We start from the raw sequence: 144,179 nt of genomic DNA, 5'->3' as shown, positions 1-144,179 counted from the left end.
AGTGCCTCCAGTAAACAAGCTTGAGCAGGTGCGGTTCATGTTAACTGAGAACCTCATGCCACCAAACAACACATGTGCTAGCAAGGGTTCCCCACACGTTGCCTCAACACCAGCGCTTGTCCTTCCTGTTTCCTTCCTTCTGAACAGCCACACAGCACCAGGGCCACTGTGCAAGAATCATTCAAATCACCACCACTAATGTGTTTGGATTGAAATTCCAGAAATAATCCCAGCTTCACTACTTACTACCTGTATTCCTTCAATGGAGTGGTTAATCTTTCCTGTCTCCAAATTCTCATTGGATCATGCGAGTGACAATACTTATTTTGCAAAATTTTTGTAAGAATTAAAGACAGTAAATATAAAGCCCCTGGTTGCCTACACAAAGTGGACACTGAGGAAATAGCAGCTATTGTTACTATTTCACACCTAAAAGAAATACACATATGGACAGAGTATATGTATAAATTCACATACACATATTGATGCATATAAAAATATGCATGCCAATTTCTGTTGCTGTATACAAAATATATAGTATTATACTGGAAAAGCGCAAAGAACATACACTGTAGAGATTACAAAAACTAAATATGTTTATCTCGCCAAATAAAATGTTTGAAAAGATACTGCTTTGGGTCATATGAAGACAGTTGCTTTCTTATCTCTTGAGTTAAGGAAAATATATATTTTATGGAAAGCTATGGAGGTAGCTACTAACTAAAAGTAAGACTTAAACTTGTTTTGAGGAATAAAATCAGTATCCGCATTTTTTTAATATTCTGAGGAAATAAAAATCACACGTATGAATACATAGTTTAGGTCAACTTACATTTTTGCAATGTAGGATGCTGTAACTATGCTGTAGAAATATGCTCCTACTAAAACCCTCAGCAGTCATCCCTTCCCCACCCCCAAAAGAAGGTGTTTTTCAGTAGCATCTGCTACTTTCAGATGGTCAAGTGATGGCAGAAGCGATTTACAGTAACTACATGCGTAAGGATATAGGGGCAGCCTAGCCTATGATCTCAGGAGCCAGACTGTCTGGCTCTGCCACTTCCTAGATGTCTGATCTTGAGAACCTTCTCTGCCAACCTGTGCCTCAGTTTCCTCTGCCAGAAAATGTAAAGAATAGCACCCTGACCTTATTTCAGATTTAAATGAGTTGATGCTTAGAGAACAGAACATAATTAGCACTGTTTGTGAAATAATGCTTTTTGAATTTATTGGCATTTTAAAAGTCCTTCAACTGAAAAGAGACCTCGAAGACTCTTGGAGAAATTGTACTTAACAATAAGGAAATAGGATACTTTATCAACCCAATAAGGAGCATCTATAGAAAACTTATAGCCTGTGTCATACTGATGGTGACATGAACACTTTTCCCTAAGATGAGAAAGGAGGTAGAAATGTTCACATCCACCAGTTCTACTCAAGGTTGTACTGGAAGTTCTAGGCATTGCTATAAGGCAAGAAAAATAAATAATTAAATAAAAAATATAAAGCTGGAAAAGGAAAATAAAACTTCCTCCATTTGCAGATGACATGACTGTTTACATTAAAAAAACTAAGAAATTTACAAAGAAACCACTATAACACAAAAGTGAACTTACTAAGGTCTCAGGATATGAAGTAAATATATAAATTTCAATTGCATACTTATATAATATCAATAAAAAATGGTAAATGAAACTTACAAAAAACCACATACCATTTTATAATAATATAAAATACTTAGAAATAAGTAAATAAAGATGTGTAAGACCTGTACACTGAAAACTATAAAACATCACTAAAAGAAATTAAAAAGGACCTAAATTAATGGAGAGTTATACTATGTTCATAGATGGAAAGATTCACTATTGTTAAAGTATCATTTCTCCCCAAATTTACCTATATATTCAATGCAATACCAACCAAAATCCAAAGAGGGCTTGTTTGTAGAAATTAACAAGCTAATTTTTTAATATTTATATGGAAATGAAAAAGACCTACAATAACCCAAACACTCTTAAAAAATAAAATGAGGAAATAAATACCTAATTTCAAGTCTTAATGTAGTACAGTAATCAAGACAGTATGGTATTGGTGTAAGGATGAATAGATCATTAAACAGAATAGAAATTCCAGAAGTAGACCCACATGTATACAATTAAGAGATTTTTGACAAAAGCATCAAAGCAATGAAAAAGGGAAAAGGAAAGTCCTTTCAAGAAATAGTGCTGAAACAACTGGATATTTGTGTAGAAAATTAATAACTCACTTCCTATTTTACAGTATACACAAAAATTAATTCAAGATGCATCAGAGTGTTATTACATATAAAAGCAATAAAATTTCTCAAAATAATAAGAGAATATCTAATGTGGTAGGCAAAGTGTTCTCAGGCTGGTAAAAAAACAGCACTCATCTAAAAATAAGAAAATTGTTTGATTTCACTTAACCAAAATTAACTTCTGCTTATCAAATGACAATGATAAGAAAATGAAAAAGGTAGCAGTAGACTAGGAGAAAATATTTGCCAAATATGTATTGGACAAAGGACTTCAATCCAGAATATATCTTTTATAGTTCTACAAATTAATAATCAAAAGACAATCTAATTTTTAATGGGCAAAATATTGGACAAACCCTTCATTAAAAATAAGAGAAAAGAGTTCATAAGCACATAAAAATATGTTCAACATCATTGGTCATCAGGGCAACTAAGACCACAGTGAGATATCACCATACCCTCACTAAAAGATAGTCAGATAACATCAAGTGTTGGCAAGGATGTGAAGCAACTGGAGCTCTCATACTCTGCACAAATCTTGTACACAAAATGATACAACCCCTTTGGAAGCTTCTAGGCATTTTCCCAGACAGCCATCTGCTCTATGACTCAGGAATTCTACTCTTAGATCCTAGGAACTTATCCAAGAGGAATTAAAATGTAAGTCCACAAAAAAGACTCATACAAGAATATTCATAACAGCCCTATTCAAAACAGAAGAAAAAAACTAGACATAGCTCAAATATCTATCAACAGAACAACAAACAAATAAATATATATATCTGTATAATTACAGTAGAAAAAAACAAACGAACAGTTTTTCTCCTACCATACTTAGTACAGAACACTTCTGGTCATCAAAGGACAGCAGGGTGTCCTTCCACTCAGTTCAAATCTGATACTATCTACCTGGAGATAGCATCAGATCACAGAGGTTGAGGGCTTAGTCTCACAAAACTCTTCCCCCTTTAGATGCCAGACCCAAGCCCCAGGTTGTGACCTGCACTTCTAGCCAACCAGTTATAAATCAGGATTCTCAGCCGGGTGCTGTGGCTCACGCCTGTAATCCCAGCATTTTGGGAGGCCGAGGCGGGCAGATCACGAGGTCAGGAGATGGAGACCATCCTGGCCAACATGGTGAAAGCCTGTCTCTACTAAATTACACACACAAAAAAAATTAGCTGGGCGTGGTGGCGCTTGCCTGTAGTCCCAGCTACTCCGGAAGCTGAGGCAGGAGAATCACTTGAACCCAGGAGGCGGAGGTTGCAGTGAGCCGAGATCGCGCCACTGCACTCCAGCCTGGTGACACAGGGAGACTCCGTCTCAAAAATAAATAAATAAATAAATAAATAAGGATTCCCCCTCCTCAGGTTAGATAATTTGCTAGGACAGCTGACAGAACTCAGGGGAACACTTTACTCACATTTACCCACTTATTATGGAGGATACTAGAAAGGATACAGATAAACACTCAGATGGAAGAGATGCATAGTGCAATGTATGTGAGAAGAAGCGCAGAGCTTCCATGCCACTCCTAGGGCACCATCTTCCATGGTTCACCAATTCAGAAACTCCATGTGTTGTCTTTTTGGGTTTTTGTGAATGTTTCATTGTAATGTTTCATTACATAGGCATAATTGATTAATGTACGGGCCCTTGGTGATCAAGTCAGACTTCAGCCCCACTCTTCTTCCCAGAAGTCCACTTGGGGCTGAGAGTTCCAAGCTGCTAATCACATGATTGGTTCCCATGGCAACCAGCCCCATCCTGAGGCTATCTAGGAGCTCCCCATCCCCCATCAGTCATCTCCTTAGCATACAAAAAGGCATTTACCATCTTGGAGATTCCAAGGCAGATAGGAGCTGTATGCCAGAAAACAGGGACAAGACCAAATACAGTGTATTTCTTATTATAAGTCACAGTTATCACAATCAACAAAAAATAAATAAACAGCATGGTTGAATCTTAAAACCATGAAGTTGAGTAGATGAAACTGGACACACAAGAGTACATAAATGTGAATGACAGAGCCTTGGGAGATGTAAAAAAAAACTACATAAATGTAACGATCTCATTTAAATAAAGTTCAAGAACAGAGAAAACCAATCTAAGATGACAGAAATCAATTTTTTTTTTTTTTTTTGAGACAGAGTCTCACTGTCAGCCAGGCTGGAGTGCAATGGCGTGGTCTCAGTTCACTGCAACCTCTGCCTTCCAGGTTCAAGCGATTCTCCCACCTCAGCCTCCCAAGTAGCTGGGACTACAGGCGTGTGCTGCCACACTTGGCTAAGTTTTTTTTTTTTTTTTTTGTATTTTTTAATAGGCTCTAGGGGATTGGGGACTGACTGCAAGGGGACAATTTCTTAGATGATGGAAATTCTCTGTCTTGATCACAGTGATGGTTACACAATCCAAACAAAAAGAGTCAAACTCTGTAAAATATTTAATATTTTATTCTGAGCTAAATATGGGCAACCAATGGCCCATGACACAGCCCTCAGGACATCCTGAAGACTTGTGCCTAAGGTGGTTTTATACATTAGGGAGACCTAAGACATTAATCAATACATTTAAGATGTATATTGGTTCAGTCTCAAAAGCAGGGGCTTCCAGGTCATAAGCAGATTCAAAGATTTTTTGATTGGCAAATGGTTGAGGGAGTTAATATCTTAAGACCTGGAATCAATAGAAAGAAATCTGGGTTATGATAAGGGGTTGCGAAAGCCAAGGTTTATCATGCAGATGAAGCCCCCAGGTAGCAGGCTTCAAAGAGAATAGATTGTAAGTGTTTCTTCTCAGACTTAAAGAGTCTACCAGTCTTCAGGTCTCTGTGTTGATGTTAATTCTGGTCAGCTGTGAGACATGTTCAACACCCTCTTCCCACCAAACCCCTACTTCCATCATGAAATGAACTAGTTTTTCAGGTTAACTTTAGAATGCCCTTGGCTGAGAGAAGGGGTCCTGATTGGGGGCTTAGAATTTTGTATTTGTTATACATTCTCCCTCGTCTGGCCAAGATTTGCCAGAAGCAACGTCAATGGCCACCAAACTTTCATTGTGTCCCATAGCATTGCCAAAGTGGCATGGCTGTCTGCTCTGGGTCCCTCTTGTCCCTCAGTGGGATGCCTGTGGCCAAGGGACTTAGAGCCAAAAGATGCATAGCCAATTTAAATGTTCTAGGCCAGACAGGGATGGATGTAGAAAGGTGTTCGCTAGTCCTTAAAACATTTTTTCAGTAATACAAGAGCCTACAAACAAAAAGCCAAAGGCAAGGTTACAAATTGACTTATCTACCTCTCAATTCTATATGTTGAGCTACTGTGATCTTGGTTTTAGTTACAGACTTATTGCAATTAGCTATACAAAACATAAGCACTATTAAAGCCTTTTAAGCTAAGGAATTTAGAGACTTTTGCTGTGCCTCAATGATTTTTGCAGTCTTTTACTAATTTGTCCCAAGGTGGCTGATAATAAACATTAAATATATATATATATATAGGCCAGGTGTGGTGGCTCACGCGTGTAATCCCAGCACTTTGGGAGGCCGAGGTGGGTGGATCACAAGGTCAGGAGTTCAAGACCAGCCTGACCAACATGGTGAAACCCCATCTGTACTAAAAAGACAAAAATTAGCCAGGCATGGTGGTGCGTGCCTGTAATCCCAGCTACTTGGGAGAATTGCTTGAACCTGGGAGGCAGAGGTTGCAGTAAGCCAACATTGTACCATTGCAGTCCAGCCTGGGTGACAGAGCTAGACTCTGTCTCAAAAATAAATAAATAAATAAAATATATATATATATGCATAAATCTCATAACTGGGAGTATTATACCCAGCAAGCTTTGTCACACGGTGTCTTTATATCCTCTCAGTAATTTTCCTTTAATTCTATGGGAAGCAGGAAATTCTTTATGGTTAGGATGGATAAAAGGGTGCCACATACATAATAACACAGGAGGCAAAGTCCCTTATTTTACCAGCTGTTTAGGTATCTGTGATTTGGAGGGTCTAAACTAATTCTATCCCACAAAACTGGCCCTTGCAATCTCACACACTGACCTCTTACGTGATAGTCCCTAGGCCTAGAGGGAGGGTGCTTGTATAGTTTTAGCAGCAGTGCATTTGCAATGAAAAACAGATGGGGCCCCGTGGGATTCCAAATGAGGGAGATTCACAGGCTTTGTCAAATTATCTCCAGTCTTATGAATATATGATTCTAATTTTCTCAGAAGTTAAACTACATGAGATAAATAACATTAATAACTTGCTAATCAAAACACAATTTGTGTGTCAGAACAGAAAAAGGAACCTATTTCATTAGGGCAACAACTAAAAACATGAAGAAAATTATAAGCTGGTACTCTTTAGAGGATTATTGTAGGAAGAAATGTAATTCGATCTGCACTCTAAAACAAAAGTCGGGGCTGGAATTCAGTAACGGGTGTTACAGTTTTCCTTTGAAACAGTTTTTCTCTGATTCTCTAGCCCTCCTTTTCTACTAAAGAGAAATTATAGTAAGACCAACTTATACGCAGAATAAGTTTTTGGCTTATTACACTTGGCTTGATTATTCACATAAAGTGCAGCAAGAATTACTTGTGTTTGAAATGCTTGTTCTTTGGTGCCATAAAGAAATAGCACTGGAACCTAAATTTAATTTATTTAGTAAGGCCACTTTTACTTCCTGCAGAAAGAGTACACTCGCCAGCAGTTTTGCCATGAGAGTACACTGAACAAAGGAGACAGGGTCATTTATAACCTGACGTGTCCACCCTACTGTTGTGTCCAGTTTCCATTGGCTGGAACGAGACCTCGCATTCTGTATTTGTCCTGATTGGCTAGCAACTTAGAACTTTTTAAAAAAGGCAAAGGTAGAGGGGAACAAAGGAAGGAGGAAGTAACTAGTGGAATGCTGAGAAAGGTAAAAACACTTTTAAATAAGGAAGAGGAACAGGCTATGACCTAATGCTTGCTTGGACCAGTATAAGCATGCCAGGGCAAATATTTAGACTAAATTGTGGGAGCTAGGAACATAAATTGTATATTGATGTTTTTATTATGGCTAGCAGATATTTAAGAATGTTAGCACAGGTCCTTGAATAAATTTTGCTTCTAAGAGAAGTTACTATTTACTCCTAATTAGACAGGGAGGAAAGTCTTTGAAGAGGCACCTCTACTTTACTTTTTACAGTTGGCCATACAGACTCTTTTCAAGTTGACTTTGCTGGAGCTTCACCAGATAATGTTATTCTAGTCAAAGCCTTGGTATAATAACCAGCACCTGCAATTGTGTCCTGTTTCAAAAGAAAGGGCTCTTATTAAACATGCCTTTACATATCACATATTTATCAGTTTACTGTTGATTGCCTATCTGCCTGCTAAACTGTTCGCTTCTGCAAAATAGAGACCTTGCCTGTCTTGCACCCCCAGAGCTTAGGCCTGCATAATGCTCAGTAGACATTGCATACATAATAGATGTTGGAAGAAGATGCAGTTGGCAGAGAGATGTAAGGACAATTTCTCATTGCTTTGTCAATATAAAGTATGTATGTTTATATCGGAAAGCTGAGATCTTGAAAAAACTATACAAAAATCTTTGCAGGTATGTCTCTGTTTCTCCATATTGAGCTTCCACTTTTGATGATCATAGAAATGTGCTATAGAATGGATTACACCGTGTTTTTTTGTTTGTTTGTTTGCTTTGAGATGGAGTTTCACTCTTGTTGCCCAGGCTAGCTTGCAATGGCATGATCTCTGCTCACCACAACCTCCTCCTCCTGGGTTCAAGCAATTCTCCTGCCTCAGCCTCCCGAGTAGCTGGGATTACAGACATGTACCACCACACCCGGCTAATTTTGTATTTTTAGTAGAGACGAGATTTCTCTATGTTGGTCAGGCTGGTCACGAACTCTTGACCTCAGGTCATCTGCCCACCTCAGCCTCCCAAAGTGCTGAGATTACAGGTGTGAGCCACTGCACCCAGCCAATTATAGTGTTTTAAAGATAAATAAATATGTGAATTTTGTATTAAAGTTCAGCTGCTCTTCACCTAAGAAATATTCATCAAGTAAGAAGTATCTGGCTTGGGTAACTGTCAACTGAAGAATCATGAGATTCATAAATTTGGAGAGGAGAGTGTTATTTCTTATAAAGGCTTGCAGGCTGCCCACTGTGCAGGCTGGGAAGCATAGCTTCTGGTAGAAACCAAAACAGGCACTTTGAAGAAGGGAAAGGTGAGACAGAAATTTGGGCTGAATGGGCTAGCTAAGTATACATATTCAATAGTTACAGGAAGAGTTGGGAATAATTATGAAGGGGGTGCACACATTCATAGCAAGCAAACATCCATGTTACATACATCTCATATTCATTTGGGGTGAAGACTTACATTTAATTGCATTATAATTTCACTCTGTATGTCACAAAGTGAAAGCAAGGACACAGAGGCATGTTGTCTGCAGCCTGTGAATACCTGCCAGAGCCAGTCTACGGCCAGTGGTCTTTTATCAGGAAGGAATGCCAGTCAGTTGTTGTGTAAATCAGAGGTGAAGCGAGTCTTTCAAAAGAGCTGGTTTCTAACTGTTAGAGAAGGAAGATTGATGGCAGTGAGGGAGGTGGCATAACAAGGCGTGTCCCACCTCCTGTGTGCCTGGCATGGCTGGGAACTCAGTTTTTAAGGCTTCTCTGAGGCTCCTTGGACAAAGAGGGAGTCCATTCAGTTAGTTAGGGGACTTAGAATTTTATTTTTATTTCTCAGAATTTATCTACGAAAGTTAGATGGTAGATCGTAAAGCTGCAGAATGTCATGTTAATTTGGCTTGCTATCGAGATGTATCAGAGTACAACAATAACAGTGTTATCAGCTGTATACTAAAAACATCCTTGGTCAGCAATATCTGAGACATTTTCCAAGGACAAAAGTATTAAATTTCATAAAGAAATAGCACACTTTCAAATAACACTCCAAGGGCTTGACAAGTATATAAGAAAATCTAATTCCCAGGCACATTTCCCAGTAAGGCCATGAAAACAGCTGCGGAATGTGAAATATACATGTGACTGTCATCCTAATTTGGTTGTTTCATTAACACCCACAAGAACGATGATAACCTCTCTCCCCCTAGTTACTATTACACCACTCCAATATGCACTCTGGACCTCAAAGATCATTTCTCTTTCCTGCATCCAGATAAAAGGTCATGATTCCTGGTGCCTGCTGTGCTCTGGACCACAGTGTATTTCCCAGGGTAGTCACGACCCCTTTAATGGCAGGCTCTGCCTGCAGACTGCTGGTGCTGAGAGGGTGCTGGTGCTTGTGCACATAGCAAGGAGTGAAATAGAAATGACTGAGTTTGTTTTGTGCAGCATCACCACTGTTCTGGTAAAGAATGAACTATATAAGCACATAAGTACTACAAAGTGCAAATTGTGTAATTTTGGTGATTCCGCATACAAGTCCAATGTTTTTATGTTTACATTTAAAACTGGCATAACAAATGCTATGTAAAGATAAATGGTAAAGTCCGTACTAATAATTTATAATTTCTATTTTTATTTACTTAGAATGACATTCAATAGCAAATTTAAAAAAACACTGACATCTTGAAAGAGACAATAGAAGAGAAAAAAGGTTTTATATTTTAATACCTTTAATGGCCATTTTATTTTGCTTTTTGAACAAGGATCCATTTTTTATTTTGTGCTGGGCCCCACAGATTATGAAGTTGGCCCTAGGCACAACCTCATACCACTACCTGTTCTGGTTAGCTATTACTAGGTAAGCTATGTAACATATTACCCCAAAACCTGGTGCCTTGAAACAACAATCATTCTTAAATATCTCACGATTTTGTGACTCAGAAGCTCAGGCAGAGCTCAGCTAGGTGATTCTTCTGCTTCACATGGCATTAACTAAGCACTCAGCTGGCTTTCAGGCTGTTAACACAGCCTTGGCAAAGATTGGGGAAGACTGGACTCAGCTTTGCACCCCCAACTCTGCCCTACCCTTTGGCCTCTCCAGCAATCTTAGGAGTTCTTACATGGCAGTTCAGGGCTCCAAGAGACCAAGACCTAAGCTGTCTATCCTCTAAAAGGCTAGGCTTAAAATAAAAATGCCATCACTTCTGCCATACTCTCTTGGTCAAAGCAGTAATAGGGCAGCCCAGATGCAAGAGGGAGAGGCTATTACACATCAGGAAACCAAGGCCCAGAGAGGCTCAGTAACTTGCACAAGGTCACACAGCTAGTAGGTTATAAACTTAGGAGTTGAACCAAATCTGGCTCCATGGTCAATGCTATAGGCCACTTTGCCATGCTGGTAATAGTAGTCTCCAAACATCTAAACTGTGTGACAATAAAGGACAAAGTCTTAACTTCAGAAAGCAGCTTTAACACACACACACAAAGAGAGAGAGAGAGATGTCTTAGGAAGTAAAACGTGTGAAAGAACTTTATAAATACTGGAGTTCCCCAAAACTGTAACTTAGAGATCCTAAAACCTCTTCTATCCTAGAGACAGGCCCCAGGAGCAAAATTGCTGGATGTACCTCTGCCCCCATGAATGGAGCAAACTGGTCCCAGAGCAAAAGTGACATCTGGAGGGGACCTGTGCACCCGTGATGATGCACACACTGAGATGCTGAGTGCTGTCCATCCCACTCTCAAAATAGAAGCGTGAATCCCCCAACATGGTGCCAATCAATGATTGGTGGGTTTGAGTTATTCTCAAAACTGAATCAGAAAATCTGTTTTCTATGAATCCATACACATACGTATTTTCTATGTGTACTGATAATAAAAGTTAAAATATCATCTTGTGAAGGGAGAGGCTTTTGCCCTCAGAGTTTTTCAAATCCTGAAAAAAAATTATAATGAAGCAAAATTACAAAGCTGTAGTAATTAAAGCAGCAACATCCTATTGGATATTAGATAGATCAATGAAAAACAAAAGAAACGCCAGAACTAAACCCAAGTGTTTAAGCAATCTGGCATTTGATAAAGCTTAATTACCAATCAGTGAGGAGAAGATGGATTGTTGGATAAACTGACTAACCACTAGGGAAAAAGAAATAGAATCTCTATCTTGCTCCTTATGACCAAACAAAATCCCAAATGGATTACAAATAATTAAATGTAAAAAGGTGGCCAGGTGCTATGGCTTACGCCTGTAATCCCAGCACTGTGGGAGGTCGAGGTGGGCAGATCACGAGGTCAGGAGTTTGAGACCAGCCTGGCAAACATAGTGAAACCCCGTCTCTACTAAAAATACAAAAAAATTAGCCAGGCGTGGTGACAGGCATCTGTAATCCCAGCTACTTGGGAAGCTGAGGCAGGAGAATGGCTTAAACCCAGGAGGTGGAGGTTGCAGTGAACTGAGATTGTACTATTGCACTCCAGCCTGGGCGACAGTGCAAGACTCAAAAAAAAAAAAAAGGAGTGAATATTTTTATATATTTGGAACAACAAAGGTATCAAAGCTAGAAATCATAGTTGATTTTTTTTCCATGTAAAACATTTAAATCATATTGTTGGCACAAATAAATGAATAAGAGAAAACTAAAGAATGAACTTGAGGAAATGTTAATAACATAATTGATGAACATATAATCCATTAAAACTTTGTAAATCAATAAAGATTAATATCTCATAAAAAATATTGAGAAATTTGATGAATAAGGATTTTACAAAAGAAATAAATATGAATAGTCAACAAACATATAAAATAGTTTTCAACCTCTATAGTTAAAATGATTCAAATTAGAAACAAAAATGAGATCTCTTTTACCTCCAGGATGAGAGGTAAAACAAAAATGAGATCTCTTTTACCCCAGAATGAAAACATCAATAATGCCTGGCACTAATGGCTCTGGGTAGCAGAAATGCCTGCCCTCATAGCCTGACACCAGGAGCTTGCCTGTTCCTATAGAAACTGTGTATGATGAAGGGACAGGCACCCCTTCCTTGGGGCAGATGCAGCTCCCTGCTGGTCAAGCAGAGGGTGGTCTAGGTTTCAGCCCCACCAGACCCAGAGAGCACCCCTGTGCTGAGCACAGCCTGTACCAGGTGGAAGTATAAAGCAGAATTGAATCTTTCCTAAGTGCAATTTAACAACAAATGTCACAAATAAAACAGCATCTCCTCGGACTCTCAACATTTCTCCTAGGAATTTATCTCTTAGAGAGATTTATCAAGGATCAAAGATGTATAAACAGGAGCGTTCCCTGCATAGTAGTTCATAATAACAAAACCCTGGAAACAACTGTGTATCAGTCAGGGGTTGGTTAATAACCTCATGGTTCATGCATTCAAGAGAATGATATACAGTCAATAAGAAGATAGTATGGAAGTATTTCCACAACATGCTATCTAATCCAATAGTCAGCTTACTAAATCACGTATGTAACAATATTTACACTTACATTTCTGTATGTAGAGACAGATACTAAAATATTAACAAAAGTTGGAGCATATTTGCCTCTAAGATTGGGATTTGGGGTGTCTTATATTTTACCTTTATTAATTTTTCTATTAGATATATATTATTTTTGAAACATCAGAGGGTTCTTTATCAAGTCTGTTCTACTTACAAATTCTGCACTCATTTATCCCTACCTGGCCTCAAAGCCCCCAGAGTTTCCTTGAAATCTATTTTGTCTTCGACACAAATCACAGAGCACCCCGTTTGGAGAGGAGTGAGCTGCATCTTGAGGACTCACAGACCCAGAGGTGAAAGTGTAGCCAAGAGTTCAAAACTGTGGACAATTATGGTCAATCAATCATCTCTTCCATATCTACTTGGCAATCAAGTTTTACAGCTACCTAGGTTAATAATAACAAAATATACATAACTTAATAATCTTGTCATTTTGAATTTAGTTTCATGGTAGCAACCTCGACTCTAGATCAAACTTGGAAATTGAAATCAATCAACTCTTTCAAACATTTTTCAATAAAACAGATGTGTATGGACAAGCAGGAAATGCCTATTCATACTGAAACATATTTGAGTCAGAAAATATAATCTCTATTCCTTGTTTCTAGGCAGTTTTTTCCAAGCACACTTAAAGTAGATGATTCCCAGTGTAGTAATATGTAACAGAATTTAACATCCACTCATTTAATACTTTATATTAGAAGACTCTCCAAAATAATGTTATAATTTTTCTCATTTTTCTTTTATATTTAGCTAAATTTCCCCTGTGGATCACTCGTCATACCATGTATGAACTTCAGTAAGCAAATCCATTTGAGTACCATCAAACTGAAAGAAAAAGACTAGTTATTTGTCACACAGTGTCAATTGTGTAAGATTAATTTTCTACTGTCTGGGATAGGCATCTGTAATCTTCAGCATATGCTCCAAGGAGGGCACAAAGATTATTTGTCTGGGTCAGGCATGAGGAGGTTGCTACTAATACTTCAGCCCCAAGAAAATCTGACAGTAGGAGGCCTATGTCCTGGCCCGTGTTCCTCAGGTCCTTGGAATCTGGTTAGCCAAGGTGTTCCAACTGGTATTCTCCATGCCCTGTCCTGCCTGCCCAGAGAGGCACACTCTGCTTTCCCCACCCCAACCCCATCAATAAAAACCCTTTAACTTCAGTGCCTCAGGAAAAAAGAAGAGAAACAATTCTTGAATGAAAGAGTGGATAGTTTAGTCGAAGCTCTCTCCAGTGAAACAACTCTTTGAGTGGCAAAATTTATAAAAAATAAAACATGTAAAAATCTCTGAGAATTGTCCTAAAGACACACAGCAAGTAGAAAACTATTTATTTGAGAAAAATGATAAAATATCAGTAAGAACACAAGAGACCGCATCATCTGAGCCATGACCTGCTTGCATCTCCTCCCCGGTGTTCAGCATGACGCAAGCTCTACTCTGGGTGGAGGCTGCCAAGAAGATGGGTGTGCTCTCCCCCAGCTCCAGTCTAGAGCTCCAGTTTTACCCTAGCAGGGGCAGGCCATGGGCCTCTCCCATCCCCTCACCCCCATCTTCTGGTTGCAGAAACTGCATCCCAGGACCCCCATCTCCCGGTTGCAGAAGCTCCATCCCAGGAAACTGCATCAAGAGAACTGGGGCTCCCTTCCCCCACCAAGCCCCCACTCATGGAGTAGATGCTTTACCCCAGGGACTCTAATTGCCACTTCCCTAGCACCCTCATAAGGCAGAAGTTCCACTCATAGAAGGCTACTGATCCCACCCAGTGCCCTGCTAGTAGAGTCAGGGTATCAGCCCAGGAGAAGCAGGCCACTGTCTCCACTCCCAGCTCCGGTGCAAGACAGCAGAGTTTCTTCCCAGTGGAAAGGCAGGTTGTAAGAGCAGAGAGCTCCCTAGCTCACCCTTAGGGGGCTGACTTTATTTGAAATAGAGGACAAAGTCCCAGCTAAGTATTCTCAAAAACAAGAAGGTCCTTAACAATTAAAAGGAGCAACAAGTAAAACATAGATGCCAGCAGCAGCAATGATGCCAGGAGCAACAAGAGAAGCATAGACCAGCTGGAACACTAACAGAGGAAAAGAGGCAGTTCGGAGGTCTCCCAATGTGGGAGCAAGCCTCAAAGACTGGTAACAGCTGTCCTGCAAACAGCACTGACTTTAATGGGAGTTGACTGGAGGAATTTATACCTTAGGGCATTGTTGAGAACAACAGAGAAATCAGCAGGCCACTAGAACAGGCTAAGATCTGTTATGATACCAATAACAAATCAGATATAAGCTCAACAAGATCAGAGACAGAGAGAGCCAAAGCGATCCCCACTCAGACCACAGTCATCCTGATGGTCAGAGAGAGTTTCCACACCCAAGATGGCACTCATGGAAGAGCAACATCATAGGCTGCACATTGTCAGGGAAATAGATTTCACTGGAGTCCAGCCAAGACCCTAAACACATGCTAAAGCAAAGCAACAACAAACCCTCAGAGGGCAATCAGTATCAGATGTGCTATAATATATTATCAAAAATGTTGGCTTTTCTTTTTTCTTTTTTCTTTTTTTTTGAGACAGTGTCTCACTCTGTTGCCCAAGCTGGAGGGCAGTGGTGTGATCTAGGCTCACTGCAACCTCTGCCTCCTGGGTTCAAGCAATTCCCCCGCCTCAGCCTCTCACATAGCTGGGACTACAGGTGTGTGCCACCACACCTGGCTAATTTTTTTGTATCTTTAGTAGAGACAGGGTTTCACCATGTTGGCAAGGCTGGTTTTGAACTCCTGACCACAAGTGATCTGCCCACCTCGGCCTCCCAAAGTGCTGGGATTACAGGCATGAGCTACCATACCCAGCCTAAAATGCTGAGTTTTCAACAACAAAATAGTGAGACACTCATAGAATCAGGAACATATCACTGGGACATAAAAAAAACAGGCAATGGAAACTGCCTTTATAAGGACTCAAATGGTGCATTTAGCAGACTTCAAAGGAGTTATTATAAATATTATTGACAAAAAGAGTCAAACTGTATAAAATATTTGAAGAGATTTATTCTGAGCCAAATATGAGTGATCAATGGCCTGTGACCACAGCCTTTAGGAGATCCTGAGAACATGTGCCCAAGGTGATTGGGCCACAGTTTGGTTTTATACATTTTGGGGAGACATAAGACATCAATCAATATGTATAAGATGTGTATTGGTTTGGTCCAGAACGGTGGGACAACTGAAGTGGGAGTTTCCAGGTCATAGGTGCATTCAAAGCTTTACTGATGACAGTTGGTTGAAAGAGTTATTATCAATAGAAAGGAATGTCTGAGTTATGATAAGAGGTTATGGAGACCAAGGTTTTATCATGTACATGAAGCCTCCAAGTAGCAGGCTTCAGAGAGAATTGATTGTTAATATTTCTTATCAGACTTAAAGAGTCTTTTCTATTAGTACTATTCCAAAAAGGAGGCGGGTATGACAAGCTATGTACAGCACCCCCTTTCTATCATGACTTGAATGGGTTTTTCAGGTTAACTGGAACTCCCTTGGCCAAGAGGAGGGGGGTCCATTCAGACGGCTGGAGGAGGGGAGGCTTAGAATTTACTTTTGGTTTATAATATGTTCCAAGAAGTAAAGAAAACCATGCTTTAAAAAATAAGCTAAAGAAGATCCACAAAAGGACCACATTCATTGATAAGAATATTTAATATTTACTCTCAAATTGATGTAGATATTCAACACAAGCCCTATCAAAATCTCAGCTTTTGTTTTCACATAAATGGACAAGCTGATCCTAAAATTCATATGAAAATGCAAAGGAACCATAATAGCCAACACAATATTGAAAAAGAACAAAGTTGTAGGACTCAAACTTCTTACTTTCAAAGCTTACTACAAAGTTGCAGTACTAAAAACTCTTTAGTACTTGTAAATGCCTGATGAGTTCTTCCTGCTTACTGCACAGGCAAAACCAATTTATTGAGACCACACCATCACAATAAAAAAAGAGTTTAACTGACAAGAGGCTGGCCACACCACATGAGAGATGAAGCTACTACTCAAATCAATCTTGGAAAATTTGGAGGCTAGGATTTTTCAAAGATAGTATGGCAGGCTAAGGAGTCTGTTTCTGGATGGAGGCACATGACTGGTCCGTAGGGTTGGTGGGGTCAGGGAGGTCAGTGGGGTCAGTGGGGTCAGCAGGGTCAGCAGGGTTGGTGGATCCAGGTGAAGCCATTGGCTGTCAGAAATTCAAAAACCTAAAAGGTATCTCAAAAAGCCAATCTTAGTTTCTGCAATGGTGATGTTATCTGCAGGAGTAATTGGGAGACTTGCAAAACTTGTGACCTCTAAATAACAGCTGGTAATAATTTATTTCTACACCTTAGCAGAATTCAGGCTCCTCACACCCTCCTAACCTGGTGGCCTTTCACAAGCTTTACAAAGGTGGTTTAATTTGGGGAAAGGACTATTGTCATTTAAACTATAAACTAAATGTCTCCCCAGGTTAACTTAGCTCAGACCCAAGAATGGTTAAGGGCAGTTTGGAGGCTAATGGCAAGATGAAATTTGGTTAGATCAGTTACTTTTCGCTGTCATAATTTTCCCACTGTTATAATTTTTGAAAAGGTGGTTTTATAAAGATAAATATACAGCTCAATGAAATAGAATTGAAAGTCTGGAAATAAACCTTTACATTGATTTTCAAAAAGTGTGTCAACTCAATTAGGACAGAATAATTGTTTTAACAACTACTGTTGAGCTGGTACAACTGGAAATCTGCATGCAAAAAAAATAAAATTGGATCTTTGCCTCATATTGTACATGAAAATTAACTCAAAATGGATGTTGGGCATAAATGTAAGAGTTAAAACTATAAAATTCCTAGAGGAAAACATAGGAGTAAATCTTCATGACCTTAGGTAGTAGTTTCTTAGATACATCACCAAAAGCATAAACAACAAAAGAAAAAAGTTGATAAATTGAACTTCATCAAAATTAAAAACTTTTATTCTGCAAATGATACCATCCCAAAAGGGAAAAGACAACTCTCAGAATAGGAGAAAATATTGGTAAATTCTATATCTAATAAGAGACTTGTATTCAAAATATGTAAAGAACTCTTACAACTTAATGATACAAAGATAAGTGACTCAAGTGACAAGTGGGCAAATGATCTGAATAGACACTTCTCCAAAAATATGCAAATGACAAAGAAGCACATGAAAAGATTCTCAGCATTTTTAGTCATAAATGAAATGAAAATGAAATCATCAGATACCACTTCACACCCACTAGGATGGCTATAATCAAAATGACAGACAATAACAAGAGTTGACAAAGATGTGGAAAAATTTGAACCCTCCTGTTTTGCTGGTGGAAACCTGAAAATGGTGAAGCCACTTTTCAAAACAGTTATCAGTTCCTCAAAATGACAAACATAGATTTACTATATGACTCAGCAATTCCATTCCCAGTTATATATTCAAGAAAAAAGGAAAACATACACCCACACAAAAACTTGTACAGGAATGGTTGATGCAAAATTATTTATAGAAGCCAAAGAGCAGAAACTGATGAGTAGATAAATAAAATGTGGCCTATTCATACAATGGAATATTATTTGGTACTGAAAAAGTAAAACACTGATTTATGCTATAAAATGAATGAAAACATTATGCTAAGTAAATAAGCCAGTCACAAAGAGCACATATTGTATCATGCAATTTATATGAAATGTCCAGAATAGACATGTCTACAGAGACAAAAAGTAGATGGGAGGTTTTCCTAGGGCCTTGGATGGGGAGGAGGGAAAGGATCGTGTGGGATGGGAAGCATGAGAAGTGATATGGGTATGGGGTTTTGTTTTGTGGTTTAAAAAAGTTCTTCCAGGTTCAGTGGCTCACGTCTGTAATCCTAGCACTTAAGGATGCAGAGGCAGGAGTATAGTGTGAGCGCAGGAGTTTGAGACCTGCCTGGGCAATATAAAGAGACTCCATTCTTCACAAAAAAGAAAAAAAGTGCTTAAAAAAGTTCTAATACTGATAGTGATTATGGTTGTGCAACTTTGTGAATACACTTAAAACAATTTAATTGTATACTTTCAACAAGTAAACTGGATATTATATGAATTATATCTTTTGAAAACTTAAAAATGGAACTGCACTTTGAAAAATATAAAAAAGAAAAAGAATGAAAAGATCTTGGTATGAGAAAAACCATCTAATTTTCACTACAGTGAAAAATAACAGCTGAACTACCTTCTAATTATATAATTATATTTTGAAAGAGTAATCTGTTAAGCAAATGATTAGCTACCCATTGAAATAGATGAAAGGGAGGAGTTATTTTTGAGCATAAGTTTTTTCCATCCTTTTGAATCTCCAGTGGCTTGGGTCATGTCTGGCAAGTAAAGGACCCTAATTCAATTATTGAATTGTTTGCTCCCTTGAATTTCACAAAAAAATAAAGAATCAGGTACACAGAGGAAACTTGACTTGCTCAGAGCTGCACACCTACAAAAGTAGCAGAGCTGAGACTACTATGGCCCGTGCTTCCCGACCCGTGGCAGTGCACCTACTGCTGGGTTTAAACACATGTGATCACATTTCAGACACTATCCTTGGTCTTTAAGTAACTTTTCTCTTTTGTTCAAAAGATTACTAACAAAAGAAAAATGAGGAAGTTTACCATTTGTAGGTGAAAAGTCACTTTTATATCTGGTTGAATTGGTTAGGGAATACCAGCAGAAGGAAGTTGTTCCTCTGGCTACATCCTATGTCATTTCAGCAACTGGATGAATGTGATCAGAAAGTGAAAATCACTGAGATAAGCCACTCACCTCCATCATGCTGGTCTATCAAAACTTCCCTTCATAGGACACAATAGGGTTGTTACTTTTTTTTTTAAAGGTATACCTACATATGAAAAATAATTAATTTTATCTCCATTTAACGTAATATGCATAAAAATACACCTGATGCTGTCCTAACTATGAAATATTCTCCTTTGTGTGTCAATAAAAGTGTATTATTTCAATAGTGGAGTTGGTTATTCTTTTACTTGCAACCTAAAGCACCTTAACAGATATATCATGTGTAACATGTATTTTTTTAATTTGGAAGAGAAAAAAATGAGGACCTTACATTCTAAATATTAAAATGTGCAATCACAGGAGTCCAGGAGTTTGAGACCAGCCTGGCAACGTAGTAAAACCCCATCTCTACTAAAAATACGAAAAGTCCCAGCTACTCAGGAAGCTGAGGTGGGAGAATCACTTGAGCTGGGGAAGCCAAGGCTGCAGTGAGCTGTGATTGTGCCACTGCACTCCAGTCTAAGTGACAGAGTAAGACCCTGTCTCAAAAAAAAAAAAGTACAGTGTATATTCTATAGTAAAAAACATGTGGGCCATTACATTTTGAAAGAACATAGTGAAACATTTACAGAATCCTCGCTATCTAGAAGAAAAGAATCCTTACTTTCCTCATCTTTCTACCTCAAGAAAAAAGGGAAGCAGGAAGAAACAAAAATGCTAAAGTTACAAGTGGTAACCAAACAAGAAAAGGAGAACCGCTTAACAAACTGCACTTTGAAAAGCGCTGGCTCATATAAAAACCAGAAGTTTGAGAGTATCACAATGAGGCCACACTCCAACCTCCCAGAAACCATATATTGTGCGTCTACAAAATCCTGACAATGTTCACTCAAATCTTGAGAGAAGAAGGGGCTGTCAGGCCTCTGAGCCCAAGCCAAGCCATCGCATCCCCTGTGACCTGCACATATATGCCCAGATGGCCTGAAGTAACTGAAGAATCACAAAGGAAGTGAATATGCCCTGCCCCACCTTAACTGATGACATTCCACCACAAAAGAAGTGCAAATGGCCGGTACTTGCCTTAACTGATGACATTACCTTGTGAAAGTCCTTTTCCTGGCTCATCCTGGCTCAAAAAGCTCCCCCACTGAGCACCTTGTGACCCCCACTCCTGCCCACCAGAGAACAAACCCCCTTTGACTGTAATTTTCCTTTACCTACCCAAATCCTATAAAACGGCCCCACTCTTATCTCCCTTCACTGACTCTCTTTTTGGACTCAGCCCGCCTGCACCCAGATGAAATAAACAGCCATGTTGCTCACACAAAGCTTGTTTGGTGATCTCTTCACATGGACGCGCATGAAATTTGGTGCCATGACTCGGATTGGGGGACCTCCCTTGGGAGATCAATCCCCCGTCCTCCTGCTCTTTGCTCTGTGAGAAAGATCCACCTACGACCTCATGTCCTCAGACCGACCAGCCCAAGAAACATCTCACCAATTTCAAATCCAGTAAGCGGCCTTTTTTACTCTCTTCTCCAACCTCTCTCACTATCCCTCAACCTCTTTCTCCTTTCAATCTTGGCGCCACACTTCAATCTCTCCCTTCTCTTAATTTCAATTCCTTTCATTTTCTGGTAGAGACAAAGGAGACATGTTTTATCCATGGAACCAAAACTCCGGTGCCGGTCATGGACTGGGAAGGCAGCCTTCCCTTGGTGTTTAATCATTGCAGGGACACCTCTCTGATTATACACCCACGTTTCAAGGGTGTCAGACCACGCAGGGATGCCTGCCTTGGTCCTTCACCCTTAGCGGCAAGTCTTGCTTTTCTGGGGAAGGGGCAAGTACCCCAACCCCTTCTCTCCTTGTCTCTACCACTTCTCTGCTTTTTCTGGGAGAGGGGCAAGTACACCTCAACCCCTTCTCCTTCACTCTTAGCGGCAAGTCCCACTTTTCTGGGAGAGGGGCAAGTACCCCTCAACCCCTTCTCCTTCACCCTTAGTGGCAAGTCCCACTTTTCTGGGAGAGGGGCAAGTACCCCTCAACCCCTTCTCCTTCACCCTTAGCCGCAAGTCCTGCTTTTCTGGGAGAGGGGCAAGTACCTCTCAACCCCTTCTCCTTCACCCTTAGCACCAAGTCCTGCTTTTCTAGGGGGCAAGAACCCCCAATCCATTATTTCTGTGCCCCAACCTCTTATCTCTGTGCCCCAATCCCTTATTTCCACACCCCAACCTCTTATTTCTCTATGCCCCAATCCCTTATTTCCGCACCCCAACCTCTTATATCTCTGTGCCCTGACCCCTTATTTCCAAGCCCCAACCCCTTATTTCTGTGCTCTGACCTCTTATCTCTGTGACCCAACCCCTTTTCCCACTTTTCTGGAAGGTAAGAACCCCCGAACCCCTTCCCTCTCTTTCTCTCTCTTTTCTCTAGGCTTGCTTCCTTCACTATGGGCAACATTCCACCCTCCATTCCTCCTTCTACTGCCTTGGCCTGTGTTCTCAAAAACTTAAAACCTCTTTAACTCACATCTGACCTAAAACCTAAATGCCTTATTTTCTTCTGCAATGCTGCTTGACCCCAGTACAAACTCGAGAGTAGTTCCAAATATCCAGAAAATGGCCCTTTGAATTTTTCCATCCTGCAAGATCTAAATAATTCTTATCATAAAATAGGCAAACGGTCTGAGGTGCCTGACATCCAGGCATTGTTTTACACATCAGTCCCTTCCTAGTCTCTGTGCCCAGTGCAACTCATCCCAAATCTTCCTTCTTTCCCTCCCACCTGTCCCCTCAGTCCCAACCCCAAGCGTCGCTGAGTCTTTCTAATCTTCCTTTTCTACAGACCCATCTGACCTCTCCCTTCCTCCCCAGGCTGCTCCTCGCTAGGCTGAGCTAGGTCCCAATTCTTCCTCAGCCTCTGCTCCTCCACCCTATAATCTTTTTATCACCTCCCCTCCTCACACCTGGTCCAGCTTACAGTTTCGTTCTGTAACTAGCCCTCCCCCTCCTGCCCAGCAATTTACTCTTAAAAAGGTGGCTGGAGCTAAAGGCATAGTCAAGGTTAATGCTCCTTTTTCTTTATCCCAAATCAGATAATGTTTAGGCTCTTTTTCATCAAATATAAAAATCCAGCCCAGTTCATGACTTGTTTGGCAGCAACTCTGAGACACTTTACAGCCCTAGACCCTAAAAGGTCAAAAGGCCATCTTATTCTCAATATACATTTTATTACCCAATCTGCTCCTGACATTAAATAAAACTTCAAAAATTAAATTCCAGCCCTCAAACCCCACAACAGGATTTAATTAACCTCGCCTTCAAGATGTACAATAATAGAAAAAAGTTGCAATTCCTTGCCTCCACTGTGAGACAAACCCCAGCCACATCTCCAGCACACAAGAACTTCCAAACGCCTGAACAGCAGCAGCCAGGCATTCCTCCAGAACCTCCTCCCACAGGAGCTTGCTACACGTGCTGGAAATCTGGCCACTGGGCCAAGGAATGCCTGCAACCCAGGATTCCTCCTAAGCCACGTCCCATTTGTGTGGGACCCCACTGAAAATCGGACTGTTCAACTCACCTGGCAGCCACTCCCAGAGCCCCTGGAACTCTGGCCCAAGGCTCTCTGACTGACTCCTTCCCAGATCTTCTTGGCTTAGCAGCTGAAGACTGACACTGCCCAATCGCCTCGGAAGCCCCCTAGACCATCACGGACTCGAAGCTTCGGGTAACTCTCACAGTGGGAGGTAAGCCCGTCCTCTTCTTAATCAATATGGAGGCTACCCACTCCACATTACCTTCTTTTCAAGGAACTGTTTCCCTTGCCTCCATAACTGTTGTGGGTATTGACAGCCAGGCTTCTAAACCTCTTAAAACTCCCCAACTCTGGTGCCAACTTAGACAATACTCTTTTAAGCACTCCTTTTTAGTTATCCCCACCTGCCCAGTTCCCTTATTAGGCTGAGACACTTTAAATTATCTGCTTCCCTGACTATTTCTGGACTACAGCTATATCTCATTACCGCCCTTCTTCCCAATCCAAAGCCTCCTTTGCGTCCTCCTCTTGTATCACCCCACCTTAACCCACAAGTATAAGATACCTCTACTCCCTCTTTGGCGACCGATCATGCACCCCTTACCATCTCATTAAAACCTAATCACCCTTACCCCACTCAACACCAATATCCCATCCCACAGCATGCTTTAAAAAGATTAAAGCCTGTTATCACTCGCCTGCTACAGCATGGCCTTTTAAAGCCTATAAACTCTCCTTACAATTCCCCCATTTTACCTGTCCTAAAACCAGACAAGCCTTACAAGTTAGTTCAGGATCTCTGCCTTATCAACCAAATTGTTTTGCCTATCCACCCCATGGTGCCAAACCCATATACTCTCCTATCCTCAATACCTGCCTCTACAACCCATTATTCTGTTCTAGATCTCAAACATGCTTTCTTTACTCTTCCTTTGCACCCTTAATCCCAGCCTCTCTTCGCTTTCACTTGGACTGACCCTGACACCCACCAAGCTCAGCAAATTACCTAGGCTGTACTGCCGCAAATCTTCACAGACAGCCCGCATTACTTCAATCAAGCCCAAATTCCTCATCTGTTACCTATCTCGGCATAATTCTCATAAAAACACACGTGCTTTCCCTGCCAATCGTGTCTGACTGATCTCTCAAACCCAAGCACCTTCTTCAAAACAACAACTCCTTTCCTTCCTAGGCATGGTTAGCGTGGTCAGAATTCTCACACAAGAGCCAGGACCACACCCTATAGCCTTTCTGTCCAAACAACTTGACCTTACTATTTTAGCCTAGCCCTCATGTCTGCGTGCAGCAGCTGCCGCTGCTTTAATACTTTTAGAGGCCCTCAAAATCACAAACTATGCTCAACTCACTCTCTACAGTTCTCATAACTTCCAAAATCTATTTTCTTCCTCACACCTGACGCATATACTTTCTGCTTCCCAGCTCCTTCAGCTATACTCACTCTTTGTTGAGTCTCCCACAATTACCATTGTTCCTGGCCCAGACTTCAATCCGGCCTCCCACATTATTCCTGATACATCTGACCCCCATGACTGTATCTCTCTGATCCACCTGACATTCACTCGTTTCCCCAAATTTCCTTCTTTCCTGTTCCTCACCCTGATCACGCTTGATTTATTGATGGCGGTTCCACCAGGCCTAATCGCCACACACCAGCAAAGGCAGGTTATGCTATAGTACAAGCCACTAGCCCGCCTCTTAGAACCTCTCATTTCCTTTCCATCGTGGAAATCTATCCTCAAGGAAATAACTTCTCAGTGTTCCATCTGCTATTCTACTACTCCTCAGGGATTATTCAGGCCCCCTCCCTTCCCTACACGTCAAGCTCGAGGATTTGCCCCACCCAGGACTGGCAAATTAGCTTTACTCAACATGCCCTGAGTCAGATAACTAAAATACCTCTTAGTCTAGGTAGATACTTTCACTGGATAGGTAGAGGCCTTTCCTACAGGGTCTGAGAAGGCCACCGCAGTCATTTCTTCCCTTCTGTCAGACATAATTCCTCAGTTTAGCCTTCCCACCTCAATACATTCTGATAACAGATGAGACTTTACTATTCAAATTACCCAAGCGGTTTCTCAGGTTTTTGGTATTCAGTGGAACCTTCGTATCCCTTACCATCCTCAATCTTCAGGAAAGGTAGAACGGACTAAAGGTCTTTTGAAAACACACCTCACCAAGCTCAGCCACCAACTTAAAAAGGACTGGACAATACTTTTACCACTTTCCCTTCTCAGAATTCAGGCCTGCCCTCGGAATGCTACAGGGTACAGCCCATTTAAGCTCCTTTATAGACGCTCCTTTTTATTAGGCCCCAGTCTCATTCCAGACACCAGACCAACTTAGACTGTGCTCCCAAAAAACTTGTCATCCCTACTATCTTCTGTCTAGTCATACTCCTATTCACCATTCTCAACTACTCATACATGCACTGCTCTTGTTTACACTGTTTTTCCAAGCCATCACAGTTGATATCTCCTGGTGCTATCCCCAAACTGCCACTCTTAACTCTTGAAGTAAATAAATAATCTTTGCTGGCAGGACTACGCTGAATCTCCTTAGGCACTTTCTAATCAGATATCCTGAGTCGTCCCAATTCTTAGACCTTTTATACCTGTTTTTCTCCTTCGGTTATTCCATTTAGTTTCTCAATTCATCCAAAACCGTATCCAGGCCATCACCAATCATTCTATACGACAAATGTTTCTTCTAACATCCCCACAATATTACCCCTTACCACAAGACCTCCCTTCAGCTTAATCTCTCCCACTCTAGGTTCCCATGCCACCCCTAATCCCGCTTGAAGCAGCCCTGAGAAACATTGCCCATTCTCTCTCCATACCACCCCCCAAAAATTTTCGCCACCCCAACACTTCAACACTATTTTGTTTTATTTTTCTTATTAATATAAGAAGGCAGGAATGTCAGGCCTCTGAGCCCAAGCCAAGCCATCGCATCCCCTGTGACCTGCACATATATGCCCAGATGGCCTGAAGTAACTGAAGAATCACAAAAGAAGTGAATATGCCCTGCCCCACCTTAACTGATGACATTCCACCACAAAAGAAGTGCAAATGGCCGGTACTTGCCTTAACTGATGACATTACCTTGTGAAAGTCCTTTTCCTGGCTCATCCTGGCTCAAAAAGCACCCCCACTGAGCACCTTGTGACCCCCCACTCCTGCCCGCCAGAGAACAAACCCCCTTTGACTGTAATTTTCCTTTGCCTACCCAAATCCTATAAAATGGCCCCAACCTTATATCCCTTCGCTGACTCTCTTTTCAGACTCAGCCCGCCTGCACCCAGGTGAAATAAACAGCCATGTTGCTCACACAAAGCTTGTTTGGTGGTGTCTTCACACAGACGCGCATGAAAGGGGCCATTGTTTATTCTAAGTTTTTCTCATTTTTCACTGTGGGGTAGTGAAAATGGCTGCAGTGGATATTAGTGCAAAAGGAAATAGCAGCAATGTGGCATGATTTTGTCAGAGTGTGAGGACTCCAAGGACCCACATTAATTGGGGGAATGAGCTGAAACTCACAGATGCCCCCCACCTCGATGGACAGAGTAAGCTCAGCCTTCTCCCTCCCTCAATGAAGTGTGAAGCCTGCATGTTCCTCACAGTCTCACATTGAAAGGAGGGGCCCAGTTTGTGCAACACAACTCCAGCTAAGCCCACCCCCACCATTCCCACGCTCAAAGGCTATAGAAAATCAAGCTCAACAGGAATATTAAGCCGTCAAATGTAATCCAGAAAAGGGGTAAGAAAAGGCTCTGACATGAGGATTTAGGAGCTACCACACACAAAGGGGCAGAGCAAAGGGAAAGTCTGAAGAAAGCTGCCAAGTGTGGACACGATAAAAATAAATGAACTAGCAGCTATGCAAACCTTAAAAGAAAATAACATGCACAAATTAAAAATAAAATCCAGTCTGAAAGAATTTTTAAGTGCAGAGGCTACAAAATTTGATAAGAGCCTGAATTCAATTTTTTAAAAAACTCAAGAACCGATTGAATAACCAAGAGAAAATAACTAAAAAGAGTGAGATAGAGAGAACCAGAGATAAAGAAATAATTTGAGGACCAATAAACCTACCTACAGGTAAATTAGAAATAACAAGAAATAAAGCAGACCCAGCTAAACATTTGGTTCCTGAAAAAAAAGAAAGGGAGAGAGAGAAAATCACTGTGAACCAGGAAGAAGAAAAAAAGTAGATTACTACATCAGAGAAAAGATAATAGCCATAGATGATAAAAAGTTAATTAATATCCTTGAAGAGAACTTAACAAATAAAAAGGTATTTAAAATCACACAAGAAAAAATTCTTTGAATGAAGATCTAAATCTGTACATTACAATGGTGGATACACAGCATTATACATTTGTTAAATGCCATACAATATACACCACCAAGAGGGAATCTCAATGCAAACTTTGGGCTTTGGGTGATTATGATGTGCATTAAAGAGTGCATTGTGTTTAAGAAATAAAAGATGGCCGGGTGCGGTGGCTCCTGCCATCACTTTGGGAGGCCAAGGCATGACGATCTCCTGAGGTCAGGAGTTCGAGACCAGCCTGGCCAACATGGTGAAACTCTGTCTCTACTAAAAATACAAAAAATTAGCTGGGCTTGGTGGCAGGTGCCTGTAATCCCAGTTACTCAGGAGGCTGAGGCAGGAGAATTGCTTGAACCTGGGAGGTGGAGGTTGCAGTGAGCCAAGATCACGCCATTGCACACCAGCCTGGACAACAAGAGTGAAACTCCATCTCAAAAAAAGAAAAAGAAAAAGAAATAAAAGATGCTGGTTGATCTGTATCAGTATTTATCTTTGTCAAGTTTCTTAATATCTCAGTTAAAGAAAGGTTCCTTCAGCAACCTGGAAAGAAGAGCAAGTCACCTAAAAGAGGGCAAAGTACTGGCTGTTCTCACATTTCTCCAAAACAACATTCAATGCCAAAAGGGCAAGGGAGGAGAATCAACCAAGTCTAGGCCAAAGGGAAGTAGGATGGAGACACAATGTGCCCACTTTGATGTCACTGCAATACAACAGCAACAGAATAACATCCTGAAAGTGGAGAGCGTTGACAGATGCAGTATGTGGGATCACATCTTCACAGAGTCCATCCAGCTCATCAACAAAGAAAGTAGGAATGAGATATGGTGGTAGAAAGGTCTGGAGGTACATAAGGCATCCTTTTAAATGGAGAACTAAGAAGAGACCAATGAGGGTTTATGGTTACAAAAATCAAAAATTTTAAACTTAACTATGTAAAACTCATATAACTAGGAAAACGTGAGAGATGAGCTGAAGTGAAGTGGAGTGAGAGAGGTAATTGGTTCATGTATCATAGCAGAGTTACTGATACTGTCTGAAACTAAAGCTCATGGTTTAGAAGAAATGACTAAAACTGCTTATTATTGTCACTTTTATTTTCCTTTAATCAAAGTGGGGTCATTCCAGAAATGATACATTTGTGGCAAAGAATCATTTCTATAAAATCAGCAATTCTTTAGATCTCATTTCAGAATTTTTTATTCTGTTAAATTTAAGTAGAATTAAATATCGTATTTAACATGGATAAAATGTACAATAAATGTTTTATATTTAAAATAATGCCCATTTTTATATCTATTGTCATGTGTTCATATGGAAAGAGATAATTTTGTAATGGTCACCTAATGGTAATGATGTTTATGTCTGGAATTTGGGATGTTTCTATTTTCTTTGTACTTTTATTCTTTTAAGGGATTGCCTATTAGGAATACTTGCCACTGTTACCAAAAAAAACTATTTTTTTAAATTAAACACTATTTTTTAGAGCAGTTTTAGGTTCACAGTAAAAATGAGAGGCAGGTACAGAGGTTTCCCATATACCCACTGACCTCACACATGCACAGCCTTTCCCATTATCAACAGCCCCACCAGACTGGTACATTTGTTACAATTGATGAACCTACTTTGACACATCATAATCACCCAAAGCCCAAAGTTTACACTGAGGTTCCCTCTTGGTGTTGTGTATTGTATGGTGTTTAACAAATGTATAATGCTGTGTATCCACCATTGTAATATCATACAGCATACTTTCACAGCCCTAAAAAATCTCTGTGCTCCTTCTATTCATCCTGCCCTCCCCACCAGCCCTTGGCAGCTACTGATCTTTTTACTATCCAGATAGTTTTGCTCTTTCCAGAATATCATCTGTTAAAATTATATAGTATGTAGCCTTTTCAGAGGGCTTCTTTCACTTGGTAATATGCATTTAGATTTCATCCATTTCTTTTCATAACTTGCTCGTGCATTTCATTTTAGTGTGGAATAATATTCCATTACACTGATACACAACAGTTTATATATCCATTCACTTACTGAATGACATCCTGCTTGTGTCCAAGTTTTGGCAATAAACTTAGTAAATAAAGCTAGTGTAAACATTTGTGTGCAGATTTTTGTGTGAACATAAGGTTTGAACTCCTTTGGGTAAATACCAAGAAGCACAATTACTGGGTACTACTTTGGGTAAATACCAAGAAACACAATCCTCTTACAATTACTCATGTTGTAAGAGGATGTTTAGTTTCATAAGAAACTGCCAAACTGTCTTCCACCGTGGCTGTACCATCTTGCATTCACAACAGCAATGAACGAGTATTCCTATTGCTTCACATCCTCACTAGTGTTCACTGCGGTCAGTGTTCCGAATTTGGGCCATACTGATATCTTACTGTCTTCATTTGCATTTCCCTGATGATATATAATGTGAAGCATCTTTTAGACTAGGCATGGTGGCTCATGCCTGTAATCCCAGTACTTTGGGAGGCCAAGGCAGGCAGATCACGAGGTCAGGAGATTGAGACCATCCTGGCTAACACGGTGAAACCCCGTCTCTACTAAAAATACAAAAAATTAGCCGGGCATGGTGGCGGGCGCCTGTAGTCCCAGCTACTCAGGAGGCTGAGGCAGGAGAATGGCGTGAGCCCAGAAGGCGGAGCTTGCAGTGAGCTGAGATGATCGGGCCACTGCACTCCAGCCTGGGCAACAGAGCGAGGCTCCATCTCAAAAAAAAAATTACTACATGATACTAAGTAATGCGGAAGGTGACTCAAAGGGGGGAAGGACCACAGCAGCGTAAACGGAGGAGGTTGGAGATGGATCTAGAATTTCCCCCTCATTTCCATCAGGTGAAAGCCTGAGAAAACTGCAATCTTTGTGCAGGCTGGGTTTGCTTTGTACACACTGGTCCCCTAGTGTTCATCTCCAATAATGCTGACAACTCTGAAAACCATCTGTAGGCATTCTGCAGGCTCCATCTCAGGAACAATGGCTATTTTGTTGGGTAGTTGAAGTAAAATTAAGTCCAATGATAAGCAAATATAACCATTATCAAAATCTTCCATTTATGTTTGTTAAAGCAACCTAAGTATGATCTGAGAAGGACTCTGTATTCTATATTTCAGTCCCTGTGGATGAACTGTAACCTAGCTTAATAGGCAGACAAGATTGAAAACCTAATTTAGGAGTATATGCCTGTAACAATAGTTGAACCTTGGCCAATCCCAATGGCCATACTTCAACCATTCATACACTGCTGAGTGTTCAAACTGTGTTCAAAGAAGGCAAAAGCCAACCTGTAACCAATCCAGTTGTTTCTCTGCCTTACCTCCAATTTCTGTATGTCACTTCCCTTTTTTTGTCTATAAATATGTTCTGTCCATGAGGCATCCCTGGAGTCTCTGAATCTGCTGTGATTCTAGGGGCTGCTGAATTCGTGAATCATTCACTGCTCATTTAACTACCTAAAATTTAATTCAGCTGAAGTTTTTCTTTTTTTAACAGATGGTGTCAGAAGTGGGGCCCAAAGTAGAGCTTCTAACAACCCCCAAAAGCACTGAGTGAACAAGCAAGGTATGTGCAGGTGCCACTTGTGTCCCTTGATCTCTCAGATCAGCTAGGGAACCTAGTAAGTTCTCTCTCGAATGTTGGAGTGCCATAGATTTGTGTTTTGAGTTCTCCAAGTTTCTTCGAGCAAATTTCTGTTCCAAACTGGGTTTGGAAATCATGACAGAAACTGAACTGGATCTAGGATAGGATTTGATCTGGTAATTAACTGGCTTGGATCCAGTTAGAAGCTGCTTACATCTGACTGGATCAAAAAGAAACAGGTAGTAAATGGTAATATTGCAGGGGTTGTAAAATTTGTCTTTTGGAAATTCTCAGGGATTTTTGTGTTCTACCCCTTTGTTTCATTTTTCTTGCATGCTGAGGTAGAAAAAAATCATTGGCTAAAGTAATCAAGGAAACCTGACAGCAAAGCCAATATTTTAGGTAAAAATGGGATCCTTAATTCCTGGAAAACTGAGTTCCTTCCAGCTTATACATTAGGCCCAGGAAACAGTGAGTCTTACAAAAATGGCAAAATGTCTCTAAAGATAACTTATAGGGGAATGTTCCAAATGAATAACAGCGCACTGAAGTCCATTAAAAAAAGGAAAAAAATATTTTCTTTTGTGTTGCAGCTTGGCCCCCAGGGCTACGGTATGGCGAACTGGGTCACTAGGGTTGCTCACTAGGGAAAGGGAAACCAGAAGCCTGGCATGTCCGCAAAAGGGTAAGAATTTCTTATCAGCAGACTTCTGGCCTCTTTCTCTCTCTCTCTCTCTCTCTGCAAACCATTTGAATGAATGGTAAAAAACAAAACAAAACAGTTTATCTCCTCTGTAAAGTTTTGATTAATGTGAAAAAGAATTCTGACGCTAGTCTTAAGCTACAGCAAATCTAGTGTACTTTGTGCTGTGAATTAGTCTTTCTGAATCATTCTGTCATAAAGAGGAGTACCTTAGGACAGAATGCAGGCCCCTAGGGAAACCTATGAGCCCACCATTCAAGATGTCCCAGCAAACTGGTCAGTTATGTCTTTGGGAGCTTGACCTTGTAACCACATGGTGGTACTTTCTCTTGGTCTCCACCTTCCAGGGAAGAGGTATTTTAGGGCTTGTGTCATAGTTAGCTTTAAAAATTATCTTCAGTGGTTAAAAGCCTTTGCTCAATATTAACTACTCTAGACTCCTGGGAAGGGCAATGGAGACTGCCCAGTGCTGTAGCTCAGTAGCTAAAGTTTTGTCCTTTTACAGTGGCAGCTGGGATTTCATTCCCAGCTTAGGGAATAAGTCCTTTCTGGTTTGATATCTGCATGACCTTTACTGTTTGTTGATTCTATTCTCTTCCCTTCCACAAACTGTATTGAATTTTCATTTCTCTGAGCACCTGGGAGGTTACCTTTGGTAAAGTTAAAAAGCCAGAAATATTGGCAGTTTGGTGTGGCTAAAGTAAAATAATAAGAGATTTAAAAGGACTCCCCCCTGGCCAGGTATGGTGGCTCACGCCTGTAATCCCAGCACTTTGGGAGGCCAAGGTGGGCAGATCACAAGGTCAGAAGATCAAGACCATCCTGGTTAACACGGTGAAACCCTGTCTCTACTAAAAATACAAAAAATTAGCCAGGTGTGGTGGCAGGCACCCATAGTCTCAGCTACTTGGGAGGCTGAGGCAGGAGAATAGCATGAGCCCAGGAGGTAGATCTTGCAGTGAGCTGAGATTGTGCCACTGCACTCCAGGCTGGATGACAGAGTGAGACTCTGTCTCAAAAAAAAAAAAAAAAAAAAAGGACTCCACCCTAAAGCCAATAATCCAATTAAGAAACTTAGACACTAGTAAATAAAAAATATTGCAACTAATGGACCTTGTTCCATCTGTGTGTGTAATCACATATGTGTTGTGTGTGTGATGTTTATATAAAAGACCTCTAAATAATTGGCATAAAGAAAAATAAGTGCTTAAATCAAATATTTTGAAAGAAAAATAAAAACTGTATTATATTTTAGTTGACATAACTTTAGGAATCTTTGGGAAATAAAAACAGCTTTAAAGATTATTGGCAAAATATAAACATTTGGTCTAAATTATGCAGGTCAGATATTAGGTTTGCTAAACGCTTTAAGGTCATAAACTGCTTCTTTGACTTTTGAAAATTGTTCAATTTACCTATTTTGGAGCATCAGATTCTAGATAAGGCCTGCAGACATGTGGAATTAGCCATGTCCCCTAGCTATGCAAAAAAGGTTACAAAGAAAAGAGACTTTATAGAAGAAAGAATCTTGTACGGTAAATTCTTGTCCTAAAGTAAAATAACTGGTTGTTGAAAAAAAAGGGATGTTTAGGACAAGTCAGAAAGTCTAAGCATGTCATAGATGGTCTGTGTAAGTCATGAAAAGATTCATGAAAGAATTTATGCACCAAAAATAAAAGTTGCTAAGAGTTACCATTATCACATGTGATTGAAACTACTGAAAACATAGTCCTTTCAGTAGTGTGTGTAAGGAGAGTTAAATATGTCTTTGGTAAAAGATTGTAAAAAGGCATGGGAATGTAAATTTTTGCCTGATTTATCAAATTAAAGGATTGTTTAAAATTAGGTAAGATAAAGCTAAAGGTTTGAACAAGTTGTGGAAGGTTCATGACAAATTAATCTTGTAAAAAGAAATTCTGTGGGGACATTGGCTAAAGTTAAAGGGGTATTAAGTTTTTCTGTAAATTGAACATTAGAATAAAAGCATAACAGATTTTTCTTGGAGCACTGATCTGCTCTTTCTCAAAAATTATGAAGAGTTATAAAAGGTTCATGAGACTCTCACCTTACAGTCAAACTGATTAAGATTGATAGACTTATCTATAAGGTTTTATTAAAAATTAGGCCTGAGTGTGGTGGCTCACGCCTGTAATCCCAGCACTTTGGGAGACTGAGGTGGCTGGATTACCTGAGGTCAAGAGTTCAAGACCAGCTTGGCTGACGTGGCAAAACCCCATCTCTACTAAAAATACAAAAATTAGCCAGGTGTGGTGGCACACATCTGTAGTCTCAGCTACCTGGGAGGCTGAGGCAGGAGAATCACTTGAACCCAGGAGGCAGAGGTTGCAGTGAGCCAAGATTATACCACTGCACTCCAGCCTGGGTGACAGAGTGAGACTCTGTCTCAAAAACAAACAAACAAAAAATTTGAGTTGACATTAATAGAACACTAATGCAAGGGTGAAATTTGACTTTCTCTCAAACACGATTTTCCTATAATATTAAAGGATAATGACAGATTTTTGTTTGTCTTTTGAATAAACTACTGAAAAAAGATGGGAAAGATAAGAGACAGATGCTTGGAAAGCTAAGTCTTCCATCCATCAATCAGTAAAGGTTTTTGCCTTTTTAAAATTTTTGAGTCATCATTTTGGCTAAAGGAATGACATCGTAACCTGGAATTCTATTTCATAATATCAAATGTTTTAAACCTTTAACATATTTAATAGGCTTCCCAAAATCAAATTTCAGCTTCACAATTGTCTTTTCTGACCTGTAACTTTGGGAGGCTACAGAGGGTGCTTGAAGCATCCAAAAGAGCTCAACAGGGCTGTCTGACATGTTCAGTTACATGGGAAGCATTGTCAAAACAAAAGATAATGTTTAACCTTCTTCAGGTTATATTTTAGCATATGAGATCAATATGTTCCAAAATTGTATGGGATTTCTAAAATTCTTATATGTCTCAGTATATGCTACCAATCATAATTATAGTTATTATTAATATGTTAAGTTATTATAGACCACAGAAATGATCAAATTTCCTTGTCAATTATGTCTTTAACTATGACTATTTAAAATCATTTCCACAGTTAATTGCATAATGCTGATGCAGGTTCTGGAAATCTCACAAGCATGCAAAATCCTAGAATATGGTTTCTTTTAGGAGGTTCATGAAAGGATGGAAAGAACACTGAAAATCACTCTTAAGTACAAGTTTCTAATTACTTTAATATCATATCATGGGTAAGAATTCCACATGAATTCTCCAATTCCACAAGAATTGGACTGCGTAAGAATTCCTGAAACTTTAATAAAAAGACTGACTGGTTTATAAAACTGCTAACCCAAGTAGAACAAAAATTAATTAAATACCAAGAAAATACTTTGCCAGATTTTCATGCTAAATGAGTGAATACTAAAACTGTTTAGATATACAATTTGAATCAACTCCTTGGTCTAAGTCAAATTACCTATGATAACCCATCAGTTACCAGTGCTATGCACCTAAATTGGAGAAACAACCGGTATTTGAGAGGACATGAGTTCAATGTTAAGCATGGACTCATGGAAAACCAGGACAGCTGCCTTGTCCTTCCAGAGTCCTTATTGTTATTAAAAGTTCTGCATTCCATGGCTCATCATGGAAAAGATAAAATAATTCAAATTAAATATATTAGTATGGTGACTTATAAAGTTTATAACCAATGTTTGGTGTGTTAAATCCATATTCCTGGGAAGACAATCAAAGCTTCAGGTATGTTTGGTTACCTGATGGGCCATTTAAACATTTTATAAAAGGATTTCTATTCAATTGTCATTTTCAATGCATGTTTTTTGGTTGTATAAAACCTCTCCCATGCAAGAGGGCTGGTGTTATAACAGTAGATTATTTTGCTACAGGGTATTTTCATCAGGTAAAAAAAGCTTTTTATGGTTCACTGAGGACAATTGATCATTTCACAATCTAGACCTCAAAAATTGAATCTTCTGAGAACATCAAAGAAAGATTGTCCTTGCCATCCACACTACAGCAAAACTTCAGGACCTTTAACTTTAGGTTCATAATGTCACAGCTGAGAAGGGTCCCTCCATGCTCTTGAAACTGTACACCCACTGGAATCCTTAAGGTAAAGCTAACCAGGGAAATTTCTCCTGAGAAGAAGATGGCAGCCTTGATGTGAGCAGCTTTTCCCAAGGTCATGGATCAAGGCTTCTACTATCATGAGACTCTTATCTTAGCATCATTTTTCCTTATTTATGCCTGTATGAATAATAGAAATGAAAAGCGGGTCTGTTGTGTGCACTTATGGGGTATACTTTTATTTGTGAAGGTTTTTTCACCCAGGCTTATACATGGATAACCTTATACTTTGATAGATAAAAGATGAAGGCCCCTTGCTGGTGAGAAACTTTAATGGCACATACATTGCCTCATAATCAGTCAGAAATAGACATGGATTCACTTCTCTTAACCCACATCATGGGTCAAAGAGAACATTGCCAGAAGGCCTTCACTCTTCTAAAAGCCATCATTTGGCCGGGCACGATGGCTCACACCTGTAATCCCAGCATTTTGGGAGGCCGAGGCGGGTGGATCACCTGAGGTCAGGAGTCCAAGACCAGCCTGGCCAATATGGTGAAACCCCATCTCTAGTAAAAATACAAAAATTAGCCAGGCATGGTGGTGGGCGCCTGTAATCCCACTACTCAGGATGCTGAGGCAGGAGAATTGCTTGAACCCAGCAGGCTGAGTGCAGTGAGTGGAGATCACACCACTGCACTCCAGCCTGGGTGACAGAGTAAGACGCTATCTCAAGAAAAAAAAAAAAAAGCATCATTTGTTAGGTCTTTTTTCCATGGTTTGAAATAAAAGAGGCAATGATTAGAAATGTATCACTCATGATAGGCCCTATAGCAGATCCTACTGTAAAAGCTATGGTTACACAACAGATTTTAAATTCTCTTGTGAAAGTTGTGCTAAATAGTAGAACTGGCTAAACAGAGAAGTATCTATGCAGCTACTGGCACTTGTGGTCTATGAAGAAATACATCAGGTATTATAGAGATTCGGTTGTAGGGGATAAAGGAAAAGACCACCTAGTTAAGTGAGTACACTCTTTAACTTATTCTTTGATCTATTTGATTCTAGGTGGTTTGGTTTATGGGCATCCTGGGTAAGGAGCATACTCTAAACACTTGGTATTATCCTCCTGGTAGTCACAATAGTAGTCTCCCTGGTGTACTGTATTCTCTCAAAGGTTTTAAATGTTTGCACACAGCCATTTCTAGAATGTCAAATGGTATCTCTTCAACTGGAATGACAAAAGCTGAAAGAAATGTGCAACTATGAGGACACCATAACCTATGAAGGACATGCTGAGACTGGAAATTTGAAATGATGAAAACTGAGAGAGGTGCTAAGCCTAAGTTTTGGTCGCACTCTCACTGAAGTGAGAACCTGAACAAAAAGGGGGAATTTTATTAAATAAAATTATGGGAGGCCGTTGTTTTGAGCTGAGCTCATGCACTAGGCCCCAACAGACCAAACCGAACCAAAATGGAGCCGTTTGTGCTAAATGTGCCCGGAACAGACCAGGTTTTGTTTTTCCCCAGCAAACAGGACGTTCCAGCATAAGGGTTATCCTCTACCCACTCCTTGTTCCCTCCTTGCAAAACCCACTGTTCTACTGTTTCTCTGTGGGTTTCAAGACCATATAAGTGCATTTACAATGGTGACAGTGACATCAATGACTAAAGTTTTGGTTATTTTCTCAACTTTGAGAAAATGACCAAAAGAGAGGAATTCTTAAAGCAAACTAAATATAGCCTGAGAAGGACCCCAGACTTCTATATTTGAGTCCTTGTGGATGAACTGTAACCTAGCTTAATAGGCAGACAAGATTGAAAATCTAACTTAGGAGTATGTGCCTGTAACAATAGCTGAGTCTTGGCCAACCCCAGCGGCCATACTTCAACCACTCATGCACTGCTGAATGTTCAAACTGTGTTCAAATAAGGCAAACACCAACTTGTAACCAATCCAGCTGTTTCTCTCCCTCACTTCCGATTTCTGTTCATAGCTTCCCTTTTTTTGTCTATAAATTTGTTCTGACCATGAGGCATCCCTGGAGTCTGAATCCGCTGTGATTCTGGAAGCTGCCCCATTCGCAAATCACTCATTGCTCAATTAAACTGCTTTAAATTTAATTCGGCTGAAGTTTTCTTTTAACAGGTTTAGAAAAAATAATGGCAAAAATGAACGAAAATCCAATAACACTGGAAGCAGAAAAGGCTGAGGGCTCCAATAAGTGTAAATAGTCCCATCCCTATATTTTCTCCATGGCAATTACAATCCAGCACATTATATATATTTTTTTTTTGCTTCTTGCATTTTGGCTTAGGGTAAAGCTTTTTAAAACAGGCACTGCCAACCAATGTTATCAAGAAGGTCTGGATACCGTTTTGTGGGAACACTTTAAAGAGGAATGTCCAAAAGGAAAAGGGGGATGGTTTGGGAGAAGGGTATCAGGCGGGTATCTCAAAACAATTTTTAGGACTATATGTTTAATTTATTTGGTTGTGGACATCAGAGCCGTCACGGTAAGAAGGAAGCAAAGACTTTTGTAATAATTAAAACCTTCAGAAGCAGCGTGCCCCACTGCCCACTAGTGTGCCGTGAAGTCTGGTGTTCACCTACAGGGTCCCTCTCAGCACTGCCCAGGCCTCCCGAGGGCTCCAGCACAGTAGCTTGGAGCTTGTTGGCTTGGTGACCCAGATACACACTCCAGGGAATATGCCATGCAGTGGAGTCTCTTCCCCAGCACTGCACAGCAAAAGGAAAGGGCCGCTGGGTGTCTGTGGGTCCTGGGCAGTCACAGAAGCCACCGCGCTGGGGCGGAGGAGGGGGACCGATGCGGTCCATGTCCCGGGCAGTCCCACCTTCTCTGCCTGCGAAGAGCCCTTGCTCGGCGGGAGGAGTGAGGCGCGCCCCACCCGGGCTCCTCTGCACCTGCCGCCGCCTGGGCCGATTCCTCGAGCCTCGCCCGGCGCTCCAGCCGGTGCCCGCCCAGCTCGGGGCTCATGGGCGCGGTCAGCAGGGCGGGCCAGGGCGGCGGGGCGCGACACTGGGAGGAAGTGCGAGCCGCCTGCCCGGGCGCGTTAAGGAAGTTGCCCAAAATGAGGAAGAGCCGCGGGCCCGGCGGCTGAGGCCACCCCGGCGGCGGGAGAGCGAGGAAGAGCGGGTGGCCCCGCGCTGCGCCCGCCCTCGCCTCACCTGGCGCACGTAGGTGTGGCCGCGTCCCCTCCCCGGCCGGGACTTTCTGGTAAGGAGAGGAGGTTATGGGGGACGACGCGCTGCGTTCATGCCCTTTCTTGTTCTGCTTTCTTGTGTGCCCAGTCACACCGGGTAGGTGCCCGCAGGGCCTTCATCGGCCGAGGTAAAAGTGCTGAAACCATGTGAATAAATACAGGTGGGTTCCGCCAGCTTCGCTCCTGAACCTACCCGCGCTCGGGATCCAGAAGCTGCGCGGGGAGAGAGGGGCTCGGGCCTGGGCGGAGGGGACAGAGGTCAGACCGTGCGGAAAGTGAGCCGAGCATCCCAGGGCGCCCAGGCCCCCAGGGAGCGCGGAAACTGCGGTCACGGCCCGGCCCTCGGGAGACGCGGGACTGGGGATCAGGCACAGTGCGAGGAATTCGATCTTGGAGCTAGAACATTTTCCTTTGGCCATTTACACGAATCCACTGGAAAATGCTGCAGTGTTTATCAAAGTTACTCAAAGTAGAAATGTCCAGACGCCTTATGAGCTTAGACAAATCTTTTACTACAGAAAGAAACAGCAGTTGCATTCAAACAACAAACTTTCTGAACCACTACTAAAATTTAGCATAATTACTCTTGTGGATATATTTTCATTGTCAAGTAATTTACTTAGCCAATGAACTTGGAGAGCAAGAAAGTTTTATGTAGTAAAATGTAAATTTGAGTTAAGAGTTAAGGGTGTTTCTTTTTGTCTGTCTGTTTTTGGCAATGTGGCTCCAAAACCTTAAGCCCACCTAAAAACTACACAAATGCAATCCATTCTTTTGTTGGAATGTTCAAGGACTAGAAAGACAATTGGAGAAGTGAGAGTTTGAATCTTTTTTTACGTTGGAAACAGTGTTGCAAAATATTTTATGAGTTTTGCCTGACTTAGAGAAGATTCAGTTGAACTCAAGTAGAGTTCAAAGCATTGCAGCGTGTAGTAAAAAAAAAAAAAAAGAGTTGAAGATGTTGTGCCATATCTGATTCTTCGTATTAAAAATAAAAAAAGGAACCATTTAATCCCTGAGAGTTCCTGGAAGAAATGGAATTGATTCTAGCATCTGACTTCTTTGTCTTAGTAGGGACAAATTCATTGCCTTTACACAGGCAGCATTTTAATTAAATGCAACTAAATACATTGATGTCCTCCTTCTCCCCAGTGAAAGTCCGAGCAGTGCATAGATAGAATTATATTTTCTCAAAAAGGCTTAAATACATGTAAATTATTAAGTGTTTTAAATGAGAAATCTTTGTTAGTTGAAATTATTTTATCAAATCATTTTTGTTCTGAATGGCACTTTTGTTTTAACGTATTTAGAAAACTCTTGCATTAAAACAGAAATTGATTTGTATTATCCCCTGTATTTGAAGTGCACTTTAAACTGTATTTGAATGAGAAATTATAATCAAATTACTTGATTTGTGTCTTATCCTCTTACTCTTCTACCTTGGATTTGAACAGGTTGGATTTGAACACTAGGAAAAAAGAGATTTTTCTACGGAGGGATTGTGGGAAGATTTTTTTTAAAGCCTCTGTATTTGAAGTGAAATATAAAATAGGATTTTATAATAGTCTTAATAACTAGAAAGTTTTAAGCTAGGATAAAAATGGAGTGTATACTTTAGGTCTTTATCTTTCCTGAGAGATGAAATTGGTAGAAACGTTATTTTATTGCTAGATTTGCACTTTAGAAATGAATCACCCTGATCTTTGTTAGGCCCCTATTTAGTATTCTAAATGCAGGTCTAATCTCTCTGCTTTTTTTTAATGGAAGACTTCTTAGTAGAACTTCACTTATTTAGCACATTGCTTGCCCATAGTTATAATCCAATATGCTTGTGCCAAGGTGTATTTTGGAATTCAAGCTTTTTCAGAATTTGGAATTAAAATTTAGAATCTAAATTTCAGAACTGAGAAAGACATTGCTCAGAATTTAGAAAGGTAAACATACATGTTGACCCTGCTGGTTACATGCCATTCCAATATAGCTGGAGAGAATCCTGTAATTCCATGCATTAATGTTTCTGCACTTTTACATTTAAGAACATGAATATTCTTACTAAGTGGAATAAATAAAGACTATAAATAGCTGTGTGTCAGTTTAGAGCAGGTGTTATCACTACAAGAGCTTCTCTAAGACTTACCAAAAAAAAAAAAAAAGGTGTTGTTTTTCAGAACTTTTTAGAGCTGGAGCTGAGGTACTCAGTCTGTATTAGACTCCATTGAACTATAGTTTGCTTTTGAAAGCAAAGTGCATTTATATTGCTCAATACTTCACACTTTCCAGTAATTAGAAGGGCAGTTCCTCTCTCTTTAGGGAGTCTTAAATAGCAAGATTTTACTGAATTTTCAATCATACCGATCAAAATAGAGGTCCTTCAAGTAAGAGTGGATGTCTCATCTTTGTAATATAATTTCAAACAGCAGAGTTTCTGACAGTACCATTTTAGAGAAAGAGAGCAGAAGTTACTTACAGGAGGGGTTACTGTCACCCTTTACAGCTGCAGTCTGTCCATGGAAGAAATATTATTTCCTGTTAACTTTGCAACCAGCTGAGTTTGTGTCAGTTATCTAAGCCTAAGTGATGGCTAATTTTTACTTTCTCAACTTTCCCTGTATAGATTTTTTTCCAGCTACCCCCTGACTTTTCTACTCTTGCTTTGCTGGTTTTAACATTTTCCACTACTTCTGGATTGGTTTAGCTGTAACTGGGTGGAGAAAACAACAACAACAACAGGAATTTAGGCCTTTGGGGAAGAATTTGTTTTGTTTTAGAAGTCTACACATTGAGCATTACTTTTTCTTCTAAAGCAACTAAAATCAGAAGGCAGAGTCCTAATGAGAGATTATAGTCAAATTGCCTCATTTGTGTCTTATCACCTTCCTCTTCTACTTAGATTTGAACAGGTTGGATTTGAACACTAGGAAAAAAGGGTTTTCTACTGAGGGATTGTGGGAAGATGTTTTAAGAACTAGTCTGACTGGATTTTAGGAAAGTTCATTCATTTTGATATGATGTTATCAGGGAAATTTTCTATTTGCTTATAATTTTATCTGACCAAATATTAGCTTGTATCAATTTGAGCTTTTTTTCCTTTATGAATCAATTGTGCAAGTTTTGCCCTACATTTCTTAGAAGGTGGTTAAACTGGAATCTTAAAGACAGTTGAATTTAGCCAAGACAAAAGATACGCAAAGAAAGAATATTTTGTTTATGTTACAGTACGTTTAATAAATCCAAATGGCTCCCTTGATTCTTTTCTTTCTGGGAAACCATGTATTGATTTCTGGCAGCTGGCCAAAGGCAGATGGTGGTGGAGCAAGTGAGGGCAGTTAAGAATGTTGATGATGACTGGATTACTGAGGAGTACTGTGAGCTTTCTGGTCCTCTGCTCCGAGGTGTCTAGCTCTGAAACTGGGATCCTGGCTCTGAGCTGGAGAGGCGCTTCCAGTCACTGCTGTCCTGGAGCGCTGGAAGGGAGCATAAGTATGAGGAGACAGTGAGCTTCTAGCCTGAAATGCAGATGAGAGATGTCTTGACCCGAGTGAAAACCTTGCAGGCAAGCTGCAGGTCTACCCAGCAGGGTGAGGGAGGCTCTCGACCTGGATACTGTGAACTGGGGAGAGAATGCAAATTCAACAGAAGGAGGGTCCAGGGCAGAGATTTAGGAATATCCACAGTTTAAATAGTGCTTTACTTAAGTATACTCTGCCTGATTCTAAGTAGCATTTGAATGTTCAGCATATGACCTTTCATTTCTCCCCTCCATTGGTTTGTCTTAACTGATAAATCTTTATTTTCCCTTGGTCAACCTGGTAGTTTATTAATATTACATCTATCAGTTCCTGTTGAGTTGACATGAAAATGTTTTGGTGTGACCTAAGTTAATTTCTCTTTTTGTTTAATTTTAATTTGTGATGAGTTCCTCTTTTCATTCTGCCCATCCTTTGGTACTGCTTTGAGTTATTTCCTCTAGAATTCTCACTATTTCCTTATGATTGGCATATTTTCAAATTTTTTGGTGTACTAATTTTAAACAGCGTTTATTGACACTGAGAATTCAGGACATTGGAGTTTTAGACCACCATCACCTTCTACTCCTTCTCACACCGTCCCAGGATAATTATTCTCTCATTTGAAATTAAGAAGTTATTTGGTTTATTTTATTATGGTTATATAAATATAGTTTACTGCTAAAGCAAGGTATATCATTCTATTTTCTTTCTTGTACCCCTTTTTGCTCTTCCTGGGGTAAACCCTTGCTTTGTTTTTGTGTTTTCTTAGTTTGCACTGTGCCTATTATCATTTCCTTCCCAACTTTCTGACATAAAGATGAAAGCCCTATTGACACAGTTTTCTACAGTGTCAGATATACCAAGTAATCTCAAGTTTCCATTTTTCTTTCTTTTTTTCTGGAACCCTCCATCTTCTTCTTCTTGTCTAACAGTTGCTCTTCAGTCTTGCTATACATACAGTAATACCTGAAGAATGTTTAGGGGATATTTGGTGTGGGATTTTTCTTTCTTTTTTTTTCTTTTTTTTTTTGGTGGAGATGGGCTCTCGCTATGTTGCCCAGGCTAGTCTCAAACTCCTGGGCCCAAGCAATCCTCTTGCCTCAGCCTCCCAAAGTGCTGGGATTATAGGCATGATCCACTGTGCCCGGCCCTATGGGGAATATTTGTTGACCAAATATGTTTTATATAAATTGCTTATCATACTCTTTGTTGTACCATCTGTGGCATTAATGTGCCTCTTGTTAACACTCACCTACATTTTACCTGTTGTAAATCCACTGTCATAATTATTGAAAATATTTCTCCAGAGCTTTTTAATTCTATGGTTATTTATTTATTGTAGCATAGAACTTTTATGATTTCTATCAGGGTGCATTCTGAATCATGCTTAGTGAAAGATGGTTTTTAACTCCACTTTAACAGTTAGCCTCTATGTTTTACATCAGTGTCAATGTCACTTTTGTATTAGATACGACACCAACATTTTATTATCTGAGTGATGAGAATGTTTATTTTTGTGGAAATGGAGATCTCATGAGACTTTAAGCAGATTGCTGGCCTTCTCTTCAATTTCCTTGATTGATTCCGAAGTGGACACTGCAGTGCTAAGTGGAATTCCCTGGGAAGCTTGCTCAAGTAAGCGTGAGAAATGCTGGATGAAATAAAGTGCAGCAAGCAGGGATAAATATCGTGGGCATCTTCAGAGGCTTTGTGCAGGTAACATGTACAGAGATTCTCTGAGAGAGCCAGTCTCAGCCAGTGCTCCTACACTTCCATGACCCTGCAGTGTGTTTGTTCTTAGAGTGGCTTTCAGGGTTGGCTCTGCCACAGCCTCTTTGGGAAACACTGCATGACCTCTTGCTGCTCCTTAACAAGCTCCTTAGGCTTTGCTTGGTAGAGGCAGAATGTTGTGGTTGTTTTCATCTTAAGTGCTAACAATATATGAATTATGTGGCGGATACAGTGCCTCAAAGTGACATTTATTGAATATTTTTGTAGCTACTGGTTGAGAGTAAGGGTCTGAGGCCCCATTGGGTTCAAGTCCCCCTTCTTTATTTGTAAGCTCTTCTTTTGTAAATGGAGCAGTCACAGGGGGCTTCGCTGTGATACCTAATGGATACCTAATGGAGCTGCAGTGCTCGGTACCTGGTGTGTGGTTAAAACTGACATAACTGTCAGAGCCTCTCCCAGGCGGGCTGACTCTGGGAATCTGCCCTGCAGTCTTGGAGGGAAGGCACGTCCAGATAGGTTTGATGAGCAACCACAATTGCCAAAGTTAGTTTCTCTGACCTCCAAGATGGGAGAACTTTCTAATATTTTCTTTTAGAAAAGTTGTCCATTGCATAATCGATACACGAGTACATATCCTTCAGTACAGGATTCAGATACAGCGAGCAACAGAAAAGCCCTTCTTAACCTCCACCCTCAGTCCCAGCCCTGCCCCCAGTCCCACTGTGGGGGAGCAGTTGGAGCTCTAACCTCCCCTCTTTCGTCCTGTGCATTCATGTGTGCATGTGTGCATGTCTTCAGAAGATATAATGGTGGTTATATCTTCTTCAGAAGATATAATGTGTACGTCTTCTTAATACCTTTATCACTCTGTAACTTTCTTTTTATTAATATGTTGGGGTGCGGGGAGGTCTCCATATTCAGTGGTTATTGTAATTTTTATGACAGTCCAGAATAGGCATGTCGATTTTTTTTCTAATTTTTGATATTATAAACAGTGCTGCAATGAATGCACTTTTTCTTTTCATTCTTTCCCTCTCCTTTGCCATTTGCACTGTGCTTTCATGAAACCATCAGGTTAATCTTTATCTCAAGGAAGCCCTTCATCCCTGTCCGTCCTGTTCTTCAGTCCATCCACTTAGTTTTCCTATGATTATTTTAGCAAGCAGGTGGTTAATTTCCAAGGAATGTAGTTACTTCTTTGGGATTTTTTTAAGTGATGTATTAGGTTCTTGTGTATTTTATTACTTGTTTGAGTGCACCATTACCCCTGTCTCCCAGGGCATCAGTTCATCTGCTTGCATGCTTGGTGCCTCTCTCTCCTGCTGTCAGCTTTCCTGATGTGCTGGGTATTTCCACGTGTCTGTTGGTTTTTTTTTTTAGGTACCCTAGGCGTTAGTCTTTTAAGGCTGCATTCTTGCAACCTGTCCCACGTGAGATAGGAGGAGGGCAAGACCTGGATGTGCACAGGGCAGGATGGGCCCATAACTGGTCTGTGTGGTGTGTGGGTGGCAGGAACTCCCTGTTCTTTGTGGGTGTGGCCATGCCTTCCCTATTCAAAAGAAGCCACACACGTGTCTTTTCCTTCGTGGTGGCTTATGCTGCTTTCTTGGAGCTGGGGAGCATCTACTCTTCCCTTGTCCTCCCGCTCCTCCCTGTTCCTCCCTCAGGTCTCTGTCGCTTCTAAGGCATTCCACCTTTGGTCTTCTCCCACCTTGCACCCCCCACACTGCTGCCTGCCTGCACTGGGGGACTGTGATTGCTGCCTTCAGTGTGACCCTGTCTTGCTTCATGCCTTTCAAGGACAGCATTCATTGCCAAGCTACTCATGGAATATCTCCTCAGATCCTCAGCGTGCTATGACTTCATTTTCTGTAATACTGTTTTTCATGTGTCTTCCCCTTCTCTGCATTTATAGCTGTGCATATGCTTGAGGTGGAAGGCCACCACTTCCTTTTGGTTAGCAACACCAATCAGCTGATGGTCATGGCTACATGAAGGAACTCACAGTGAGGGTGACGGGGAAGAGCCTGGCTAGAGCAGGCTGCATCGCAGGCCTTGGCGTTAGGTTCCCCAAATCGCTGCCAGTGATCTTGTAGCTCCGTCATGAAGTCTGTCCTGCTTATTAGGATACTGAGAGTCCAAATTCATAGATTTCTTAGAAGCCTGTTTAAATATGCAGAGTATCTAATTCAATCCGATTAGAAACGGGCTCAGAAAGGTGAAGGGATTTGTCCAACCACTGAGTGATGCTGCTGGGATTAGAACGCTCAAAACTAGGTGTTTCTAATCCAGAACCAGAATCCCTATCCACTACTCTAATAGGGCGTAAAAGAGGATCTGCTGTGCTGCCTAATTGGTGGGCAGGTTTGGAGTACTGTCAGCAGCTCAGGAAAGCCTGGAGAGGCAGAGGGAGGACACAGGCTCAGTGTCAGACATGCCGATTTTACTCATCACCAATGGTTACACAAAACTTGTTTTGATCTTTGTGGCTTTTGCATTGAGAAGTTAAGCATATACAAAAGGAATTAGACACAATCCCAAACCAATGACAGATTCAAGTGAGAAGAGCTGAAGCTTTTATGCATGCCTTCCTTCTACAGAGATAAATTTACTATGCAGAGTGAACTAGAGCCTCGTGGAAAGTGAGCGCTGAGCCCCTAGCAGTGAGTGTCTCTGTCCTTCCCACATCAGACCTCTATGTCTGTGGCTGTCCCCCTACGGGGCAGAACTGCTGCTCTCTGCCTGCGTTGCTGTCATGACTGTTGGGAGTGGACAGGTGTGGAAAGATCTCAGACCCATTTCCCTCCTGTTATGGAAATGTTTGTGAGGCAGGTGGGACTTCAATGATTTGGTCAAGGAAAGGCAGCTTGGCAGCTGGGGAGAAGGACTCATGCTAGAAAGGCAAGTATTTGTGAGGGATGATTTCCCCAAAGAAGCCAGCAGTGTGTAAGGTATTCCCCGGAGCTTATTTCTTCTAAGAAGACTCTGGAAGCTGTGTCAGTGTCTGTTATGGAGGAATGGAGTATCAGTCTGATCAGGCATTCATAACAAAGCACCACATACTGAACGGCTTGAACAGCCCAATGTGTCACCTCCCAACTCTGAGCCAAAGAGACTGAGATCAGGATGTCCCAGGGTGGCTCCTTCCAAGGGTTGGGTGGGAGAATGTGCTCCCGGCGTCTCCTTGGCTTGTGGGTGACCGTCTCCAGCTCCACATGGCATGCTCCCTGTGTGCCTGTCTCTGGGTCCAGATCTCCTTTTCATGTAAGGACACCAGTCATGTTGGAGTAGGGCTCACCCTAAGGACTTCAGTGGGGCATAATCACTGCTGTGAAGACCCTGTCTTTAAATAAGGTCACACTCAGAGGGGTTAGGGAGTTAGGACATCAACATTTGAACTTGGGGGGACACAATTCAACCTGTAACAAATGGGTGAGCGAAGACTGGCACCGCCCCACGATGGCCTTTCTGTGATGCTGTCAAGAGCACCAGGGAGCTCTCCAGATACAGAGATGGAGAGATGTCTAAGGCCCCTGAAATGAGCCTGCTGTACAGGTGATTCCAGAACTCTGTCAGTGTGAAGACCAAACAAAATTAAGCACATTAAAATACTTACGGTAAAGTGTTTCTTTCACTTTAGATGTGCAAAAACTTAAAGAGAGAGAGACTTATGAGAAGACTCAGAGAAGAAATGTAAGATAAAGGTGTTAAGGGAGACTAACTCCACGAAATTGTGAAGTGAAGCTGCTGTGGGGAGTAGAGCCCAGACCCAGATAATATGCAGGCATGGGTCCAAGGGAGGCTTTGCACACCAGGCGGGGGAAGTGCAGGGCCATGGATGAATGGTCTTGGGAAAACTGCAAATCGTTTGGAAAAAAAAACAAAACTTTGCTGTTTATATCAAAATAAATTCCAAGCTGAACAAAGAATAAAAATATAGCATTGAAATAATAAAGCTATTAAAAGAAAACTTAGGTGAGTTTTAAAATAATTGTGAAGAGGCCTGTCTAAATGTGATAAAACATATGAATTTATATTCACACTCATCACAAGATTGATAAGCATGATTTCCTAAAATTTTAAGCAAATCCCCATAAAATGAAAAAATATATAAATAAGTGAAAAAAATGGTAAGATATATTTAATTTCAATGCTTGTGGTAAAGGATCAATAGCTTTAATATGCAGCAAGTTTTTTCAAATCAATAAGAAAAAAATACAGGTGGGTGCTGACAGGGCCGTTTGGTAATATCTTTTAAAATTTAAAACACAAGTGCTTTCACTCAACAATTTCACTTTTAGGAACCTATTACACATATAAATTGACAAAAGTGGAGAAATACTCATTGCAACATTTTATTTTATAATAGCAAAAAAAAATCACTAAGGGAAGTGTAGTTGATTCATATGTTGGAATCCTATGCAGTCTTCTAAAAAATGTGGAATTTATTTCATACACCAAATATAACAATGTCCAAGTTCTACTAGTGAAAAAGCAAGATGTAACATATCATTGTATTTGTTTAAAAAACTCGTGCTGGGTTGGGTGCAATGACTCATGCCTGTAATTCCAGCACTTTGGGAAGCCGAGGTGGGTGGAATTGCTTGAGCTCAGTAGTTGGAAGCCAGCCTGGGCAATATGGCAAAATCCCACCTCTATGACAAATACCAAAAAAAAAAAAATTAGCCTGGACTGGTGGTGTGCACCTGTGGTCCCAGCTACATGGGGGGCTGAGGTGGGGGGATCGCTTGAGTCCAAGAGGTCAAGGCTGCAGTGAGCTGAGATCATGCCACTGCACGCCAGCCTGGGTGACAGAGCAAGACCCTGTCTCAAAAATAATAAGTAAAAAAAAAAAACTAAAAATCTCACACATGCACATAATAATTTAAGTGATATTGGATTGCTGTTTACTACTTATACATGCATTTCTGCCTGTACATATTCAATCCAGTGTGTACACATGTGTATGTAAATATGTAGCGTGATCTGGAAGTATAAGCACCAAATTAAGAATAGCAGTTTTTGGGGGAGGGGAATAGAATTGGTTTAGAGAAAAAGGTGGAATTTACATTTTTATTCTGCCTACTTCAGTGTGCCTGCAGTATTTACAACGATCAGGAGTGTGTACTTTTTTCAATTGAGAAAAATGATAACAATAAGGTTTGCTTGGGGGGAAAGGGTAAGTAGGATGAGACCAGGAAGAGAAGTAACTTAGAAACACATCATGCATTATGACTGCTGGCACCATTCTGTCCTCCAATGAAGAGTGAGGCTTTGAGGGGTTCAGCAGCTCACCCAAAGGTGTACAGCCGTGGTCTCAAACATGCTTGCACCCTGCTGTCACTCAGGTCCTGAAACCCAGGCCACCTCCAAGGACACTGGGGTGCTCTGGTGTGCAGGCTGCCTTCAGATGTTTCTTAAAGCCACTCCTACTCCACCCCACCCAGTGCAGCAGACAAGATTGAGGACCACCATTTGACAGCTAGTTCATAGGATTTCATAGCACAGAAACACATCTTTAAAGGCTGACGAGGTTTCCACCAAATTGGGATTTATTGGTATGCTGGGTATAATGGCAGCTGTGTGTACCTTTGACTGCAGACACTGGGCAGGCCAGAGTGGCCCCTCCCCATTTGATATGTGTGTGTGTGTGTGTGTTTGTGTGTGTGTGTGATTAAGAGAGAAAGGGCTCATGTTTTTCTGTTGCGAACAGTCCTTTCCACGGGAACTTATGTTCTCCTAAGGTTTGCCACTCTGCAGAACTTTTAGAGGAAGGCTTTAGAGTGAGAATGTCAGTGCATTCTCAGCATGCGACTGTAAGACTTGCAGAAGGTGAATGCACATGAAATAATTCTCAGAGGAAGAATATGTGCACTGGTCAGATAGGAAAACTGACCTGTAACATTTTCTACACAAGAGGATTTGAATGGTTTTCGTCTTTAAGATTTTTTTTTTAACATTATGCTTAGTCCACCATGCTTTATTCTGTCAGACCATTTGTCATGTGCGTGCTTCATGTGAAATATTTTTTTCTCGTGAGAAGGACATAAGCAATTTCGCTCCTGGTTGAAAGCTTGGTCCATAGTTTCTTGGTGTCTGTGGCTTGGCTTCTGGGCCTCGCTGACTGCAGCTGATGGTGACCAGAAGGGCTGTTCTTGTGAGTCATTAGGGGATGGGCTGCTGCTGCTACCTCCCCACCCCAGCCGCCTCCATCAGCACTATGCCATACTCGCCCAGAAGAGCCCCTGGACTCATCGCCTGTCCCCGTGTTTACACTTTATAATAAAATCTCTAGAATTGTGGCTTTGACCTGTAAACGTCCAGTTCCAAGAAGTGGCTCTAAAGCCCTCTCTGGGGACAGAGTGGTTGTCAGAAGCAGACCAGGCCACGGGGTCTAGATTCCATCCTTCACTGGAAACTGCTGGGGGCTGGTAGTACCCCATCTGCAAAATGAGGTTAAAAATACCTAACCCTTGGGTTGCTATCAAGCTCAGAGATGCTGTATGCAAAGCACCAATCAGACTGGCTCACAAAGAATAGGCCCTCTGTCAAATGTTCATGGTTGAGTGCGGGATGTCAAGGATAAATAGCTACTGGTTACCAGGGAATTGAAGACAGGGTTCTTTTACAAGCAAAAAGATTTTATAAGAGGGTCACAGAAACAGAGTGACTCTTACCCAACAGTATCATAAGCAAATAAGCTGTGTCTAGATCCTAATCATGTGTTTAGGGCTCTGCTGGGTTTAATAAGCAACACATAGGGGGTGCGTTGTCCTCCACTCTCACATCCCCAGTCACTAGACAAGGTCACTCCCCCGGGGGGCATCTTACTCAGAAGCTCTAAAAGACTTTGTTGCATGACTTTGGCCCTTGCTCTTTTAAAATGTCCAGTTGGAGACCATGGCATGGAGAGTTTTGTATACTCTGCTCCCAGCATGGCACCCTCTTTGCATATTGTGGGCACTCTTAAAGTTATTTCTCATATTTTAATATGTCAGATATGACTTGGATATAGTCAACTAGATATTTAGAGAAAAATGTATCACCCCCATTATCAAAAGAAAACCCAGAGCCTTCAAGTTTGGCCCAACTAGAAGGAATTTCTGGAAGGGGGAAGTACCAGGACCACACAGACTCTGGTCCTGGGGGTGTGTTTATAAGATGCAGCTCATCATGTTGTTCTCTGTCATCCCTGCTAAGGCTGTTCATTATGGAACCACTGGCCACATGTGGCCACTGACTGCTCAATTACTTAAAACCATTTAAAATAAATGTTGAATTTCATTTAAAATTTAAAATTCAGTTCTCAGTCACACAGGCCATGTTTCAGGGGCCAGTTGCCACACGTGGGTGGTAGGTCTGTGTCAGGCAGAGTAGAACAGGTATTTCCATTGCTGCAGCAAGGTCTGCCAGACACCAAGCTGCTCTCAGCCCGTTCCCTGAGGAGCCCAGGAGTGATATGAACTTCCACCCACCTCTCCCCTTTCCCAGCTCTCAGTGCCACCCCTTGCCTAAGTGCACGGTAACACTCGCCACTATTTCATGTGTTGATACCTGCAGCTCCCAATTTTCTTAAGAGGATCTGACCCTGGGAACTGATGAGGGAACCAGGAGTGCCCTCTCCTTTGACATGAGACCTTGAGTCTTGTCCGTGGGGCCCTGGCCTGGCCCTTTTCATCCTCAAGGCTGTAACATTCTTCTGCACAACACAACACACGTGCACACACACACACACACACACACACACACAATAATGTTACTTCTCAGTCGCCCGGGAACTGACATGGTTCCCAGTTATTTCCTTGCAGCAGTCCTCCAAGCGGTAGCACAGCCTTGGAGAAAGCTACGAAGTCGTGTATCCTTGGGGTAAGCACACTTGGTTCAGAATAGTTTCTGAAAGAACAAACCAGGTTTTTGCTCAAGAGGGTTTTGAGAGACTGGAGAAAACCTTAGTGCTTGTTCCTTTCTCTTCGGTTAAAAAAAAAAAAAAATCCAACATAGTTTCCTTGAAACATTTGGAACCTGAGGTTTTGTCCATTTTGAAAAGAAGATGTAGAAAGGGAACGTGTTTCTCACGAAGGCAAAACAAAAAAATAAGATGCCAAGCAAGTGGCCCTTGTACTTTCAAGACCAAGAAACAAAGCGTTTGTTTCTGGGAATGCCTTCCGTTTGCTCATTTTGTAAGTACTCAAGGCGGGCTGAGAGGGGAGCCTTCTGAGGCACCTCAGTGAGCAGAGGTGGGGTCCTGCCACTGGCCCCTCGTCTCCAACCTTGCCTCACTCCGGGCGCTGGAGCAGAGATGTGTGGCTGGCCTGTCTCTGGAGTTCCTGTGCTGCTTAATTTGAGTAGAGATAAAATGCCACAGGAGAAGTCGTTTTGAAGGGTTTGTGAATTATAGGACTTCCTTTCATGATTCAGCCTGACTCCAGGAAGTGCAGTCACGTGCTGCCCTCCTAGGGGAGCTTCGCCCCACCACCAGCACTCAGGCTCCACTTACTGCAAAAGGTGCGATCAAGATTCTTCTTCCTGAATTATTGTCTTAACAAAATTGATATGTCTAAAAATTGAGTTAACACTTTCATTCACTAAAAATGTTTTCCTGAATGATGCCTTTCATGTGACTTCTTTATACTCCCACGTGAAATGGGGAATGTGCTCGGCTCTGTGCTTGTTCCCCTCTGTTTGGGAGCCTGTGCTGCTGCTCACTTCTGCAGTCAGCTCTGTTTGGATCAGTTTTGAACCCCAGAACCTTCCACATAGAGGTGATAATTCTAGATAATTCTAGAGCAACTGCTTCTCTATCCTGGCTGTGTGCTAAGCTCTCTAGAGAGCTTTACAAGAGAGAGATTCTGAGTGTTAGGGCTGGGAAAAGAGCACTCTGTGTGATCCTAACCTGCAGCTGAAATGCAGAGCCACTGTTCTCAGCTGGAGCTTTTCATTGTTTTTTGTTTGTTTGTTTTGTTTTGTTTTGTTTGTGAATTGAGCTTACTAATGGAAGCAGGAGCTTGTTCTGTTCAGCGGTCGTGAGAACCACCTAGGCAGCGGAGGCTGCCCTTAGAATCTGGTTCACTGGGCTGTGCTGGGCTGGGCATTGGCAGTTTTAGGACACGTCTAGATGTGTCCCAAGCAATCTGATATTTTGATGTTTATCTTACAGAGAAGCAGGTGTTTAGAAGGCAGATAGCTGTGCTTCTGTTCTTCTGATTTTCGACAGAGACATCAGAACCTTCCACAGTCATTTTAGTCTAACTCCTGAAATCGTTCACTGCCAGCCCTGAGCCTAGCTGGACTATGTGCCTCTGGTTGGACACGTCTGCCACCTCTGAGAACTGTGTGGATGTAACTCTTCTGTCTTCTGGCTCGATGTGTTTCCAAGGAGAAGCTTGAGGCCCAGTAATATTTAAAAATTTTTGGACAAATTTAATCTTACATAATTATGGGGTACACAGTGATATTATATCTGTACAGTGTGGAAGGGTTGAATCAAGCCAATTAACATACCCATCATCATAAATGCTTATCATTAATCCTTCTCTCTATCTGCAACTTTGCAGTCTTTGACTGTCATCTCCTTATTCTCTCACTCCCCAGCCCCTAGTAACCACTATTTTGTTCTCTGTTTCTATGAGTTCAATCATTTTAGATTCCACATATGAGTGAGATCATGAGGTATTTGTTTTTCTGTGCTTGACTTATTTCACTTTGCATAACTTTCTCCAGCTTCTTCTATGTTATCACAAACAATAGGATTTCCTTCTTTTTCATGGCGGAATAGTATTCCATTGTGTGTGTGCCACATTTTCCTTAGCCGTTTATTCCTTGGTGGACTTTTAATTTGATTTTGTATCTTGGCTATTGCGAATAGTGCTTCAGTGAAGAAGCATGGGAGTACAGATATCTTTTCAACATAAATTTGTAAACTTTCTTAAAACATTATGAATTTTGTTTTTTTTGTTGTTGTTGTTTCTTTTGCAATTTTTTGTTTTTGGCTCATCAGCTATCATTAGTGTTAGTATATTTTATGTGTGGCTCAAGACAATTCTTCTTCTTCCAGTGTGGCCCAGGAAAGCCAAAAGATTGTACATCCCTGCTCTAGAGGTTCCTGGATAAGATGCTTTTTTAACCCCTGTAGACAAGACATTTTTTTATTTCTGGAAATTTTATAACTTTAAACAGGTGTTCTACTCCTTTATTTTAATTCTCTATTTCAGGGACATTAATTTTATATATTTTAGATCTCCCCTGTCTTTCTCAATTTTTCTGTTGAATTCCTGAAGTCTTTGTTAATTCCTATTTCATTTTTCTCAAGCTCCACAGATCCTGTCCCCCATGCTGCCTGCAGTGTTAATATCCATTCATTTTTCCCTGCTTGATATAATAGCCATCATTTCTTTTCTAGCCTTTTCCCCTGATCCCTGCCGGCTTATCGTTGTTGTCATTTTTTGCCCCTTCCTCCCTTTTGAGCTGTTATTTTAACCAAGTGATTATTCTGTTAAGTTCTTTGATTCCATATCTGTGTGTGTGGACATGACTTCATCTGCCTTTTGGGACATTTTTCTGGTGAATGTCCTTTGCCATTTGTTTCTCCTGTTGCTTCTCTTCTTTAATTATTTCAGCATAATTGTACAAACCCAAGGTAGGATCCTCATCTTTGAAATAGATCATGGAGGGGCTTTGGATGCGTTCTAGTCTACCAGAATATTTCCTCCCTTCTCAATAATGTTGTGTGTGTGCGTGTGTGTGTGTGTGTGTGTGAGAGAGAGAGAGAGAGAGAGTGAAAGAGAGAGAATGAATTGGTTTAATACATATTTCTCCCCAGTGAGGCTGCCAGCCATTCAGTCTCCTCTCTTCAACACTCTAAGAAATGGTTGGCTTTCCATTGCTGTGTATATCCTTCCACTCTGCAGGCCTTGTCTGAAGTCTACAGCAGCCAGTCCCCACTAAGGGTCTTCATGATTCCAGGGCAAACATAGCTGCATTGGGCTGTGCTTGTGGCATGTTATTGCTCAGGATCGGGGTGCCCACTGGTTCCATTTTATTTCTTTATCTGGTTCTTGTTGCAGGGTCATTTCAGAGAGGAGAGGGCAGTGTCTCTGCCAACACCCAAGCAATCTGATATTTTGATGTTTATCTTACAGAGTGACTTAGAGCATGTGGCATTGAAACTAATGGTTAAAAATAAACAAATAAGCAGGAAACAACTTCAGAATGACCAAAAAAGTTCCTGGGGCACTCTTAGCTTCTGCCAGCCTCTCTGATGGCCAACCAGGCCATTTTGTTGGCTTTGATCCATTCAGCACATTGAGTTATGGGGCGCCTCCCACGTGTCAGGAGTAGGGTGAGGTATGGGGGCTGTTGCAACAGCTGAGATGCTTCCCTGCACTCGAGTTGTTTACGGTCAGATCGTAAGGAAGCATGGGAGCCCAGCATCAGGCCCTGGTCATGAGTAATCTCATTTATTCGTGACAGCAACCATAGGGTTTTTCTTTGGGAAAAAAATTATAAAATACAGAACAGTGCAGCACCACCCAAATTAATAAATGTTGCCATTTTACCATTTATGCCTTTATTTTTCCTAAAAGAAGAACAGTCCCAATAAAGTAGAAGCTATAACCTTTTATGGATGAGGAAGTGGAGAGTAATCTGCTCAAGACTGGCTAGCTGGTGAGCAGCAGGCCTGGCTCAGGCCCCTCTGGTGCCGCTTATTTAGGCTGCATGGCTTTCTCTACCTTGAAGGAATTATGCTGGCTCAGCTGTGCAGGTTGGCGACTGCAAATATCAACCCCTCTAATAGAAAACCAGGCAGATTTTTCTCATGCCATCAGCTGATTTTTGGTATATGTAAACAAAACCTATGTTTTTGAAAGTAGCAGGAAACATTTTGTTAGAAAACCAAATGAATACAGGGAGATATGGCTATCAGGAGCTGAGACTGATATTATAATTTTCCAAGTACTAGTATCTGTGTATTGATTTTTACAGTAATTTGTACTTTCCCATCCAGCTTGTTTGTGACCACTGAGGCCCTTGGTGAATATCTTAGAAGTCATTCAAAATGGATAAGAATGAATGTGAGTCACCAGTAGCAGTCTTATGTGAGATAATATATGGTTGATCCTCAGTATTCATGGCTTCTGAATTTGTGAATTTGCCTACTCACAATCACAGTCATTTATCTGTAATCCTCAAATCAATAATCATGATGCTTTCAAGACCATTTGAGATCATACACACAGTGTATTAGTTCATTTTCCCACTGCTGATAAAGACATGCCCAAGACTGGGAAGAAAAAGAGGTTTTATTGGACTTACAGTTCCACATGGCTGGGGAGGCCTCAGAATCATGGCAGGAGGTGAAAGGCACTTCTTACATGGTGGCAGCAAGAGAAAATGAGGAAGAAGCAAAAGAGGAAACCCCTGATAAATCCATGAGATCTTGTGAGACTTAATCACTATTACAAGAATAGCATGGAAAAGACTGGCCCCCATGATTCAATTACCCCCCTGCCCCAGGCCTCTCTCATAACATGTGGGAATTCTGGGAGGTACAATTCAAGTTGAGATTTGGGTGGGGACACAGCCAAATGATATCACCCACCCCTGGCCTCTTCAAATCTCATGTCCTCAAATTTCAAAACCAATCATGCCTTCCCAATAGTCCCCCAAAGTCTTAACTCATTTCAGCATTAACCCAAAAGTCCACAGTCCGAGTTTCATCTGAGACAAGGCAAGTCCCTTCCATCTCTGAGCCTGTTAAATCAAAAGCAAGCTAGTTACTTCCTAGATACAATGGTACAATGGGGGTACAGGTATTGGGTAAATATACCCATTCCAACTGGGAGAAATTGACCAGAACAAAGGGGTTACAGGGCCAATGCAAGCTGAAATCCAGCAGTGCAGTCAAATTTTAAGCTCCAACATGATCTCCTTTGACTCCAGGTCACACAGCCAGGTCACATTGATGCAAGAGATGGGTTCCCATGGTCTTGGGCAGCTTCATCCCTGTGGCTTTGCAGGGTACAGCCTCCCTCATGGCTGCTTTCACAGGCTGGCATTGAGTGTCTGTGGCTTTTCCAGGCACATGGTGCAAGCTGTCAGTGGATCTACCATTCTGAGGTCTGTAGGATGGTGACCCTCTACTCATGGCTCCACTAGGCAGTGCCCCAGTAGGGACTCTGTGTGGGGGCTGTGACCCCACATTTCCCTTCTGTGCTGCCCTATCAGAGGTTGTCCATGAGGGCCCTGCCCCTGCAGCAAACTTTTGCCTGGTCATCCAGGCATTTTCATACATCTTCTGAAGTCTAGGCAGAGGTTCCCAAACCTCAATTCTTGACTTCTGTGCACTCACAGGCTCAACACCATGTAGAAGCTGACAAAGTTTGGGGCTTTCACCCTCTGAAGCCACAGCCTGAGCTCTACGGTGGCCCCTTTCAGCCATGGCTGGAGCAGCTGGGACACAGGGCACCAAGTCCCTAGGCTGCACACAGCATGAGGACCCTGGGCCCGGCCCACGAAACCACTTTTTCCTCCTGGGCCTCCAAGCCTGTGATAGGAGGGGCTGCTGTGGAGGTCTCTGACATGGCCTGGAGACATCTTCCCCATGGTCTTGGGGATTAACACTAGGCTCATTGCTACTTATGCAAATTTCTGCAGCTGAGTTGAATTTCTCCCCAGAAAATGGGTATTTCTTTTCTATTACATAGTCAGGCTGCAAATTTTCCAAACTTTTATGCTCTGCTTTTTTTTTTTTTTTAATAAAACTGAATGCCTTTAACAGTCCCCAAGTCACCTCTTGAATGCTTTACCTGCTTAGAAATTTCTTCTGCCAGATACCCTAAATCATCGCTCTCAAGTTCAAAGTTTCACAGATCTCTAGGGCAGGGGTAAAATGCTGCCAATCTCTTTGCTAAAACATAACAAGAGTCACCTTTACTCCAGTTCCCAAGAAGTTTCTCATCTCCATCTGAGACCACCTCAGCCTGGACCTTATTGTTAATATCATTATCAGCATTTTTGTCAAAACCATTCAACAAGTCTCTAGGAGGTTCCAAACTTTCCCACATTTTCCTGTCTTCTTCTGAACCCTCCAAACTGTTCCAGCCTCTGCCTATTACCCAGTTCCAAAGTCGCTTCCACATTTTGGAGTATCTTTTCAGCAACACCCCACTCTTCTGGTACCAATTTACTGTATTCGTTTATTTTCACACTGCTGATAAAGACATATCTAAGACTGGGAAGAAAAAGAGGTTTAATTGGACTTACAGTTCCACATGGCTGGGAGGCCTCAGAATCATGCAAGGAGGTGAAAGGCACTTCTTATATGGCAGCAGCAAGAGAAAATGAGGAAGAAGCAATAGTGGGAACCCCTGATAAACCCATCAGATCTCATGAGACTTATTCACTACCACGAGAATAGCATGGGAAAGACCGGCCCCAGTGATTCAATTACCTCCCCGTGGGTCCCTCCCACAACATGTGGGAATTCTGGGAGATACAATTCAAGTTGAGATTTGGGTGAGGACACAGCCAAACCATATCACAGAGTGGCACAAAATTTTAACCACATGCATATTCCAGACACTCCAACTCCTCCTTTCACCTCATATTATAAGTAAGTGTCTTTTTTCCCAGTCTACTTAGTGCCATATTTTTTGTATTTTTATTCCTTTTTTCAAATTGTGGTGACTTTGCTGTTTAGAGTAGCCCCCAACTGAAGTGCTATCTGGTGTCCCTAGGTGTAAGAAGGCTGTGCTGTGCCTTACAGGGAAAATATGTGGGTTAGAGAAGCCTCTGTCAGGCATGAGTTATAGTTAGTGCTGTTGGCCATGAGTTCAATGGTAATGCATCAACAATAGATATGAAATAAGGTGCCTTTACACAGAAACACATAAAACAAGTGATGCATTGATCAGTTGATGAAAATATGGTGACCACAGGCTCTCAGGCACATAACCCCTGAGAAGCAATGGGCTACTACTTGCTAATTCAGTTTTGGGGGTGACTTTATGGAACATATAACCTGAAATAATGAGAATAAACTATATTTTACTTCTTTTACAAAGCAAGGAAATAATTTTTAAAAGCAAGTTAAATTTGACTGTTTTTGTAAGAGATATGTTTTTGAAACAGTTTAACTGTTTTATAATACAGAGAAAGTCTCTTTGCCTTACATTTTATATTAGTTAATTAAGTCAGCAGATTTTTCTTGGGCTCCTATGATGTGACTGGCACTGTTTTGGTACCAAAAGGGCATTGCAAAAAAAGTCCAGAAGTAGACAGATCACAGCCTTCAGGTTTAAAAGCAGTCTTATTAATGTGATATTTCTGTTTAAACTTAGTAGCAAGCCCATTGAATTCTCAAAATGAGAATCTGCTAATTATCACACACTTTTCTAATGAAAGAATAATTTTTCATAGTCAATATTTCTAAAATATAATGTCTCTTTCTCATTAGCAGAAACCGATTGTATGGCAGATTTACTTGCACCTGCGGATGCTGGAGAGAGGTGATGATTTAGTATAGTACACACCTACCAGGCGGCCCTCCTGGCTCCCAGTATTTAGGCCCACAGGACGAGCCCAGGTGATATTGGGCACAGGCTCACTCAGAGGCTATCAGGCAGAAAGCTCTGCCTCACTGCACAGCAGCTTCAAGCATTGCCTTCAGTGGGAGTCTTACTTGCAGTCCACACAGCTCAGGTACAAGGCCCTGAGGTCCACACCTGGAGCTAATCATCTCTTTGAATAACACTGTAGACATAGCTACCAGAAAATAAAAGAAACGGAAAGGCATGATTAATACAAGCCTCACTAGGTTCTTACAGTGAAGATCTGAGAAAGAGCTCCTCATGGCCCTGGCATGGGAGGGGAAGAGTGATAACTGTAAAATACCCCTAGGCTTTCTCCATGACAATGGTTACTCTCCAAGGGAAAACACTTTGCGAAAGCCTTGTCTCAGCTGGGAATTCCCAAGGGAATTCCTCAAGTTCCAGGACCCTCCTCACTTTATCACTTAAAGGACAAAAAACCCATAATCAACAGGGGTCAGGGCTTCAAGAAAATTGTTACAGAATGGTAAAGGGGTCGAATATCCAAGAAGACATAACAATCCTAAATGTGTATGTGTGTAACAACAGAGCATCAAAATATGCAAGACAAACACTGGTAAGATTGAAAGGAGAAGTAGACAAATCCTGTCTTATAGTTAGAGATTTTAATCTCTTTCTCACAATAGTTGATAGACCAAATAGACAGGATAAAAATGACCTGAGCAGTACTGTCACTCAACTTGATCTAATTGACATTTATAAAATATTCCATTCAACAACAGAAAAATACACATTCTTCTCAAGCTCACTTGGAATATTCACCAAGATAGAGCACATTCTTGGAAAACATGCTAACACATTTGAAAGAATAAGCGTCATACCAATTATGTTCTCAGAACACAGTATAATTAAACTAGATATCAACAACAAAAAGATGGAGGTTTTGGGAAATTTCCCAAATATCTGGAAATTAAATAACAGACTTCTATATAACCTATGTTTCCAAGAAGAAGTCTCCAAAATTTAAAAAAAATTTTGAAGTGCATAAAAATAAAAATATAATTTATCAAAAATTTTGGACTGTAGCAAAAGCAGTGCTTACAGAGAAATTTATAGCACTAAGTGCACACATTAGGTAAAAAATATATAAAGCAAATTACTTGTGATTCTACTTTTAAGAAACTACAGAAAGAAGAGCAAATTAGGCCTAAACCAAGCAAAAGAAAATAAATAATTAAAATTAAACCAGAAATCATTGAAATTAAAAACAGGAAAATGGTAGAGAAAAGTCAACAAAACCAATGTTGGTTCTTTGAAATTATCAACCAAATTGATAAAACTTTAACCAAGAAAAAAATGTAGAAGATGCAATTTACCAATATCAGAAATGAAGGAAAGGTCATCACTGTTGATCTAATGGATATAAAAAGATGATAAAGGATGATCACAAACAACTCTATACTCACAAATGTGGTAACTTAGGTGAAATAAACTAATGCTTGAGTGACACAAACTACTAAAACTTACAGAAGAAATAGGTAGCCTGAATAGCCCTATATCTTTAAAATTTAAATTAATATAACCTTTAAAACAGAAATCATCAGGCCCAGATGGGTCCACTGGTGAATTCTATCAAACACTTAAGAAAGAAAGAATACCAGTTTTCCATAATCTCTTCCAGAAAATAGAAATGGAGGAAACAGTTTCGAATTCATTTTATGAGTTCAGATTTCACCTAATACCAAAACCAGTTAAGGCATTACAAGAAAACAAAGCAATATTACTTATACATACAAAAACCCTCAATAAAATATTAGAAAATCAAACCCAACAATGTATGAAAAGAGCTATGTACCACAGCCAAGTGGAATTTATTCCAGGTATGCAAAACAGTTTCAACATTTGAAAATAAATTAATGTGATCCATCACATCAATGGGCTAAAGAAGAAAAATCGTATGACCATGTTAATGGAGGCAGAAAGGGCATTTGACAAAATCAAAACACTCTTTCATGTCAAAAAAAAAATCTTAAACTTGGAATAGAGGGAAACTTTTGTAACTTGATAAAGAGCATTAAAAAATAAAACCTACAGGTAACATCATATTTAATGGTGAGAGACTGAACACTTTCCCTCTGATATTGAAAACAAGGTAAGACTGTCCTCTCTTACCACTCTGTTCAACATCCTACTGGGAGCCCTAGCTAGTGCAAGAAAACAAAACAAAACTTATACAGATCAGAAAAGAAGAAATAAGACATCTTTATTCACAGATAATATGCATGTCCATATGGAGAACTTCAAAGAATCCATAAAACAACTCTCATGACCAATAAGTGAGTCTACAGGATGCTAGATCAATATGGAAAAGTCAGTTGCTTTCCTATATACCAGTAGTAAACTATTGAAATTTGAAATAAGAATAATTACCATGTATAATAGCACCAAAAAGACAAAAAAAAACCACACAAAAAAATACTTAGGTATAAATCTAACAAAATATGTACAGGATCTGTATGCAGAAAACTACAAAATAATGATGGGAGAATCAAAGAAGATGTAAATAAATGGAAAAGTAGTCCATATTCGTACATTGGAAGACTCAATGTTGTTAAAATGTTCATTCTGCCAAGCTTGATCTGTAGATTCAACCCAATCCCAATCAAAATCCCAGCAAGCTGTTTTGTAGATAATGACAAAATGATTCTAAATTTTACTTGGGAAGGTAAAAGATCTAGAATACCCAACACAATACCCACTAAAAAGGACAAAGTTGGAGGACTCACACTACTCAATTTCAGGTCTTACTAGAAACAGATACAATTTCTGCCCTTATGGGACAAACAGACATTCATCAAAAATTCACATGCTAGAAAGTAAAGGTAAATTAAGTCGAAACAGTGGTCAGTGGTACAAAAGGAAAGCATGATGGTTTTGACTGTGGGGACAGGGACATGTTTATCCTGAGCTCAAAGAGTAGCCTGGACAGTGGAGGATTTTTAGCAGAGAAAAAGGCCACAGCTTAGAACATGTGGGAAGGGAGCAAGGTGGGAGCATTGACAGCCAGAGCTACTCAAAAGAGATGTGGAGGGAAAGGATGTTATGCGGTTTTGGAGACAAGTAGGCATGTGTGGGAGGCTGAGAGGTGAGATGGGAGGGATTGGCAAGGGGTTGACTTTAAGCAGTGTAGAGAAGGGAGTGATCTAAGAGAGCTTGGATTTTTATCTTCATAAATGGATGGAGCTCTTGGGCCAAAGTTCTCAAACTTGAGCTTTTAAAATACAGAACCTAGAGCTTCACCCCAGTTTCTGATTTGGCAGGTCAGGGTGGAACCCTAAGAATTTTCATATCTTCCATGTTTCCTGGCGATGCTGACATTGCTGGTCCAGAGACGCACATTGAGAACCCAGCTCCAGGGAATAAGAAGGAGCTCCAAGTTAGGCAGGAAAGCTCCAAGCTTACGTTTGGATGGGTTGACTATGAGTGCCTTTTCACTGCCACCTGAAGATGGTAGCTAAGAGAAGAGGCGGGCTTCAAATATTGGCTCCACCACATACTGTGTGTTCTTCAGCAAGCCAGTTGACCCTCCTGAGCCTTGATGACCAGGTCTGTGAATTGAGGATAACAGTAGTATCTATCATTAGGAATGTTGTGCACATCAGTTGATACCTTTTGAGTCAAGTGCTCATGGAATAGCTGTTTTGCATTATCCTCATCACCTTCATCATCATAGTCATTCTGGCCAGCACTAAAGATGTACAGCCAACCTCTTCTGTGGCTGAAGTTTATCTTCTATAAAATGAGAACCTGTTTTTCATGAAGCTGTCATTTTCACAAGTTTGGGGTGCAGGTGCAGATTGCCTACTGTTGCGTTTCTGAACACTTCCCTTGCGAGGCTCCTAACCCCACCCCAGTAAACTCATCAACATGACTCCTTCCAGCTTCTACAGCTCTGGAGAGGGTTCCTTTTTATCTTGTGTTTCCAGTGATGTTTCACGGCCTTTTGTGGAGTGGGCCCTGGCTAAGCTTCTGGCCCTTCTTGAGTGTGGGGGATGTCACAGACTGCAGTGGGAAATTAAAAAGCTGCTTGCTTCACAGAGTAAGGGAATGTTAGTAGATGCTTGAAAAGTACCGTGAGGGAGCTGGTCAGAGGTACTCTGTAAAGTTGCATCTGTTGCTAGCACCATGAGCAGCTGTCTGACTAGGAGGCCTGGGAACAGGGACAGAGAGAGCTGGCACCCTTCCTTCCTCTGCCCTACACATTGGCCTTTCCGCCATTAAGAACATCTCTGCTTAACTTTTTCAGTCTCCTGGCTGGCAATTAGCATCTTGAGGTCTCCATTAAGATCTTTTCAAGGATGCTCTTCCTATTTGGTTCAACCTTCTGGTTGAATTTGATACATGTTATGATGTAGGACTTTTTAAAAAAATATAAAACAATCAGGAAAACGTTGCTATACCCATCCCAGCAATTCAAGACCAAGTTCATTTTGGTAAAAACACTTGGGAAAGGGCATTTCCAGGCTGGCTAAGCACTAAATGGCACAGCCCTGTCCACTGACTCCCTCCTCAACTGGTGTGTGTTCTGGAGGGATCCATGTCTCAGAGCATTACTTCATTTTGAATGTGCAATTAAAAGAGGCCCCATGCTGCTGGGGATCTCACACTTCTGCTTTCTGGTTTGTTTTGCATGCTGACACTTTGAGGAAAAGCCCACTTCCCTAATTACAGACATCGTCCAGCAGCAGGAAGCACTCTGGCTTGTTGATGCCTGTCTTGTGCTTTCTCTCTGTTTCAGCTGTTTTCCTTTTAAGATACTCCTCTCAGATTTGTGTGCTTCTTCCCTTCCCACATTCTATCCTGCCCAGCGCCTGAGATTCCAGACCTGCGTTTGAATCCAGGAAAGGGAGGTAGGTCAAATTTGTAGGAATCAAGCATATTTAGAAACCCTAACCTCAGGCTCTGCACATCTGTGGGTGTCTGTAGGAGGGATACTTAGGTTTCATGCCTGCGTCTGCGTTTCTTCTCCTCTGCTGCCAACATTCTTCCACTGAGCACATGTCCATCTTGAGCTGGAAGGTTTAGCGGTTTGCCATTTTGTCTTGCCGGCAGTTATGAGGCAGCTAAACCATCCTTCTCTCCTTCCTATAACCTATGCCACTTTGCTTTAAGCATTGGGTATATTTATGTCTCCGGTTTATGAAAGACAATTATAAAAACTCAGGAGACCATCATAAGCTCCTGTAATATCTTGCAGTCCTGAGTCACCCGCAATTACTTTTTAACTGGCTAGGAAAAAGAATGCTAGCGATTTTTTTAATAGACATTCAGTAAAACTCTAGATATTTCTTAATCCACATTTACTGTGTCCTTTTTGCTTAAGTCAGGTGTTTTGGTTTCTCTAGCAGCTGCAGGATCCCCATAAAGATTATGCTCATAAGGTAGTGATAGAAAAGTAAAATAGAGCCTGAAAGCGGGAAACTTCAGCAAGGCACAGACAAGAGATGTTAGGTCTGCCGGCTGTTGTCATTGCAGTCCGCTGTGGCCTCAGGGCCCCCACCCCGCCCCACCCAGGCCTTCACAGCTGAGTAGGAAAGGATCTTGGGATGGGTACCAGGGCAGGATCAAGGAAAGCCTGCGACTGCGCTGCCCTTCTCATCATCCATGTGTGGTTTGCCTGGATAAAAACAATATAGTAAGATCTATCAGGCATATTCAACGTGAGTTCTTTTTTCTAGCATCTTGTTGGTTGTTTGTGTTTTTCCCCCAGAGAAGAGTGAGTGACGAGGTGGCCCTGGGACATGGTAGATGGTGCAGTTCACTGGGGAGACGTCCTTGGCCCCACTCAGGGTCAATATGGGACCCAGACTGCTGGCTGCAACCCCACCCTGTCCTCTTCTGCTCAAAAGAGCATGCAAGGGACATTGCTAAGTGGCAACTTTGGTTGCAACCCAGTGTTCAGTTAATTATTCACAAAGGCTAGCTCTCTTTTTAATTACCAATTGTGTGTGCGTTGCGTGTGCGTCCCTTCCCCCTTCTCTGAGCACACCTGTGTGATGAGGCATGTACTTCTTCCTGGTGGAGAAGAACTACAAAGATGTCTCCCAGGTTGAGCCTGCGGCCTGGCCCGGTCACCAGCACAGCACGGTGACTTGACTGTCCTCCCTGGCTCCCTTCCCCACCCGTGGCAAGTGGCAACTTGCTTTCGCTCACACTGAACGCGGTCAACTTGCCTCCCTGTCACACTGTAGCACTCGAATAGGGCAATACTAGATTATAGCAGAGGTTCTCAAACATTAGAGTGCTTAAAAATCACCTGGGAAGCAGGCCAGGCGCAGAGGCTCACACCTGTAATCCCAACACTTTGGGATGCCGAGGTAGGCGGATCATGAGGTCAGGAGTTTGACACCAGCCTGGCCAATATAGTGAAACCCTGTCTCTACTAAAAATACAAAAAATTAGCTGGGTGTAGTGGTATGCGCTGTAGTCCCAGCTACTCAGGAGGCTGAGGCAGGAGAATTGCTTGAACCCAGGAGGCAGAGGTTGCAGTGAGTGGAGATCGTGCCATTGCACTCCAGCCTGGGTGACAGAGTAAGACTCCATCTCAAAAAAAAAAAATCACCTAGGAAGCTGTTTAAAATTTACCCTTCTTGTCTGTATGCCATACTTCCTGGGTCTGAGGTGGGCCCAGGACCGTGCTTTCCAGAAGGGAGCCTGAGGGTGGGGTGCCCTGAAGACCACACTCAGGAAAAACCGGACATGTGGGCTTTCATGAGCCAGAGTCCTGCCAAGAACTAGAATCTGCAGGTGGCTTTGGCCAGTCCCACTTAGAGGCAAGAAGAGGTGAGGATAGTAGAGAACCTGGAAATCACACAGTCCCCAGGATGAAAGTGGAACTCTCGGACCAGATCCTTATTCTCTTACTTTCGTGAGCCATTTCTGCCTACCTGTTGTCAGGGAGGCAGGAGGTTCATTTTTCTCTCACATGGTGCCTGACATAATGACTTGCACGTGATAGATGCTCAACAGGCATATTGAGTGAATCAATCACTTAGATTGTAAATTAAATGCACCAGATGGGCTGGTTGTTTATTTAAAACTACACAGAGAGTTAACATTTACGTTAACATAATGTTAACACCAAAGCATAATATCTGTCTTCTGTGTTAATTATGGCAAGGTGGGCATAGAAAAGAGATTTCTGAGTGTCTTTTGCAGAGCTTGAAAATGTCTATGTGTTGGTTGAGATAGATCAGCCTTTACTTGATGCACTTTCAATCTTTTAAGTTCTGGAGGCACAGCAAGAGAATTTGGTGTTGAAGGTTTGGATAATGTTTTCAAGTATTTCAATATCCCTCTATTTCTAAACATTGGTAAAAATCATGCCTCATGCTGCCATCCTTAGCTTCACTTTGTGTTTCTGAAATGTGTATCTCTATATACTAAGAAGTCCCCCGTGCATGCCTGCAAATAAGGGAGAGTCAACCGCTCAGCAGAATGTGCACGATGTAAGGATGTGCCTTGGAGACCAGGCACCCTGTGCAGTGTGATGCACAGGCAGGCCTCAGGATGGCACCGTGGAGGGCAAGTGATACCTACTGATGAAGCCAGTGGAGTGGATGCAAGGCCAACTCAGGCCCTGCAGCTGGGGTTCTGTTCCTCAGTGTTGAGGCCACAGGTCTGTGTCCACATGTTTTCTTTTGCACAGTGGGATCCTGCCGCACAAGGCAGTGCCCCCAGCCCTTTGCAGATGAGTCAAACATGCTTGTTTGCAGAGCCTGGTGCTGGGTGGGGTGGTCCCATCACATCGCCTCTTCCTTGGTCATTTCTCTGTAATTAATCAGCCAGTCCCTGACCAAACCAGCAAGATCAATTCTCCCTCTGGTTGGACTCATTCCTTTTTTTTTTTTTTTTTTTTTTTTTTGAGATGGAGTCTCGCTCTGTCGCCCAGGCTGGAGTGCAGTGGCATGATTTCTGCTCACTGAAAGCTCTGCCTGCCGCGTTCACGCCATTCTCCTGCCTCAGCCTCCCAAGTAGCTGGACTACAGGCGCCCACCACCATGCCTGGCTAATTTTTTGTATTTTTAGTAGAGACGGGGTTTCACCCTGTTAGCCAGGATGGTCTCGATCTCCTGACCTTGTGATCCACCCGCCTCAGCCTCCCAAAGTGCTGGGATTACAGGCGTGAGCCACCGCGCCCGGCCTCCTCTTTCCTATGAAAATTAACCCACAGATGAAGTTTCCTTTCACCCAAGTCTTGACAATTTTCTCAGCTTCAAGCTGCAGAGGAAATTCCTAGGCGCATCTTAACAGGGCTGCTTTGCATTGAGGGGGCTGTGTGGTTTGAGCGTGATAAGCCTGGATATCTTTCTGCACTATGCTGATTTTGTTCCCTTAAATGGTATGGATTTGGCAGCAATTGTTTGCAGGTGATCTTTTCCCAGAGAACCACTTATTTCCCCCACTGTCACTTCAGTCTGTATGATAGGAGGGCTCTCATGGCCCAGGGATGTGAAAGTGAGACACCTTCAATCGCTAAGCACTGCTGGAAATGTGCACTACAGGAAGTTGAGGGGGCTGGAGGGGAGGAGGCAGCACCTGCAGGAGCCATGCTTCAGTGGGTCTCAAGAAAAGCAGAAGCCTGGAATCTCAGGGCTGAGGCCCCTCGATAACTAGGACAGATGGGTTAATGAAAAGGGATATAGAGACATAGGCTACCTCTTCTGGTTCGATGCCAAGCTAGAAAATGCTGAAATGAACACAGATTTATGAGATAGGAGTAATATATTTAAGAACACAGTCTTACATAGAGATAACTATTTTCGCAAATCATCCAAGGTAAATTTATATATCTTTATGGATGAGGTTGGATCTTTTCAGGGAAGGCTGGGGAGACGGAAGGAAAATTACTTACTATCAGTCCTCATGATTCATGGATTCCATATCTCTGCATTCATCTACTCATTTAAATCTGTTTGCAACCCCAAAATCAATACTCACAGCACTTTTGCAGTCATTTGTGACATGCACAAAGCAGTGAAAAATTTGAGTCACCCAACACATATGTTGAGGTCGCAGAAGGTGACACTCTGCTTTCTTGTTTTAGCTCTTATAAACACATTTTCTTTTCTCTTGGCCCACTTAGTCCATGGTTTTTGCATTTTTGTGCTTTTTTGGGGTGATTTTGCTATTTAAAAATTGCCCCAAACACAGTGCTAAAGTACTTACTGTCTGGTGTCTCTAAGTGCAAGAAGGTTGTGATGTGCTTTACAGAGAAAATACGTGTGTTAGGGAAGCTACTTTCAGGCATGGGTTATTGTGCTGTTGACCATGAGTTCAATGTTAATGAATCAACAATATATATGAAATAAATATCTTTAAATAGAAATACACATAAAACAAGGTTCTGTATTGATTGATTGACAAAAATGTTGTAACCAGAGGATCACAAAAACCTAACACCATATTTCCCTAGGAGCAACTGTTCAGGATTTGCAAATTCAGCTTTCATGGTGACTTTATAGAGCATAACTACTGTGAATAACAAGAAGCAACTGTATTTTGTTTCATGCATAAGATGGAAAGAGAACAGAACCAGAAGTATGGTATTGATGAAATGGAGAGAGAATAAAGAAAAGAAAGAAATGACACTATGAAGATTTATTAGTTAAAATGTTACTAGTGATAATAAATTAATCAGAACTTTGGCCTCTGCCTTTGATCCTGGTTCCCATAATCTCTAAGTGCCAGGCTCAGATAATGTGGCCCTTGCAAGGTTTGGGCAGCTAGTCCTCTAACTATTTTCTACAGGTAAACATGGACATGAAGGAAGCCAGGGTGAGGCAGGCAGCTTCCAGGAGCACACACTGGGCTCAGCTCCTTCCTTCCTAACCTCTATTTTAGCTCCACGTACCTCTTCAATACCAGAAAGTCTTCTTCTGATTCTGCCAGAGCCCAGCTCCTAGAACCAGCTCATACACTTACCAGCCTTTTTTGTCAACAATTCATTCAAATATTTATTTAAATTTCTATTAAGCACTGTTGCTTCTCTCGCCCAACTCCATTGCACATACTATATCAGTTATCTGTTGCTACATAAAAGATCACTCTAAACTTAGTGGTTTAAAACAACAATAATTACTTATTATTGCTCATAATTTCTGTGAGCCAAGCATTTGAGATAGCTGGGTAGGCTCAGGCCCTCTGTAGAATTGTAGTCAGGTGTGGGCCAGGGCTACAGTCTCATCTGAAGGCTTGATAGAGGCTGGAGGATACTCTTCCAAGGTGGCTGCTCGTACGGCTGGTCACTTAGTGCTGGTTATTGGCTAGAGGCCTCAGTTCCTTACCACATGAGCCTCCCCAAAGAGCTACTTGAGCATCTTTCCAACGAGGCACCTGGTTTCCCCAGAGTGAGCAATCCAAAAGCTGAGGAAAAGTGTTAAGGGCTTTCATGAGCTAGCTTCAGAGACCCAACATTGTCACTCTGCAGTCAGCCACTCTGTGTACAAGGGATGGGAGTACCAGGAAGTGAGGATCACTGGGCACCATCTTGGAGGCTGCCTGCCATGTATACATTTTAACTCTCCAACAAAATTTGAAGTCTAAAGACCCATACTTAAAGTAGCCTCTGTTCTAGGCAGTAGGGAACAAAATGGTAAACATACTTACACTAATGGAGTGTCTATTCTAGTGGCTTTGGGGAATATAGACAAAAAAAAAAAAAAAAAACAGAACTAAAACTCTAAGGTGGGACAGGGAGCTGGGAGTGTTAGTGTCAGGTGGGCCTGTAGAGCTCAGCCCCGCTTCATCATGTTGGCATTCATACTGGCTGTTCCTCTGTAGGGGATGAAATTTTCCTCTGCCAGAGGAATGGGCTCTGGACAGCTTGTTCAGCTGCTTGCTCAGGTGTGAGCATCTGTGCCTAATCTTCCAGTCAGACTGCCCTAGAAACATCATTTCTTAATTAGCTCAAAGGGTATCTGAAACATTGTACTTATGGTGGCAAGCATGGATCTATTGCTCTTCATCTATAAAGTTGCTGCCTGATAAGGTAGAACTATACAAATGATAGTTTCCCGACTAAATGCATTTTAAAGGGCAAAGGTTGTATAGTCAGCCTTAGTCCTGGCGTAGGGGAAATGGACTATGGAAGTCTAGTTGGAAGAGAAGATTGAAACATGCCAGTAAGTGCAAAAGGATACAGTATAATTTAAATAAAACACATGGAAGACATGAGGATGCTAGTGGGATATGTTGGGCTCATCCATTTCTGCAGGCTCCAGGAGGGTGGCTGGCAGGGCTTCTTCGGTGTGGGGCAGAAAGAATCAAAGCCTGTAGAATAAATCTGACTCCGTTCGAGATTTAACTCCTCATGGTGTACCATGTGAAAGGTGAAGCCTGACTGGCACTAGGGAGGATTTTGAGGTAAGGAAGCATTGTCTTTGGTTCAGTCCAAGCCCTCACTGACTTTCCACCATCCTCAGTGGGGGTGGGCATGTCTGTCTGTCTCCCAGCCTCATGCACACACATGTGTGCACACACATGCACACACACACACGCCTTCTTATGAAGTGTGGGTCTGGCTGCCCATGCTTTTCTCTTTTCTTCATCTCACCATGACTTATCCTTCCCTTCTGTATTCAAAGTTCCCACTTGAGAGGGTCCAGTTGCCCTGGGCACCCCTCCACATTCCCCACTCATGACTGCAATTAGTTACAGTAGCTTTGGTATACTGTCATCCCCTTTCACCAGTGAGGAACTCTGTTGCTATGGTGCCCAGGTCACACAAAGCTGGGCCGGGTCGCCAGCCTTCCTGGTTCTCACCTCTGTACCCCTGGGTTTCCTGCTCTCTGGCCCAGTGGAACCACCTCCACGGGGCTCCATTCCTTTCCAGCCTTGCCTTTTGTTCATTGGCAATGATGTTAACAAATTAAATAGGGGAATATTTGTTCATCTAATTTATTGGTAAAAAGGCTAGAACAAGCTTATCCAACCTGTGGCCCATAGGCCATATGTGGTCCAAGATAGCTATGAATGTGGCCCAACTAAAATTTGTAAGCTTTCTTAGAACATTATGAGATTTCTTTCCCTTCTTTTCTGTAGTTCATCAACTATCATTAGTATTAGTATATTTTATATCTGGCCCAAGACAATCCTTCTTTTATCAGTATGGCCCAGGGAAGCCAAAAGATTGGACACCCCTGGGCTAGAGCAGGGGCACATCAGATTTGTGTCCACAACAGCTGACACAGTGGTTTCCAGTCAGGAGTAAGTTACCCTTAGGGAACACTTGGCAATCTGGAGATGATGTTTGGCTGTCATGATTGGGGAATGGGGTGCTACTGGCATCTACTGGGGAGAGGCCAGGGATGCTGCTCAACAGTCTGTACTAGACAAGACAGCCCCCGACCCTACACACATAACAGAGAAGGATCCAGCCCAAATGTCAAGAGTGCCAAGGTTGAGTAACCCCAAGCTAATGTGATGAATGGTGCCAGATGGAAATGTGTGGGACCATCATAAGGAGGGGGAACAGGGTAAAGGCAACCATCTTAATTTGTAAATTGAGGGGGAGGATATGTTTTGACCACATGCTTTTGAAAAGGGAAGCTGTTCATTCTCCAGAAGCCCAGCGGAGATGTTGGACGGATTGGGCCACCCATAGCTGCATTCATGGACAGTTGGACATGGGCCCAGGAAATCTTGGCAGCATCATTGGGGCCGGTGCACTTTTAAGAGGGGCTTGGGTGATGTGAAATTGTTTGGACAAAATGAGTGAGAGGTCTTGAAATAATGTCAAGGCAGGAAGAATGCATTGACTTGGAGTGGCTGCCAAGAGCAAGCATTTGCAGGTTGTTTTGGGGAAGCAGAACTGGCTGTGTTCTCTTTGTCCCGTGCACAGTTGGAAGATGGGAAATGGAGGAGGAGAGATGGGGAAGGAGAGATGGGGAATCAGATAAGAAAGTGTTTTCCAACAGAAGCATCGGGCACACATTGGAGTGAGTTCCTTTCCCTTAAGAGGCCAGGAGCTCATGTAGGAACCAAGCTCCATCTGAAGCAGCCACAGGGCTGGACCATCTCGAAGATTAGTTGCCAGGACTCTCTGATTCTGGCCCTGTTAGCCTCCATCTGGACACACAGCAATTGCATGTTTAGCATTTTTATTACAAAAGCAACATACAATTTTGACCCTTGAACGTTACAGGTTTGAACCATGTGGGTTCACTTATATGCGGATTTTTTTTTCAACAAAAATATTGGAAAAAAGTTTTGAAGGTTTTTGACAATTTTAAAAACTTGCAGATGAACTCCATAGCCCAGAAATATAAAAAATGTTGGCCGGGCGCTGTGGCTCACGCCTGTAATCCTAGCACTTTGGGAGGCTGAGGAGGGCAGATCACGAGGTCAGGAGATCGAGATCATCCTGGCTAACAAGGTGAAACCCTGTCTCTACTAAACATACAAAAATTAGCCAGGCATGGTGGCAGGCACCTGTAGTCCCAGCTACTTGGGAGGCTGAGGCAGGAGAATGGCGTGAACTGGGGAGGCGGAGCTTGCAGTGAGCTGAGATTGCGCCACTGCGCTCCAGCCTGGGCAACAGAGCGAGACTTCATCTCGAAAAAAAAAAAAAAAAGTTAAGAAAAAGTTAAGTATATATTGAATGCACAAAATATATGTAGTCTATTTTTTCATTTACTACCATAAAATATATACAAATCTATTATAAAATTAAAATTTATCAAAACTTACACACAAATACTTATAGACCATATATGGTGCCATTCACAGTCAAGGAAAATGTAAATAAATATAAAGATGCAGTATTAAATCATAATTGCATAAAATTAACTGCAGTACACACTGTACTGCTGTAATAATTTCATAGCCACTTCCTGTTGCTATTGTGAGGAGCTCCAGAGTTGCAAGTACCTGCCTAAATCACTGTGTGATGCTCATCATCTCTGTGTGAGCAGTTCATCTCTCCAGTAAATTGCATATTGCAGTAAAAAGCAATCTTTAATAAGTGATCTCTTGCAGTTCTCAAGTATTTTTCATAATGTTTAGTGCAATACCATACAACCTGAATAAGACCATGGGTCCCATATGAAGGGTCACAGTGAGGCTGGAAGTGCTCCCAAGAAGTCATGACATTATAAGAAAAAGCTGAATTGCTTGATGAGGATTGTAGATGGAGGACTGTAGCCGTGGTTGCCTGCCATTTCAGATGGATGAGTCATCTTGTAAACAGATGACAATAAATTTATGGTATTGATAAATACAGTACAGTATTGTAAACATATATTCTATTCCTTATGATTTTCTTAATGACATTTTTTTCTCTAGCTTACCTCACTATAAGAATATAGTATATGATACATATAACGTGCAAAATATGTGTTAATCAGTTATTTATGTTATAGGTAAGCCTTCTGGTCAACAGTAGACTATTAGTTAAGTTTTGGGGGAGTCAAAAGTTATACATCAATTTTTACTACATGGTGGGTGGTCAGCATCCCCACATTGTTCAAGGGTCAGTTGTATATTCACTGTGGAAATCCTAAAAAGCAAAGAGCAACATGTTTCCATTAAGCAGGATTTTGCCAGGCTCTGGTTAAACCCTGAAGCCTGAGCAAGGCAGTGAAATCTCCAGACCTTTGGAGCTCACATTTTAAGGAAAGGGCAGGTTTGTGTTGATGCTACAAAGGTAATAGATGCTTTTGAGAAGTTAACTATGTGCGGGGGTGGACGAGGTAGGCCGAAGCAGGCTGAAGCAGCACCTGAGACTGGATCATCATGATGCAACTCTCTGAGTACAGGCCTGAGAAGGAGGAAGCCAAGCAGGAGTCAGGAGAGGCCTCAACCTGGAGGCAGAAGCACAATGTGGTGGAGATAGTGAGCCAGGTGAGGTTGCAGGTCTCGGGCCTGGTCAAGGAGAGCCTTGTGGAGGAGCGATGAAGATTTGCGTTGTGATGTGGATGGAGAGGTTCCTTGTGAGCCTCACTCCACCTTCAGGGTAGGGAATTGTCAGTAAGGAAAGGAAGGACCAGGTGAGACTTCCAATACCTGAGAGATGGCAGTGGCTTCCACGAGGGCAGCCTCAGGAGCTATGGGGAGACATGATGGCTTGGGAATATATTTTAAAGAAAAGCTACTGAGAGGACCCTGGAGACCAGCTCATCTAACCTGTTTCAAGATTCTCCATCCCTGTGACTGCATCAGATGGAGCTCAGCTCCTGCACAAGCTCATGGCTTCCCTGCATCAGTGTGAGTGGCCAATGCTTCTGGTAGAAAGCACATTCCTTACTGACTTGGTGAGAGGGAAGACTCCTGAAAGCAGCAGGGGTCTCATCCTCAGCAACTGTGGTGCTCAGTGTCATTTCCTCAATTAGGAGAGACTGAGGGAGGAAGAGATTTGCTGAGGGAGTGGCAGGAGGAGTCAAAAGCCTCATCTGGAGTATGTAGAGGTCAACTTGTCTGTTACACATCCGAGGGAGGATGTCAGATAAGCAGACATGCAGATCAGGAGCTCAGTGGAGAGAAATAAATACCCATTAACCAACAAATATTTTTGATGACTTATCCTGCACCAGGAGCTGTCCCAGGCATGGTGATATGGCAGTGAACAAGGTCATCCTATTCTCACCTCCCAGAGTGGCCCTTTGGTGGGAGGAACAAGACAATACTCAAATTCAACAGTGAATCATGATTTAAAGGGCTGCTGCCTTATGGAGATGTGCTGCAGAGAAAAATTAGGCAGGAAAGGGAGGTATGTGGCCCAGGACATTACAAAAGATTATTTCATGTCAAAAAACGTTTTTCTACAACTAAGTGCACATTTAACTTGTGTCACAAAAAAGGTCTCAAAAGAGCAAGGGATTTGCAGTGTTTTCAGGAGCTCACCTGACACCTGAAAACCCTCTTTGCTGAACCACTACCTGCCCAGGTGTTCACTGAGGTGCCAGACCCTGCAGGCTGAGGGGTACAGGTGGAGTTAAGGAGGAGCTAAGCAGCCTGGTTTGTTTCTCAGTTTTGTGCTTTGGAATGAAGTAGTGTCACACGTGGAAAAAAATAACTGGGAATGTTGAATTAAGAAAAAATAGGGAGCAAGTTCTAAACACTATTTAGAAGAAAATGATCCCTGGGAATGCTAAAGAGAATTTGAGCCATGGGCTGTTCCTGTAGTCAGAGTTAAGCATTGTGAGTTGGCAAAAGCATCAGGTGGGAAGGGCCGAGTCTGTGTGTGCAGGAGGAATGCCTGCAGGGGAAAGTCGCGGGCTCTGTCCCTGTCTCAGTTGGTGGAAGTGACAGAGATGCCACAGCTGTGGCCAAGACTACGCTGGGTGAAAAGTGAGACTCTCTGGATTTGCCATACTGACTGAGAGCTGATATCTGAAAAGTGGAGCTGAGAACAGCAGCCTGGGCCACTGTGGGCAGTGGCTGGAATGGAGACGGCCATCTCTTGCCAAGGTGGCCTGAGAAAGAGGAGGTTGGAGACCAGGACAAGGCCCCGGGTGGGTGCCGGTGGGTGCCAGTCCTGAGAAGGTATACACAGGAACACCATGGACATTGTTTATTCCCCCAATTAAATAGCCCAAAAATGTGCTGTAAGCTGTCCTTGCAGTGAACCAGTGATTCTGCCCAAACCATCACCACCAACACACCCAGGTCAACTCCAGCACAGGAAGTCACATGGCCAGAAAAGGGCCATCAGCCACATCGGTGCTGACACTGAGTGTAGCACATTCTTCTGCCGCCTGCTTGGGAACATATCTGCAATGCACCATCAAAGCCACACAGAATGTCCCTGGCGTGTGCCTGGAGGCTGCTCCGGGTCTGCAGATGCTCCCCAAGACCTGATCACAGCCTGTCTCACTTCCTGTCCATTCACTTCAATATGGGATTCATGCCCAAGTGCCAGCACCGATGTAATGATTAGTGACAAGCCAATCATTTGGCTATTTACTATGTAAATAGTAGCTATGTTAAGATTTATATGAATTAAAAAGTATTTGCTCTCATTTTATTTAAAATTTTGTTCCTACAAAATTACTGTCTCAGTTGGAGCTGATGGTGCAGTCTGCTGTTCTGCAACTACGTAAAAAGCAACCTAGGCCCTGCAGACGGGACACGAGCATTGGGGCCAGGTACACAGCGACGGGGGTATTTGAGTTGGGTCTGCAAGGGTAACTGAGATGGCTGGGAGGAAGAGCTGCACACCTCAGCAGAAAGCACACGTGGTGAGAACAAGAAGGGGAAGCCACAGCATCCCGGTGCAGTCCAGTGTGATCTGTGGACTGGGCATGTTGGAAGGGGCAGGGAGGGCTGATGTGTGCTTTGAGGGAGGACCAGGCAGCTGAAGAGGGAGGCGTCAGGAAGCAGGAGGGCAGAAGGTGAGGAGTGAAGGGCAGCAATGGAAAGGACAGGATTAGGCCAAGCAGGGGTCATGGATACGGGCAGTACGGAACATGCACCAAGGGCTCTTGGAAAACGAACCTTAGAGAATGCAAGGCCTGTGGAGGACTCCTGGGTTCCTGGCTGGGGCACCGCCTGGGCAGGGAAGGCAGAGAAGATGGAAAGCCTGGTCTCAGGTGGCGTGAGAACCCAGCATCCGCATCATCAGGATTGCAGGAGCAGCAGCGTCTCAGGCCCTGGGTGTATCAGAGCCCCCAAGCCACGTGGAAGTATGAGATGTGCTGGGCTGCAGGGGAAACAATGGAAATGAGGTTGGAGGCCCAAGAAGACCCACTGCAGGAAAAGGGTGGAGTGGGGGAAAGGCAGGCTGGGGTCAGTGGCTGGCCTGCAACAAAAGCATTGTAGATTACAGGCGTGAGCCACCACGCCCAGCCAAGGTGGGCGGATCACGAGGTCAGGAGATTGCGACCATCCTGGCTAACACGGTGAAACCCCCTCTCTACTAAAAAAAAAAAAAAAAAAAATTGTAGAAAGGGGAAAGCAGTCGGAAGAGAAGTATTTCTTCCAAGAGACTCATCAGCATACTGTGTTTCCAAAGATGTCTTTCTTTTAACAGCATTCTTAGACTCAAAAGTAAATGTAGATATACCTTAAAAAACAAAAACAAAAACACCTTGCTAAGAGATGAATTTTTAGAAACTTGTTGGACAAAGAAAAGTCATTGATAGTCAACTGCTGTGAGAGGCAAGCCAGGAAATGATGATTAATACCCTCAAATTATAATAGAACCCATGCCTCATTAGGGGCTCGCCCAGGAGTACTGACTTCAGGACACCGTCTGGGGAAAACTCTGTCACCTGTGTCAGGCTGACGCTCTTACATTTTATAGCCCCTTGTAGGATAGTGCATGTTGAGAAGAAGCCACTTCACATCATCGTGGTGCAGGGTCTGTGGTGTGGTGTGCTTCGTGTGTGTTTTGTGTGTGTAGTGTGTATGTAGTGTAGTGTGAGTTGTGTGTACTATGGTGTGTATGTGGCATGTATGTAGTTTGTGTGTGTGGTGTGTTTGCAGTGTGTGTGGTGTGTATAGTGTATTATGTGTGTAATGTGTATGTAGTTTGTGTGCTGCATGTAGTGTATTGTGTGTGTACCGTGTATGTAGTTTGTGTATACTGTGTGTAGTATGTTATGTGTGCAGTGTGTGTGTAGTTTGTGTATGGCATGTGTGCAGTGTGTATAAGATGTGTGTAATGTGTTGTGTGTGTAGTGTGTATGTAGTTTTTGTGTGGTATGTGTGCAGTGTGTGTGTGTTGTGTGTAGTGTGTTGTGTGTGTAGTGTGTATGTAGTTTGTGTGTGTGTGGTGTCCATGTAGTGCATGGTGTGTGTGTAGTGCATGTGTGGTATGTGTCCGTATGTGTGGCATGCATGTAGTGTACATGTAGTATGGGGGGATGTATGTGTGTGGTGTGTGTGTGATGTGTGTAGTGTGCATGTAGTTGTGTGGTGTGTTTCATGTGTGTTTTGTGTGTGTACTGTGTATGTAGTGTAGCATGTGTTGTGTATAGTATGGTGTGTGTGGTATGTAGTTTGTGTGTGATATGTGTGTAGTATGTGATGTGTGTAGTGTGTAGTGTGTGTGGTGTGTATGTAGTTTGTGTGTGTGGTGTATGTGATGTGTGTAGTGTGTGTAGTACATGGTGTGTGTAGTGTGTTATGTATGTAGTGTGTTGTATGTGGTGTGTATGTAGTTTGTGTGTGTTGTGTGTGCAGTGTGCTATGTGTGTAGTGTGTTGTGTGTGTAGTGTGTATGTAGTTTGTGTGCGTGGTGTGTGTGATGTGTGTAGTGTCCGTGTAGTACGTGTGTGTAGTGTGTGTGGTGTGTGTAGTGTGTTGTATGTGGTGTGTATGTAGTTTTTGTGTGTTGTGTGTGCAGTGTGTGATGTGTGTAGTGTGTTGTGTGTGTGGTGTGTATGTAGTTGGTGTGTGTGATGTGAGTAGTGTCCGTGTAGTACATAGTGTGTGCGGGGTGTGTGGTGTGTGTAGTGTGTTGTATGTGGTGTGTATGTAGTTTGTGTTGTGTGTGCAGTGTCTGTTGTTTGTAGTGTGTTGTGTGTGTGATGTATATGTAGTTTGTGCATGTGGTGTGTGTGTGATGTGTGTAGTGTGCGTGTAGTGCATGGTGTGTGTGTAGTGCAGGTGTGGCATGTGTTCATAGTGTGTGTGGCATGCATGTGTCCATGTGGTATGGAGTGTGTGTGTGCGTGGTGTAGTGTATGTGATGTGTGTCATGTGTGGTGTACTGTATGTGATGTGTGTAGTGTGCATGTAGTCGTGTGGTGTGTTTCATGTGTGTTTTGTGTATACATAACGTGGAATGTGTGTGTGGTGTGTATGTAGTTTGTGTGTATGTGTATGTGTGTGGTGTAGTGTGTGTGATGTGTGTAGTGTGCATGCAGTGGTGTGTTTCGTGTCTGTTTTGTGTGTGTAGCATGTATGTAGTGTAGCATGTGGTGTGTGTAGTGTGTTTCATGTGTGTGGTGTGTATGTAGTTTATGTGTTTGGTGTGTGTGATGTGCATAGTGTGCATGTAGTACATGGTGTGTGTGTAGTGCAGGTGTGGCATGTGTTCATAGCGTGTGTGGCGTGCATGTGGTATGGAGTGTGTGTGTGTGTGTGTGTGTGTGTGTATACCATGAGGGACATGCACTTTGCTCCCTGGATAAATGGATGGAGTCATCTAGATAATTTTCCATTCACGACCAGCCCCTTTTGGTTAAAATGTGCCTCCTTGGATACTTTTGGGGCTGGCAATATGTATCCTTCTAATTTACAACCATAATTGAGAAGAAATATTCTCCATATTAAATATGCATTGGCCGCCTTCCTTTTTGCTTCTGAAATGTATTTATTTACTGCAAGCAGTGTCTCTCCTATGTCAGATGTCCTCATGGGCTGGGAACCGGCACTATCTCTTTAACACGGGCCCTGCAGATGGGAAGTGGCGTTGCCCAAGAAGTGGTCTGGAGAAGCAGGGAGAAGACAGCCTATGGGCCCCAGGCCTCGGGAGCTGGGAAGGTGCCACTCTTCATGTCTCAGGCAATGGCTTGTTGCTGTCATAGTCCCGGGCTGGAGGTGGGAAGGCCTTGTGGTGACCACAAGTCTCAGTTCCGTGTGGGCCCTCAATCTGGCCTCACTTCACCTCTGGTGCTCAGCACCAGCGTGTGACTGACTGCTCGAGGCAGCGTCTCGCAGCTCAGGTGGGTGAGGCGGTGGTAGCGTCCTCCTTGGTAATATCACTGTGATGAGGAGTGAGGCTTCTCTAACATTGTCTGGACTCAGGAGGAGCATGTTGGTTTGTGCTCATGTAAATTCTGCCTCCTGTGTGCCGCTGGGACCCTAAGGGTCAGTCCAAGAGTCCTGTTTTGCAATAGCCCTTCTGTTTGCTTCTCTTTGTGGTATGTTTATTTTTAGAATTCTTTGTCTTTCCCCACCCCCCACCCCCCAAAAAAAGAATTATTTAATTTGGTCACTTCCATCAAATGCTCTGATTTTAGCTTAGTTGGAAGGCGTACTGGAAACTAATGATGATGTGAACAGAAAGACAGCTGTGCGTTGGGAGGGCCAAAGAGGGAAGTGCGTTTGTTCAGAGATGGAAGGGTTTGTCTCCACTTTGAAAGGGTTTGAGTGGTTTTAGCAAACGTTCCCTGCCACGTGGATTCCTCACCAAAGTTCTCTGTCTCTGTCTTGCCCAGGTGGACACCTGCGCGGGTGTGTGCCCTCCAGCCCCTGAAGCATGGCCAGCAGCGGCATGGCTGACAGCGCCAACCACCTGCCCTTCTTTTTCGGCAATATCACCCGGGAGGAGGCAGAAGATTACCTGGTCCAGGGGGGCATGAGTGATGGGCTCTATTTGCTGCGCCAGAGCCGCAACTACCTGGGCGGCTTCGCCCTGTCCGTGGCCCACGGGAGGAAGGCACACCACTACACCATCGAGCGGGAGCTGAACGGCACCTACGCCATCGCCGGCGGCAGGACCCATGCCAGCCCCGCCGACCTCTGCCACTACCACTCCCAGGAGTCTGATGGCCTGGTCTGCCTCCTCAAGAAGCCCTTCAACCGGCCCCAAGGGGTGCAGCCCAAGACTGGGCCCTTTGAGGACTTGAAGGAAAACCTCATCAGGGAATATGTGAAGCAGACATGGAACCTGCAGGTGGGCCACAGCTGGTCCTGCTCCCTGGGCCCAGGGGGCCCTGTGACCCCACACAGACTTCCTGGCTACATGCAACATGTGTACCTATGTGCCCTGTGTGCCCAAATAACACAACCATCTCCTTAAGCGTCAATTTTGGCCAGAAAATTCCTCTCTCTAATAAGAGCCTCTCCTCTTTCACAGCCACAGCTGAGAGGGTGGGTCCCTTTGTGCCAGCAGTGTGGGTTTCTCCACCGCAGGGAACCACCATTACCCAGTGCATGGAGGGCCTTTTCAGAGAGGCATTGATAGGTGTTGATTGGTTTCTGTTTATCTGACAAGGTCCTACCATACACACTGATAGGCACTTGATTTTATGGCTGCCTAATATCTCTTGCAGAACTTTCTGTGTCAACACTCATATAGTTGCATCACCCGTTCTTTGGCTATCTGGTATCACCTGCTATGCACCATAATTTATTTAACTAGTACCTATTGATGGACGCATTTGCTGTTTATGAATAAACGCTGCTAACAACATTGCTCTAGACCTATCGTATACTACGCTTGTATGCAACATCTGCAGGATAAACTTTGAAAGGGTTAGGATTGCCACAGCAAAGGATATGTATGTTTATTTTTTTATTTTTTATTTTTTGAGACAGAGTCTTGCTCTGTCACCCAGGTTGGAGTGCAGTGGCATGATCTCAGCTCAATGCAACCTCTACCTCCAAGGTTCAAGCGATTCTCCTGCCTCAGCCTCCCGAGTAGCTGGGATTACAGGCATGTGCCACTACACCTGGCTAATTTTTGTGTTTTTAGTAGAGATGGGGTTTCACCATGCTGGCCAGGCTGGTCTCGAACTCCTGACCTCAAGTGAACCATCCTCCTTGGCTTCCCAAAATACTGGGATTATAAGTGTGAGCCACCATGCCCAGCCATATTCTTTTTATTTATACACTTGAAAGTACTTAAGTAATGTGTAAAGGTCTTTCTGGTTTTATTTACTGAATGAGTGAATGAATAAGGTTTGATGCCAGGACTCGAGACAGATTGGAAATGCCTTCTGCATCATTTTCATTTTTCCTCGGTATGGTTTACTCTGCTCTGCTCTCCATGTGGCAGGGTCAGGCTCTGGAACAGGCCATCATCAGTCAGAAGCCTCAGCTGGAGAAGCTGATCGCCACCACAGCCCATGAAAAAATGCCTTGGTTCCATGGAAAAATCTCTCGGGAAGAATCTGAGCAAATTGTCCTGATAGGATCAAAGACAAATGGAAAGTTCCTGTGAGTATCGTGCCTTCCCCCTCACCTCCTGCCACCAGGCCTGTGTGGACCATTGGGAATAATTCAGCTTCCCTGTGACTGGCCTCACATGACCCTGGGAAGAGGCCATGCATTGTCATTTGACAACATGCATGCTGGCCTGTCCTAAAGACATTTCTAACCAAAGCTATCACTTGTGACACAGTGTTTATTTTTCCCAGTCTAACTCTAAAATGAACACTCTTTGTTGGCACCGAGGGACATAATATTTGAAGAAAATGTGATTCAGCCCCATATTCTCCTTTTAATGGCAAATTATAGGATGCATAGCACATTCTGTGGTTATCCAACTAAAATTAAAATACTACAGTTTTTTTACTCAAACTACCCCCTTGATCTCAGACTTTACTTCTATTTTACATGAAACAAGATGCCAACAGGAAAGATGTTAAGGAAAATTTCCCGGGAGTAGCATCCGTGAGTGGTGAGTGCAGGTTTGCAGGCTTCAGCCTTAGGCCCACAATCGTTAGAGGGTCTGTCTGAATCCTGGGTTCTGTTTGCTATCCTCAGTGGTTCAATGTGAATCTAAATTGTAGAAGGTTCTGAGATACAGGCCAATGTGGTCAGTCAGTTGTCCAGAGAAGGTGAAGAACTGTCTTTGGGAGGTGTCAACCTTGTTCCCTCGAGGGGGTCTGGTCAAGGTGGCTCAGTGGGGCAGTTGTCCCTGGGCGAAATGATCCCCTGGTCACCTCTCAGTGTCCCTACAGAGATGCTTACCTTAGAAACATAACCAGAAACAGCGATGCAGCCTCATGGTTTGGCAATTGGTGAATCCCCAGCCAACTTCGTAAACTTTTCCTAGATTTTAGAAGCGTTTTCTCTGCATGTCCATCTATTCAAAGGAATTTCCTCAGACTTCACTGTCATACGTTGTATTTTAAAAATGATCTTAGCTGAGTGCAGTGGCACGCACCTGTAGTCCCAGCTACTCCTGGCAGGAGGATCACTTCATCCTCACTATGATCTCCCTATGGTTTGATGCTGGTTTGAGACCAGCCTGGGCAACATAATGAGACCCTGTCTCAAAAAAAGAAAAATAGAAAAGAAAAGAAATTGACCACAATACTAAAAAAAAAAGAAGAAGAAGAAGGAAGAGTGGCCCAGGTTGCCACGTGGCAGTGCCTAGAGTGATGGTCTTTAGTGGGATGCAGCCCCAGCCAGCAGCAGAATGCTGTGGGGAGGGAAGACATTGCCCCTCAATGGAGGCACCTATGGCTATTTTTGCTGAGGTTTGGCCTCTTACCATCTTCTCAGCAATAATTTCCAACATGAATGTCATGGGACCGTGCACGTAGCATCTTGGCATGTGAAGTCAACCCAAAATAGCATAATCCACACGATGAGGCTGGCCAACTTCCTGCTGGTTAAGAAGCCTGCTCATAGCCTCTTCGGCCACGAAGCCTTTTCTTTATTCAGAGTTGTCTATTCCCAAAAACAGCAGTTGCACCCTTCATGGCCATGACTTCTGCTCTCTCCCTCCTTTCTGGGAGACGTGTATAAACCCCATGCAGAAGGCTGGGAGGTGCAGCTCTTGTTTGACAAGCATGCCTTATTCCCTATCTGCCCTGTACAGACTGATATCTCATGTGTCCTCACAGCGCATGCCCCTGACACTGAGGCTTATGGTTTATACAAGAGAGTCTCAAACTTGCCGTGCTTCCTATTCAGCTGGCGTCAGAGCTAACCAGGCATGGGCCTGTGAGAGAGGGGCCTGGGCTTCTGTGTTTTCATCGAGCATCCGCTCCTTAGTTGTCCTCTTCTCCTGGGTTCTTATTCCACCTTATATTGCAGTTGCCCAGTTATCACCCCATAATTGCCAGCCTCCCAGATAATAGCTTCCAAGGCTTTCTCCCTTGTGTTGTCCACAGCTCAGTCCCCCACCTTCCTGTGCTCCCTCCACACCTGCAGGGCTCACCTGTGGACTGATGATGCATAGCACCCCATGCCCAGGCCTGGCATCAGGCAGGGTATTAGTGAGAGGGAAGAGCAGAGCTAAGCCTGGGCAGCAAGACCCAGCTTCAGAACCCATGTTCCCATGATGGTTGTAGAACCTTAGACTAAGGGGAACCTTCCCCAGGCTCTGCTCCTCTGGGTCTGTGACTGTCTTGAGGATTCAATGAAAATACACACCATGTATACCAAACAGCACATGTGGTCATCACTGGTGTAGCTTTTCTTCTCTCTTCAGTGCTCTTTCTCCATCATGAGCACCAGGAAAGTCTCCTTGTGAGGGTATCTTTGGTGTTTTTAACAGAGAAAATGTGAGGAAACACCTTGGAGGGGTTTGCCACCTGGCAATTTCACCTCTTGACAACCTTTCATCTCCTACAGAAACTGGCTGGGATTCTTAGCTGTTGCTGGGTGTGTAAACCTTCCTTGTTGCAGTGTAGTGGGCGTGTTATACTGTGAGTGTTTGAATATGGTTGTGTATGCTTGTGGAGAGCAGGGAGAGTTTGCCAGCATACTGGATACAGTCCAAGTCTACCACGCTTCCAGCATGGGGCAGGGTCTGCATCCCTGAATACAACGTCTCCCAAGTCCAGGTTGCCTAGATGTTGGTCCAGATTCTTTCATCTTTAGAAGTGTTTCTTTGTGTGTTTCTTTCATGGGAAATAGAGCTAAAAGGCTCCAGGGAACTCTTGTAAACCATCACCAGATCCTGTGGCTGCCCTCTCGGTGTGAGTGCGTCAGCTCCTGATTCACTGCAGAAGTCTGTCCTATATTCCCCTGTTGGGTCAGGCCAACGTTGCAGGAAGTCCCAGACCTGGTTTTGAATCATCCAAATCTGCCCTACTTGCAGATAGTTTTATAAAATATACGTTATTTGCAACGAATAGCCACAGCACAAGGTCTTTGGAGTCAGAACTAGATTCCAGTCACTGCTGGATGTCGTCACTGAGCCAGCTGCTGTTTTTTTCCCACTGTTCTTCTTGGGCCCTCATTCAGATTATCCTAAAGAATATGCTCATGTATACTTTCCAATCATCATGTCAGCTAATCCATCCATGGACCAACATTACTGGAGTCTGTAGTTCCATGAAGCACTAAGTGCCAGGCACCATTCTGGACTTTGGGAAGGGAGAAGTCAATCAGCAAGCACCTGCCCTCGTGGACCCTGCATTTCAGTGGGAGAAAGGACACTGAACAATAGGAAAGAACTGCATTTAAGTAAGGGTGTAGAGCACACTGGGGTCTGGATCCTGGGGCTTGTTTCTGCTGCGTGGGGAGGATGGACCTTGCTGTGAGGGAGGCCATTGAGAAGAGGCCTGAAGGCAGCGAGGAACCATCCCCGCCCAGGGAATGGCAAATTCGAATGCCCTGTGGCAGGAGTGTGCCTGGGGAGCAGGGCACCCACAGAGGCCAGTGTCACTGGCACAGAGTGAGTGGAGAAGCGTGGAGTTGAGGGCCAGTTTGCAGCAGAGCACTCACAGCACTGGGAGGACCCTGCTTTGGGCGAGTTGGGGGTCTGTCTTTAGGAAGCAAAGGGCCAGGGCCAGCTGACATTCAGTGGGCTCTGCCTGGCTGCCGCATCATCGGTTTGCTGTGGGGAGTTGTGCCTGTTCATATACTTGCAAACCAAATGTGTTGATTTTTTTATCGTGATTTCGGGGCCTTCACCTTCTCATGCCTGAGTATCAGTCAGTTTGTCTCCGCTCTGATCTCCTGTACACCCCACCCACTGTGCTTTGACCAGGCCTATGGGCTGGCCCTTAGGAGGTGTTCAATGAATGCCTGTCACCTAAATCAATGAATTGTTTGGATCCATTCTCCATCTCCCAGCTCGTTTTTGCTTTCCACTTCCTGACATGTAGTAATACCACTGTAGTTCTGTATGGGGGAAGCTCCACACCTGTCTATGTTGGGGAGGGAATGGGGATTCTTGCCCCTCTTTCTACCTCCTCTTAAATCATTACTGATGGACAGATGCAGGGACACAGCAACACATACAGAAATATAAAAATGTGACACTGTGCACTCCATCATTTGTAAGATTCACTTTCTCTGGGTAGGAGGCAGTGTGGCCTGTTAACAACATATCATTCAGGTTGTCTGGCCTCAAATGCTGGCTCCACCTTATCACCAGCTATGGGACCTTGAGCAAGTTACTCAGTGGTCTGTTTCCTTCATTTCTTTGTCTGTAAAATGGCTTTAATGTCATCTCTGACTCTTAGAGTCATTGAGGGTTATAGAGTATCATAAACCAAAGGCCCTCTGCATGGTGCTTGGCACCGAATGAAGCAGCTTCACCCCCCCTAACCCTGCAGTGGCCTGGACCACACTTGGATGCATCAGTAACATACACTGAATGTCAGGTCCTCCATGCAAACTCTTCCCATCCCTGCATCACAGGTGTACCATGACCTCTGTGGGTGAATCATTCTTCTGCAGGTGAGAAAAACAAGCAGGTCCCCCTTATCCTTCCCTTCTCTTCTTCAGTCTGCAGTAGGTGTGTTTATTTCCACTCTGTGGCTGTGAGTATATAGAGTGAGAGTCACTGTCTGGCCATAAAAGGATTCACGCTAGGCTTTTGCTTTTATGAAGTGACAGACTTAAATAAAGAATAATTATTTCGGCCGGGCACGGTGGCTCATGCCTGTAATCCCAGCACTTTGGGAGGCTGAGGCAGGCGATCACAAGGTCAAGAGATTGAGACCATCCTGGCCAACATGGTGAAACCCTGTCTCTACTAACAGTACAAAAATTAGCTGAGCGTAGTGGCGCGTGCCTGTAGTCCCAGCTACTCGGGAGGCTGAGGCAGGAGAATCGCTTGAATCCGGGAGGTGGAGGTTGCAGTGAGCCAAGATCGTGCCACTGCACTCCAGCCTGGGCGACAGAGCAAGACTCCATCTCAAAAAAAAAATATATATATATATATATATTTATTATTATTATTTCACAGAGGCGGTTGGAAGTTTATTTTTGCATTGCAAGCCATAAACTAATCAAGAGGATTTTACTAGTTTGGTGGATAATACGGGTAAACAAAATCCCAGCGATTACTCTTCACACTTTCATCATGAGTACCAATATACTCTCTCCACCATTCATATGCCAGCATTTCAGCCTGAGAATCGCTTTACATGGAAAGCAGCATTGGTAAGAATTGGACTAAAAGGTGAAAAAAAAAAAAAAAAAAGAATTCCTGAAACACATGCACCTCCAAGGCCATCACAAAATGCCTTTGCTCAAACAGACCTTGAAAACACTGAGGGTAAGGCAGCATATTTTGGAGATCTAAATCTGATTATAAATCCTAGGTAATACAGTTCAAAATGCAGATGATAGAAACAGATTACGTCTGGGACATGCTGTCCAACTTGGATCCCAGTTTTCTCTCCTCAGAACTATATGTGAAATCCACTTACAGTGGCAGTACACCTGAGCTGGAGGGCATTTACCACTTAAGGTGGCTAAACTTCTTGTTTTTCAAACAAGAACTCGGGTGTGGAGGAGCTTGTCCAAGGCAGGAAGGCAAAACCAGGTCCCTGATGTTGTCTGGGGCTAAGCAGAAACAGCAGCCAGCAACCAAATCCATCTCCACAGACTCCACAACCACGGGCCCCTCCCTATTCCCCATGCAAGGTGCAGCACCGGGGCATGTCCATGTGAAATTTCAGAACACACAGAGGCGTCCATCAGCTTTCCCCTCTGTTGTGTCCTGTCCACACAGCTTACCCACACCATTCAGGAGTGACTTTGAGAAGGTAGTTACAGGGACTTTGCACATGTGCTTGAAGAATAACAAATATAAACAGAGGCTCTTTGTGGAGGGGCTGGGCAGTGTGGGTCAGTGATTGTCCCTCACAGCTGCCTGTGGCGTTTCTGGAGGTGATGTTCATCACATGGCCTTTGCTATAGCAGCCCTGCCCTTGTCTGGGGTCTAGCTGGCCAGAAGCTAGCACTGGAGGGGGAGTCCTCCAGCCCATGTTTGGTAGGTGAGGTTCAGAGTGCTGCCTCGTTGGTGACGTCAGGGACCAAGGCAAGGGAGAGGGGCTGAGTGGGGAAGGAGATCCCCTGTCCCCAGAGGCCTTGTATGACAGCACAGTTTGCTATGTTTAGAAGTTAGTCACAGCTGTCTGTGAAAAATGAATTTGTTAGGAAAAGGAAACAAAGCTTACTTTCCAAAAATTATGTATCCCTTCCCCAAAAGGGAGGATCCAGGATTGAGGGGTCCGAAGCATATACAATTTGAAGACCCTCTTATTTTTGAAAAAATATAAAATTAAGCATACAATAGAATGTATTTTTTGGACTAAGGAAAAAAATTCAATAAATTAGAATTTTTTAAAGGCTGGTCAATACTACAAGCATGCAAACTTTAGAAAAGATAATGTAATATTTTAATTAACTGCCTGACACGTCTCTATAACACCTTTTATTTCCTCCATGTCCTTGACTTCACTGTGTTTGACTGCATCTTAGTTCAACAATATTTAATAATATATTTGTCTATATATAGAAAAAGAGGCTATTCATTCCTTCTTCTAGGTTCACACTTCATTATTAGTAATATCATGTACATTTTTAGAATCCTTGTCAAATTTGGGAGGGAAGTTAAAGTAGAACAGAGTGATCTTCCCTGGCTGTGACTAAAATATCTTTTACAATCTGTACAAAACCTAAGGCCGTGCAGTCACATTGCTGGGCTCCTCTTGGTCTGGAGGAGGCTGTGATCAACTCATTTCTGACCCTCATCCACTTGGTTCACATAATGTGGTTTATTGCCATTTGTGCACAGCCGATTCTCCCACACACATCACTCTGCTAAAATGTAATGGGATGTGGCCTTCATTTCATCTTATAAATGATCTTAGAATGGAAATGCTCTAAAAAGTCCATGCCAGGCAAAATTTTAAAGATGAAAGTATTGTTTTCTTTGTGTTAAGTGTCCAGGTAAATATTTTATTGTTTTTGGCTAAGAGTCCTTATAAATCTTACAAAGCCAAGAACAAGTTCAAGATGACCTTTAAGACACATAAGTGGCTGCTCTCCAAATAGCTCGATTAATGTTAAAAATAAAAGGTAGTATTTCAGATTTGTGGACGGAGTCGTCCAACCAGTAAGTCATCAATGCCATTTTAACTACAGTTTCTACCTTCTGACTTTAGAAATGTACTGTGTTAAAAAAAAAAAAAAAAGAAGTTACAAAAATAGTCATTCATTCAACAAAATAGGCGTGTTTTCAACCAGACATGCAGCAGGCATTGTGATAGGACTTGGCTACTGTGAGGAATAAGTCAGACCTTAGTCCCTGCCCTCACCGGACTTTGACTGCAGGGGGGAAGATGACAAATGCAAGCTGATGTGCTGCAAAGTCTGCAATGCATTTCAGTAGGTCCCCTCCACCACGACACTGGGCCTACCCAGCATGATCTTGATTTTTTTTTCATTCACTTGTTTATAGTCCCCACCCCCACTTGCTCTGGATGCACAAGGGCAGAGATTGGGCTGTTGCCTTCACGAGTGCAACCCAGCACCTAGAACATTGTCTTGGTGGGAAAAATCTCTCTGGGTAAAGGAACATTCTGGCTGCTAACTTGAATGGGGGCCACTACTTGGATAGGAGGAGGGACAACATGGTTCATCGGGCCTGTCTCATGTGCCCAGGCTGCACTATCATCTAGTGTGTCGCTAACTGTATGAACTGGGAAGTGGCCTTCAGAGCAAGTGGGCTGACTGGATTTGGCAGAGCTTGACACTTCACCAGGCAGATGCAACAAGAGAGCAGGGCAGCAAGAGATTCACGGGGTAGCATGGGTGTGGTGGCCAGGGCAGGCCTGGATGCCTGCAGGAGAGGGAGGGAAGTGAAGCGGTGGATGTCAAGTGGGCGTGCAGGAGCCCGGGCATCTCCAGAGCCCCAGTCCGAGCCCCAGGAGGCAGCACCATGTCATGGTCACGTGGTGCCCTGAGACAATTTTGGTGCCCTGAGATTCTATGGATGGTGGCAGAGTTTTCCTTGTTGGTGGCTGACTGGCCGGGTGGTGGAGGGATTGGCACATGGCCGCCCCAGGCCACACCATGAGGTGTTGAGAGAGACCCTGACTGCTCAGCTGCCCCGAGTGTGCAGCATGGAGCAGGGGGCGGCTGCTCTGACGGCTCACAGCAGGAGAGGCACCTGGAGAGCTGGGCTGTGATCAGGCCCAGTAGTTTGCAGATGTCTGGAGAGAAACTGAGTCAGAGAGGAAGCCCAGGAGGTTGTGAGCCTCAGCGATCTGAGAGGCATGCATGTTGAAGAGTGAGTGAGGAGGATGGGAAACCTACGGGCTTGGTGGGTCCTAAAGTTGCAAGAACATCACTGTCCCCTGCAGCTAAGTGGGCCTGATGTATTCCACTCAGGCCACAGTTGCTGTACATGATCTCTTGGGACCCTAGAAGTGCTCCTTTCCATGACAGCTCTTTAATACATTAGTTAAAACAATCCCCAGGAAGCCCTTGTTCCAAGTATGCAGGATAAGATAAAAAGATAGCGCAGAAAGCCCTCAGAGCAGGGACCGACTGTGAGTGCAGGAGTGCAGTTTGCCCTCAGAGGCCTTGGTAGTCACCCCTTCCCAACCCCCATGCCACCATTGAATCCCCATGTGGCTTGTTCTTATATGCTCTGCAGCTGAAATTCAGGTGCCCTCCTGACCTTCGCTCCCCTGTCCCTTTTGAGAAGAAATAAACTGTAATCTATGACTCATCCCTTTTGTACTAGCCAAGTTCCAGGTGCAGTATGACACACTTGCTATCTCTACCTCTCTTCTCCCCTTCCTTTCCCTCATGTCTGCACACACTCCCATCCCCTCACTTCTTCCCCCTACACCCCGCCTCTCTCTCTCTCACACACACATATGCACACACTTGAGAACCGTGGCTGCATATCTTCTCCTGTGGACTTGTGCACAACCTGTGGAGCCCAACTTAAAGTACTGCATCCATTCTCCCTGGTTTATCCTAATTTAGGTTTGTTTCCTGGTCATACAGAATACTAAAGTGTATGTCCTTAGGAACTGTCTCAATTTCTCAGAGAAATGGGATATACGTGAATAAAATTTTTATGATTCCCTTATACTGAGTCCCACTTGCACTGCAAAGGATTAATAACACCTGTTTCCAAAGCAAGGCATCACCTGCCATGCAAGCCACATGCTGGGGAGGGGAGGCGAAGGGCGTGAGCATTGGTGAGAGGTGTTGTTCTCATGTTCAAGGTGACAGGTATGTTATCTGGTGTCCCCAAGCTGGGTCCCACCCAGGGCCTGCTCCTGGACGAGGGCTGTATGGCTCTGATTTGCACACCCCTGATTCTGGTGGACACAATCCTTTTTCTTAGAGAGCCAGAATCACTGCATCTTCTAGTCCTTAGCTGCATAACAAAATGGGGTGCAAAACTTCTCTGGGCTGTCTATTCTTATTGTTCATTGGTTTATCCTGCAGGGCCACCCATGGAGCCCATAACTTAAGATGCACAAATGAACTATTGAGTGAATGTGTGTGTGTGTGTGTGTGTGTGTGTGTGTGAGAGAGAGAGAGAGAGAGAGAGAGAAAAAGAACCATCTGGAGGGTTGGCAAAAGCACAGATTTCTGCGTCCCATCCCCTGAGTTTTTAATTCACAGGTCTGCATAAGGACTCATCCATTTGCATTCCTGCCAAGTTCTCAAATGATGCTGATGCTGCTGGTCTGGGGATATGGCGTGAGCCTGTTTGAGATACCTGTTACCTACCTGGGCTAGATTAACAACTATGATCATTTGAGATTTTCTTAGTTCATTGGAGGGTCTATAACTACATTTGCAGTTGTAATTCCTGCAAAATGCCCAAATACTGTATTATTGGACTGGTTCCAATAAAGTTAACTTTGAAAATGCCTCTATTTGTAGAAACTTAAGTTAGATAGTAAAGAAATTCAGGCCATGAGTCAGACAGGCCCTGCCACTTAATAGCTCTGTGATTTGGACAACTTAATTTTGCTCTCTGAGCCTCTGTTTCCTCAGTAATAAAATGGGGAAACTGATGTTTTATCTGAGTCATTATGGAGATGAATTAAGTAATGTGTATAAAGCTAAGCCAATGGTTCCCATGTCCTGTGGTTGCTACATCCATGAATTCTTTTCTTTCATCAGTTCTGAAAAACATCTTGCTATTTTTTTCTTCAAATATTGCTCTCTGTTATTCTTGCCCATTTCTTCCTTCAGAGACTCTTATTAAACATAGTTTGACCTTCTCAATTCATCCTTTATACTTTTTATTTTCCCTTGCCTTTTCTGTGTCCTGTGCTATGAGTAACGTCATTGAATTAGTCTTCCAGCACACCAATTTTTCCTTCATTTGTGTCCAATCTGCTCTTATGCTCATTCACTGATTTTTTTTTCAATTACATTTTTTAGAAAATTTCTAGCAGTTCTATTTGTTTGTTTTTTGTTTGTTTGTTTTTTCAGATATTTCTGGGACATTTTTAGAGTATCTTATTGGTTGCTAATTTCCATGGTTCCGTTTTTTATTTTGTTAAACATTTCATAGTTTATATTCTATATCTGATTATTCTACTACTGAAACTTTTGGAGGATGTAAATCTCTCTCTCTTTCTCTCCCTACCCCTTTTCTCATAACTCATGCTTCCTTATGTTTTCAGTGATCTTTCTGAGTTTATGCCTGGATTGATATTAATCTGTGGGAATCCTGAATATTCGATGCTGGGAACGCTTTCCTCCAGAGTTGAAGGGGATTTCCTCTTCACAGGTCCTTGCTTTAAGGTGGGAATCCCACATCCAGGTGCTCACTGTGCTGCTGGCCTAAGATTCTGTCCCTGTCCACAGGCTGTGCTGATATTGGCATTGGCCCTTTGGCCAAACCCACTTTAATTGCTCTCATTTGCCACTCACTTTTTGCTGTTCAAGTTTCAACTCACTTTTTGTCCTATACTTCAATTTCAAAAGTGAATTTGCGGCTTAGGAAAAACCTTTTCCTTGTTCATTGATGAATGAGACTGTGTTAGGCTGTCACGAGCCTCCTTTGCCACAACAAAAACTCTGTTCCATCAGTGCTCTCATATGCTGCCGTAATTGATAGAAGTATGCCATTTTATTTGACACATGTGGTTTTGCAGACCTAGGTCATCATAAAGAGTCATGACCTGTCTGAAGTTAAAAGTTCAAAGAGAGTTGTGGGCTGATGTCAATATCACTTCATTGATGCTGATCAAAGTCTCCTTGAAGCTGGAAGACAAGATTCGTTAAATAGTTCCACCTTCATGAACTAAAGCAGAGGGAGAGAATGAGAGGGCATTTTTAATAAAATGTTTTAAACGACAGGTGTGTTAAAACAGCTTCGTTTGGCCTCAGATAGGGATTGTGTACTGATCTTGCTCTTGTTTGTGTGGAATGCATATGTGCCTCAGTAGTGCTATGGCGCAAGGCAGAAGCACTCAGAAGTTGCATTATCTATATCTTTCATGGATCAGTAAAGCTGGCATTTCTCCTGCCTCTTACTGACATACACACTGTTCAGGACCTCATTTGCTCCCACATCCTCCTCTTCCCCTCTCCCAGCTCTCCTTGAGAAACCGTTGGGAGAAGGCTCTGAGTGAGGACTGCCCACCCAACCCAGAGCAGGTCCCCTCTGTCCATCTGCCCAGCCCACCTTAGCCACAGTGAGCACTCATCCTTTGCACATCCGATGCACACAGCCAATTCCAGGCATCTTCCTTCCCCTTGTATGAGTCTGACAACCGACCCAGTGATGCTCTACTCTGCCATGGAAAAAAAATGGCAGGGGAGAATGAGAACACCTAGTGGGCTGGAATGTGCCCGGCTTTTCTGTTCAGTCTACAGCAGATACAGGCAGTGTCCCAGTAGCCCTGGGGAGGCCGCCTTGAGTGTCTCACTACTTCTTGGATCCTCACTTTCCCCTTGGTGCCCGGGCATCACCTCTGTATATTCTCTCTCCCCCAGGAGGGTGCAGGAGAGTAGAGGAGTCCAGCCCTTCCAGGCCATGCCCTAGCAGAGTTAACATGCCTCACCTTTGCATAGTGCTCTAGTGTCTGTGAGGCACAAGGCCTGCTCACCCCAGAGGCCAAGGCTGCCCACCCTGGGAAAGTAGACATGCCGCAGGTCGAGGACTGTCTCAAGACCAGTTAGGACAGCTTCTCAGCATCATCTCAAGCTCAAGCCCTGGAAATCTCAGGCTTTGCAATAGCAAAACACAAATCTGTTAACTTACTCCTCCCAAGACAATTACTGGGAAAAAATATTTTGTAAATATTCAAAGGCTTCTGTGAACAGCCTGAAGCCAGTTGACCCTGAAGGCAGAAGGCAGCAAACCAGACAGGAGCTGGGAGACTTGCCTGTGTGCACGCCCTCTCTGGGTGTCTGTAGAGCCAGAAGCGTGGGTGGGTGTGCTGATGCCACCACCAGGGCAAAGCTCTCAGTAACAGGACACAGCCAAGAGGAGGAGCAAGGCTTCCAAATCAGTTTGTCTCCTATGTTAAATTAAAAATAGCCTGGTCCAGGATCTGCCTGCAGCCAGCAGATACCTCACAGTTGCTGGTGGTTAATGTCGTGAGCCTTCTGGTCTTTGCCACCTACAGATGCTGGGCCTGTGGGTTTCCTTTCCCTGCTCTTGTTTCCTGCCACCTGCCACAGGGGGCTGCCCAGGCAGCATGTCCATGGTCACTACCTGTACCTTCCAGTTACCTGTAGCCGGGACTGGCCAGGGCTGCTTGGTGGAGCACAGGAAGAGGGGATCGCCTGCAGAACCTGTCCTCTTGAAGAGCCCCAAGGAAGTGGGGCCTTTGCAGAAACTGCTTGTTCCAAAGCAAAGGGCACTCTCTGTTCCTCTGGGTTGCTCTCTATTTCCTCCTGTTACCAGCTCTCTTTTTATACTGCTTTTATTGTGAAATATAAAACAAACACGGAAGAGTGCATAACCAAATAGGTACAACTTAATGAATGATTATCAAGCAAATACAACCCAGTCAAGAAATGAAACACACCCAGCATTGCAGGAGACCCTTCCACCCTCACACACTCATACCCATCTGTACGGCTGGCCTCCTGGGAGGCACCACCTCCTGAACTCTTGTGTTCATCATGCCCTTGCTTTTTTTGTTGTTATTTTTCATTTGTTTGTTTTTTTAGTTTTACCACCTAGGTGTACATTACTAGATAAAACAGGCAGCTTTTTTCTGTTTGGGGACTTTGTGTATGTGGAAATAAGGAGTGTGTTTTATGTTTGTGAGACTCATCTGTGCTTTGTATTGCTACCATTTGCTCATTTTATTGCTTTAGAATACTATCTTGTGTGAATTCCTACAATTTACTTGCTCTGTGTTCAGTGAACACTTAGGTTGTGTGCAGTTTTTGATAAGCACAGATGAAGCTGCTATAAGTAGCCCTGGGGTGCATAGTGCACGCATTTCATACAACTAGGGGTGGAATTGCTCATTCACGAGGTCTGTGAGTGAATAAGTTCAGTTTCAGGAGACTGTTCCAAATTGTTTTCCAAAGTGGGTGAGCCCATTTATGCTCCCACAATCAACGTAGGAGGGGCCCTGCTGCTCCCCACTCTCAGTAGCACTTAGGATGATCTTTCTAACTTCCACCAGTCTGAAGAGCATGGAATGGTACTTCTCTGTGGTCTTCATTTGTATTTGCCAGATGCCTAATGAGGTTGATGGCATCATCTCTCAGGGCAACCTGTGCTTGTCCGTCTCAGTTTTTAACAAGAAAATGTCAATCAAGACATAGGGCAAGATGGAGTACAGCAGCTTGGACATAGATTCAGACACCAGAGTTCAGATTCCATTTATTACTACTATCTTTTTTTTGTAGAGATGGCGTCTCACTCTGTTGCCCAGGCTGGAGTGCTGTGGTGCAGTCTTGGCTCACTGCAGCTTTGACCTCCTGGACTCAAGTAATCCTCCTGCCTTGGCCTTCCAAAGTGCTAGGATTACAGATGTGTGCCACTGCACCTGGTTCAGATCCCATGTATTATCTCCATGACCTTGAGGTCACAGATGTAAAAGATTAAATTATAGGAAATACTTTGGAGTGACATATTGGCACCATTTTTTCAAGGCCAACTTTTATAGGCATATGCATCCACTCTTACTGCTGTGGTATTTGGATAGCTCTCTACACCCTCAAACTATAAGCCACTGATATGTATAGAATAAACATAAATAGTCTCACTTTATAAGATACTTTCCCTATAAGACAGACTCAGTTCTCCCTTTGTATAAAAAAATTACCGTGTGGTTTTTTGTTGTGTTGTGTTGTATTTAACAGTCACCAACTGCTGGCTGTAATCAGCCATGTGGCTGTGAAAAGGGAGCTCACACCTTGGGCGCTGGCAACTCAGTTGGTTTGGGAGGAAGAGGCTGTTCTCACAGTGGGGAGGTTTCAGCACGGCCACCTGCTGAGGCCACAGAGAACCTAGATATGTGTCCTGTATCCTGGCCAGCTGCCCTGAGCTGTGGGGTGCTGTGCATGGCCAAGCACCGCTAGAAAAGACACTTATTCTGAATTTCACTCCTCCCATGCCATCATTCAGCTTTCAAGTCTTGGGTTAGCTTTTTGAGATAAGTCTCCATGGCAAGGGACAGGAAAGCATGGCGATGTCCAGTTCTGAAGGCCATCTCAACTCTCCCTGTGGTCGTGTATCTGACCTCTTGCAACCAGGAGGAGGCATCAGAAATTTCCCCAGTACCCAGATGTCCCAAGGCAGTTGGGCACACTTGAACTCTGCCCCAAGTAGTACAGTGCATTTGGGCACGCGGCTTAACAATTTTGGACCTCAGCTTCCTCATTTTAGAAAATGCAGGGGCCAAAGAGGCTTCCTGGGACTTCATGACTCACCCTCAGAACCTAGGATCTCATGATCCAAAGGGCTGCAGCTGTGGAGAGGGGAGAATGGGCTGTGTGTGTGACTACGAAGCTAAACTGGGGGATTCGCACCCATTTCGTGCCTTTTCAGCCTCCACCAGGACCTCGAACTCCCCAAGTCCTACAGGTCTTCCAGGGGATCTCTCACCTCCCCATGAGTCATAAGCCTCACGTGGCATGCACTGCAGTGGGGGTGTTGTTCCCTGCCTGGCATCAGACTCCTGCGTCTCTGTTCACCAGGACCCAGGGCAGGGGGTTGTTCTGAGGGTCGCCCAGCATGACCATGAAGACAGAGCCTTGGCTGCTCAGCACGGCCAGCACAGCTCTGGTTTCACCTCTGTCTCTTCACCCCACAGTGGATGTCATTTTCTTCTCCTTGGGGTGTTACCCGACAATATCATCATTTGAAAGTGTTTGAAGTCCAGCCCTGCCTCCCTTTCCTGCATTGGGAGCATGGAAGTCCAGCCCTGCCTCCCTTTCCTGCAGTGGGAGCATGGGAGGGACTGAGGAAGGCCCAGGGGATGGAAGCTTCCATATCCCTCCATCTCTGGTCCAGAAGATGGCTGGTTAAAATGCCCACCAAACAACCCCGCCCACACTCCAAGCTAGGTGGTGGAGCTGTCCATCTTGGATCTAACCCAAATGCAGGCCCTGGTGAAGAAAGGTGAGTCCACAGTGCTCCACAGATAATCAGGGCCCATGGAGCCCCCGTGCTCATCACCCTGAGCAGCGTCACTGCTACCGAGCACCAGGCTCTCCTGACCACTGCCCAGAGCTCCTGGGCCCTGCTAGAGCTTAGCCATGGTCCATTCATCACCAACCTGCTAGCATTTCCTTGTTGCAAGCTTGCCCACTGGCATCATCCCTGAGTGGTAAACTGGGCCTTCCTGGGTTGGGTAAAGCCCTTGACCCTGAGGCTCCAAACTCTGCCCTCCAGCTGCCTTGCCGGGTGATAGGCCCCAGAGAGTGGCTGCTGACCGTTCAGGCCAGGGTGCTTCCTCCCAGGGTCCCACCTGGGGACCGGCAGGCCTGGGGATGATGCAGTTCCATCCTCTCTTCTAGGATCCGAGCCAGAGACAACAACGGTTCCTACGCCCTGTGCCTGCTGCACGAAGGGAAGGTGCTGCACTATCGCATCGACAAAGACAAGACAGGGAAGCTCTCCATCCCCGAGGGAAAGAAGTTCGACACGCTCTGGCAGGTACCCGGCCTCCTCTCCCCACCTTGTGGGTAGAGTACAGGGCACATGGGGCTTCTTGTCCCATGGACTCTTAGACATGAGTGGAACTGGACCACCCACTGCCCACAGTGTGGTCCCCAGGCCAGCAGCAGCTCTGGAGCTCATGAGAAACACACACGGACCACACCTGGGACCCTGCCCCACTTGCCAATCAGACCCCACTTTCAGCCTCCAGGTGGCTTCTGTGTTTGAGAAGCACTGGTCCAGAGGCCGTCATGTGAGGTGAACGAAGGTTCCATGGCTTGTTCAGGGCCACTCAGCCCTCAGTGCCACAAGGTGATGTACGTGCAGGGCTGTGTTCAGAGTTTAACAAGACACTGTCTTTGGAGAGCTAGAAAATATTTCTTCCTAGGATATTCTGACTAGAGCCCAGAACAGCCATTCAGACAAAGACACACAAAATAGAGGAATGGATGCCTGGGAAGGAGGCCTAGGAACAGCTAAGCAGGCCTTTGTTGGTGGTGTGAGAGGCTGAATTAGACAGCAAATGTCAGGTGCCCTCCTCATTGTAAATCGAGTCTCTCTCTGTGGAAACTAAGGCAATTTAGGAAGCACATCCTAAATTTAGGAAGCATACTCCCTGGGCTCCAGGCTGCTGCTTATACTGACTGCCACAGCCCTGGTCTAAAAAGTGCTTATTCCTGACCCAGCTACTAGCAAAGCCTGAAACAACTCACAATTTGGAAGTTCCTTAGGCACTAATGAGCACTAAAATAATGCTCATCACTGCTTTCCCTGAATCGCAGTGAGCACAGATTGCTTGTCTTAATTTTGCATCACAGCTACACTGGCTGATGATGAAGGAAATAACAGTAACAGTACTTCGTGCATCATCTTAGCAGAGCATCCTATAAACTGTAGTAGGTTCAGAAACAGGAAGAAAGCCAACCGACTCTGCCACCACCCCACCACCCCAGAGCACAGCTACCTCGAACATGTGTGTGGGTGAGGGGCATAGTCAGGGCATGTTCAAATGTCCTCACCCAAGCCCAGCTGGGGCCACACATGCAGTCAATGTTGAGGAAAGGACTCAACTCAAAATCCTGTCTTTTCAAAAACTGAGACTACAGAGCCTCAGCCCCTTTAAAGCACTTAAAGTTACTACTTCCAAATGTGATTTGCTTTCTAGTGCTGTAATTGGAAAAAAAAAAAAAATACTCCTTTTTTGAATGCTGGAGATGATCATATTAAAAAACGTTAGTCACAACATTTACATTGTCTTTTGATTTTGTGGCTCATTGCCATGTCTCATCATCAATCACAGGCTTCTTTCTTTTAATGATATTGATTTGAAACAGTATTTAACCTTTCTACACTCAAAGCCCCAAAGCGCATCAGGGAGGTGAGTAGGGAATGCGGCCTTCTGGAATGCAAAGGCACCTGGAGTCCTCTATGCCAGCTTAATGCTCACGGTCCCAGGCCCTATCACTTATAAACAGCCATTCATTCACCTTCTCCTGAAAGGGCGTTTTATGTGTGTGGTGTTCTCTCACCATTTCAAAGGCTGAGCACTCACCATAGTGTTAAGCATCTCTAATTATTGAGAATGTCCTTCCCGAGAATCTTTACTATTTGTATTGATTCCCCTGGTAGATCATAGCATTCATTTCTAATTAAATATTCCTCATTGTATATTTTCTAGGCACTGTGTTTAGGAAACTACGTCAAAAATGGCAGCAATACATTCCAATTTCCCATGCATGATTTCATTGATTTTTCTTGACAGCATTGTAAGGTACTTCTGTACCCTCCCCAACTCCAGGGTCCCAGTGCTATTTCACAGAGAGTTGGTGATTGCCGTAATACCCTATTTCAATATTCTTTACTGTAGACCAGGGATCTGCAAACCCACAGACCGACTCTGGTTCTCAGCCTGTTTCTGTGTAGTCCCTGAAGAGAATGGTTTGTATGCTGTTAAAGGTGTTGTTTTGGATAAATAAATAAACAAAGGACACAGATATGGTATGAGGCCCACAAAAGCCTAAAATACCACTTTCTGGCCCTTTACAGAAAAAATTTGCTGCCCCTAGCCCAAGAGGGGGGATCCCTAGCTGTGGGCCTACTTCCCCAGCCACCCTTGTGGAGTGGACTTAAGCACATAAAAGCATTTACGTGTCTTGGGGCTATTTTGAAAGCCCAACAGTCAGTCAGCAGCTCTCAGTCACTATTTGTCTATTTCCTGACCTTGGTATTTACCACTTTCTTACTTTTTTCTCTTTCAGCTGGTCGAGCATTATTCTTATAAAGCAGATGGTTTGTTAAGAGTTCTTACTGTCCCATGTCAAAAAATCGGCACACAGGGTGAGTTCCCGAGACACTGGAGTCTCAGTGTTTGAGGTATCAGTGACAATCAGCCTCATTTTAGACTTAGCTGATTGCAGATTTGGGTTGGATGAGGACTTCTTTTTACGGGTTGATTAATAATGATATCAGAGCACTCTGATTTTGTATATCATCAATCAAAAAATAGCCAGTTGCTTTAACTTTAAAAAAATTGTAATTTATTTGTCTTCATTGCATGCGGGAAAAAGTAAAAGAGGGTCGAAAGAAGTACCTGCAGAAAGCGTGCTCACTTCTCAAGCAGCAGCACATCCTGATCTCATTGATTGATCTGCAGTGGGGAGGGGAAGGAAGTGGTTTCCACAGATAGAGCAGTAATTGTCCATGCTCTCCCTAACCAGGAAATGTTAATTTTGGAGGCCGTCCACAACTTCCAGGTTCCCATCCTGCGGTAAGTGTCACTAGGAATACCACTGAATGAGAAGCTGTTGCATATTTCACAAATGAAAAGCATGTTTTAGCTAACAGGAGTAGTGGGCATTGATATTTTGATTGCCCTTCAAAACATACTCCTTGATCAGCTGGGATTGCTAGTGAGTGTTAGGCAGAATCAGCCTACTATTAGTGATAAACTAGCCACATTTTCTTTTCTTTTTTTTTTTTTTTTTGGAGATGGAGTGTCTCACTCTGTCACCCTGACTGGAGTGCAGTGTTACAATCACCGCTCACTGCAACCTCTGCCTTCCAGGTTCAAGCCATTCTCATGCCTCAGCCTCCCGAGTAGCTGGGATTACAGGTGCCTGCCATCACACCTGGCTAATTTTTGTATTTTTTAGTAGAGACGGGGTTTTGCCATTTTGGTCAGGCTTGTCTCAAATTCCTGGCCGCAAGTTATGCTCCTGCTTCGACCTCCCAAAGTGCTGGGATTACAGGCATGAGCCACCACACCCTGCCTAGCCACATTTTCTTAACTTCTTGTCTAGGTGAAATTCTCTTCATTTTTGGACAATATACACAATGCGAATGAAACCCAATATAAATCAGAAGTAGGCCTCTTGCAATATTTGAGAAATGGGAACATATTTTTTAACTTCATCCTTGAGCCGTCTATGTTAACACACATGTGTAATCCACAGGACCCCAGCTCTCTCCTGCCTCCAGCCTGTTAGGAGGTCAGGTCAGATTTATGCTCTAAGCAGGAATTCTTTTCCTGCTCTTTTCTTGGGGACTTCATATGGACTTTTTTTGTTTTGTTTTGTTTTGTTTTGATATGGAGTCTCTCTCTATTACCCAGGCTGCAGTGCAGTGGCACAATCGCCGCTCACTGCAAGCTCCACCCTCTGGGTTCACGCCATTCTCCTGCCTCAGCCTCCAGAGTAGCTGGGACTACAGGCGCCCGCCACCACGCCCGGCTAATTTTTTTGTATTTTTAGTAGAGGCGGGGTTTCACCGTGTTAGTCCAGATGGTCTCGATCTCCTGATCTCGTGATGCGCCCGCCTCGGCCTCCCAAAGTGCTGGGATTACAGGCCTGAGCCACTGCGCCCGGCCCATATGGACTTTTTATGCCTTTTAATGCCAACTGTGAAGTGTGCCCTCTGCACCTCACTTTTTGCCTGGTAACCCTTGAAAAACAAAATCTGCAGAAAGCCAAATATACATCCTGCCTCCAGTAGGGACAATTGGCTGCCCAGTAGCTGAGCCCAGGTTGAAACAGGGGAGGCTGTCCAGGGGCAGCACTTGTTATCAAATGCAGGGAACATAAATTTGCTAAAATATCAGTGAACTTTGGGATCAAAATGTAATGCCTTTATGGAAGTGTGACTTTATTTTGCCCTTTACAGGGCTCACAGGCCTGGCAACTCTACCTTAATATTATAGGCTCCATGAGACAGATCCATACACCCTTCAGATGAATGAGGGCTTAGGGCTGAGAACTCTTAAAAGAATGTCAAGCCCTGTGTTTAGCCATCATCACCCAATGACTACAAGAAGTTAGGTATTTTGGAATAACTTTTTAATTGACTGGTAAGATACATACGGAAAAAAAATGCAGACGCCCTACGTGTACAACTCAATTAATTTCCACAAAATTTTCCACCGTGGAACCAGCACCCACCATGAAGAAGCAACACAACTGAGCACTCAGATCTACTAGTAGTTTCTTTTGGTGGTTTGTCTTGAGCTTGCAACTTAATAATTCCACATGAAGCATGAGCTAGTGAATGTAACAGCTCTAATTTTGTAGCCTTCAGTGGAACATATTTCCCAAATATATTTCTAGATCCTTCTTCCCAAGTGGCAGGCCCTTCCAGAAGCCTTCCCAGTGATCAGGTGTTGCCCGTGGTCGATCTCATTGGCAGGGACAGGAGGGGATTAGTGGTGCAATTATAGAAGCAAGTTTAGGTAGCATGTCATGGAAGGGATCCTGTATTTGTTTTCTGAAACATTTACTGTTCCTCTTTGCCGTTGTGGTTTCTAGACTTGGTCAGCGGGTGGAATAATCTCAAGAATCAAATCATACTCCTTCCCAAAGCCTGGCCACAGAAAGGTGCTAAAGCATCCCCTGCTTGCTGTCCAACTAAGTGGTAGGACCAACCCGCACTCAGCTCCTGCTAGCCCAGCCTGCCCTGTGTGTGCGCTGCCCCCCATCTCTTGCCACTCTGCTTCCAGGCCTCTTTGCCCTTGCTCACACCTGCCGTTCCTGGGCAGCTGCGCCCCAGGTACATCATGTGCTTTTCATGTGGGTCAGCAGTCCGTCAGCTGGAAGTCCATCAGTGTGAGCATGCTTTCTGTGCTCAAGCGTCGTTTTAAAGTCATTTCAGTTGGCGTCATCCGTCGTAGCTAATTATCATGTCGGAAAATCTTTTCAAAGATGGCCCACTTAACTTTTTGGTGGCCAGGCTCACGTGTTGCAGTGTTCTGGTAATTGATTATGTAAGTTACGTTGTGATGGAGGGAACGCCAAGGTTTTGTGAGGTGTGCTGCACGGTGAGGTCAGGCAGTGCATGGTAACTTCATTATGGCTTAGACGTCTAACACAGAACTGCAAATGTGACATGTAAAGAAGAGGTGTAATCTGAGGACTAGAAAAACCAGTTTTCTTTTTGAGGCAGTAATGTTGACATCTCATTGATTTCCATGTTTTTTTCTATTATTGGATTTTGAGGGAAAATAAAAATAAGTTCTTTTTCATGACTTTTATTTATAATGACTTATTTATTCCTTCCCCCAAAATATGTATATATAATGTATTTGAATTGCTTTTTTTCCATTCTACTTTTATTATCAGTGGGGTAAAATTGATTCTTTTATCAGTAATTCTTTTTATTTTCATATTACTTGGTGTTTTTACCGACATTTTAGCATATAATTGAGCATCTCATGAAGTAGATTGCCTAAAGTATTTACTAGAAACAACAGAAATAAAAGACATAAAACCCCTGAGATTTTATTTAGTAATAATTTTCCAAGTTTACTCATACTCAAGAAGTTCTCAATCGTGTTGACCGTAGAACAGAAAGATTTAATGCAGTGTTTGAGAGGAAGAAAAGGTTTATTTTACACTTGAATAAAGTTAACTATGCCTGTTTTTCATGTTTACCCAAGGCAAAACACCCCCACAGATTACTCACAGTGGCTAAAGAAATACCTAGAAAATAAGTTTTGGTGCATCTCTAGACTACAGGAGAACATGTCAGAAAAAAAGTTGAAGAAAATATCAGTTACCACCTAAAAATAAAGAAGTATATGTGTAGATAAGAACCATAACATCATCAAAAGAGAAATGAGAAACTGGGAGTAAGTAGCACTAATGCTGACACACAGATTAATAGCTTTAATGTGCAAAGAGATTCTAAAAATAAGAAAAATATTAACTGTCTACTAGGATAATTGGTAGGGAATATCAGTAGTAGTTTATAGTAAAGCAAATATAAATAGTTCTTGAACATATGAAATGTTGTTTAACTTCATGAGAAGAGAAATGCAAGTTAAAACTATGGTGCTTAACTGTGTCCACCTATGATCCAAATTTTAAAAGCTTGATAACACTGTAATAAAGGCATGGTAGATAAGCACTTTCACTCTTCCTTGGGGAAGTCTGAAATGATGCAGTCTGTAAGAAAGGCTCTGCAATTTTATTTCTAAGTACATACAGATATTCTTGCATTTGTGCGAAATCATGTACATGGGAAGGTGTTTTTTCCAAAATTGTATAATTGACAAAGTCTGATAATAATTTAAATGCCTATCAGTGGAAAACAAATGAAATTGGTTACAGTAAAATTGCTACTATGGGAGGCAGCTGAGATCTAGAATTGTTTTCAAAATATATTTTAACTGTAAAAGACAATGTCATGCACACACACACACATACACATACATATATAGAGAATGTGTTGATATCGTATACAGGATCCTAGAAAAATACAGAAAATGCTGGCAATGCTGGTTGCCCCTGGAGTAACAGATGGGAATGTTAAGAAATCCCACTTTTCATTGTAAACTCTGTTGTATCTTTTTAAATTTGAACCTGTTAAAAAATTTTAATCAATTTTTTTAAAACAGAAAACTAAATAGTAGAGAGTAATTAATCTGATTAATATTGTGAAAATACCTTTCTGGCAAAAAAACAAAAGTTTGCTTTCTATTTAAGTTTAGAATAACTTTAAAGTATACATTGAATTTTTTATAGAAATAAGAAACTGGGAATAAGTATTACTAATGATGACACATATATAAAGCCAAAAATATCAACAGATAATTTTTAAAAGATCAAGTTTGTATGGTTTAAACTATAGATTAAAAATATTTTAATTGCTTATCAGAAATATTTTAGAGCTAATATGTATATTTTCAAAAACAAATGGGGAACTTTCCATTATGTAATCAGTCATGAGAAACGAATTGTGAGAATTATGTCAAATGTTCCATCATGTTAGCTAAGAGATAAATAATTTTCTTGAACTTGTTAATTTGCTCAGCGTAAATAGTTGTTTTAATAATTCAGGCACAAAAAATACATGTTAGAACTTGAATTACCTGTAACATCTAGATAGTTAAAGTATGTTTTGATTTGAAGATGATTATGAATCAGATAATTCAAATTTTTCATAAAATTACTAACATGCTGATGCATTTTAAACTTGTCTTTAGAAATTAGTAGTATACTGCCAAGCGCAGTGGCTCATGCCTATAATCCCAGCACTTTGGGAGGCCGAGGCGGGTGGATCACTTGAGGTCAGGAGTTCGAGACTAGCCTGGCCAATATGGTGAAAACTTGTCTCTATTAAAAATACAAAAATTAGCCAGGCGTGGTGGCACACATCTATAATCCCAGCTACTCAGGAGGCTGAAGCAGGAAAATCACTTAAACCTGGGAGGCGGAGATTGCAGAGATCGTGCCACTGCCCTCCAGCCTGGGAGACAGAGCAAGACTGTCTCATAAACAAAAAAAGAAAAGAAAAGAAAAGAAATTAGTAACATACTTATAAAATATAAACAAAATTAACTTAAGAAACAACTAGTAGTCTTTAAATGAATTAAACTCCTCCCAGTATTAGTCCTGGAATTTCTTTCTCTGCTGCTTTAAGCACAGAACCTTATCTTTCTTTTATAGAAAATAGGTGGAAATTAAACAGCAACATCCCTAAAAAGACTTCCAGGGAACTTTTCAGCTTTGCATTTCAAAGGCACATCCCCTAAGAGGATTAAACTGAAATGTGTCCCAGAATTTCCAATTAAAACCCATTTTTTCATGTTTTATTCCAACACATACATTGGTGATTATAATATTTTAAAACTTACATTTAAGTACAGGGCTCAGTGGGAAGAGAAAAAAGAAAGAAACATCCTCAAGTCATACCCTTTTGCTTGGTAATGCCTTAGTAGACCAGACCCTTGAGAAAATGTGTTTTCATATAATTGTAAAGGAACAGATTTTAGATCTTCACTGTAAGAGAAGAGTAATTGCAGAGGTCAAGTGTTATTTTCATGGATCTCAGAGCAAAGCTAATAGTAGCCTATTCCCCGGCCAACAGTCTGCCTTTGCCTGTGGGGGTCTACTGAACAAGGATAATTCCACCAAAAAAAGGAAACCAAACCTAGTTTATTGCAGCCAATATTTCTAAAGCCAACTGGCTCTTTTGTCACTATTATTGTGATGACTAATGACTGTATTGTCATCTGCATTACTGCTGTTGCCTAATTTGAAAATGACCCAAGAATCTGGGAGTAAAAATTAAGATCTAGTAAATGGATGTTAGGACACTTGGCAATACTCTAGAATCAGGAAACTCTGAATGGGCCTATCAGTTCCATAGACCAATAATTTTCCCTCTTTTGTTCACTTTTGGATCACCAGCTTTTAAACATAGGCACTCAAAGAATACTTGTCAAATACATTTTCTATTCGCAGTTAAACCTTACCAATAGGAAATCAGGGATAATAATTCATAACTGGACTTATTATTGCAGAGTGATGTCCTTACCTGAATTTATAAAATTTAAAGAAAAGTCACCAGTTGTTCTTTTGGAAGGTAGAAAGCTAAGGTGGCTAATGCCATCTAGCGGTGGACTGCAGGTTTGAGCCTGTTCTGAGTATTGGCAAAAATGAAGAAAATGAAATGGTCAACATTTCATTTACACCTTGTTGCTCACTGTGCAGAACAGATGACACTTATTGATTGGGACAGAATGGCTCTCTCAAATGCAAACATAAAGAATAAAAGGTTAATATTAATGTAGACCGGAAATATATTTTTTATTAAAATTAAATGTCATTACATTTTTTAAAAATAGTATTTTTACAATTTATCATTATGCCACTGTGCTCATTCTTTACAAACTCCTCAAATTTTTCTTTTTAACTGAGCATTTTCTTTTAGAGGTTGTTTTGGTTATTGTTCTACTAAGCGGCATATTCAGCAAGTGCTTTGGGAAAGATGAAGCATGGATTTTGCATCTTCATCTTTATCATAAAGTAACTACTGTTCTTTTAACTGACTCAATAGGAAACCTCCCATTTCTTCCACATTCTTCCAATTGTGGCATCATTCTTTGCTCCAGTCCTGTTAGTCACCAGAAAGAGATAGGGGCAGGGAGCCCAGGGATCTGAGTAGGAAAGAGTTGATGTGGGGTTATTGAAAGACATGAGGGTTCTTTGTGGCTTGGCTGAAAAGGCTCATAATCACATAGTGGTCTGTGTTGGGCAGCATGGAAATGAAGCCCCAAGCTTTCTTGGCTATAAACGTGGAGTTCTAATTTCCGAGGAAGATCTCCCATCTGTTTCCCTATCCATAAGCCAAGATAGACTAGGGGTGAACAACACACTGCTGGTGAGAGTATAAATTATTTGTGCCAAGGGATTTAGATTCTCTGTGTCCATCGCTACTAATTCTTACTCATTCCTGACACCCTAGTATCCCTTTCAGCATATTTTGACAACCCCGTCTCTGTTTTAAAATTCTTCCTTGCAGGATTCATATGTCAGGGAATTGCGTTCTGGTTTAATTGGAACAAGCCATTTGGAAGTCCTCCTGGTCTGGAGAACATTCTGTGAGGGTAGAGAGGCTGCAACCCCAAGATAATGTCCTCAGTGGGAGGGACAGGAGGTCTTATGTCAAGAAGGGGTGATGGTCTCTCCCTCACCAGTGATGGCTAGTCTGAGGACATCCTTTAATTACATGTCTGTTCAAATTTTGTCTTTGAATCTCAGAATGTGCCTGCCTGCAGGGAAAATCAAAGGAGTTGAAATGACAGTAAATATTAACCTTGAAAGAGACTTTAAAAAAAAAAAAAAAACAAACTATTTTCAGCCTAGAATTGGTTGCGGGAGAGAACTGGGCAAAAGAGGAGGATGGAAAGCCTAGGGAATCACCCAATTTCTGTCAGGACAGTTTTCCAGAGGCAGGATAATTATATTATAAATCAGAAGTGAAACCACAGCACAGTCCTGTAATCATATGTAAATGTTTAAAAGAAATAGATTGTCATTTGGAATTATTCATTCTTATTTCTCTTCATTAGCATAAAGGCTTGAGAGAGAGCTAATTTTTAAAGCATGTTAGTTTATACTTCACATCTCCTAGTTTTTAGAAGTGATTTTCATTCATTCACCCATCCATTCATTCATGTGTTTGTTCAACACATTTTTATTGAGCATCCTTGTGGATGTGGTACAGTTCCGAGTGCAGTGAATAAATGTCTCCCCCTCCTTGAACTTATATTCTATTTTTGTTCTTGATGTATCATAGTTACTTCTGTTAATCAGTTCAGTAAAAGTGCTGAGATACTTTTACTGAAAAGTGCTGTGACAAAACGGATCCCATCGACATCATTTTTACGGATAAGACCAGATGTCATTTAGCCTTGTCAACGGGCTTGGGCCGTGGTGAGCAATGTTTGCCTCTGAAGTGCTCAGCAGACCGTGTGAAAGAAGAAAGTCCGGGTGTTTGGAAACAATGGCTGAGTGGTGGTAGTGGTGCATTGTGACCTCATTATTCTGCTTTTGGTTTCTCGCCTTGTAATATGAATAAGGCACATGAGGATTTAATGTGTGTCATAAGATAAGTGACTGTCACGTTAAGCTTAATGTCTCTGTTTCTTCAACTTTCTCCAACTTCTGGCAGTATCTCATTTCTTCGTGGACAGTGTTTGGGCACTGAAAAGGTCAATCGATACATAGAATTGTGACTCAACTCACACTGAAAAAAAAAAAAGCATCTGAATCATGGTTCTTCTGTGAATTAAATTTAGTAGCAAGAATCTTGTTTTAATTTGGAAGAAAGGGTGGGTCAGGAAAACTCAAGATAGAGACTTTCAAAAGGCAAAGTCCTTAGGATAGTGAGTAGATTTTCCCCCCAGTTGTTTCATGATATAAACTGATGTGGATCAAATAAATAATAGGGAAGGTTGCTGTTAACAGGCTGCATAACTTTGTCTCAGCTATGCCTCTATTACCTGCTGTGGGCATTAGGAAGAATTGCCTTCCTTCACCTGCACAAAGAGGAGCCCCCGTCTCACAAGGGTACTGATTTCCAGCATTAGCCATGGCAGCTGGAGCATTGCTGGCCTAGGTGGCAGCAACTGGCCTTCCCTTGGGACCTGTAGTCACTGACCAGTGCCACCCTCTGCCATCCACCCCAATGCTGCTGCATCTCCATCGAAGATAAAGACTTGGGTGGAGACTTGTAAAACATACGTGCATTGGAGTTGGGAAGCAGGTAGGAGCGGCTGATGAGTACTAATTTTCCTCTTTAAATAATGTCCATGTAATATGAAATTGAAGAGCACAAGTTAAAGAAGGAAAATGCTTCCAAGGCGAACATGCAAATCATCAGCGATCTTTGGTAGGTGGGAATAGGATGTGCGAAGGGGTGAGTGGGGAAGCAGCTCTATCCAGGCCAGTAGAGTTGACTCTCACCACACCCTCTGAACACCTCACAGGGTCCCTTGAGTTGTAGCAGCACAAGCTTGCTTTAGCCCTTGCAAGATCCAAATAATTGCCCGAAGAATGAGATCAGCCTTATTTTCTTTCCTGTTTTTCGTAATTCTTTCCTTTGTCTTTCCTGCAAAAGTTAAACTGTGATTATTGGAAAATAAAAATAATTATGCAGATCAACTTAACAGTTGTGTGGATGAAGAAAAACGACCTGTTGTCCTTTATGTACTTTAGCCCTCCCCTGCCCAAGGGAACCGGCAAGAGAGTACTGTGTCGTTCAATCCGTATGAGCCAGAACTTGCATCCTGGGCTGCAGAAAAAGGTGAGACTTGCTTTCATTCAAGGGACATTCACAGAGCAAAGCACGTGGTCACTTGTAAGTTTGTAGAGTTGGTTCACGAATCTACACCACGTCGGTGATTGCAATACAGCCACAGCTAGCCATGGAAACACTCACATCTATGGCAGGCAGCAGGCACCACATGCCCATGAGCAGTGGTGGTGCTATTGAATGAAATGGTCTTTCCCACCTCCCTCATCCAGCGACGTTGGAAATGTCCCTGCCGCTCTTCAGAATTTCTCATCCCTTGCAACATTGATGCTACTCTGAGTTCATACTCCCATGAAGATCATGTTCTTGGAAGGATGAATCCTGGTGTGGGGTCCAGCCCCAGGTTGTATGTTTCTTGACTGCATTGCAGGCCCCCAGAGAGAAGCCCTACCCATGGACACAGAGGTGTACGAGAGCCCCTACGCAGACCCCGAGGAGATCAGGCCCAAGGAGGTTTATCTGGACCGAAATCTGCTGACGCTGGAAGACAAAGAACTGGGCTCTGGTAATTTTGGAACTGTGAAAAAGGGCTACTACCAAATGAAAAAGTAAGTTGCTATGCTCCACCAGTCTCACCCTCACATGAGCTCAGGTTCTAGACACGACTGAGAATAACAAAATGTAACCTGGCATGACTAAACCCTTTTTTTATTAATGCAACCATTCTTGTTAATTTCTGGTACTATTATAATGAAAGCGTCCATTACCTTTAATGGCAAAAACTGCAATTACTTTTGCACCAACCTAATAGTACATGCACCTTATGGAAAATTAGGAAATAGAAACAAGCAGAAACATAAGAAAATAAAAATATCAAATTGGCATGGTGGCTCATGCCTGTAATCTTAGCAATTTGGGAGGCTGGGGTAAGAGGATTGTTTGAGGCCTGGAGCTTGAGACAGCCTCAACATAGCAAGACCCTGTCTCTACAAAAAAAAAAAAAAAAACATAAAAAATTAGCCAGGCATAGTAGTGCACACCTATAGTTCCAGCTGCTCAAGAGGCCAAGAAATCAAGGCTGCAGTGAGCCATGATTGCACCACTGCACTCTAGCCTGGGTAACAAAGCAAGGCCCTGTTTCAAAAAATAAAACAAAAAAAAGAAAAGAAAAGAAGAACATCATATTTGTACAACACCATCCCAACACTACTACTGTTAACTAAACATTACTACTGTTAACTTAATCTTATTGTATATATTTTTAGATCTTTATTTGTACACACACATATTATTTAATTAAAATAAAATCATTCCATTATAACAATACAGTTTTTACATTTATTTTCTTTAATTTTATAGTTATGTCTCATTTTTCTTACATGAAAATTATTGATTCCAAATATGATTAGTATAATTATTTATTGGATTTATCCTATGATTTCAAATAACAATACATATTATACAACAGTTAAAATTGCTAAATTTCAAAAGTATCTTTGTATTTCTTTTGGTCTTTAGAAGGTAGCCAACATAGAATGTACAAGTAAAACTACTGGTTTCTAAAGTCCTTTGAAATACACCCTCTGTTTGAATTGGTATGATACTAATATGAATGTGGTTAGATTTAGTAGCTTCATGGTATTTCAAATGTAAGGGATTTTTGTAAGAAAGAATTTCGTGAGTAGGTAATTTATATGATTCAAGGGTTAAAAATAGAGACAAAAATATACACAGACATGCATGCTTTCCGGCCGGGTGCCGTGGCTCACGCCTATAATCCCAGTACTTTGGGAGGCCAAGGTAGGTGCATCACCTGAGGTCTGGAGTTCAAGACCAGCCTGGCCAACATGGTAAAACCTCGTCTCCACTAAAAATACAAAAAATTAGCTGGGTATGGTGGCACACACCTGTAGTCCCAACTACTGAGGAGGCTGAGGCAGGAGAATCACTTGAACCTGGGAGGAAGAGGTTGCAGTGAGCCAAGATCACACCATTGCACTCCAGCCTGGGCAACAAGAGTGAAACTCTGTCTCAAAAAAAAGAAAAGAAAGAAAGAAAGAAAGAAAAAAGAAATGCTTGCTTTCCAACCTGTCCCTTTGATTTGTTTTTGTGCATGTGTGTGTGTGAGTAAATTAGATACACATACATGTATGTATACACACACAAACATACACACATATGTATACATTCACAAGTATATACATGCCCACATATATACACACACAATCAAAATTGGTTGTGATACTTATTTTAAAATATATGTTTGTATATCACAGTCACTTTGTACAATGAGTAAAAATGTTTCTGTATTAATCATAAGCTTTTTCAGATTATGAAAGGTTGTGATCTTTATTCTGTGCTTAAATTTGTGAATTAACATAGACATGACTGTGGACATAATTTCAACTAGAGAGTTTGGGGAGAGGAGAGGCTCCCTCGGTCAATTGGGGGCAAAATGATGTCTTTACAATACTGAGTCTTTCAGTCTATAAACACAGCCCATCTCTCCATTTACTAGGTCTTCTTCAGCCTCTCTCAGGAGAGTTGTTTACCTTTTCAATGTATTACATTGAAATGTATGCTTTTAAATTCTGCACCTAGAAATTCACTTTCAATGTTTATGAAAGGCATTTTATATTCACATTCATTACACGTAATCTGAGATGGTGAATTCCAAGATGTTACAGGAATTCGTGCATGTCATCGTTGGTGAAGTTTATTTACAAGTTATTTAAATATTTTACAGTTTAGGGTTTTTGCTTGGTTGGGACATTCTTCAGTACTGTTCTTCACCATTCTTTTTATTTTATTTTATTTTTTAGAAACAGGGTTTCACTGTGTTACCCAGGCTGGAGTGAAGTGGCAAGAAGCTCACTGCAGCCTTGAATTCCTGAGTCCAAGTGATTCTCCCACCTCAGCCTCCCAAGCAGCTGGGACTACAGGCTTGCACTGTCATGCCTGGGTGATTTTTTTTAGAGATGGGGTCTCACTATGTTGCCCAGGCTGACCTTGAACTTCTGGCCTCAAGCAATCCTCCCCTTTCAACTTCCCAAAGTGTTGGGATTATCAGCATGAGCCACCATGCCCAGCCCCCACCATTCTTTTTTAGTAATGGAGTATTACTCTCATTGTCTATAAAATAAGGGAATATAGGTTGGAAGGCCAGCCATCATTACAGGCTTCTGAAGACACACTGCCACTCTGTGGCAGGTATTTCCATGGGACTGCTTCCACAGGGGGATTATGCTTCACAGGATAAGATTATCCAGAAGTGAGGCATTTTGGAAAGTTTCTTGTGTGTTATGATTTCTCTTGCAGAGTTGTGAAAACCGTGGCTGTGAAAATACTGAAAAACGAGGCCAATGACCCCGCTCTTAAAAATGAGTTATTAGCAGAAGCAAATGTCATGCAGCAGCTGGACAACCCGTACATCGTGCGCATGATCGGGATATGCGAGGCCGAGTCCTGGATGCTGGTTATGGAGATGGCAGAACTTGGTCCCCTCAATAAGTATTTGCAGCAGAACAGGTATTGTCAGGTGCCCCCACACAACTGGAAGCTATCCCCTAAGGGACAGGGCCCACCTCTGGATGGGCCGAGCAGCCTGATTTCCTTGGGAAGCCTTCGCACCCTCCTGTGCCTTCCCTTATTGGTCCATACTCAGGGACCTTGACAGAGGGACAGAGGGAGACAGTCTTTGGGTTCAGCTCTGTTAGTTCTAGTTGTTCAGAGAAGAACTCATTTGACAGTTTTGTCTTTCTTTTCTTCCTGTACTCATTCAGTCTTGGCCTAATGCTAGACTCAGCCTCAGAATATCTTGACATGGAATCTCCTTTCTCAATGGGAAGAACACTTTCTTTTGAAAGAAACATTTAAAATAAGTGCTTTTCTAAGAGGTGACAGTTAGGTCTTATCTGTTTGGCTGACCTTATGTTCTCATGAGTAATGACTTCTGAAAATACCAATCGCTGCTAATTGATTACATCCATCAAGGGAGTAATCGTGTTCTTCTCATCTAAAGCTGTTGTTGAGATGAGGAAACTCACTTGGAGTAAGACAGAATGATGGCCACCAAGGAGCTTGCCTCATTTGCTGTGCTACGTTTGTACTTAGATTGTCTCTTTAGTCTCCATGGAAGGGAGGTGTTCTTACCCTTACTTTGTAGGTGAGAAACTGAGACTCAGGGTTAGTTCTGTGACTTGTGTGATACTGGAACAAGGATTTGAGGTGGTGCCTGGCTGTCTGTGAGCCAGGCCTGACTACTCTGTTATACTGCTTTTCTTGCAATTCCAAGCATGCCAGGAAACTCAATCCCATTGAACACCAGGAGAATATGGCATTAAGTCCTGAAGAGCTATATGCTAACAAAGTTATTTGTCACCACTCGTGAGTTTTGTTGTTTAAGAAGAGGGAAGGAGTAGATTCACCCACTGCCTGCATGAGGAGCATGGTTGTTTGTTGTGAAATGGGTCACTGTCTGTTATAGCTGATGAGATCATTATGACTTTCAGACATGTCAAGGATAAGAACATCATAGAACTGGTTCATCAGGTTTCCATGGGCATGAAATATTTGGAGGAGAGCAATTTTGTGCACAGAGATCTGGCTGCAAGAAATGTGTTGCTAGTTACTCAACATTACGCCAAGATCAGTGATTTTGGACTTTCCAAAGCACTGCGTGCTGATGAAAACTACTACAAGGTAAGTACAATTTAGCTAATATTCAGAGCAGCAGGTGGTAAAAAATACAAGATAAATGTACGTTTTCTTTATTTTATTATTGGTATGGTTTCAAAAAGCAATTTTGCTACTTAACTATGTAAGAAATGTTCTTATAATCTTTGATTTTACTGTTTAAAAAATAAAAATAATATATCACACCTTGAGATTTACTCAAAGTAGTATATTCTAAATTATGTTTCATGTAATGATCAGGAATCGAGGTATTAAGTGATGATTCGTTTTGAAAAAAGAAGAATGGGATTCCTTCATTAAGTTAATTTGAAAAGTTTGGATTGGACAGCTTGATTCTTGCAGGATTTCCCCGAAGCCCTTTTCATACTATTCAACATTACAAATCTCAGTAGAGGGTTTACTGCACTGCATTTCTCAAAACAGGTTCATCCATGGCATCCTTTTCTGATAGGACATTTCATAACATGTGGTGGAACACTGTTCCACAGCATGGAGCTATTGGAGCTTGGAGCTCCAGCACAGCAGCTTGGAGCTCCAATATTGCAGCTTGGAGCTATTCCAAAATAACTTTCTAATGAACACCTACCTATACATGTAAAATTTAGGAAGTGAAGATTTGTCAAATAAACTCGTCATCTGTGTATGTCAACTACATATGTAAAAATTGTTCTATTGGCTTAACTGGTATCCAGAGGAGTTGAAGTGTCAAAAAATAAATGCAGTGCTGGAAAGAAGAGATCTAGATAGTTAAGTTACTGAAGCTAAAAGAAAAATGCCCCTTGGTTTGGTGAGGCAGAGATTATCAAGAATTAAGGGTGGACTTGCAGCAAAACATAAAGTAGAAACTAGTTCTGGGTGCAGGTTTGGACTTTCTAAAAAATAATTTCACAGTGACCAATCCCCTTGCTAATATGACTTGACCCCTCTCTGAACCCTCAAATGAACCAATAACAACTAAAAGAAGAAAAGATAAGAAAGCTCTATCTTCATATTAACTCATCTGTGGTGTATACCTAGGGTCTATGTTAACCAACTGGAAAATGTGATGGCACCAATCCCACTGAGTCAAAGAGGGTGCCGAAGGCAGGTTAACAACCCTGCTAGTCTCTGGTGAAGTCCACATGCTCAGAAATAGATGGCAGACCTTGAAAATCTACCTAGTGGGTGGCAGATAGGATCCTGTGTTTCATGCCCTGCAGTGGTCAGAGACCCCACCCTGAGTGACAGTACCCACCCACTCACCTTTCCCTAAGAGGCAGTCCATGGACCGCTAGGTGATGCGGAATGGTGGACCTCAGCCAGCAAAGGGACTGCATGAAGGGTGAGCCACAAGAGCCAAGCTCCCAGGCAGGCAGGCAGACTCCACCATCTTGAGCACAAAGACCAGGCGAGAGTACAGCAGGGGTCAGGCTGGCCCTCCTCACCCCATTCTTCATACAGTAGCTTCCCAGAAGGAAGCCCCTTCAGAGGTGAACCACTGTGAGAAGGGCATCAGCATGGGCCTGGATAGAAACAGCAGGGAAACGGAGAAAGGAAGACAGCAGCCTAGGATGACCAGCACGGGACATGCTGGAGAAAGAAGCCTGTTGTAATGCTGGATGTACCTCATCATGATCATTAGAGAAAAGAAGACAGCCTGTCTGAAACAAGGACACAGAGGAGATAGAGAAAATGAAACATGAATGCTGGGCACCTTATCCACTGCTGTATAACAAATCACCCCAAACTTAGTGCCAAAAACACCACCAGGTGTTGGTTTCCTTGCCATCCTGCTGTGCGGGCAGGGCCGGGTAGGCAGGGTTCAGTGCGTCTGCTCACACAGGGGATTGTACAGTGGCCCGAGGGACAGGAGGACCGTTTCCACTCTGCTCACTCACACTACTCAGCCACTGAGCAGCTGGTTAGACTCAGCCCATGCTGGAGACCTCTGCGGGGCTGTCAGCCAGCTCACCTGCACATGGCCTCTCCTTGGGGCCCTTGGGCTTCCTCACAGCATGGCAGCTGCAGGCTGAGAGCAGTTACCCAAGAGGCAGGAAGTGGGGGCTGCCAGGCCTATAAAGCCAGGCCCAGAAACTGCCTCAGGGTCACTTCCACCTGATCCTATTGGTCAGAGCAGCCAAGGCCACCAGCTTCAAATGGGATAGATAGAACCACCCTTGCGAGGAGAAGTGTCAAAGAGTCAAAGAACATGAGGCCAATTCTAAAATTGCTGTAGATATTAAACAGCATACCATTAAAAAGTAAACTAAACTAAAAAGTAAACCAAAGATTGTCTTTGGACAATCAATGAAGAAAAAAGCCACTAGGGAAATAAAAGCCATGTTGGAAGCAGCAAAAAGAGACAAAATTACTGAAAAGACAGGATAGTGGAGGATTTCTGTATGAAAACAAAGCAAAGTGAAATGGAAAAGAATAAAAAGTGGGCCGGGCGTGGTGGCTCATGCCTGTAATCCTAGCACTTTGAGAGGCCGAGGTGGGTGGATTACCTGAGGTCAGGAGTTCGAGACCAGCCTGGCCGACATGGTGAAATCCCGTCTCTACTAAAAATACAAAAATTAGCCAGGCATGGTGGCAGGCACCTGTAATCCCAGCTACTCTGGTGGCTGAGGCAGGAGAATTGCTTGAGCCCGGGCGGGAGGTGGAGGTTGCAGTGAGCTGAGATCGTGCCACTGCACTCTAGCCTGGCCAACAGAGCAAGACTCTGTCTCAAAAAAAAAAAAAAAAAAAGAATAAAAAGTGAAACAAGATCAAAGAAAAGTGCTAGCTGTGGAAGCAAATGAACTCTGGCACTTGGGAAACCATGCGTGGCAGTGTAGATTTGTGCAGCATCACAACTGAAAAACACAAGTGCTCTTTGATCCAGCAGCTCCTTCAGAGAGCAAACACACACATCTGGTAATGTGCACTCTAGCACGGGCTGCCACGGCAAAAATCTGGAAACTGCCTGATGACTGCTCCGCAGGGTTTGGTCCAATCAGTCATAGCAGATTCACAGGAAGCTCACAATGCAACCCTTTTAAAAGTGACTTATTTGCATGCGCTGACCTAGAAATATGTCTACTATACATGGTTAGGTAGAAAAATTAAAAAGTACAGTGCAAAAAGAATATGGCCCTAGTTTTATGACCAGAAAAAAGTATACACTACCTATTTATGCATGTATCTAGGTTATTCTTAAGACAGCCTAACTTTCATTGCATTTAAGATTAGTCAAAGGTTTACTTTCTTCATCAGTTCAAAATTCAGAAGAAACCTGAAATAACACACATGGCTGTATTGTTCATGACTTGTAAGATCAAAATTTTAAAATAGCACAGAAGGTGATGGAAACAGAAGTATAATCAGTTGTATCATTTGGAAGAGAAGTGCCAGGGCACCTTATGGTCTCCAGACTGATGTCCCGAATGTCTCCTTGTGATCCACTGTAGTGTCATGAAATCAGTTTTCACTGAAATCATGTCCCCCTCTCCACCCCAATGAGACCTCACACAGGTGACATCAGAGAAGATAACCAGACTCCGCTGTGTGCCCCCTGAATCTCAAACCCAGAGACAGGGTTTTGCTGTGCAGTTTTGACCTCCGTACTGTCACTTGCTTTTTAAAATTAGGAAATTAGAAAACTCAGATCATTTTTTTAATGATGCTAGCAAATAGTGCATGCTAAAATAATTGACCTGGGTGGAGAGCTGATCAAAGTGGATGACTAAATGCAACTAGTATATGCTCCTCCATGGAGAGGGACCAAAATAACAAGTACATATTCATACTTCCAATAGATGGTCTAAGAGAGAACACAGATGCAACCAAGGAGCGACAGGAAGCACCAAAAGCAAAGCACAGGGAAACAAGGCAGCCTGCTTGGCCAGGAATGACTGGGAGCTGAGAGAAGCTTCCAGATGTGGGGAAAGCATAAGTGAGAGATCCCCAGGGCTCCACATTCCAGCCAAGGACTTCTACAATCCTAGCAACAGAAGAACCCCTCGACCCACGTGGGCCTTAAGACTAACATAGGGAGCTGCCTAGGGATCACACAGAAGCATTGCTCCATAGAGGGAACTCACGCTGAGTCCCACAGGCTTCCAACCTCTGAGTAGCTGCAGCTTGGTGCCATACTGAGAACCAAGCCCCCAAAGGACTGTAACTTGCCCTGGGACTATTGCTGATGCTGCCACCACCAGGCCAAGGACAAAGGAGAGAATGGACGACTTCACACACCCCAGGGACAGATCCCCCTGCTGCTGCAGCCTGCTGTGGGACTGAGATACAAGCAAATCACACCCACTATAGCTGCCTGCCTACACTACTCCCCCTGAGAATGACCCCAGCCTCCCCAGGAGCAGGCCCATAGCCAGCACCATTCTGAGAGCCAAGCCTCCAAAGGTCTGTATCCTTCCTTGGGCCAGGACTAATGCTGCCACTGCCGGGCCACACAGGGAGAAGGGAGGCCAGGCACTTTCACATACCACAAAAGCAAATCCCACCACCACTGCTGAGGGCTGCTGTGGGACCAAGGCTCAAGGAGACTGCATATCCCACAGCTACCTGCCTACTCTGCACCTATTGAGAGTGGCCCTACCCATTCTGGTGGCAAGCCTTCAGGGCAGCCACTGCTGGCAACCTAGAGACCACCCCTCCCTGCGTAACACAGCCAGCACCTGAATGCACTACCAGGGAGCCTGAGCACAAGTCCATTGTCCTAGTCACATGCCCCAATACTTGAGCATGACATCCTGTTGCAGCTACTGCCAACACCAACATGGACCACTTGGGTTCCAGTGAGTTGCCCTACCACCATTACTGCCATCACCCACATCACACCCACTCCCCAGGAACCCAAGAACCTGCCCACATGCCCAGCCACTGCAGCTTCCACACAATCTACCTGAAAGCCCAAGGGTCAGCCTGCCTGGACCTACTAACACCAGTGCTAGTGTATACCGCCCTAGGGCCCAAGGACAGGCATACTCAGCTCACTGCTGTCACCACTGGGGTCTGAAGACTGGCCCATCTAGCATCCTATTCACAGTACACCTTCACAACAGCCTCCACTAATAACCATGCCCCAAGGCACTGAGAAAATCACAGATGTCACTGAGGCTGTTTATGGCCAAAGAAATTATACATAGATTAAATACTGCATTCACCCCAAATCAAACCCAAAGTGCCCTACATATATATATATATATATATATATATATATATATATATATATATATATACCCAACAACATAAATACATCTTCAGGAAAAAGACCTCCTCTACAAAAGCGATTTCAAAAAATTGGAAGAAATGACTGTTATACCACATGGGCAGATATCAATGTAAGAACACAGGAAACGTGAAAAAGCAAGGAAATATGATACCTCCAAAGGAACACATAATTCTCCAGCAAAAAAATCCCAATCAAAAAGAAATTCACAAAAACCCAGATGAACAATTCAAAATATTGATTTTAAAGAAGCTAAGTAAGATATAAGAGAATTCTGAAAAACAATAGAGAGAATTCACAAAAACAGTTCAGGATATGAATGAGAAATTTATCAAAGAAATAGATATTTTTAAAAGAACCAAACAGAAATTCTGGAACTAAAGTTTCATTGAATGCAATAAAAAATACATCCCAAACTTCACCAATAGACTAGGTCAGGCAAAAGAAAGAATTTCAGAACTTGAAGACAGGTCTTTTGAAACAATCTATTCAGACAAAAATAAAGAGAAAAGAATAAAAAAGAGTGAGCAAACCCTTCATGATATATGGGGCAGTGTAAAGCAACTGAATATTCAAATCATCAGTGTCCCCAAGGGTGAAGAGAGAATGAAAGATTAGAAATCCTATTTAATGAAATATTATATCAAAACTTCCCAAATATAACAACAAACCTAGACATCCAGATACAGGAGGCCCAAAGGTCCCCAAACAGATACAATGCAAAATCATCTTCTCCACAGCACGTTATAATCAAACCACTTAAAGTCAAAGCAAAAGCAAATATACTAAAAACAGCAAAAGAAAAGCTTCTAATTACGCATAAAGGAACCACCATTAGACTAACAGTGGATTTCTCAGCAGACACCTCACAGGCCAGGAGAGAAGCGGATGACATTTTCAAAGTGCTGAAAGAAAAATACTGCCACCCAAGGAGACTATGTCCAGCAAAACTATCCTTCATAAATAAAAGAAAAATAAAGCCTTTCCCAGATAGGCAAACACTGAGGGAATTCATCACCACTAGACTGATCCTAGAAGAAATAGTCAAAGGAGTCTTAAACGTGGAAGTAAAAGGACAATATTTACCATCATAAAAACACACAAAAGTATAAAACTCACTGGTAAACCAAACATACAAATAATCCTGGTAAATAGTGGGCTAAGAACATAGATAGACATTTCTCAAAAGAAGGTATACAAATGGCCACCAGGTATATGAAAAAATGCTCAATATCACCAAACAGCAGGGAAATGCAAATTACAAACACAATGAGATACCATCTTACCCCAGCTAGAAAGGCTGTTATTAAAAATATTTTGTTTAAAAAAATGCTTTGCAGATGCAGGAAAAAAGGGAACTTTTATACACTGTTTGTGGGAATGTAAATTAGTATAGTCACTATGGAATTTTAAAAAAAAATGCTGGCAAAGATGCAGGAAAAAAGGGAACTCTTATACACTGTTTGTGGGAATGTAAATTAGTATAGTCACTATGGAAAATAGTAGAGAGACTTCTCAAAACAAAAACAGCCCGGGCACGGTGGCTCACACCTGTAATCCCAGCACTTTGGGAGGCCGAGGCAGGTGGATCACAAGGTCAGGAGATCGAGACCATCCTGACTAACACGGTGAAACCCTGTCTCTACTTAAAATATAAAAAATTGGCCAGGCATGGTGGCAGGTGCCTCTAATCCCAGCTACCTGGGAGGCTGAGGCAGAAGAATGGCATGAACCCAGGAGGCAGAGCTTGCAGTGAGCCAAAATCGCACTACTGCACACTCCAGCCTGGACAATAGAGCAAGACTCCGTCTCAAAAAAAAAAAAGAAAAAAAAAATAACCACATGTAGAAAAAAAAACTAACTACACATAGAATTACCATATGATCCAGCAATTCTACTATTGGGTATTTATCCAAAGGCAAATAAACTTGTATCAAAGGGACACATACACTCACGTGCTTATCATAGAACTATTCACAATAGCAAAGATGTGGAATCAACCTAAGTGTCCATGGATGGATGAATGGGTAAAGAAAATGTGGTGTATATATATATACACACACATATATATGTATACACAATGTATACATGTATATGTATATATGTGTATATATATGTATATGTATATGTATATATGTGTGTATATATATATATACACAATGGAATACTATTTGGCCTAAAAAAGAATGAAATTATGTCATTTACTGCAACATGGATGGAACTGGAGGTCATTATGTTAGATGGCATAAGCCAGGTACAGAAAGACAGATGCCACATGTTGTCACTCATGTGTGGAAGCTAAAAAAAAAAAAGAGAGAGAGATTTCATGGAGATAGGGAATAGAATGATAGATACCAGAGGCCAGGAAGGGTGTATGAATGGGAGTGGAGATGAAAGAGGTTGGTTAATGGGTACAAACATGCAATTAGACAGAACAAATGAACTCCAATATTTGATAGCAGAGTGGGGTGACTATAGTTAGCAACATTATATTGTATATTTCAAAGTTGCTAGAAGAGAGGGCTTGAAATGCTCCCAACACATAGAAATGGTAAGTACTCAAGGTGATGGATGCCCCAAATACCCTGACTTGATCATTACACATGCCATGCATGTAACAAATACATGTACCCCATAATATGTAAAATATTTTGTATCAATTAAAAAAATTTAAAAAAGAAATAATTGGCATTGGCTTAAAACTATGGACATATGCACAGTAGTACTTGAATATACTTATGAACAGCCCAGTATTTCTTGGAGCATAACCATGAAGTAATATTCAGGCTTGACTTCTACATGCCCCTACATTGCCATCTACATGCCCCATGAAGCTGTGTGTGGCCAAAAGAAAAGATGAGAGGAAAAAACTAAAAGATGCAAGCATTTTAGCCTGAATCTTAAAATATATATATTTAAATTTTTTAAAACAATTTTAAAGCTTTTAAGATTTAATAGTATCTTTAAAATTCAGACTAAACACACAGACACACATACATACACACATAGTATTTTGTGGGTCAGGATTTTATTCTTTGTTAAAGTTGTGATAAAATACATGCAACATGAAATTTACCAGCTTAATCATTTTTTGTGTGTACAGTTTAGCAGTGCTAAGTACGTTCATGTTGTTTTACAGCCAATATCCAGAACTCTTTTCATCTTGTAAAACTGAAACTCTATCCCCATCAAACACTGACTCCCCATTCTCCCCTCCCTACTAGTCCCTGGCAACCAGCATTGTACTTTCTGTCTGTATGAGTTTAACTACTCTTGGTACCTCACCAGAAGCATACAGTATTTGTCCTTTGGTGACTGGCTTATTTTGTTACCAGTGGAGAGTGTCCAGCTTCTTGGCATCTTGAACAAAGAATTGGACAAAACGCACAAACACAGTAAGGAAACAATGAAACCACAAAAGCAGAGATTTATTAAAAACAAAAGTACACTCCACAGGGTGGGAGCGGGCCTGAGCATAGGGGTTCTAGAGCTCAGTTACAGAGTTTTCTGGGGTTTAAATACCCTCTAGAGGTGTTCACTGGTTACTTGGGGTACACCCTACGTAAATGAAGAGGCTGAAGTGTTACAAAGTTATTTACTTGGTGTACACCCTATGTAAATGAAGAGGATGAAGTAACGTTACAAAGTCATTTACTGAGTGTACACCCTGTGTAAATGAAGAGGATATTTCCTGTCATAGTTGAAGTGTTCCCATTTGATTTAGTTCTAGGAAGTCCTTAGGTTCCCTGCCTCCAGGCCCTATTCTCCTGTCTCAATTTCACTCAGCATAATGTCCTCCAGGCTCATGCATATTGTAGTGAATTCCCTTCCTTTTGAAGACTGAATGCTATTCCGTCCTCTATACAGAGGGTGTTTTGTTTATCCACTCATCTGCTGAAGGACACTTGGGTTGCTTTCATGTTTTAGCTATTGGGAATAATGCTGCTATGAACATGAATGTGAACAATTTTATGCTTTTCTTTCTTTTCTTTTCTTTTTTTTTTTTTTTTGAGATGGAGTCTCTCGTTGTGTCACCCAGGCTGCAGTGCAGTGGTGTGATCTCAGATCACTGCAACCTCCGCCTTCTGGGTTCAAGCAATTCTCCTGCCTCAGCCTCCCAAGTAGCTGGAATTACAGGCACCCGCCACCACACCTGGCTAATTTTTGTATTTTTAGTAGAGATGGGGTTTCCCCATGTTGGCCAGGCTGGTCTCGAGCTCCCGATCTCAAGTGATCTGCTCTCCTCAGCCTCCCAAAGTGCTGGGATTACAGGCATGAACCACTGTGCCCAGCCCACAATTTTATTCTTAATGGAATTTCTCCCTCTGCTTTGCTTTTAGGCCCAGACCCATGGAAAGTGGCCTGTCAAGTGGTACGCTCCAGAATGCATCAACTACTACAAGTTCTCCAGCAAAAGCGATGTCTGGAGCTTTGGAGTGTTGATGTGGGAAGCATTCTCCTATGGGCAGAAGCCGTATCGAGTGAGTCACTCCTGCTTCATTTTCTCACTGTGGGGCCGTTAGAACAGATAAGCACCAGATTGTCTTTACAAGAACCTGAAAATCCTAAAATCTGAGCACCTCTCTGAGTCTCTCATTATCTTTTACCAGTAAGCAGTTAATGTGCCCTCAGTCTATTCCAAACTGAGAACGAAATATTTGATGCTCACTGAAGGGTGTGTTTTTCCCATTGTGTGTCAACACATGTAAATATACACAAAATATAACCCAGATCATTACTCATTAGAGTTGAAATAGAAATAATGACTATTTACAGTATCTTAATTACATTTTTTAGATCTTTTAATTAAAACATATATACCAAAAAGGGCACAACTCTTAGCATGCAGTACAGTGGTTTTCCACAAATGAAACATACCCGTGAAATCAACCCCCAGATGAGGAACAGAAGCCCAGAAGCCTGTTTCCTCTGCACACACAGCCTTCCCCAGGGGTGACCCATCTGACTCCAACATCACAGATTAAGTGCTCCTGTTTTTATATTTCATATAATTGAAATCATATGACATGTACTCCTCCATGTCTTGGAGTGGCTGTTTTGTTTTGTTTGACTAACACCTTTAAAAAATAAAAATAAAAGCTTATGCATATCTTGCATTTTGTAGGGGATGAAAGGAAGTGAAGTCACTGCTATGTTAGAGAAAGGAGAGCGGATGGGGTGCCCTGCAGGGTGTCCAAGAGAGATGTACGATCTCATGAATCTGTGCTGGACATATGAGTGAGTACCTGACACTGACTGTGATGTATTCAGATGCTCTGGAAACAGGTGAAATGGCTGGGCGTCTAAAAAAAGGATAAAGTTCACCTTTTCATGAATCAGGAATGTGCCCCCTTTCTAAACAAACAATGGTGGAGGCTGGTCTTGCTTTAGAGACCTTGCTTTCTGGCCCATGCACTTACATGTAGTAGAGCCTAAAGAGCAAGTTTAGATGGGGACTGTAACCCAAGTGTCCAAATTTAAATGTCGATAATGGTAGAGAGATGGGGCAAGGGCAGTCAAAGTAAAAAAGTGTTTGTAAGAGTTTGGGGCTGGATGCCATTTTTGGCATAGAGGATGGCAGAAGCACTCAGTAGGGGATGGTATACTTTCCTGACTCCCTGATTACCATGAGCAGTGAGGGGTGACCTCGGACTCTGGCCAGCTCACAGATACATTGGCTAAGGTTGCACTTCCCTAGAATTACCTCGTCCTTGAAGTGGTGGCCTCAGTCCACCCTGACTGCCGTCATACGTCTCGCTTAGTGGATCCCATGTGCTGTTATACTTTTAAAGTACACCTGGCATTATTCTCAGGTGATGTTCAGGGCAGCTCAGCAAGGAAGGAAAATGCATTGCCACTGAAAATTAGGAGTACAGTTTTGCCAGGCTCAGCAGCCTGCTTCTGCATGCGTAGCACGGTAACCCCAAACCGCCGTCTCCAGCTCCCTGGTACTGAACTGTGCACACAGAGCCCTTGCAGCTTAGAATCGATGTGGTTTGTGATCAGGAGGACATCACAAATCCTGGCCATGGATTTGATGCTTTCTGGAATCAGGTTTGCCTTCAGATACAGCTGACATTGCCAGAGCCTCTGAAAGATGAGGGCTATTCCAAATGCTGCAGATGCCACCTGGGATTCCGAGACCTCCCCTCCCCACCCTGGGAGTATCACTCTACCACAATTGTGAGTGACAGGGAAATTATCTCATTCTCTATCTAGAAACCACCCAGGGGGCAGCTACAAAGGCAGCAGGCAAACTGTGGGTATATGCTTCCCTGCCCCTGCTGCTGCCGTGGCTCAGGAGAGGAGCCTGGCCTGGGCCCCGGGGCATCTTCTCCAACCCCAAGTGTTAGTGCTACAGGTAGAGCTAAGTGTCAGCAAGAGGGAAGTGTTATTCATGGATTTAGGAGGATGTTTATTCCTAAGTCTTGGCTTAATTCTCCCAGTGCCCAAACTAGAATCATCAGAACAATTGGCAGGTAGGCACTGGCAGCACTGGACCCTGGGGAGGGCAGCCTTTGGGCACGTGGCAGCCTATGACCCTTTACTGCAAGTGTTCTTTGGTCCAGCCTGCAGCTCCCTTTGCAAGACTTCCCTTCTCGTAGAAGGGTGAGGAGGGTTGAGTTTAAATCATTGTGATACAAATGCAAAAACTTCGAATTAAAAATGAACTCGCAGTGGGGGAATTTTTGCATGTAACGTTGATGCTGATCTATGTACTTCTGTCGATTCTTCTTTGTGGTGTGTGTTTAACAGTGAGGAGTGAAGAGTGGGTGGGAAGAGGGCAGGGTGCTGCAGCCAGGGGCACCACCTCCCACTTGGCTCCCAGGTGGGTGCAGTGAGGCTGCTGAATACCGTTTGGGCTCATGGTGCATTCTTGTGACTCAAGGAATCAGGATGGGGGCTGCTGGGCCGACCTCTGTCCTCCATGGATGCACGTAACAGTGGGCACTGTTATTTCCAGAGTGGTCCACCAGGGGCTGACCGGGGAGGGAAAGCAGTCTACGTGATATTCACTGGATGTCCACCAGAATTACAGCAAAGTAGAACAGTAGAACAGTCTCTTTAAGAGAGTATTCCTTCTAAATGTATTTTCCTGCCTGGAGATTTAAGATGGAACCTGACTGAGGTTCACAGGCAGCCAATGTCTTTCCCTTTGGTTCCCACCCCAGTCCCCTCTGCAGGGGTGCATTTCAGTGAGTTCTGCAGGCTTGGAGGAGTCAGCTCCAGGGCACAAACCCCAGTCAAAAGGAAATCATGACAATGGCCCATGCCCCATATTAGAAATCACAGCTCTTTATCAGACTTTGATTTATTTCCCAACAAAGCTATATTTCTGAAGGTTACAGTGTTTCTAGTAGTGACCTCAAACAGGGTTGGGGGAGGTGGGGAGATGTTCTGAAACTTTTGAAGCAGCTGTGTTTGTCTGGGGTAATACCTGAGTTCGTTGCCTCACGCCAAGGAAATCAAAGATGCAGACACACAAGAAGTGAGTTTAAGAGCAGAGGTTTAATAGGCAAGAGAAAAGAGAAAAGCTCTCTTTCAAGCAGAGAGATAAGGGCTCCCAAGTGGTTCTTCAGGCTCCGTGTCAAAATGCACAGGGTTTTGCACAGCTTGAGTCTGATTTACATAGGGCCCAAAGATTGGTTGGACCAGGTGGGTCATTTACATAACATGAAAAGAAACTGGCTGCCCCACCCTAATCTTTTATTATGCAGATGAGGTCTCTACTTGGCCATCGTCGCCATGTTGCCTGCTTTTTTTTTTTTTTTTTTTTTTTGAGATGGAGTCTCGCTCTGTCGCCCAAGCCAGAGTGCAGTGGCACGATCTGGGCTTACTGCAAGCTCTACCTCCCGGGTTCACGCCATTCTCCTGCTTCAGCCTCCTGAGTAGCTGGGACTACAGGCGCTCAACACCACGCCCAGCTAATTTTTTTGTATTTTTTAGTGGAGACGGGGTTTCACCGTGTTAGTCAGGATGGTCTCGATCTCTTGACCTCATGATCCGCCCGCCTCGGCCTTGTTGCCTGCTTTTTTACTGCACACATGGCAACAAGGAAAGTGGAAGAGGGAACCTCCATGTTGAATATCCCTGGCTCCAGGTATCCCTTTTCTATTGACACAGCTGCCGGCATTTACTTATGTGAGCTTTTAGCTTGCTTAGCTATGCTTGCAGCTTGATTTTTCAGGCTGCTTTTTGTTAGAAAAGACATGATTTAGGAGCTGCTTTTTATTGCAAGGAAATCTTACAGAGGACTCTGTTACCCTCACTATCTGCCTAAATAATTTCTTTCTAGCTCTGTATCACTTTGTCTAAACATAAGAAATTCAATGAGGTGCAGTTGAATGAAAAAAAAAGGAAAAGATTCCTTGGAGCAGGGCCACAAGGAGAACTCAGAAGCGCCAAGGGCTGGTCCTGGTAACCCGGGCAATTGCTCGAGGCCCTCTGGAAGATGCAGGGGGTCCCTCACTGCAGGCCTTGTCATCAGTTCCAGGGTGTGGTCCTGGAGGGAATTCAAAGGGACTTCCCAGCCTCAATGACAAAGCCCTGAGAAGGCAGACAGCATCCCTCACCCTTGTAAGACAGCCAGAGATTACCTCCAACCCCTTTTTAGTCTTAATGAACTCTTCAGCTGGACCTAGAAACCAAATTGATACAAGGCCAGATTAACAAAAGAAAAGCTTACCAATTTTACTAGTTTTACATGTTTATGGGGATCCTCACAAGAGAGTGAAGTCTAAAGAAGTGGCCAAAACAAGATGCTTTTATACTCTTTAGACAAAGAAACATACATTTAAGAAGAAATGACAGGACAAATAAAATCTGGCTAGAAGGAGTAAATTTTCTAGAGAAGGCACTAGGAGATATGAGGAGGGTGTAAAACCAGTGGAAGATAAGGGATACTGTGTTAAATACGTATATTCAGGCCCATTGCATCTCCAATGCCCAGTCTCTGATGATAAGGGGCATTTTCTCATCCTACTACAGGAAGGGTCTCCTTCCCAGAGGAATCTGTGGCTTGCTGCAGGCATGAAGAGACAGTATAGTTCGTCCTTTCCGAAACTGCAATGTATCCAATATTTTCAACTCAAAATAATCAATATCCCAATCTGGCATATTTTGGGATGGCCCATGCTTCACTCCTTCCCCCTCTCACTTTCCAAAGAGGAAACATAACATCAGAGTCCTGCCCCGTGCAGGTCACTCAAGGAGGCAGCGTGAAAGCCAGGAAGGAAACACTGGCCCTAAGAAAAGCAGGAATCAGTCAGGAAGGCTTCCACTGTAGTGTTTTCCAGAGCCAAGTCATGCTTGGGGTGATTAAAGACACCAGTGGGGAAAGCCCTTGCAAATAGAGAGAAGTTGGTGCTCTTGATCCTGAAAAACAGTCTCCTAATAGTCCCAGCCCTCCAGTGGGGGCCTCTGCCAAATGGAGAAATTTCCTGGGCTCTCAAAGTTCTCTGAGGGTCAGGGAGGCTCTAGATGCGGCTCAAATTCCTGTTTAAAGATCAACAAGCCCAAGATAAAACATGAATTCCCAGGACCTTGGTGAGATCTCCCCTGGCTCCCTGCACAGCCTCAGCTCCAAGGCTTTCCTCTGAGCGGCACATCCTCTGAGAGCCCTGCGTCATTCACAGGGTCGGTGGCCACTGCCGGAGCTCCTGCTGTGCAGGCTGCCACCCCAGGTGCAAGCCTCACAGAAGCCTCAGACCCTGTCCTTATCAGACCTTATAGTTGGGGCTGGGGCAGACAGGCAATAAACAATAAGCTAAAAATAAGTGTGTCCTATGATGTGTCTTAGGAAAGGGATGACTCCAGTGGGAATTCTAAGCAAGGAGGGCACAGGGGTCTGGAGGATATCACATGTATATATGGGGTTTTTTAAGCCCTCTGATGTCAAAGTAATTTCTCACAGTTGCCTGCAGCACAGAAGCATATTGGTGCTTCTAGAATGTGGTGGATTCAATGAAGGGACTACGGGTGGTCCTAGTATATTCTCTGTTTTGTTTTGTTTTGCTTTGTTTTTTCATTTTTTCCTCAGTAGTAAACAGCCACTCTCTCCAAGGTGATATATAGAGACAGACAGAGAGAGCGGGAGGGAGGTAGATGAAGGGAGAGAAGGAGGGAGGGAGGGAAAGAAGTAGTCTCATTAGCACAAACCCAGGTATGGTTGAAGGGGGTTTATTATGAGTAACAAAAGATGCTGCTTTCAGCCCAACAATCAGGAAATTCCAAGGGTTTTAGGAGCTCTGTGCCAGGAACCCAGGATAAAGACCATATGTCTCTTTATATAAAATCACACACTGGAAACTTTAAAAGAGAACAGAAAATTATGGGGAGGGAAGCCTCACACTTCCATTAGGGGCTCCAGATAGGCCACCTTTAGGGATTGCAGCTGAGACCTGCAGGCTAAGAAGCAAGGTTGAGTGTAGGGATGAGGGGAGAGGAGGAGGGTCACTGGGTACAAGGGGCAGAGCAGAATCTGCACTCTGGCCCGAAAGCAGAGTGGCAGGCCAGGGCAGGCCAGGAAGCTGGGCACGCAAGGGCACTGCATCACCCTCATGCTGCTGAAGCACAGCTGTGTCCCAGCTTCCTGGAGGCAGCATCTCCCATGGATGTACAGGAGAGATTTCCTAGGAGACCTGACCAGGTGTTTTTCCTGAGGACGAGTCTGTATTCCTGTTTCCCTGCATTTGTTTGCTCCTTGGCTGCTGGGCAGATGAACCCCCAGAGCAAGATCCAAAAGTGCTCTTTGTACCATTTGGATCCCCACAGTTGGAGCAGAGCCCCCTGTTTTGCAAAGATGCTAAAGTGTGTTCTCTTTGACTGTGAAAGTTTAGGAGCAAGACAGAGGCTGTCCCTCTGGGTGGACACATGCTCCTGTACCAGAGGCTTGGCCACCATATCCCCTCCCGGAACACACTTGGTGGCCAGAGACAAGGCCCCTCTCAGTGACACCCTGGGAGGCCCATGTCCCCAGACATGACCACAGATGGCTGACCACACTGATCAATTCGAGCCGTTTTATCATTTTGCTCACTATTGAAAGCTATAAGTGAAACCATGTATTTTGATGCCATTTGACAAAGCTACCCATTTTGATTTGTAGAAGCCACTCTGCTCTTATAATGATGAGTGAGTCTTGGTCCTGATGCACGTTCTATGGCTGTTCTCTTGTGTCGACATTGAACCATATGAAATTGCCATTGACCTAGGTCAAAATGGCTGAATGTGGACTGTTTTCTACAATTTAACCTCACATTCTGTTTCACTTTTTCACTTATTGTATTTCAACTTCACCCACTTGCAATATATCCAGAAATCTTGCAAAATAAGAAAAATAACTTCTAAATGAGGATCGATTATCAGGGTTTTAGTACTTGCTTCCAACTGATCTGTACAGGATGTCTGTGTAAGACAAAACAGAAGTGTCTGTAAATGTTTTTTTAGAGACTGCGAATTGTTAATGCTTTTGCCCATAGTTTACTGACATTAGTGCCTCCCTGGCCAGCAGTGGTAGTAAGGACTGGCTATATTAAGGTGGATCATAGACAAGCCCTGGGTCTTTGCTTCTGCCATGACATGTTTTGAGTTTTCCTAAGAACCCATATCAACAGCCCATTTTCAGAAAATCCAGAGCCATCAATTAGAGCGTGGAAAGGGAGAATTAAAGTTATGTTCGTATTTCTTCTCTTAACAAGATTATGAGTCAGATGTTGACTATATCTGCAGAACATTTGCCAAGTATTTTCAGACAACTGTTTTGCTGAAATCACAGAGAGACAGCCTCTTTGTGTTGCCTGTGGCACAGAGGCATATTGTGTGCCGCATATCTGAACCTGGGGCTAAAACACTCCCAGTTCTAATGCAAAAAGTCTCCTACTTTAAGGTGGACATGAATCACCTGGAGGTCTTGTTAAAGTGCAGATACGGGTTATTTAGGTCTACAGTAGGCTGACGCTATTTTTGACAGCCTTCTGGTCACCCTGGGGCAGGGGGCACAGGGACCACACTGTGAGTTGCAGGCCCTAGAGTTAACCACCAGGGAGCAGCACCACTGGTACTCAGCCTGCAGAGGCCCCGCTTGTGATCAGCATTTTTTCACAAGCACAATGACAAACAAAAATGCATCTCTTCCATTCCAGTGTGGAAAACAGGCCCGGATTCGCAGCAGTGGAACTGCGGCTGCGCAATTACTACTATGACGTGGTGAACTAACCGCTCCCACACCTGTTGGTGGCTGCCTTTGATCACAGGAGCAATCACAGGAAAATGTATCCAGAGGAATTGATTGTCAGCCACCTCCCTCTGCAAGTCGGGAGAGCCAGCCCTTGGATGGAACATGCCCGTGACTTGTCACCCAAAGCCTGTCCCAAGACTCACCCTCCACAAAGCAAAGGCAGTCCTGGGAGAAAAGACAGATGGCAGGATCCAAGGGGCTAGTTGGATTTGTTTGTTTTCTTGTCTGTGTGATTTTCATACAGGTTATTTTTACAATCTGTTTCCAAATCCCTTTCATGTCTTTCCCCTTCTCTGGGTCCTGGGGTGCATTTGTTACTCATCGGGCCCAGGGACATTGCAGAGTGGCCTAGAGCACTCTCACCCCAAGCGGCCTTTTCCAAATGCCCAAGGATGCCTTAGCATGTGACTCCTGAAGGGAAGGCAAAGGCAGAGGAATTTGGCTGCTTCTACGGCCATGAGACTGATCCGTGGCCACTGAAAAGCTTTCCTGACAATAAAAATGTTTTGAGGCTTTAAAAAGAAAATCAAGTTTGACCATTGCAGTTTCTAAGCATGTAACCAGTTAAGGAAAGAAAAAAAAAAAAAAAAAAAAAAAAAAAAAAAGCCTGGACACTGCTTTTGCTGTCTCTGTTATGAGATGGAAGATTTACATGTTTGTGATAAAAGGGGACCATCTGAATGAATTGGCTTGGCTTACTTTCCCCCTGAAATCCTCTCTCCTGCAGACTGTCTTGAAGACCTGGTAACTGGTAAATAAAGCCCTGCATGGAGGCAGCACAGCAGGGGCAAGAGGCCCATCCCCCAGCATCTCACTGAGGACAGCTTCGGGCTGCCTTCCCCTGAACGTGGCCCACACCTTCCTCTCCTCCACAGAGAGGGTGCCGCCAGAATCCCCTGTCGCTTTCTGTGTCTGCAATGGGGGGCAGCACAGGGATCAAAGCCATCTAAAGAGTTTCCAAAGAAAGTATTAATTCAGAACAAGCCAAAGACCCTGAGCCTCACCACAAATAGGCCTTTTGGAGTGTGAATTTGAGTTGAAGATACAAGACCGGAGAATGATTTTCTGGTCTTAACTAATCCTTGTCTTCATGTTTGATCTTAAAGAAGTCATCACCCATTGATTTCAGTTTTGCTGTACCTCTTGAAAGTTAAAGAGACATCTCAGCACTTTAGGAGGCCGAGTCGGGTGGATCACTGGAGGTAAGGAGTTTGAGACCAGCCTGGCCAATATGGTAAAACCCCATCTCTACTAAAAATACAAAAATTAGCCGGGCATGGTGGCATGCGTCTATAGTCCCAGCTACTCGGGAGGCTGAGGCAGGAGAATTGCTTGAACCCAGGAAACGGAGGTTGCAGTGAGCCAAGATCGCGCCACTGCACTCCAACCTGGGCATCACAGCGAGACTCTGTCAAAAAAGACAAAACAAACAAAAAAACAACTTAAAGAGATAATTTAGCCATCATTCTTATGCCAGCAGATATAAATAAACTTGGACCCATCCGGTCTTCAGCTAAACCTGAGACATTTTAAAGTGCATGGACAGCCATGGACAGCAGGCCCTCCTCTAACAGGGGATGCAAGGCATGGAGAAAGACAATCAGTACCCACTCTCAGCCACAGAAGACAGGAGTCACTCATATAACTTGTGTTTAGAAGTTTTTGGAAGCCACGCACACTTTCTGAAATCACACTATCTGGTGGTTTAATCATATTTTTAAAGACAGAATCCCTGAGTGCTGAGCAGATTCTCAAAACACATTTAGAATCCCTGAAATTAGAAAGATCAATGACAAAATATCTGTCAGCCAGGCCACAAACAGGTGTAGAATTATGAAAGGAGTGGTTGGATTTGCCAAGTTTGGTAAAGTGGTGACTGCATCTGAGAAAGAGGCTGTGAGGCTGAACTCTTGGTGGCTTCCTTCTGTAACTTCCAGAGGGAGTCTTCAACACAGGCCCCATGCTCGTAGGAATACTGTAGCACCTATGTAGGAAGTGTGTGGAGTTTTCTGTCTTCTTTCTGTGTGATTTTTGGCCTTTTTATCAGCACTTCTCCCCTCCCAGGAGCCTGGGGATGCCAAACATCCAGAATGTGATGGGACAAGATGGGGGCAGGAGCCTCACCTCCCTGCAGAGGTCCGGCCAGGTCTCCTTGTCCCTGGACAATCTCCTGAGCCTCTCTGCTTGGTGGAGCAGGCACCTGTGTGCAGAATTCCCACTATGGCCAGCACGAGGAAGTCTTTTCTAGTGAAAATGTGTCCTGTGGTCAGGAATAATTATCCTTTCCCCTGCAGCCACCAAGGAGGGCAAATAGAGAAAGGTAACTTAATTGAAGGATTGGTCATGTGAAAAGGGCTACATTTGGGAAGCTGGGAAAGGCCTCCAGGCTTCTAGAGCAGCTAGCTTGGGCTGGATTCTCACACCCAGGCTGCCCCTTGGATTGTTCTACCCAAGCTTTTCCCTGGGGTCTGGGCTCACTCCATAAGGTAAGGTGCCTTTTACCTTATGGTCCTTCTTTAGCAGGGAACAAAGGAGTATCATGGACAGGCTGCCCTAGTGGCATCACATTGGCTAGTGAGGCCGTGAATATCTTGTCCCCCAGCAGGGCCGAGTGTTTCTATCACAGAAAACAGTGTGTTCAGTGGTGCAAATCGTTGCATGCATGTTTTCATCTGAGCGTGTCCTTCTCCCATACTCCCTATCAGCCAGCCCTGCCTGTACTTGCTGGATGGTGATTGCACTTGGACATCAGTCCAATGACTGCAAGTCGGCCTGGATTTTCACTTGCAGAGGCAACAGCTGCATTGTCAGTTCTCCCAGCCCTGCAGAGAGCTCCCTCCACTGGTTAGCAGTGTGTCGTGTTTTCCATTCATTTCAGAAGAGCTACATTGTGCCACTGGACATTTTTAAAAATTGTGATTTTTAATAAAAATTTAAAATTTTCTTTGTGATGATTTTCATGGAAGTTATTAGGATATGGTAAGTCACACTGTCAAATAGTGTCAAGCAGCATTGTCAAAGGGGTAGCTAAATGTTTTCTAAAACATCAAGTCCCTGCCATGTCCCAAAAAAGTGAATGTGTTGGCCGGGTACAGTGGCTCACGCCTGTAATCCCAACACTTTGGGAGCCCAAGCCAGGAGGATCTCTTGATCCCAGAGTTTGAGACCAGCCTGGACAACATAGTAAGACTTTAGCTCTGCAGAAATCAAAACTTTAGCCGGGTGTGGTGGTATGCACCTGTAGTCCCAGCTACTTGGGAGGCTGGGGCAGGAAGATTGCTTGAGCCTGGGAGGTCGAGGCTGAAATGAGCTGTGATGGCACCACTGCATTCCAGGCTGGGTGACAGAGCAAGATCCTGTCTCAAAAAAAAAAAAAGTGGATGTGCACAGGTCACTCAAAGTTGTCTGTGAGATTCCACCACACAGAAGGGAGAGACCCATCAGGGAGGGCCCTGTCCTGCCCTACCTCTATCTTTTATTCATGAGCAGAGCATCTACCCAGCCAGGGCCTGACAGCCCATGGCCTGCCTAATAAAAGACAGACTGAGGAGACCCAGAAATCCCCCATCAGGCCAAAGCAGGGTTGTGGGTTTTGAGCTATCCCTTTCTCTATGAAGACAGCCTAAAGGGAACTGCAGTAGGCAAAGAAAGGATTCCAGAGCCCCAATTTCTGCCTGTTCTAAGGAGGTTACACACATGCACAGACATACACACATACACATCCACATGCACACATGCATTCACACATGCACAGAAGGCATGCACACGTGTACATATGCACACATGCATATATGTCAACGCATACATGTATATGCACACATGTACATACACATGTGCATGGGCACAAATGCATGCATATACATGTACACATGCATCCACACACATAAGCACATGCACAAATGTACACAGACATTCACACATGTGCACACATGTGCATACATGTACACACACCTGTACCCACATGCACACATATACATACACATATGCAGAGACGGGCACACAAATACACAGAACATGCATGCACCACACAGTACACATATACACATACCAAACACATACCACATACACCTTCACACACCACACACATACATACACTGCACATACACATACTATGCCATACACACACACCACGCAAGCACACACACACAAAACGCACACACCACCGCACATACTGAACCTTACTCCAAATAACCACTTAAAAATCCATGTGAGGCAGTGGTCCTGCAGTGGACACACCCTCGTGTCTGTATCCATCTTCATTATCACCCTCTCTGGGGTCAAGCACTATGGGACTCTCCTCACAATCTTCCATCCTAGCCTCCCCTGGGTCCCCCTCTGCTCTTGCCAAGCCAAATTAGGTTTGGAGGAAACAATGAAGTTGGCTGGGCCAAGGCTCCCTGGGTCAGCTGGGAGATGGGAAGGACATAGACTGCCCAGTAGCCCAGTGGACTGCGGGGGGCTGCTCCAAATACAGTGGGGTGGTGAAGCTCCCTGAAGTCAGAAAAGAACACAGCACACAACAGACCACTGGGATCCAGCACTGACCTTAGGCATGTCCTATAAATTGAACCCCCGAGCACCACAATTTCAGCTGAGGGTGCCTACGCTGACACATGTAAGTGCCAGCACAGTGGCCTTATTCTAAAAATGTCAGCAGATGCCATGGTCTGTGCTGTTCATGCCAGTGGCCAACTGCTGGGAGGAATGCTGCAGGCAGCAGACGGCGCGGGCCCTAGGACGGCTCCAGAAATAAGCACTGGCCTTTGGCTTCAACCCCAGGGAGGGGAAAACTCTTGTGATAATGTATCACTGCACTGCAGTGTGAGATGGCTTTACCACTAGCCTGAGCTGCAGCAGAGAAGCGGTTTAAGACCCCCGGGCTTGTCCTTCGGAGATGAGGAGGGGACTTTAGAACTGGTTGATAAATATGTTCTCATTTCAGGGAAGAAGGGAGCACTTTGAAAAAGGCAGATTTTGGTTTTTGAATTATGTTTTAGTTTGTGATAAACAATGCAGTGTCTCTTTTCCTCTCTTGGTTGCTCGCTGGTGGTCTCAGGGTGGAAATTCATCCCTGCTTCTGGGCAAGCAACCCTACTGAATTATTACCTCCTCTCTGGTGTTAGGCTGCAACAGGGAACAACACCTCTGTGCTGCGGGACCTCCCACCCCCTCCTGCTCCATGCTCTGTCTCCTGTGGCCTGACATTTCCAAAGAGAATCCCAAAAAAAGGCATTTCACAAAGTGTCTTCCGGGATATGAGTCTAGAAGGTGGAGACACGCTGTACAGCACACAGTTTCCCTGATTGACTAACTTAGAAAACATGGCCAAGTACATTCACAGCACTCATTAACCTACTAATAGCTCCAAAGAGCACTGCAACCAAGATCTTTTCACGGAGCTTTTCTAGCTCAACATTTTCCTGACTTCTTTGGCCACAACCACTAGGTGCTCAATACCTATTAGCATGATAGAGTACTGTTCCCTGCAACACTAACTGGGAAATGTGCTTAAGGAGCATTAGGGAGGCATCTCTAAAGGGCAATGGTCATTTGGTCCCCTGAAATCACACCAAGGAAGCAGGTATCTGTGTTCTTATTAACTGGAAAGCCAGCCCTGTCCTGTCAGTTCTCAAAGGTTAGTTTACACACCATATGTTCTTTCACTCTCTCTCTCTCAGATACACACACACACACACACACACTCTCTCTCTCTCTCTCTCTCTCTCTCTCTGTCTGTCTCTCTCTCTCTCTCCAGGACACATAGATTCAATCTTTCCTCCAAAGAAAAAGAAGAAATGATGACAACATTTTGGTATAGAAAGGTGTGGGCGGCAAGACACCCAGGTGCCGAGGCAAGAGACTGAAGGCACAAGCTGTTCCAGTATAATAAAGAAAATAATAAGAATAAGAACAGTTATACTAGAAATAGAATATAGACATGATTATATATGAATATTATTAATCATTAGTTTGTAGAATTACTCTTTGTTCTGTTATTATAATAATCCCTATTCTAGAATTATAACCTAAGAATAACCAGGCCATATGGAGTTAGGAGCTGAAGGGACACAATGAGAAGTGACCAGAAGGCAAGAGTGTGAGCCCTCTGTCACGCCCAGATAAGGGCAACTAGAGGGCTCCTTGGTCTAGTGGTAACACCAGTGCCTGGGAAGGCACCTGTTACTTGAGCGGGAAAGGGAATCTCCCTTTCCCTGGGGGAATTAGAGAACACTCTGCTCCACCATCTCTTGTGGGAGTCCTGATATTAGCCAGGCCCACACACAGCCATTCAGAGGCTTGAACGTCTCCCAGTGATGCTGTGCTTCAGCGGTCACGCTCCTGGTCCACTTTCATGTTCCGCTCTGTACACCTGGCTCCTCCTTCTAGATAGCAGTAGCAGAATTAGTGAAAGTATTAAAGTCTTTGATCTTTCTGATAAGTGCTTAGAAGAAATGATGATGTATGATGTATGCTGTCCTCTCTCTCTCTCTGCCTCGGCTGCCATAAAGGGAAAGGCCCCCTGTATGGTGGACACGTGACTCGTGTGACCTTATCAATCATTGGAGATGACTCACACTCCTTGCCCTGCCCCCTTGCCTTGTATACAATAAATAGCAGCGTGGCCAAGCATTCAGGGCTACTACCGGTCTCCGCATCTTGGTGGTAGTTGTCCCCCGGGCCCAGCTGTTTTTTCTTCTATCTCTTTGTCTTGTGTCTTTATTTCCACAATCTCTTGTCTCTGCACATGAAGAGAAAACCCGCAAGCCCTGTAGGGCTTGACACTACATCTGACGCCCAACGAGGATTTCTCTTTCATTGTGTGAAGGCGCACTTCGAGCGTGGAACACAGTGGAGAGCATCAATGACAGATTCCTGAGAATTGCAGTCAATAAGGTTGGTAGTAAGCTTGGGCACTCAGAGTATCCCGGGACACCATGGGACAGGCCAGTACTAAGTACTCGGCTTATTTAAACTTTATAAAAACTCTCCTTAAAGAAGGAGGTGTAAAAGTCTCTACTGATAAGTTAATTGCAGTGTTTGAGGTCATAGATCTCCTCTGCCCTTGGTTTCCTACTGAGGGAACTTTAGAACTCAAAGATTGGGATGAGATTGGCTGACAATTCAAAATTGCTCATAAAGGGGGACATATTCCTCCCACCATTTGGTCAATCTGGGCTTTGGTTCACTCTGTTCTAGATTCCTTGCAGACTCAGGAGAACAACATGGAAACTGACCCCTCTTTCCTGTCCTCTGAGGAGGTTGAGGAAGTCCTCAGTTCTCTTTCCCCTGAGGATACTGCACAGATTGAGGCCGTCATTTTACAGACGGACCTCCATTCTGACATTCCTTTGACCCTGCCACCTACACCAGAGCCTACTGCGCCCCCATTATCACTTTATGATGAACTTTTACATGATTTAAATGATCTCATTTCCCCAAACCAGCGAAATCCAACTGAAATACATTCTCAACAGCTGTTGTGACTGGACCCTCCTGTCTTTCCTCAGACCTGCTGTAGGGCCCCCGACCTTCCATCTGCGCAGCCCAAAAATGAGGCTATGCAGCCTGCAAAAGAGGCTCTAAACTACCTTTCTATGCAGCCCGGTAATGAGGCTCTCAATTCTGTCCTTGTTCAGCCCTGCTGTAGGGCCCTCAAATTTCTGCCTGTTCAGCCCTGTAATGAGGCTCTGAACTCTGTCCCTGTTCAGCCCTGCTGCAGGGCCCTCAACTTTCCATCTATTCGGCCTGGCAATGAGGCCCTCAAACCTGTCCCTCTGCAGCCTGGTTATCCATCTCTCACTTTTGTTTCTCCTTCAGCAAATCAGGCTCCCTTGAAGCCTCAGGGTCCCTTGAAGCCTCAGGGTCCCTTGAAGCCTGTCCCGCAGTTACCGCAGCAGCCTGGACCTGAGGCCTCTGAAAGACCTGCCCAGCAGGTAATCTCACCTCAACCTGGCTTACAGGTTCTCAATTCTTCCTTCATTCAAAATCCTAACTTCTTTTCTCCTTCTGGTCTGGTCACTACTGCCGCTCATAAGCAACAAGTTACATACATCCCTCAAGATGATACTCCTCTTATGAGAGCCATTGCTCAGGCCAGAGAATATGGGGCTCTTGAGGCCTGGCAATTTCCTGTAATTTTACAACCTCCTATACCTGCCGTCTCTGCAGCACAAAATCAGCCACAGCCAACTGACCCTGCTCAGCAGGCGGCTGATCCCGTGGCTCCTCAAGATCTACAGCCTGAGAATCAGGCTCCTCAGGCAAATAATCAGCCCCCACAACTGCCTGCTGCTGTGGCACAGCCAGTTCCAGGTATACGTCCAACCAGCAGTCCAACCAGATCCTATTCATCCAGGCCAGGTTCAGCTATGCCCTGCTACTTGGGAAAGTTTTTCTTTTACATTCCTCAAAGATTTCAAAGCATCAGTGAAGCAGTACGGCACCAAATCCCCTTTTGTTCGTTCCACATTAAAGGCCCTAGCAGAAGGTAAACGTTTGGCGCCCTGTGACTGGAAAATTCTAGCAAAGTCAGTCTTATTTAAATCCCAATATTTACAATTCGGGACTTGGTGAGTTAATGCTGTCCAGGAACGCATTCGTCTTAATCAGGGCTCTAATCCTCCTGTTAATGTTAGGGCTGGCCAGTTACTGGGAATGGGACAATGGGCTGGAATTCGAAACCAAGCTATACTAAATGATGAGGTTATTGAACAATTACGAAAATGTTGCCTAGATGCTTGGAATAAGATTCAGAATGATGGTAAAGTGTGTCCATCTTTTACAGCTGTTACACAGGGATAACAGGAACCCTATCCAGACTTTATTGCCCGTCTTCAAGATGCGACAGAGAAAACCATCCCTGATAGCCATGGCCAACGACTTGTTGTAGAACTTATGGCTTATGAACAAACAAATGCAGACTGCCAGGTGGCTATTCGCTCCATTAAAGGCAAAATTCCACCAGGAGGTGATGTACTCTTCTCCTACATTAAAGCCTGTGAAGGCGTGGGGGGAACTCTACATACAATAATGGTCATGGCACAAGCCATCGCCACTATTAGAATGCCTGGACGATTCTCTGGCAAATGCTTTCAATGCGGCCAATCAGGGCATTGTAGAAAAAATTGTCCTCGGCTTTCAGGCTGCCGTTCTTTTCAATGCCAACAACAAAACCCTATACAGCAACAAATCTTGCACTCCAGTCTGTGCCCACGATGCCGTAAGGGAAATCATTGGGCTGTTCAGTGCCACTCAAAATTTGACATTGATGGTAACCCTTTAAAGCCATTTGACAACCAGGGAAATGGGAAGAGGGGCCAGCCCCAGGCCCCTCCAAATAATGGGGCATTCCTCAACTCACAGCCTTTGGTGGCCAGCCAGATGAGCACTTTCCCAGCCCAATCCATTCAACCTGCCCCCCAGTTCCCACTTCAGCCATTTGTACCACAGGATCTAACGACTCAGCCCCAACACAAATTTCAGTACAATGCTTGTCCCCTGCCACCACAGGCTCAGCCACTGTAGATCTCTGCTGCACTCGAGATATTTCTCTCTTACCCGGAGAGCCACGTATTGCTGTTTCCACAGGTGTGTTTGGCTGTCTGCCACCTGGCACTGTCGGCTTGCTTCTTGGTTGCTCAAGCCTAAATTTAAAAGGTGTTCAAGTACATACTGGTGTAATCGACTCTGATTATTCAGGTGAAATTCACATTGTCATTAGCTCTGCAGTACCTTGGTATGCAGCAGCAGGAGACAGCATTGCTCAACTTCTTATACTCCGTTACATTCCACTAGGATCTAGTTCTTGTAAGAGAACCAGAGATTTCAGAAGCACAGGCTTTCAGGGCAAAACAGCCTATTGGGCCAGCAAGATTTCTGATACTCGTCCTGTGTGCTCCATGCATACATATTCAAGGAAGGAAGTTTGAGGGAATGATTGACACGGGTGTTGATATCTCCATTATAGCCTTACATCAATAGCCTAGACACTGGCCCAAAGAATATGCATCCACAGCATTAGTTGGTGTTGGTCAGGCTTCAGAGGTTTATGAAAATTCCACTATTTTACACTGTGCGGACCCAGAGGGACAGACTGGTACTGTTCACCCCCTCATTACACCTATTCCAGTTAATCTTTGGGGAAGAGATCTTTTACAACAATGGGGGACACAGATTTCTTTCCCACAAGGTAATTACAGCCAACAAAGTAAAGACATTATGGCAAAAATGGGATTTGTTCAAGGTACGGTTTTGGAAAAATCAGCACAAGGTATTACTGAGCCTATTATACCTACTCATAAATCTGATTCAACAGGACTTGGTTATTCTTTTTAGAAGCAGCCACTATCAAGCCTCCAGATCCCATCCCCTTAACTTGGAAAACTCAGAAACCGGTTTGGATAGATCAGTGGCTGCTCCCTAAAAATAAGCTGGCGGCACTCCATATTTTGGTCCTTGAACAATTAAAATTGGGACACATAGAGCAATGTTTTTCTCCTTGGAATTCACCTGTTTTTATTATTCAAAAGAAATCGGTAAGTGGAAAATGCTTACTGATCTTAGGGCAGTAAATGCTGTCCTTCAACCTGTGGCAACCCGGCTTGCCATCCCCCACTATGATTCCTGAGTATTGGCCACTTATCATCATTGATCTTAAAGACTGTTTCTTTAACATTCCTCTGGCCCCCTCAGGACTTTAAAAAATCCACAGGCCCTGTAGAGCTGTACCCTACAGAAGGGTACATAATTTCATGTTTCTTTAGAGAGTGCTTTTTAAGGCAACTTGTTATTTTATAGCTTTGCAAAATTAAGCCGCGAAAGGAAGAACACTTTCTCAGAGCCCCGCCCACAAAACCCAGCGAGCCTGCACTGCTATGCCCATCACATCCCGACAGATGACACAAGTCCGGCATTTGCCTGAACCCCCACCTCACAGCCTGTTGCTGCCACCTCCTCTCCCTTATGGTGCATCACACAGCTAAGAGATGCTCACAGCCCCCACGCGGCTCAGCTGGCGATGTTTCCAGAGGCTATTTTTCCTTATTAGTTAAGCATTATTTTACCAAAGCTATGAGTCATAAGACTTTAAACATCTGCAAATCTTTGAGGTCTTTGAATAACTCAGTTTTCCATGACTATCATCAAACTGTGGAACAATGAGTGAAAAATGTATTTTGTTCGTAAACAACTCATCCTCATTCATAAAAATAAAGAGCCAGTGTCTCATACTGTTT

General features: G+C 43.2%; 1 protein-coding gene across 3 annotated transcripts; it reads left to right on the top strand.

Moving 5' to 3' along the window:
• The first annotated feature begins 38,847 nt into the window (after nucleotides 1–38,847).
• Nucleotides 38,848–135,887, top strand: SYK (spleen associated tyrosine kinase). Of its 3 annotated transcripts, none has more exons than XM_054520173.2 (14): nucleotides 38,848–39,013; nucleotides 80,952–81,409; nucleotides 82,514–82,674; nucleotides 98,635–98,773; nucleotides 101,035–101,113; nucleotides 101,494–101,543; nucleotides 103,573–103,641; nucleotides 110,767–110,854; nucleotides 111,234–111,411; nucleotides 114,122–114,331; nucleotides 115,315–115,504; nucleotides 125,048–125,188; nucleotides 125,833–125,945; nucleotides 132,851–135,887. In XM_054520173.2, exons 2-14 carry the CDS (start codon nucleotides 80,993–80,995, stop codon nucleotides 132,921–132,923), a joined length of 1,908 nt encoding a protein of 635 aa, XP_054376148.1. In that variant the 5' UTR covers nucleotides 38,848–39,013; nucleotides 80,952–80,992; the 3' UTR covers nucleotides 132,924–135,887. The 3 variants fall into 3 exon arrangements, with proteins under 3 accessions (XP_054376148.1, XP_054376149.1, XP_024108426.1); XM_024252658.3 differs by lacking the exon at nucleotides 38,848–39,013 and adding an exon at nucleotides 59,279–64,697; XM_054520174.2 differs by lacking the exons at nucleotides 38,848–39,013; nucleotides 103,573–103,641 and adding an exon at nucleotides 59,278–64,697.
• Nucleotides 135,888–144,179: the final 8,292 nt, after the last annotated feature.

Source organism: Pongo abelii, chromosome 13 (genome assembly GCF_028885655.2).
Source record: "Pongo abelii isolate AG06213 chromosome 13, NHGRI_mPonAbe1-v2.0_pri, whole genome shotgun sequence".
In the NCBI taxonomy this organism is placed as follows: domain Eukaryota; kingdom Metazoa; phylum Chordata; class Mammalia; order Primates; family Hominidae; genus Pongo; species Pongo abelii.
Note: the sequence above shows the minus strand (reverse complement) of the source record. Positions and strands in the feature narration are given on the sequence as shown.

Coding starts and splice junctions, on each gene's coding strand:
- SYK (XM_054520173.2), top strand. CDS start 80,993: ATGGCCAGCAGCGGCATGGCTGACAGCGCCAACCACCTGCCCTTCTTT. Junction 82,675..98,634: donor AAGACAAATGGAAAGTTCCT/GTGAGTATCGTG, acceptor CCTCTCTTCTAG/GATCCGAGCCAGAGACAACA. Junction 101,544..103,572: donor TTCCAGGTTCCCATCCTGCG/GTAAGTGTCACT, acceptor TGTGGTTTCTAG/ACTTGGTCAGCGGGTGGAAT.